This window comes from Manacus candei, unplaced genomic scaffold, assembly GCF_025592945.1.
Source record: "Manacus candei isolate 608988 ecotype Guabito, Panama unplaced genomic scaffold, ASM2559294v1 h1tg000007l, whole genome shotgun sequence".
Classification (NCBI taxonomy): domain Eukaryota; kingdom Metazoa; phylum Chordata; class Aves; order Passeriformes; family Pipridae; genus Manacus; species Manacus candei.
Window position 1 is genome coordinate 2,209,921 of NW_026138055.1, and position 144,179 is coordinate 2,354,099.

The 144,179-nt window shown below is 38.0% G+C and overlaps 1 long non-coding RNA gene across 1 annotated transcript; it reads right to left on the reverse strand.

Annotated features, from left to right (window-relative positions):
* Window positions 1-35,637: 35,637 nt before the first annotated feature.
* Window positions 35,638-81,996, reverse strand: LOC127481597 (uncharacterized). The gene is made up of 3 exons (XR_007908269.1): window positions 81,784-81,996; window positions 78,341-78,457; window positions 35,638-35,671 (listed from the first exon to the last, which is right to left on the reverse strand). It is a non-coding gene; the product is annotated as an uncharacterized LOC127481597 (long non-coding RNA).
* Window positions 81,997-144,179: the final 62,183 nt, after the last annotated feature.

Genomic DNA, 144,179 nt, shown 5'->3' on the forward strand with positions numbered 1-144,179 from the left:
GGCAAGTGGTTGAGTTGCCAGCCCTGGAGCTGTTTAACACACATCTAGATATGGCACTTAAGGTCATATTTTAGGAGTGGACTTAGTGTAAGGTTTAGAGTAGGACTCAATGATCTTAAAGCACTCAGTTACAAAGTCTTTCTTAAGGTAAAACTCATTTAAAGAATTGAAATCTGAAACTTGCATGCATGCTTATCAACACAATTTTGCATCTTTATAAATATAAGCCAGTAAAATATTTCCACTGGTATTAAAAATGTGCTCTATTTTTATGATGTTAACCTGCCAAAAGTATGATCATAAAGGCTAGAACAACAAATACAGCTAGGTAATGAACCTATCTGATGAAAAGAATCTGGAAAGGCAGGACCCTGTGTTTTGTTTATGTCCAGTCCTGCCCAGGTTGTTTCTAAGTTTGGGAGTAATGATGCAGGTGGCTCCCAGTGGATCAGTTGGAATATGCTCCACCCTGCATATTCCTGTTCCCACTTGCCTACCTGCACAGTTATTTCATGATGCTGGGTTATTTCTCTTCTATCTCCTAGCAGAACTTTCTCTACAGGCTTGCTCTTTTTTTTTTTTCCATCTGGTGTCTGGGCAAAAGGAGGAGTTTTGAAACTACTGAAGCCTGCAAAAGGCTCTGTCACATAGCATCCAACATTAAAAGTGTTTTCAAAGGACAAAATAAGATCTTGAAAATGGGATATATAATGATAAGTCTCAAAAGGTATTCTAAGAAAAAATATGTAGGAAAAGGTATCATTTACTAGGTACAGTTCTACTCATCTGAAGACAATGAGGCTGTATCAGCTATTTTTCTCTGAAGACCTTGACACCTGCAATTAATCTTCAGTTGTTCACTAGGTGAATCTGAGATACACTAAGCCACACTTAAACAAAGCCACTTACACATATGGGCACAACAGGACAAAAACTCTTCTAAGAGCCTTTTACTTTCAGCTAGTCACTCTCACCTCTCATTGATTGGTAACTGAGGGCTTTCAACAACCTAAACGAGTTCAAAAGCTTTAAAATGTTTCAGGCCTTTTCAAGGTAAAATGTCACATCTATTTATCATTAAAAGAAGAAAATTTTAGCTGTTGGTGAGATCAATCCCCTGACAACAGCTGGAACTCAGGAAGAAGAAAAAAAAGACCTTGGTAAACCAGAGAGCTAAACTATAAATACAAGGTACATTAATATGAACAAATAAATAAGGCCAAAATACATTTATCTCAAGAAAAGACAACTGAGTAACCTTAAGAAGCATATTTGGCTCATTTTGTCTTCTTGTAGTTCATTAAAATTTAAAATCTTTATAAAAATGTAAAATATGAATATAAAATATTACATCTTATAAAAAATGAAGCAAAAAGGAGTATATCCAGGTGGGTCAGTCTTGACACGGAATGTAACTTATTAAAACTCTCATAAACATTGCCTATCTTGTTAGAATCTTTGATTATTTTGTTCATTATAATACTGTATTAGTGATTAATCTTAGCAACTATTTAACAAATAGATACTGAAAATTGAGAAAACAGTGTATTCTGATTAAATTCAGTTCTGTTCCATATAAATTTGATTAAATTAATGAATAGATGTACACAGTGTACACATAACAAAGACATTTGTTATTTACAGAATGACTAAATACATTCATACTCAAAAATCTTTTTTTCAGGAATCAGAAGATTTTTTTCTCTAGCTGCCTGTGGTGGGTTGATCCTGGTTGTATGCCAGGTGCCCATCAAAGCTGTTCTGTCCCTGCCCTCCTCAGCTGGACAGGCCAGAGAAAATATAATGAAAGTGACTCGAGATAAGGACAGGGAGAGAAGATCCCTCACCAGTGCCCATCATGGGCAAAGTAGAATCTGTTTGGGTAAATTAGTTTAATTTACCACCAATCAAATCAGAGTAGGGCAATGAGAAATGAAACTATATCTTATCTTACCTGTATCTCTTCCTTCTTCCAAGACTCAGCTTCACTCCCAGTTTTCTCCACCTATTTCCCCTAGAGGTACAGGGGCATGGGAAACGGAGCTGTGGTCAGTTCATCACATGTTGTCTCTGCCACTCCTTCCTCCAGAGGGGGAGGACTTCTCACACTCTTCTTCTGCCCTGGTGTGGGTCCCTCCCACAGGAGACAGTCCTTCCAGAATAGACTGCTCCAGTGTGGGTCCTCCACAGGATCACAAGTTCTGCCAGCAAACCTGCTCCAGCGTGGACTCCTCTCTCCATGGGCCCACAGGTCCTGCCAGGAGCCTACTCCAGCACAGGCTTCCCACACAGTCACAGCCTCCTTCAGGCATCCCCCTGCATGGGCTTCTCCGTGGGCCGCAGGTGGATATTTGCTCCCCTGTGGACCTCCATGGGCATCTCATGGGAATCTCAGCTCCTGTGACTGGAGTACCTCCTTCTCTTCTTCGCTGTAGACCTAGGTGTCTACAGGGCTGTTTCTCCCACACATTCACACTCCTCTCTCTTCTGGCTGCAATTGCTGCTGTGCAATAACTTTTTTCTCTTCTTAAACCTGTTATTCCAAATGGTCTACTGCTGTCACTTATGGGCTCGGCCTTGGTCAATGACATCCCCCTTGGAACTGGCTGGCATTGGCTCTGTTGGACATGGGGGAAGCTTTCAGTAGCTTCTCACAGAAGCCACCTTATATCCTCTCCGCTATCAAAATCTTGCCCCCAAAACCAACACATTGCCAAATTAACACTCCTTTAACTTCATCAAAACAGAACAATCATGGACTAATTATGAATTAACATTAATATAAATTTCAATTTATGTATTTCAGAAATATGTTTCTTGAAGGAAGATGAAGGCAAGTGTCATTGTTATGTAGAGAACAGCAAAACCTGTGGGGCTGTGGACCCTCTCTATTAGCAACTGCATTTCTAAAAGTGCTGTAATATTCCCTTTTGTTTGATTGTCAGAAATATTCTTGCCAATAAACTTTTATGTTTGGTCAGATTGCATATTTTTAACCCTGAGAAAAACTAATTTGTGGAAATATTCAGCATATTTGTGTATATAATGGTAGCATACAGATCCGTAAGATGCTCTAAAGGAAGCTGGTAAATATGAGGAAGGTCCAGGTACATCTCAGACTGAGCCTGAAGAGATTAGACACTTGGCGTCCTAGCAATGTCACCACTTTTAAGCCAGGATCAAATATGCCTGAAAGGGAGAAAGTTCAGGGTATATTAGTCTGCAAAAATCGCTTATGCTTACCAAGAAAACCCAGATTTCCTCACTGTCAGGTCTGGAGGGTCTTAAATCACTGTAAAGTCATGTAAAGTCATTCAGGTTGTATCCATGACTTATTTTAACACATTTGCACTCCACCTATTTCACACAGTTACTATAAAGTTAACTTAAAAGTTCTAATTGAGATTCCTGGAAAATGTTGTGTGATATACAGTGTTTCCAAGCTCCTACACTGTATAAGCATAGTTATCAAGATGTTTTGTTGAGAATAATGTGAATAATTAGTACTTTACTTGAGGAAATAGAGAGTTTCCAAAAGTTTGTGTTTTTCCTTGTCAACCTTTTATTGAGAGAAAAGCAGAAGACAAAATAGTCGTGCTCAAAGCCACAGCAATTCAAACTCCATAGTAGCAAAGATAAGCAAATGAAATGCAATTGGACACAGTTTTTTCATTCTTTACTAAAGGAGGGGAAATTTTTTTTTAACACAATTATTCTATACCACTAAAAATTTTTTGTGCCAAAACAAAATCTCAGCCTTGCTCAGCAGTGTAGATCTGGTGGAGGACTTCCAGAAAGTTTTCAGGAGTCAGATATTGTAAACTCAACACATTTGAGCCAAGACTGTGGCAGTGAGAGTTCCTCAAAAACACTGCAGTGCGTCTCTGCCAAATGCCAGAAACTCAAGTCTAGGGAGGATAAAGGGGAGAGCAACAGTGGCAATTACTGTATGCCAGCTCTTAACTTGCTATTGTGCCCAGGATTGTGGAGGAAAACTTTGGAAGCCTGAGTTTTGGATCAAGAGGAAGGCTGGAAGGTAGACAGCAGAGTTAGTCCTGGCTTGGGCCCCCTCAGTTCATGAAGACTGTAAAAAACTAGAGAAAGTCTGTGCAGGGCTGACAAGTAGTTAGGACCTACCTACAGGAAGAAGTTGGTGACATGGGATTGTTAAGCCTTATGAGGAGGAGGGTAAGGCTTGTAAATGGTCTTGCCCTCTGAATCCATTTCTGATTCCTGCATAAGGTCTGAAGCAAGTTACAGAAGAAAGGAACACCTACAGAACATTAACAAAATATTACCCTGCGCTCACAGCCTGCCCAGGGTAATCAGCCTAAGCCAATTTTTGATCAAAATTTTCAAATCAGTATTTTTAAGAAGTAACATCCAAAGTCATATTTTCAGAAGAAAAAAGGGGGTCTTTTTGGGTGCCATTTGCCATCATCTTCCTTTGTTGATGAACTGTGTGCTTCTGATTACCAGGACACTACAGATTTGTGTACTTCAAACTTTGAGAAATATGTTTTACAAAGTTCCTAGAAGATACATGCAATCACTAAAAGAGCTGGGAGGGGTTTGCTCCCCCAATTAAGTACATTCTGTAAGCATATATGTATTCCGCCTCCCTTACCCTTTGCAGACTATCTATTTGCTCATCATTATCTTTTTATTAGGACATTTTGGTGTTTATCACAGAAAGGGCAGTGTGATAAGCACAGGACACACATTCTGCTCAAGCATTAGGTAGATTCAAGTAGCTTCAGCAATTCAGGATATGACAGTATTCCCATTATTCCAATTTATTACATAATGAAGAGTCAATATTTGAGAGTGACACTCAAAATTTGCAGATGTTACCTGTGGACAGCAGTGACAAAGCAAAGATACTGTCTGCAAGACAACCACAAAAATGTGCCGCTTTTTTAATCCAACTAGTTTAAGACTCAATTCTGCAGCTGACTCATCATCAGCATCTGTACATTTCTCTTGGGGCACATTATTGTAAAGAAATATCAGTGTGAATATGTGCTTCAGATTCACCAAAGAACTGTAGCATTCAAGTATCTTATTTAAAACCCGAGAGTCAGCCCGTGGTGAATTTGATTTTAGGAATCTTCACTAACTTTTATTACACATTTGAAGAAACATGTGGCTGGTGAGAAAAGAAGAAAACTGATGTAAGGTCAATTAATCATTTAGAGAACATACACGAGATTGCATCTTTTATTGTGGTGCACAAAGTTCAAAGCATCATTTTTTTTATAAGTCTTCTCTTCAGGTATATTTTGTTCTGACCGAATTGATAAAGTGAAGTAGTGACATTACTTTATTTGCATTGTTTTATTTACAGTTCCAGATACAAAGATTATTTCAAGGATATGACTTGTAAAACTATTCATCATCCTTTAAAGCCTAAAAATATTTCTTGTTGGGACTTGCAATGAAAGTGAAAAAAACCATCTTATACGCAAAGATGTGAAAATTTGGCCATCCAATTTTACAAAGTTCTACTGTCAATAACAGCCCAGAATATTGGCTTGCTGAGATTCACTTGCCCAAAGTGTGTATGTTTTTTATGAGAGTTTGCTCAGCCATTAAAAAAAAAAAAACCAAAAAAAACAAAACACATGCTCAGCCATTAAAAAAAAAAAAATCCCACTCCCCAGAACAAAGGGGAGTGATTTTTAATAAAATATCCATTAAGGCTCTTAAAGAGAAGACAGCCAGTGTAAAAGAAAAAAAAAAAAAAAAAAACAAACCAACAAACAAAGAAGCAGGTGCAATGCTGGTCCTCAGGAGAAGGAGCAGATAAACCCAGAGAAGTAGCTAATGTGTATTCGATGAAGATAAATGTCTGTCTGTGAAAGAAAAGCAAAGTGATTTATATCAGGGCATCATTGTGAGAACCTGAGCATTAGATGTTAAAGGGAGAAGAAACAGTCTTGCTTAGTCTTTTTCTCTTGTTTCTGGCAAGATAAAAATTAGACTGGTGAACCAAACTTTCCAGTCACCATAAACAGAAATCATTTCGCCTGAATTTATCTACCTGGAAGTTAAATGACCATTTTAAAGTAGCTCTTTGTTTCCTTTCCAGGTCAATAGGGCAAGATAGGCAGTACCATAGAATTACTCTTTTGTCCTTAACAAAGTGCTAAGCTAGAATAAATCTGGAGAATCATGTCTTCCCCTTTTAAGCAAACAATCCAGAAGAGTAGTGTAGACAACACCATTTTAGATAGTTCATATTAACTTGGAAAGACAAGCAAACGGTAGAGAAGCCACAAAACACATGCAATAACACCCACCCAAAATTCTCCTGATCTCCAGTGATTTGGAGCTCATAGAACTCATGAGACAGAGACAGTGCTTTTGTATTTAGTTGTTCCCAATGTATTACTTTTCCATGAAGGTGGGTGTGACAAACACTGCTGTGGGTTCACACAAGGGATAGCACCACTTCCTCCTAGGTATTACTAGGAAAGATACCCACCAGATATGTCTTCTTTACTTCTTTCCTTCTTGTGATATTAAAAACTTCGAAGCCCATGTTTAGCCTGACTGCAATCCACTCCTTTTCACTAAAGGCATGTCATTCAGTAGTGTAAAAGTACAGGTGCAAGTAATTTATTCTTATTTTTTTTCTGATAAGAAAAAACTGTTCTCCATCTCATTTTTCTCACTTAAAATATTCTTTCTTATCCTCCTGGACTGGATGCCTCAACCTCTGAATTACCACCTAATCTCTGTCATGGTTTGGTTTGGGTTTTTTTTCTACCTGTATCTCTCTTCATACCTTCCACTATCAAAATAATCTTAAATTGATTTTAAGCACATTAGTTATAGAGAACAGTTCTTGCTCACTTACTGTCAGAGATAACCTGGCTCTAGTGGTACTTAACCAGCTATATTAGATTATGTCTTCCACAAGACATCTAAACCTCAACCTCTTTCTCCAGTTTGAGCTGTAGTGGTGCCTGTATTGTAATGCAGCTTAAAGGCACTACCTAATCCTGCACAAATTATTCTTGATACATCAACAGAGCACTGAGTTCAACTCAAAATCAGCCAAGCAAAGACTCTTCCATGTAATTTTCTGATTATTAAAGCATTCAACAACATATAAGAGCTAAACTCTAGTCCTTTCTCAGCCTCTGGGGGCTCTTATCTCCCAAATGAATAACAATCTCAAACACAGGTTTGCCCTCTTGCTAAGAATGGGTCATGGGGAATAAATGAATGTAAGAAAAAGGAGCAGCAATGGTGGATCATTATTCTATAAAGCAGTGGAAAGGAGGCTTAGATCAAACAAAATTTCTGGTACAACACTTAAATTGGGCAGCTACAGAAGATATTTTGAATATGATTTATCAATCCCACCATGTTATCTAAATGAATATGATATTCATTCAAAGCACAGAGAAACTTCTCCACAATCTCCTAAAGTGTCTAAGATGTACCTTGTCTTCTTTGCCCTTTGATACACTCTACATGTGTGTTCAAGTATGTGCATGAGTAAAAGAAGACTGGACTAACAGTATGCCAAGGATACAAAGCCAAATATCCTAGCAATATGAAACTGTATTTCTAAAGTTGTTGGTACAACTTAATTCTGATTTTTGTCATTGATGTTGATTTATTTGTCACAGAATCACTTTCATTGTGCAAGGTGGATGGAAACAGATGAAAGAATGGAGAATGAAAGAAATTATTGGTTGAAGAACAACTCCAGTAGATGTAGTGGACGTGGCTTCTTCCAGAGAAGCCTCAAACACCTGATAAAATCATGATTCAAGATTATAATATACCATGATTTCTATTACATATCTAGTGTTCCAGGCATATCTTACATATCATAGAAACAGATATTACATATACCAGCTTCTCAGGGGGCAGACCTGGATTTCATGGATGGATAGTCTAAAAGTCAAACATACGTATTTTCTCCAAAACATCAGTTTTTCCCATCGGGAAGGAAATAATATTGTGTGGAAATAATTTTCAAATGTATTCTGAGTTATGAATATAGCTCCAAGACCATGACATAAGCAAAAATTCAAGGTATCCTATTGTGTAGCATCTTGAGTGAGAAACTTATGAACATTCTAGCTTTCAAAGTAAAGTAGTGTAAAAAGGGAAAGTTGGGGACATCTAAATATCAAATGATATAGATTACTACCAGCACCAGCCAACAGGGTTTGACTGCACACAGCATCCTGGGGTGTTCATTTATCTAGAGCTTTTTATTTGTCCATTTTCCATTGAGAAAGCTGTCTGTTTAAGTTGAAAATTCAGCCAATTGCCTATAGTAAGTAATTGATGAAGCACTTGAAGAGTCTGTCAGAACATGTTGTAAGAAACCACTTGAAATTTTTTCTATATTATTTGTATATTTAGATCAATGGTTCATTGATTTTAAAAGTATTTTGATGAATCCTTCTGAAGTTCATAGTGTTTTCTTGGTTGCCAAGACATTCTGTGAAGGAAATCTGTTGAATACGGTACATTCTCTCTCTAAGTAAGGCAAAGAAGGGTTATCTGCTGGTGACTGGGGAGATACAGGATTGTTTTTCTTTCCAGCCGGACACACTCTGAGTTTGCTTCCTTATTTCTTCCTTAATAAATAATTAAATAAATTCTGAATGTATTTAGTTGATAAATGTCTCTCTGTAGAGAGACAGATACAGACAGTTGGATGAATATAGATCCCTCCATGTAAAAGACACTACCAGCCGAACTCTCCTCTGGCAGACAATAACGTGTGTCAAAACTGATTTCCTCAAACCTTAGAGTCTTAGTTAGGCAGCTGATACATTCTGATCATTTCCTAGTCCATCTTCCACGGTTGTATGTAATATGATGGGTGTTCTCTTCTGTTAGAAGAACAGAATAAGGCTGTTAGAGGTTACTGCAATTCAGCAAAATACAGTTGTTCTTCTATTCCTTTGATTTGCATATAATTTTATGCCACTTTTCTCACTGGTATTCCTAACAATGCAGTAAGTAACATGAGTATGCATATTTTTTTCTGTCTTTTCATTATCTCCCAAAGGAGGAGTTTAGAAAATACTTAGGTTGCTTGGATACTTAGGATGACGGGTTTGTCATCCCTAGTTCTTAAGGAAGGAGTTTTTTCTATTTGTTACTTCCTTATTTATTTCCCTCCCCAGAATTTGACAGCAGAATTTACATATTACAAGGTGATCCATTGCACTAGAGGATCAAATCTCTTATAGAATGGTTCCCATTCACAACTTCAAAGTAGTCTTAAAATACACATAGAACCAACCAAAACTGAGAACTTAAACTTCCCTTTAACTTGAGCTGAAGGGAAGCCACAGATAGACTGCAGCACTGGTAACTGTGCAAAGTCTTTTAAATGTTGGAGGCTCTATGTCCAGTTATATTAGATTATTATGGTCAAGATGAAAAGTAAATAAAGATATGAACAGCCAATAACAGGTACCACAGATGAAGAGACACAGGAGTTACCTAGCAACTGGAGAGAAAGTTTTGCTTGTGCTAGGCTGGAACTTTGCTAGAGCACTCAGAGATTATGGGGCAAACTGACAAGCTGATGAATTGCTGATAAGTACCTGCAAACGAAAATCTGAAAAAGGCCAAGGAGTTGCAAAATTTCCTGAATATTTTCTTCTCTCTAGTAGCATCAGTGCCATCTTACTTGACGTTTTTAGTATTTATTACTTGCTGGTGGCTTTTAAGCAAGAGACTGTTTTGGAGGTTAGGAACATTGCTACAGTGAAGGACAAGTAGTTAGATGCATCAACTGCATATTATTCCATACCTTTGAACAGTCCATTCAACATCAGCATACTTTTCTAGGGGCTATGGAGGAGAATAGATAATTATAACACTCCTAGACTGGTCAAATTAGTATCCAGACTTGGCAAATTGAGGGGATAGGCTAGTTCACATGCACACCTGTAGCACATTGTAAGCCACTGCTTTTGATTTCCTTTTTTCTCCAGGAGAAATAGGCCTGGAAGGGATGTAGATAATTGCATCTTGCCAGTCTTATCTTGTAACCTCATCACATAATCCTGTTATCTAGTTCCCTCTGAAAATGGTTTCTCGCTTCAACTACTTTTATGAGATGGCTGCTCAGGCATTGCATTGGTGGTTGGGAACACTTTAATATGCAACTTAATTTGCTCATGGCAAGTTTATACAATTTTGTTGTTGCGACAATATCAATTTATACAGACATTTCACCTCTTTATATCTACTATAACCCTGTGTTTAACAATCAGTGCCTTTGTCTTCAATCTGAACACATACCTTCTTTTGAGAGGCCAACTGTTCACTGCTGTTGCTCAGTCATTGCTCAGTCATTTTTCCTCTCCTTCAAAAGCTCCTTGTATCTCAGCCCCTGAGACATTTCCTTGGCTCATTGGCACAGCCCTTCTCAATTTTTTCAGAGTACTTCTCACATCCTGTACCTCCATCCCTCAGAAAAGGAGTCACTGCCTTCTGGTGACTGCCATTGCCCTACCATTCTCCTCCAAGTCATGCAATAAGGCATAGGTTCAGAAGGAGCAGGAGTAAGTGAGTAGGATTAAGTAAGTGAGCAGGATTAGACCCTAATTGGTTTTGTTTAGTAGGACCCCACAGAAGACACATCCTTTTGGCAGTCTACCACATAACAAAATTCTGTAGGGAGTGAAATTTTGGTGAAATTTTATCATTCATGCTGTGAATTTAACATTTTGAATACAAATGCCCAGAGAAAACCATTCCATTTAAGTCTTAGTCAAGCACCATAGAACATACTGAGTTTTTCTAATACTGAAGTAAATCCGCTAATTTCCCAAAAGCCAGCAGACCTACATAGTTTCATTGCTGTTGCTAAAAAATGATGTAACTGCAGATAAACAAATCTTTGGATGTTAGAGCAGATTCAGGATTTCTATTACAATATTCTGTGATTTGTGACAACAATAGATGTAATATTCTAGATAAGCTTTCCCCTACTGATATGATGATATTGATATAAAGATACTGATGATAAACCTGGAACTAAAATTTGCTGTGCCCAAAGACTTCACACTGAGGCACCACAGGTTCAGAACCAGAATATGGGTCCACTGCAGACAACCAACACCCAGGACTCCTCCCCCGCCACAAATAGTAGAAGGAGACCTTTTCATCAATGGAATATTTGCAATTATCTAAACCTTGTCTTTTTTTACACCAGTAGGTGTCCCTGGCTCCAGTATTTTCTGGTGCCGTAGAAACTAATGCTCTGCACAGAAGAAGTGGGGCAATCTGCTAACCAGAGCAGCCCCTCAAGGCATCTGCCACCTGCTGCCTCCTCCAAGGAGCTCTTCTGATTAATTTACTAATGTATTCACCTCCTGCATATGTATAAAGACTGAAGCTAATGGCACTACTTTCCACAGGCATGAGAGGCAGAATTTGGCACAGAACTACCACATTAGTCTTATTGTGGGTGTCATATTAGCACATACTGACTGCCTTGTCTAAACTGATCAGCTGGATTTGCACTAGTCTGGAGTAAGTATTTTTTAACCTCACTGACCTAAAAGTCACTTATGCCATGGTAATAGGTCTGCTAGGCTTGCTGCTACTGCTGCGTGGCTTTCTCATAGTTCTTTCCTTGAAAACATAGATATTCCATATAATCAGGTCTGCATTGTGGATATAAAATTACCTGCTTACTATTCATACCTATTTATTAAGCAAATTAGTCCATCTCTGCATGCTTAACATGATAGAAAAAATATAAATTATAATAGCTAATGCATGTTGGACAACTATTAGTTACACTGTATTTTTTGAGAAACATGAAGGAAAAGTTTTACTCTTTGCAATTTTTTTCCAGACTATAATGGCCTATTTATAGGCCAGTGCTGTAAGCAAAGTATAAATGGGAAGATATGCTGTCAGAATATTTCTCTGTCTAAATAACATTATTGGGAACCAGAGGAGTAATAACGTAGGAAATCAATTGGGAAATTTTGTAAAAAGTGATTCTCATAAAAATTCTCCAGAAAATGTATGAGCCTACTGTATTCCTCTCTTTTACAAGCATTCAGCCTCAACAGTTATCACATTTTCAGCAGAGGGACTTTGGGCAATTCACTTGGAGAGAAAACAGTCATTTAAATAAATAAAGTAAAATAAATCTTTACCAACTCACTGTGCTCAGAGACAGAGGTAGCTCTTCCTCTCCCATGGTGCCAGACATTTCTTCCTCATGCCATTAATGAAGAAATTAAAAGTTAAAGTATAAAAAAGAAAGAAACTATAAACTAAAATGAGAACTACTGGAATCAAAGTCAAACCTGATGAAAACAAAATATTATTCTGTTGGATATGGCATAGCAACACACATTATTCACTTTGTTCTTTAAATAAGCAAAGGAAAATACAGAATTATAATTGGTAGTGTTCAACACTCTCTGTAGTCATGATCTTTTGGACATTCAGGAATACTCCTCTCCTTATCACTCTCACAGTTGACATTAACTGAAGAACAGTTTTTTTCTCTAACTTTATCACTTTGTTTGGCATAATAACAAATGCTATTAAACTAAAATTAAAGCTGTCCACCACCCAAGTGAAAAATAAAAAAAGAAAAGGGAAAAGGTTTTCCTAATGGGAATAGCAGCTAGGCATAGAAGAGTGAAAACAACAACAATAAATGTTGCCCAACTGCAAAGCAAGGTATGCTGACAGGAACGAAAGAGAGAAAAGGAAGAAGTGGAGAAAACAGATACATATGAAGAGGTAAAGTCAAGTCAGTTCACCCTGATAATAGCTGATACCAGATTACAGCAGCTTTGCCAGCATCCAGCCTGTATTGATTTTGTTCCAGATAGAATATGCTTTAGTATGGCACAACTTGTGTCAGATCTTCCTTTCACATGACAGAAAATGGCTTCTCAACAAAGCTATTGGCATAGAAATTAGATTTTTGAATAAACATTGAAGGTTTTTTCATGCAGCTGTTTTCTATATCGAAGGCCTAATTGTCAAAAAGAAATAAACCAAAACTTGGATTTTTTACTTGGACTTTTTTTTTTATTTTTAATTAAATCTTCCTTTTGCTCTGGGGATTAAAAAGGGGGGAGGGGCGATTTTGAAACTTACTTTTAATTCATAAGTGTAAGAGAATAAACAATTCAAACAAATATATGGACATGTTCCACCATACCCTGCAGTACACAAACATGTTGCCAACTCTTTCACAATATTTAATATTTTTATATTTTTCTTATGAAACTCAACATGAATATGAGGTAACCTATGAGAATCTCACCTTTCATTTTCATATATTGCCATGTGTTTTAAACCTTAATTCTGCCACAAAAAGATAAAAACATGCAAAGCAACACACATATGGGCTTCATACCTTTCACATTATTTTCTTTTTTTTTAATCTTACCGTTCTTTAAAACTCACCTCATAACTACAGGATCTAGGCTTCTGGTTTGATGTGTTTTGCTGGTGGACAATACCGAAATGATGATGTTTCAGATGGAAAATTTCTCAATCATTTTTTTCTACAGGTCACAATATAAGCCATTATAGGAACTGAAGAGTGGTAGATGTTGTATTTTTTTTCACACAGGGAAATTTTCATCAAAGATTACAGAAGTGATAATTTAGGCCATCTTGGTCATCTTTTTAACATGACCATGAGGAACATTAAAGAATGGGAACAGTGAAAACCACATAGGGATCTGAGGACAAAGCCGAGTGGTTCAACCAAAGTGAAAAATATGAAGGAGGAAAAGTCCCCTTTGTATTTTCCTCCTTCTCCTAATGACCATCCTGGGGTGCTACATGAGCCATGGCTCTCAGGTGGAGCAGCAGTGTTAGGATGCTGCAGCTGTGCACACCAAGGATGGCTGCTTTGGCTCATCTCCTCTCTGTTTCTTTGCTGTTCTACAGACACCAGATGTGTTTCTGTCTCCACGGGAGGAGGGTAATCACCGGCAGCTGTTTCAAGCACAAGGAGACAGAGATTTGTTTATTGGTGCTAGTCCACAGGCAATACGATAACTTGCTGGATGTATTATTCTTTTCTGCAGAAACAGAGTTGCCAGAGTAGAGAGTAAACTTAACATTTCCATAATGAGCAACAGAGTTTCTAAAGCAGAAGCCTACATGCTGGGTGTCACACACTCTCGAGGAGAAAATTCTTTCTTTCAGGCTGTGTCAAGAATAACGTGTCTCAGCTAATCGAGTCCCCTCTTGATATTCATATGAAACAAAAGGAAATAGATCTCAGAAGCAAAATTCAGTGAGTTTGAGCCCTGAAGTTCAGGCAAGAACACAGGTGAGAGGCTGCAGTTTAACTAAAATATTTTTACCAGTCTTCCTTTCCCTAATTCACCTTCATAATGGTTGGACTCAATGATCTTGGAGGTCTTTTCTGACCTTAATAATTCTATAATTCAGTACACTTCAGAGATGCTTTCACGTGGTTCTCTGACCTATTGGCATTCATGAGCTAAATTTTCAGATCTTAGCTAAGTGGAGAGGCTTGGTTTCTACAAATTTGTTTCAGGAACATACTGAGTCTTCCTAACATTTATTTTCAAGACTCCATGATATTTTCAGATATTCCTAGTCAAAAGAAACACAGAACACAGGGACTTATGTAGAAATACAACTGGCTCCATCAGAACCCCTCAGTTCAGTGAAGGAGCCGGTGAGGTTTTTCTTTTCTATCACTTAGACTCTTTTGAAGAACATATTCAAAATGTGAATTTTGAACCCTATTTCCAAATATCTCATTGAGAGAAAAAGACTTTTACTGGTGTGTGTCATGGTTTGAGAGCCACAAAAATCCAATTTCCTAGTCCAAACCCCCTCCCACATCTCAACCTGGTGTGATATGGGTTTTCCAGACACCACACGAGACTCAAAATGGGGGAAAGGGATATATATTACACTGACTGTACAAAATAAATACTACAATACATTATATACAATCTTAACTATTTCTACCATGACATAAAAGTATTTACAATGGATCAAATCTCTTCTCCCCTCCAAATAAAAGTCCAGGAGGGAAGAAGGAAAGATCCTTTCCACTTTCAGAGCAGCATTCTCTTCAGAATAGCAGTCTATCTCTCTCTCTTCCATGCAGCAGCTGTAGCTGGATCTCTGCCAGTACACACGAGGGGGTATCCAAGCCCCTCGGCCCATCATCTCCAAGCGCGGGTCTTCTCTTCCGTAGGCTGTGTTCACCAGGACAAGGGTCACTTCACTACGTCATATCACGAAGTACAGGGGTCTTCGTGACGGTCCCTATCTTCAAGTTCCCCTACAGAGCTTCTGTGCTCCTTCACAAGGCAGCGGGGGGGCCAAGGTCACCCCCTCCGCATTCCTTCTCGGAGCTTCTCATCTCCTTTCTGCAGTGCTGTAGCACTTCAAGACTCTTTCAAATCAGAGTTCATCATCCTCCTCCTTTCTAGGAGGGTTCAGAGGGGTTTGGGGGTTTTTGGTTTCAGTTCTTACCCAAACTTTGTCTCTGTAGAGTTTAGCTCTCTCTCTCTGCTGCTGGCTCTCATCTCTCGGACAGCTCTGTGTCTCTCTTGCTCGGCTGTATGCTTGTTGCTGCTTCTCTTATCTTCTGGCTCTTTGCCATCGTTTCTTTGGTTCGTGTTGTTTTCGCCGCCGCTTCTGCTGCTCACGGTGGAGGAAAAAAAAACTTCCAGCCTCTCAATCACAGACCTCAGTCCAGTTTAACACTGTTTCCGAGTTTCTATGACCCCAGTCAGGGCTGGGGGGCCAGAGCCCCCCTCCTCATGGCTCTACAACATGGCTACTTCTTCTACTACAGCTACAACTACCTTCTCCTCTGGTCTGCTTGTGATATGTTTATATTTTGCAAAAGCGCTCATTGGGTGAAACCTCAAGGGTCACCACCCCCTGGGGTTTTACCATTTTATAACTTCAGGGGGAAAACTGTTTCCCCCCACCACAGGGTGATGTTGGAAATATCTCTTAGAAATCAGCACCACCTCTTCCACCTGAATTAACAGTCCTAAACAGACAGAAGATAAAGTATAAGAACACATAATAATAATAATAATAACAATAATAAATTATTATTGTTGTTGTTGTTATTTTGGAGGAAACAACTGAAGAGTAAGATAGGAGAAACTTTGAAATAAGATGAGAAATAAGGTCCTCTTTTAGCGTTTGGCCAAAAGCAAGTCTTTAAAGTCAGTTCATAATTGCACTGGCAACCAGTGGAAAATCTTGCATATGTCAATACCAATGAGCGATTGTCAATATCTCTGATCAGCAACATTTTGCATCATTTGTAACTTGTATACTGAGTCTAAAGGGAGACTTCTAAATAAATCATTACAGCACATTGTAAATGCAGGAACCAGTTTCTCTTAAAATGCTTTAGTAACACTTCATTAATTGTATTGAACCTGTAGACTGAAATTCTTCTCGCCTATATTCATCACCTACCACGACCAGTAGTCTATATATTGTCTAAGACACTACTATATCAAGCCAAGCAGCCAAACTATGCCCCATAGATCTTAGTAGAGGGATAGAAACAGTTCTCGCTGGTGTCAGCAGCTCAGACACAGCTGGGTGTGGCATCTGACAGAAAGAGAAACTAAGCAAGGCATGTTAGCAAATACTTTGGCAGTTAAAGGCACCCACTTTGTCTTTGCAGGCATTTCCCACAGGCTGACTTCAAATCTCCTGTATTTGCTCTTCACAGTTATTCATCAAGCAGTTCACTGTCTGCACATAGTGTCACTAGACTTTTTGTGAGCTGAGTCCTTTGTTTGGATGGTGAGGGTAGATCACATGCTCCCTACCTTTGTTTTCTTTGAGGAGAATTAAGTTACATGTCTTCAGATATTCAGGGTTACAGTATCCTGTTTGCTTCTGCTGAAGATGCTTGGAAAGCACTTAAAAACACAAATGAGCAGATCAACAGATTTTACTGTGGAGGAAAAGAGCCTCCAAAGAATCATTGAAAGAAGCTCTTTGTTTATAGAGAATTATTTTGACAAACATTTGCGCAGAAGTTAGGCCTCCTGTATGGTTCCTGCATCCACTTCAGTTTCTTTTCTGCAGACAGCCAAGCAAAGTGGATCTGTTAGAGTAAAGGCATTGCAAAAGGAGGGCAGCAGGACGTTGTCGCGGTTTTCTACCAGAATCTGTCATGACTTTCAGCAGCAATTTTGTGCTGGCTATTAGAGATGATGTTTTCTAACTGGATCCAGTCTCATTTTCCTCTTCCTCTATGCTTGAGTATTCCTCCATGGTAAGCCATTTGGCTCCTTGCAGATCCCAGGCTTAACAAGAATGCTCCACACACTGACATGATGGGGAACCATCAGGGGACCTTACCTGGATTTTTTCTCTGTGTCCCATGACGACATTACATGTCTTCAGACCTGGACTCATTGCATCTCAAACTGGGCAGTAGGAAAAGATTCCAGACTGAAAACACAGGAAACCATAAAATCATAGAATCATTTAGGCTGGAAAGGACCTTTAAGATAATTGAGTTCAACTATTAACCCAGCACTGCCAAGGCTACCACTAAAACATAGAATCATAGAATGGCTTGGATTGGAAGGGACCTTAAAGATCATCTCATTCTACTCACCCCACCAAGGACATGGGCACCTTCCACTAGACCAGGTTGCTTAAAGCTTGATACAAACTGGCCTTGAACACTTCCAGGGATGGAGCAGTCACAGCTTCTCTGGGATACCTGTGGCAGATACCCTTACCACCCTCACAATAAAGAATTTCTTCCTAATATGTAGTCTAAGCCTGCTCTCTTTCCATTTGAAACCATTCCCTAAGGACTATATCTATACATCATTTAAATACCTCCAGGTATGGTAACTCCACTACTGTCCTGGACAGCCTGTTCCAATACTTGACAACCCTTTCCTAATATCCAATCTAAACATAAAATATAAATGCAGGGCTACTCTAACCAGATGCAGTGCTTCAGCCACAAGAAACAGCTTCGAGAATCACAGTCTAATTATCTGAAATAGAATGACAGAACATGTTGTCATTTTTATTACACCCACATTATATATTATTCTTCATACAGTAGTATGAGTAGAGCTTTCAAACCACTTTTCTTTTAATCTCCAGTCTTCTCTCTTCATCATCACATTGGCCTGTGTTTTCCTAATACCTGCACCAACATTAGTCACAACTGGCAGGAACCCATAGAGAGGTTTAGAGAACATTATTTTTTGCCCTCTGTGCATACATTAGTGTTGCCCTTTAAAAATACAGCCCTTTGTCCTTTTAATGAAGAGTAAAACTCATTTCCAAGCATCCAAATAAGATTATCTCAAATAATAGAAATCCAATTAGCTCAGGTAGTTTGAAGTCTCACTTAGGCTCCCGGGTGGTATCTCCCATCATTAAATATACTGCTTTAAAATACTTTCAAATACCTGTATAGCATTCAGAGTCAAAGATCTTTCTAAGAATGCAGGTAACATCCAGCCCCTAATATCAACATCATTTAAAGGAGGAAACAGGGATGAGGAATATCTACACTTCACACACTTTGCCTCTCAGCTGGGGAGCACCTCACTCTGGTCAGTTCACTCAGGTCCCCTCTGCCACCTTAACACAAGGTTTTGAGCCTGCCTGCACTAAGATATGAAAATTGAAGCAAAGAATGTTCAGTGTTTCAGTGAATTACAGAGCCTTTTCATCAGTCAGGTCTTGCTGTCCCCGTGTCACTGTCGGTGCCTTTTCTTCCTTTACTTCTTAATGTAGGGCTTCTATTGAGATGAGCTGTAATTACTTAGGCAGCTGCCCCTATCCTGTTATGGCCTTCAGGCATCTTTCCTGGCTACCTCAGCTATCTCTTTTAGTTCCCACTGCTAAATTCCCTTTAGAAACTGTTTTCTCTAGCTGTCTTAAAATATAACTAACTTCTTTCATGCTCTAAATGCTCAAAAAACTACTGTTCTTGCCTCCAGCTTCCAACTTTATTTTCCCTTATACTTTTGTAACCTCTTGGGGAATTTTACTGGTTCCAAAAATCATGAATTTCAATTTACCATATTTTTAAGCTTCCTTTCAAACCCACTCACCTCACTAAAAAAAAGCTTGAGTATTACACTATGTTATCACTCACTTGTAAGAGAGAATTGAGGCAAGAATTAGTTGAACTGGAAGTCAGGCTCTTAATACATGTCAAAAAAGCTCAAACTTTTCCTGTCTCTCAGCCTTAGACAAAAGGAGATTTAAAGAGGGCACAGAAAGCACCAACCTGTTTTGTCTTGCATCTCTCTTTTTCAGGTCAGCTGTGCAGTCTCTGAAAACGTGTTCAGACCCTGAGAGAACACTCGAAACATGAAGAAGCCTCTATAAAAGTATTATTTTCCAGTGTTGGTATTCCCATAATTTTCAAGTCAGTCAAATCTGAAGATATATGGAAAAATCCCAGCAGACCTCTAGTTTTCTACAGTTTAACCCCTGTTTAATTGAAAATATCTTCTGCAAAGGACAAATTAAAAAAAGTCTTAATAGAGTATATATGACATAATTTCTCCAAATTGACTGCTCTATTTTCACTCTAATTTGAAAAAGAAAATCTGATTAAATGTGGACTATTTCAGTCAAAACCATTAAAGAACACAAAAGTTACCAGCTAATTAAAAAAAAAGAATGTTAAGATCCTTTAATAAAAACCCAAAAAAACAATACTTTGTGACACAGTAAAAAGTGCACAAAAATACCAAGCCCTAGAACCTCATTTGCTCCCTTGGAGGTGTAGAAAAATAATGAAAAAAAAGTGTTCAGATTCAGCAAGATCTGGATGGTTTGGATGACTGGACCTGTAGGGGACAAAAGCACCATATAGGTATATGGAGAAATAATTATTCTTGAGCCAAAGAAAAAGTCTGTAGGATACTGAAAGAAATGGCTCACTTGTTCAGTGCAATGACAAAAATGGTATCTGGGGTGAATGGAGAAAAGACAGCCTCCAAAATCAGCAAAAGTTATATGTTACATTTGGTTTTACTACCAAAGAATAATAAAAAAAAACAGTGTGGGTAAAGTTAATGCTGATCAGCCCTAACCTGAAATACTGTTTTCAGTGCCCATTGAAGATTAAAATAGTTATACCACAGGAGGAGTGCAGGAAAGGTTGGTATTTGGTCTAAAATAGTTTGACTTATTTGCTTGGTTGGGAGGAAGAAATAGGGAAATGGAAAGTTTTGTGTAACATGGCAGATTAGAAAATTTGAAAGAGTGATATTTTATAGAAAACCATATTGTGCATGGTCATATGTATGCAGGAGAGAATGCAGCACTAAAATGCCAATAAAAGTTGTACATTTATATCAGAAAGAAAATAGTCCTTTTCTTCTTTTCTGTCTAGGTGGTTTTATTCTCAGACAATTTCAAAAAAATGAATTAGCTTTTAGGGCTTAAATAAATCATTTCCAAGCAGATATAGTTAAAAAAAAAAAAAGGAACACAAAACCATCATAACTTAACATCTTCTTGGGTCAGTTTAATTGGCTATATATCGGGAACAAATCAGAGCTTCTCTGTAGCTGGATTGCTGGAAATCATCCAATCTCTGCTGAAGTCAATGGGATGATGCCTTTTACCATTTCCACTGCAGAATTGTCTCCCCTTCTTTCTGTGCTATGGTTGCTTGTGATGCTGACATGCCACAGTACATGTGCCATAATCTTCTGAGATGTGGCCAAGGGCCACTGTTTCTTGTTCACAGGATATGTGACACAGTGGTGTCCACTGCCTTGCTCCAGCTGCTTACACTTCCTGCGATCCCACCGCATACACCCTCTGCCCCTGATGAAATTCTCTTTGATTCAACCATTTGTATTCGGACTCACAAACCAATCCAGTGCAGAACATAACTTTGTAAATTGATAAGGGGCTCTCAAAGAACTGTACCTCTTAATCATCTTCGTCAACAGGCCTTTAGATCTGTGGCTGCACTTTCTGAAGTGTGCTTGCTATTGCTTTGTCATTTATACTGAAATGCACAGGCTTACAGAAGCTGCTTTTTATTTATGAATCCTCATTCCTTGTGCTGGACACCTCAACATCATGCTGTGATTGCTTTCTTTTCATGGCAAATAAATCTAGACTCTGCCACTTGTTTACTCTTGTTCTCTCTTTTTATAACTTGGTATACAGTTTTTAATTAGATCATTGCTAGCTAGTACTATCATTTGGACAGCATAGCTTTGATATGACCTTGAGATAACCACTGCCAATTTATTGTGACCACCTTGTTTTGAACTATTTTTCCACAGTTTCACAAATCATTCACTCAGTCTTTAATTAGTTCATATATATAATCATTCAAATGCATTCAAGTTAACTATATTTTACAGGTGGGTGATGGGATGATGTGGTTTCACCAGCCAGCCTTTTTCTCGTTACACCAGGCTCAGTAAATGACTGTCTGTGCACACATAAATATGAGACCAAATGATGCCAGTAACTGACACTCAGAAATACGTAGGTTTTATAGGAGCAGTAAAACTTCATTATGTGCCAAATATTATTTCTAGTTTTAGTCAGAGAAATGCTACTTTGTGAGACAAGTGGCTGTATGAGAGGGATGGCTGTAGAGACATACAAAAGGTTCACTCATAGCAGACAAGTTTTTCAGGCATAAGACATAGGACATAGGGTGAGTTGACTTGGGAGTTTTTGCAGTGCAGCTGGTAGGAAATGTGCACCCCCTGGTTTGGACATCATGCCTCTATTTCTCCCTCAATCTCCAGCCCCATGCACTTCCACAGCAGAATCCCAGGCCGGAAAAAAGAGAGTAATGCTAACACATGAGGTTGTCTGGTAAGCCAGAAGTCTGAGCTTTCTCTTCACTTCCTGCAATTTCAAAAGGTCTGAGATTCCTCTATATAATAGAAGTTCGAGTGACCTTATTTCCACAGTTATTTAATTTACTTCTAATTGAATACAATTTAGCATGTGTGAGAATTTTGCAACTAATTATCTTCCTTGGATATGATTGACTTAATTTAGTTTCCCTGTCATGACAGAATTCTTTACTAGGAACACTGTACAACAACTACAGCTGTGGTTAAAGTTAATTTTTCATCTTGATGGCAAAGGAAAAGCTTCACAACCTTACGTTCTATCAAAATTAAACAAGAGTTTCTGTTGCCTTGCCAAATCAAAAAACCCTAAAGAAATATTTGAGGGGAAATTTTTATTTACGTCAGTAGCTATGAGTCACTCTCTTTTTTTAATTTTAATGTAACTTTGTGCCTCATTCATCACTCATGTGATAAAGGTATTAGTTTTCTATCAGGTTTTCATTCTGCTGGCATCAACTCAAATGTTCTGGGTATATCTACACCAGTGAAAAGAGCTCATGTCCATTTTCTGACCCTGGGTTTAAAAGGTGCAGAGTTCTCCTATCACACAGATGACCTTTTTTTACCTGACAAAATAAGGGTCCACAAAGTCTGTATTGAGGATGGTCTCTGGTATAACTCCTAAAGCATGTTTAGGCAGAGTACTGGCCAAAAATTATTCAGGTACCATGTCAACAGTTGAGTTCTCTGGTGATCATGAGACAGTCCCTTACCCTGGCCTTGTTTAATCTGCTCATATGTAGAGAGACTCTGTAAATACATCCTCTGAAGGTAACGTGTTATTCAGTTGTAAATAGACAGGCTGAAAAGATAAATGTTTCCCTGCTAAGCAAATATGAAGAAAGCAGATTTATTCAGAGAAAAGTCTGAGTATTTGGTTCATATATAACCTTCTCAAGCATTTAAGAAAAAGCTTTTCCTAAGTATTGTTGTCTGCCTTCAATCTTTTGTGCCGCTGCCAAGAAGTGGATCTATTCTAAAAAGCAACTCCAGATGCTTACTATATAGGTGGGGAAGGATCTTCAATCTTGTTCTTAATTACTGTGTCTCAGAATTGATTTGATCTGAACTCTCTCTGCCTTTCAAGTAGAGCAGGATCCACAGGCAAGCTCCCCAGCTTTTTGAACTAACATGCTGACTGACAAATAAGTAATTGTAAGGAGCTGATTTATTGCCCAGCCAGACACAGCTGGATGTAAAATATTAATTTTTAATGTAAAAAACAATTCCCATTTCTTTTACCCATAAAATCCAATAAATTAATCCAAGCACTTACAAATAATTGATATTTCACAATGGAGAGGGTTTTTTTACCACTTACAAATGCGCTCCTTTTAAACCCAAATGCTTTAAAGAGAGGATTATTTTGAGTTTCAAGGCTACATAAATATCTCAGGGCTCTGCTGACACCAAAATAAGCCATAAAAGCAAAAAGCAAGAGTATTTTATGATGGCACTAGGACCCCAAAATATATCCTTGTCCAAGTTTCATTTTTATCTTATATAATACATGGTTTCTACAACAAATTACAAGCTGCCATCCTTCCAATTCCTTCTTTTAGCTCTTTCTCACTTTCCAGTTACCTTATTCTTCTGAAATCTTGCCATAGTAAGAAGGAGCAATAATGAAGGGATCCTGGTTGCACACATGACTGGCAGTAGAGTCCTGACCTTTTTAACTCCAAGAACTTTCTTCTTCACATGAAGAATGAAAAAGATTATCAACTGCTAATTACAAGAAAAAATGTCCATCTCAAAGGTTAATTCAACTCTAGCATAGGTTACTCAGGAAGCCTGTGCTTTCTTCACCATTGAAGATATTTTAAAATATCTGGCAGCACCTAAGGAAACGTCTGTCTAGACAAGTTTCACTTTATTTGATTTTGATTAAGAAGTGGAACTATATCTCTTCCACAGCTATGGTTTATGATTCTATTACACAAATATTTAATCTGACTTCATTACCAGTTGACGGATTTTCAGATGACAAATCCCCCAACCGAAATCTCTCAGGAGCTTCTTCTCCTCAAACACCGGAGAACAACTTCTTGTTTCTGTACCAGTGAACAAAACAGACTAAGGACAATGCTGTAACACTGAGATATAGTGTGTCACAGCTCACCTTCAAACAGCTAGACTTTCCAATCCTGACCAAAAAGGAAGGGATTACCCCTAAAGTAGATACTTGGAACGATTCTTGGCTTGTCCTAAACCCTCACTGTACTCACGCAAACCCCTCACAGTTTGCTGTCGAGCTGCCAGACATCGTCTGAATCCATGTCTTGGAGTTTAGAATCACAGAATCACTAAGGTTAGAAAAGACCTCTAAGATCATGAGTCCATCCATTACCCTAGCAGTGCCATGTCCATAAGTGTCACATCTACACACTTTTTGAACACTTCCAGGGATGGTAATTCTACCACTTCCCTGAACAGCCTTTTCCAATGCCTGACCAGCATTTCAGTGCTTTCAGTTGGCTCAGAATTTAGCAGGGTGGCTGTTCATACACAAGCTCTCAAGTCTGTGACTTGTTCAGTTTAACTTGCCAGTAAAGATATAGTCCATGATTTATTTTCCCTGCCTAGAAATGGAGGCAGAGCTCTAGAAGAGAGATAGGGATAGGAAAACTGGAAACCTTACTCCATAGTAAATAGACACACAAGGCCAAACATAAGTAAAACAGGGAAGATTTTTCTGTGAAGGCTGTGGATCATACCTATATGACTAGATATTACCACAGTAGCAATCTGAAAAGATAAAATCTGATTTTCCTTGTATAAAAAGCTTTCAAAGTTCTAACACAGGCTTTCAAACCTGCACATTATTTCCCTTGCAATCATTAGCACTCAATAAAATCAGAAAACAAATAATTTCTTAGAAGCCCGAAAACATCAGCTCACCTTGTATTGTAAAAACCCTTTTACCTTTGGCCATGATTTCACTTCTACATTTAGAAAAGAAGTCCAGATACAGGAGCAAAACTCTCTGCTTTTGGACTGAATGGATATAACATAGGTAGTAGAAAAAAAAAATCCTTCATTGATATTCTATTATTCTATGATTTTAATTTTCAGATGATGATTTGTGTTACAGCAATCAGTGAAGATTGATGTTAAATGCATACCCCTTTCTGTTTGTGGCCCAAAGTGTTCATATTACCTAACCTGCAGGACAGGCAAAGGCTTATCATTAGCATTCCTATTTTCACATGAGCAAAACAGGTTATTTTCCAAGATCAAAGAGGAAGTCCATGATGAACTAGGAACGCAGTGCAAATCTTTTGAGCCTCAGCTCAGTGCCTTCACAAAAGACCTTTTCCCCACAGAGAGAAAACTGACAAAACCTTTAAGAATATTACTAGCACATCTGAAATCTCTTTAGCCCTGACTTCATTACTCCTCTGTAAGTCCCTGAAATCTATTGGACTGATAGTGGCTAGGGAGCCTGCGGAGCAAAGACTATATTAATGGTTATAGAAACATGCTCAATTTTTCATTTACTTGTCCGCACCTCACACCACTGCTTGGGGCTTGTTGTAAGTATAGAATCTTAATTGGTTTAAATTATCCCAGTTCCATTAATTTACATGGTACTGTACCCCACCAAGGATCTGTCTGCCACATCTTAGGTCAAAGCACTGATCCTTGATTAGTTTCCCTTAGCACCAATGACAATCAAATAAGTAATAGTAATAATAATAATGCACCCAAATCATCTGCTGATTCCAAAGGAATTTCCTCATTTTCTTTACTAAATCTTTACTGAACAGTGCTATATGAATATCAGCTGGGTAAGCAAGGAATCCTATCTAGAGGGATTCAAGAATAGAAAGGATGCACAGTGGTAGTCTTGCTGTTATTAGCAAAGTGATCAGGATTCAGAAGTGTTGTGAGAATTCTTTTGCCATGTCAACCATCAAAGAGAGACACCAGAGAGATAAAAGTTACAGAGTGTTAAACCCTGCCTGTCGTCTTTGGCATGTTTTTGTTTAGTTCAATTCATCTCAACATTTGATTTTTAATAGTTCATTTTTGTTGTTATGAGTGGAAAATAAAAAGGACTATTAAAGAACAAGTTGTGTGCAGGCAAAACCCAGTTGCTGGCACTTACCACCATCCAGAACACAATGCTATCTGCCAATTTGACTTTTTTTTATTTCATGTTCAATTACAAAAAAGGTACAGGAGAGAGAGAGGCACAACTTTCCCTTTTCTATTTATTTTTTTACTTACTGTGTTTAAAAAATACATCATGCCAAGCTAAAGCATAGGCAAAAGCAGCCACTGCAACCCTAAGGAGCAGAAAGCTATTTTTAACTTCCTCCAGGAAAATTGTATAAATACTATCCATTGCAACAAAATCTGAATTTAATAAACCCCAATATCATCACTGGAAACAAAGCTATTTAATTTGAAGTCTAGGCTATGGACTTGAATTTAACAGAGGCATGATATGGAGAAATAAATAGGAAAGGTAAATAAATATAGCAACCATGTCTTTTCACCTCTTTTCTTTCCCTGAGGTATTTTCCAGCCAGCAGCATTCCCCTCATCCCATCAGCCTTGATGGTGGCAGCAGCAGCAGCAAGTGAAGGTTAAACTTGTATATTCATTAGAGACTCTTCTCAAAGGATCTTTCTTACCCTGGAATGTATAGTTCTGTAACATTTTAAAGCATCTGCTATTCTCTGCATCTCCCATATTTGTAGGGCAGAAAGGTACTTTCTGTATCTGTCATTTAAATTTATTTGCGTGGTATTTTTTTCCCCTATAAAATTATTTCTTCAACTCTTATCTTAAAGTTGGTTGTTTCATCCCAGTATTCTATTCCGTATATGTCCCAGTCTCTTTATTTTATTTTTTTTTTTTTGTTTCCTGGATAACATTCATTCTGAATTGCTGAATCGATCACATTTCAAACCATGGATTATTGTTCTGTTTATCGATACTACAGTTCATTTATTATACTTAGGTTAATCTAATTCAGTTAAGTCTACATCCGTGTCCCATCTCATTTATCTGTGTAAGGACACTCCCTTGTAGCACATCCTTGTGACAATAAGCACTTACTCCATTCAGAGAGATACACAAGTTTTTCAGTTTTAAGATTTCTATAAAACAATGCAATGTTGTGCTAACCCTCACAGCATCTTTGTTCTCTTGAGAGCTCCACAGTTTATTTTCTGCTCCAGTAGCTTTCACCCTTCCAGTTCGCTCTTTATCACTTGTGCTAATTTGTTACATCTGAAAGCTCAGTGTTATCTTTCTGGTCTGTCCAGCCTAGAGAAGAGGAGACTGAGGGGAGACCTCATTGCAGGTACAACTTCCTCCTGAGGGGAAGAAGAGGGATAGGCACTGATCTCTTCTCTGTGGTGACCAATGACAGGACCTGTGGGAATGGCCTGAATTTGTGCCAGGGGAGGTTTAGGTTGGATATTAGAAAAAGGTTCTTCACCCAGAGGGTGATTGGGCACTGGAACAGACTCCCTGGGGCACTGGTCACAGCACCAAGCCCAACAGCGTTCAAGAAGCATTTGGACAATGCTCTTGGGCATATGGTGTGATTCTTGGGCATAGTTCTGTGCAGGGCTAAGGGTAGGATTCAATGACCCCTGTGGACCCCTTCAAACTCAGCATATTCTGTGATTCTGTGATTTCTGCAAGATAACAGGAGCAAACATGCTTACAGCAGACTGCTGTGTCAAGTGTTAGGCTTGATGACCCAGACATCTGGGCACAGGTAATGTGATACTTGCCCACATTTCTGCTGCCACTAGTCCTCAGGAATCACAAGGAATTATCAAATACCTTTGTCATGTTACATTATCCTAATCTCACCAAAATTTTCAAACATCTCAAAGTCAGTTTTTTAGTCTAGGCTAGTCAAGAGGTCTCTTACCTTAAATGTTTCCAGGAATGGGGCATCCACCATCTTTCTGGGCAACCTGTGCTAGTGTTTCACCACCATTATTTTAAAAAACTTCTTCCTTATATCTAGACTGAATCTATGTTCTTTTAGTTTAAAACCATCACCCCTTATCCTATCGCTACAGACCCTACTCAGAAGTATGTCCCTATCTTTCTTATAGGTCCCCTCTAAGTATAGAAAGGCCACAATAAGGTCTCCCTGACCAATTTAAATTAGATGTGTTAAATCACCTGCAATCCATTTTTCAACACTAACTTTGGGGAGCACCTAGGACTGTCTTCTTCCATTCCCAACCTCTGAACAACTAACCTTAGGTGAGATGGACATGATCTCTGATACTGTATGGATTCACCCTTATACAGAATGAAGGATGCACTTTGTGGCCCTCTCTGATCACAGAGAGCTGGGACACTCACATCTGGTAGCTAAGTGCCTATAGCTGGGACAGGTAAAGGGCAGAGATTTTTACTGACCTCTGAAAAACAGCATAACAAAAGTGCTGCTGATTTTATTTTTTTTCTGTAGCTTTTCTTGTTGTTGGAGTTATCTTGAAGATGTCTTATTTCTCCTCATCTGTCCACCCTTTAATATATATTTCAGATTTCTGAGGCTAGATCCCCAAAGCACAATCTAGTGCATGGATGGGAAGCAGTGCTGGATCATTCCAGGCCATTACAGCCTGTGTCTCAGCGGAGCTAATTAGTCCTTCTGTGACTGGAGCACCATGTCCCAGTGGTTTTGCTGCTGGTATCCTTACTAGACTAGTTTTAGTGTCCCTCCATGGAAATACATTGTGCCATGTGCACCTGGCTGTCAATGCCAGTGCCTAATAGGATTCAGCCAGTCCAGCAGGTCAACAGAAAGACTACAGCTGGTTCTAAAACATCAAAAATGTAATTGCCCAACCATAAAGTCAGCATTTCATTTTTTTAAGCTAACTTCATCTCTGTCCAGGGCCTCCCACCTCTAACAGCAGGATAAATCAGCAGAACAGAATTGCATTTTCATCTTATAGTGGCAACCTACTGTAGTGCATGAGCAACATAACATAGTTCCATGCAAAAATCTTAGTTCATGAGAATTCTCGCTGAGAACACACGAGGGGTCAAAAGCTTCAGCAGAGAAAAGTACTGTACCACACTCTGGAGCAGCAATACAGATTTCAAAGTAATATCATTTGGTGTGTATTCAGCCCTTTTTGTAAAACTTCTTTCTTTTGAAATCCCCTGAAGTGGCTTAATACAGTTTGATACATGTTCTTTTTGAATAGTCTGGTGCTTTTTCTGCTGCTGTAATAGATTATTTTTATCCTCATAATCAACCACAACAATTACAACAAAGGCAAAGTAAAAGGTATTTGTCTGGATTGCCTTTCAAATTTATGAACAAATAATTTCTCAACAAACTATTTCAGATATCCTCCACTTACAAGTTCAGACTTCCAATTAAGATCATACTAGGAATGCAATCAAGGATCTCAGCATTCAGAAGTTAATTATCTCCTCAGGCTAAGTCATAAACATACTCGTTTTGTTTTTGTCCACTTCATCTAATGATATAACGTATTTGGAAGATACAGATTTTGTCAGTTGTTACTGAGAGGGCCTATGGTGAGGCTGTGGGAGCTTTTGTCACTGCTGAAATACAGCAAAAGCTAAACCACTTCTGTGAAATAACAGCACTGGGTACTCTCTGTCCAAAATTACCCACAGTCTGCCACACCACATAAAGCCCTAAGATTGCTACAGATCTTCTCTGCATGCTCAGCCAATTTACTCATCCCCAAAATTGGCTGGATTTGAGCCATGCATATACGCTTGTCCTATATATGTGCTCTAAGAGAGATGATTTAGACCGACCTCATGGAAAGCTGAGCAGGGCTGAAGATAAATAAATGAATAATCCTTTCTGTCCCCGATAAAATGGTTGTCTTATTCACGAGGGCCAAAAACATCTCTGATTATCAAAAAGCATGACAGTGTTTGAAACTTCCAAGTTAATCCAGCTCAAAGTTGGATTGTCTGCCCCAGAGACTTCTAATTGCCAGATCATTCTGCTAATACCCACCTGGGAAATTGTGTGATTTGGGTGGCTCACACAGATAATCTGATCTGCTGCCAAAAGGCAGTGGCTGAAGGAAATGTATCCACTGTCAACATTTCTAGGTTTCAGATGTGTTTGTGGACTGATAACAGCCATTACCTTCCAACTCCACTGTAATTCTTGAAATTCATCAAAGAGAAACTATTACAAATGAGGTACATTTTCAGAAGGGATATTTAGCCTTGTTCAGCTTCCACTTTCCAAAAGTGTGCACAAGTTCTGCTTGGTCTTTTGATAGATAGATCTACATTTTCAGCTTAGTGTTGTTCAGAGCATGATCAGACCCACACACCATAGGTATCACAAAATTTCACATAAACTTTAAGCAGCATGAAGCGTGGAGCTTCATGGGAGAGGCATACTATCCAATCTACTTACACAGTCAAATCTAGGTCCACAGATCAGGTCAGAACTGCACTTGTCCTTCGTTCACAGTAAGAGTGGAATAGGTGCATCCTGGTAAGACGACACCCAACCAGCAGAAACTGAGCTCCATTCTTCCACAATATAGCATTAATTATTTGAGCTTTAGCTACAGCTGGTTTTGTAGACAGGTTATAAGCAGAAATATGGACCAATGATATGAGACAGCAAACTCATGATTGCTCTCTTAACGTTGTCTTGCAGACACATCAAAGAATCATAGAATCATACAAAGGTTTGGTTGAAAGCAGCCTTTTAAATATCATTTCATCCACTGCCCCTGCCATTGGCCAGGGCATCTTTCACTAGATCAGGTTATGCAAAAGCCCATTCAACCTGACCTTGTACACTTCCAGCTCTGGGGCATTCACAACTAATATGCTATTGGTCTTGAGGAGTAATGCCACAATAAATAATTAATTTCAACAGTGAGACAAAGAATAAACTCTGCTCAAGAGGAATATTACCAGCCAATAAAACATAGACTGTAATATTATCTGAAAAAAACTTTAGGTAAACAAAGCAGGCTCATGTCAAGCAGCTAGTGAATATTCTCCCAGTGACTGGTACCCATAAAGGAGAGAACTGATGACAAATAAGTAATCATTATTTCCTATTTTCTGCCAATGACTCTGAAAGCATTGCTTTGCCACACTGCTTGCTCACCAATGCAGCCTGTCAGTGCCACAGGTGATCATTGTTTTATTATGCACAGTGTAATGGGAATCTTACTTGTTATTCACTGTTTTGCATGGCAAGGTTTCTATGGGGAGAAAATCATCCCTTAAAAAGAAATAGTGAAAATTCAAATTTCACATTCACTATTTCATATGCTCTTTATGGTTTAGCACTTTACATCCTGAAAATCTGCCAGAAAAGATTCCACTTGTTTTTGTAACTTGAACTGACATAGACAACCATTCAGTATCAGTGAATAAAATACAATATACGGGAACATGACATAGCAATAGACTATACAGCAGCTCCAAAATCAACAGAGTCATCTGGGAAGAGCTGAAAAGGTCTTCACTCTATTCTAAATGCTAATCCCTGTTGTCCTATTCAGTGCACAGAGCAGGACAAATACACTTCTGGTATAAAAAAAGGCATGACCAAACTGAGAAGCTGCTCTCACAAATACCAGCACTGAATTTGAGACAATTTTCCTCTATGTCTTGTGTTCCTGCTTTCAGACTTACTTTTTGCAGCTGTCAATGAGATCCATGGAATCATCTTATTTTGCTACTGTTTGTTTTCTGGACACTTAAGAGGTATGGTCCAGATCATTAAACTTTCATGTCTTGTGGTGGAGCTGGCTGTGCTGAAGCAAATCTGTTTTCTGTGCATGGTGGAGGGCTTTGCTCCTACACCCAGAGCTACAACAAACAGCAGCTCAGAGCTGGCAACTCCAGTAAGTGTCAAAGCAAAAGGATGGCTGAAAATTTTTTTCTAAGTCAGGTGTGGAGGCTACCAAAAGGCACCTTGTGAAATATAGCTCAAGGCTACTGTTTTGTCAAAGGAAGATGGGACAAAATTCATAAGAAAACTCCTTTTGCTTGTTATGGGTAAGACACACCTGAGCAGGAAGGGGAAAACTGTATGTTGGAGACATTCTGAACCTACCATTTCCAAAGTCCAGGAGACTGTTATAATTGTGACAAATACTGAAGAAGAGTCACTCTGTCTGTCTAGTAGGAGAGGAGACACTTTGCAAGAAAGAAATTAAAATCAGAGTATTATAAAGCAGGCTGACAAAAAATCTTCTTTGATAGTCTCAAGGGTATTTACACACTCTGTCATTAAATGTTAGAAATAATCTAGAACTAAAAGTTTGAATCTTGAGATTCCCACTTCCCCGAAGACCTCTTGATCCATTAGTCTATTATAACAAGGCATATTGTAACATCACCTCCCCAATCTCAGTTGAATTCAGTGTAGTCCAACGAGCAGAGGGAAAATTAGCATAAAAAAGGATGCCTTTTTTTTCTGAATCCGAAAAATCTGATGAAGAAACTTCCAGCACCCCTGCTGCTGTGCAGGATCACTTGACTCACTTTCCTAAATGTCAGTGCCTATATGTTACTCAAAGGGCACTTTAGGCTCCTATTTTTTTGGCTTGATTTTTCTGATCCCCTATCAAATTATCTTAAACGAGTGAAGCTTTCTGGATATTAATAAGTACTTTTCTAACTGAGCATGGAAACATTTTTTTTCTTATTTTTTCCATGTGCTTACTGCCAGAACACAGTTTACAAACCACAGGCAGTGTTGCCCAACTCTTCCATGATAAACTACTTAAAATCTCTCATAATTCCTTTTAAATTTTTTTTTTTTTGAATAAATTTCTCATCCATACCTGTTGTTGTGCCCCACAGTATGTCCAAAGCAAGAGCAAAGAGGATCTGGATCTCAAAATATGTCACAACTCTCTCTATGCAAATGGCTAAACTCTTTCTGTCAGTAAAAATGTTGTCTATGAAGTCTCAATGAGAACAGAAAAAATAACTCCAATGTGTAATTGGGTTTTATTTTGGACTAAAATATATTTATACAATTAATTTGGCTGTCTCAGTAAAAATTTCTGAAGCACACAGGAACTCTGTAAAAATGCAAAAGTGGCTGTCATGTTTGCAGTTGCTGCCAACAAGCAGAAGAAATGTAAGCAATTACACTGCTTTCTGAAATCCTTTATTCCTTTTCTGTACTTTCAAGGGTGTCCCAAGTATACTTCAAAAGCCTTTCACTCACAGCATTGGACTATTTACCACCATCCAACTACTTGAATTAAAGGAGAGTATCTCTTAACTAGTAGCAAACCTGGCTGTACCATTGTCTTTTTTTCCACAAGACAACAAGCCCATTGCACATTGCACAGCACTTTAACAAAGCACTTGATTCTGCACATCTAAACTCAAACAGCAACAGCAAAATAATGTGTATTTTTAGAAAGTGCTCACAGGTACAGAAAAACACATCGATACCTGGCACACTAAGTCAGGTAGAACAATTATTTACAGCATTTATAACACATTGTTCACAGATAGTTTTTGTCAATGAACAGAAAGAAGATATAACTGCAAGAAGTTTTGTTGATAATATAAAGAGCTGAGTATTGACAAGTAGTAGTATTCAGCCATCAGTACTGAGTCAATGATGTTATAAGTCTACTGTGATCAAAGAACCTGTACTGTATTACAGCAAAGCATAATCCATCTGGGATTCAAAAGTGAGGACTGCACATGTGAACTGTGGGACCACACCTTAAAAGAGTGGTGATTTCCAAAAAAGTCATGACAGGTATATGGTGATAACAAACTGACAATAATATTGATCCAAAGAAGTACCAAGACCTACCAGCTGCTCTGATGTGTCCAAAATTCTCTCCTAGGACCTGAAAAAATAATCTTCTATTGAGAATCTGAAAAAAAATTCAGTCTATATTTACCTAGTTACAGATAGTGTAGAGGATCTTGATATAAGAATACTGACCTAAGAAGATACCAAGAACATGTATGTCTTTTTAATGCTGTATCATTAAAGACAGAAGAAAATTCCAAGTCTGAAGGCTGAAGCAAACAACAATCAATGAAAAGCAAGCTGTTCATTTTTAGTAATAGAAGAATTAAAAACTAGGGCAATTTTACCAATGAACTTTTTGTATTTAGGAGTCCTTTGAAGAAGACAAGTTATCTTTTTAGAAGTTATGAATTTGGTATAAAGTTATTGGTTCTAATAAAAAGTGAAGTATGTATGTCCACCTCCTGTGTAATGTCAGTGATCAGAAAGGTCTCTTTTCCCTCAAAATTGATTAATGCATCACTTGGAGGCTAGATCTTAACTAGCTTGGGTCTTTTAATGAAATTCTTCTGATCTCGGAACAGGATTCATGTGAAAGAAAACATATGGAGATTTGGAATTCCTTACATTAGCCCTAAGCAGTCACTGCTATCTGCATCTATTTTTCCAGACATTCAATGATTATCATTGGATTTTTCAAAACCGTGTCAATTTTAGGCACCCAGATTCTATTGCCTTTCAGTTTACAGTCTGTGTACTGACTACAGACCTCATCAACACAAAATGAACCTCTAGCTGGACCATGGCTGTTCTTTTGAAGTGTTAACTGCAGCAAATTGGTTACATAATTAGAGTTACAACTTGCCTCATTACAAACAAGCAATGAAAACTTTAATCCTCCTTCATCCAAAGAATCAAAGTGTGGAAGCTCTAAATCTTGTCTGAAATGGCAGATAAGAACAAACCTTGACAATGCTAAATGGAAACAGGGAAGTATTTTGGAAGACTTGTAAGACAAATTGATCATGCATGACTCTGTTTCTGCCTTAGAGGCAACGTTGATGAACATTGGAAATGCTGCTGTACAAAAAAAAAAATAAAAGAGAAAGACAAATGGATATTTCTCTGCTTTAATTTATTCTAGACTTCCTGTAATTAGAAGAAATTATTGTTGTATGATAATCGTTCATCTCATTAGGCAGTTTAGGAAGAAACAAATTCATCCTTTCTGAAGAGAATGATGCTCTTCTAGAGGTGGCAAGAAATTCTCAGCCTCCATTTTAAGAATTAAACCAAGAGTTTATAGTCTCTTTTTTCTTGAAGCTGCTAGTCAGTCTACTATAAAACCACACCTAAAGAATATATAAGATGCAATTGTGGGGCTTTTCGCTCTTTCAGTCCTCTTTCTACACAAAAGCTTACTTCTGTCTCAATGATGATTGCTTAGCAAAATACATGGGGTTTGCCCCTACGCAGCCTGCCTAGTAACTAGGAGGGAGAAAAATGAACCTTACTCCCTACTCACTCATGTTACTGAGAATGCCACTACCATTCCATGTCGCATATACTGCTAAAAGAAAAATATGAATGTTTAATTCAAAGATCTCAGTCTACAGAGAAAATTATTCTGTCTGAAAGAGAAGTTGCCCCTCAGATGTCAGTTCCTATGGTCTTAGATGTCCACCTATTGCAAAAGAGCGATGTCAGTCTGCAAATGAAGTCAAGCTAAGCCAGAATTGCAGACCGCTGTACACACTGTTGGGGTTTGCACTCACTGATTTGAGGAAGGGTGGGTGTCCTCTGGAGATGTGTATCCAAGGCAGTAAATAACCAATCATTCAAAGGAAGGTTCTATACTTCTTGAGGCTTGGGACAGCTCCAAGCAGGTGAGAAACAGAAGAGCTTCATCAGGTTAGATGACTGTATCCTTCAGTTGTTCCATGGGAGATATCTCTGTTTGGACAACTCATCTCCTCTGGAGGAGGTGTGTGGAGCAGTAGGATCCTTTCCATCCATCCTGCAAGAGAAAAGCCTGGAAATTTCTCTCTGTTCAGACTGGGCTCTGTTTCAGTCAGCTGGTTTGCAGTGCTTTACTATAGGATTCAACACCTTTCCAAGTCTCTAAATGCGTCATACAACCGGTGAAAACAGAGTGTTGTGTTTTGCTATGGTTTGGTTTGAGGCTTTTTCCTCTGAATAAACAGGAAAGCAAGGATTATGTTTCAGATGAGTTGTAAAGAACATTTTCATAATCCAGAAGCAGGGAAAACAAATAAACAAAAAAACACCTGCAGTACAGGCAGCATTTGACGGCTAAGGGGTACCCAAGCCATTCAAAACTCTGTGTGTGCGCATGTCTTACAATTAGAGTTGAAGCAGGCTGTTCTCCTAGGTGTGAATCCCTTATATGTTACTGTCCCCTGTTTGGCTGACTTCTCATCTCAAGCCAGAATTGAACTGCATGGCTTGGGATAAAGAGTGCTTAGATAGATGTGATGAAACAGTCTTTTTTGCAGAGAAAGAGCCAGAATAAAATCAGATTAGTGTACTGTTATGATCCCCTTGTCTTTTGTTCTCTTGCTCTGATGTAAACCTAAAGCCAGGCTGATGATTGTTTAAAAAGCATGGGCCTTCTGCCTTATAACAAGTATTTCGTTCATTTTCTGTGCATGCATGGCTCTGGGTGTGTGTCAGTGTCTGCTCAAATATCTATTTTTTTCCTTCTTGGCTGTTCCAATACTAAAAGTATGTGGCATACAAAACGTATTTCGAACTAGTTTTAAACCTCAATTCTATGCAAAATATCTGGCGGAAAGCAACAAAGATGCTTACATACACTTAAAGAATCACTTTTTGAACAGAGATTCAGCAATTTCATAGGCAAATTAGGGAAAGCCATCATACCCTGTAAATCTTTAACTGGTCCTGGGGCAGTGCTATGACCCCTATTCCTAGTTCTGATCTATGATGAAGCTTACATCTGAGGCAGTCCCTGCTATTCCCAGCAAAAACTTCTCTCTTTTTCAGTTCAACAACCTTATGATTAATACTTATCTACTCTGTTCCATCTTTCCTTTTCCCCTTTTTCCTTAATCCAAAGGTATTCCTACCTCATGATGAAACCTACTAAGCCTTCTTTTTTGCCTGGTTTTGAGAGTATTTCTTTCAGTAGATCTAGAAAACTTGAGAATTTCTGAAAAAGGAAGGTTAACAAAACAGGTGATGAAAAAGGAACCAAACAGGACAGTTCTAAATATCTTTGCTCACAACCTTGTATTACTGTTCTGTAATTGAGACATTTAACCGCTTTTGGTCAAAATCAAAGTAAGTCATTATAGGTCTCTTTTAGAGCCAACAGAAAGAAATATTTCCCATCCTAAAATTACTCTCTAAGAGAATTGAGATTAATCAGCTTCCAGTAATGCTGATTCCCCACCATTAGCTATAAAAAATATCTTGCCTAGACCCAAACAACCTATTTTTTGGCATCTGATATTAGGGAAGCCAAAATCTATCCTAACTATACTCCACTAATACCCTTTGATTGCAGATCAATATTGTCCATACCAACAGCCTCATACCTACTGCATCTGCATTTTAACATGGTTAAAGGCCCATGGACCACCTGTGCACAGCCAGGCTGCAGATGACACCTGGCCACATGCAGGTGCCTGCTCATTCCCTGCAACCAAATATCCTGGCAAATGGCCTGAGCAACAACCCCTGTTAAGATGAAAATGCAAAAGCAGACAGATAAAACACACAGCAGTCTCTGGAGTGTGTTTGCCAAAACCCATCACAGTAAATAAATAAGCATTGGCTGGACACTGAGTAGGGAATTTCAAAGTTACTTTTGAAATATAGCAGCCAACCTGAAAGAGCACATTGATGTAGCATAAAATATTTTAACAGTAGAGAGCAATATTGGAGCAAGAGAGGCAGCAGTTTGAGTCTAGTTTGGGGCTGCCAGAAGCTGCCTCATGGCATCACTACTCTGCCCAGTCTGGGCTGAGCATCCCCTGGAATGCTGCAGGGAAATGGCAGCCAGCCACCAAGGGACAGCCAGGGCAGCATGCAGGGACCCTGGAATGAGCATGGATGCATGTGTTTGAGGGTTTTTTCTTTTTTTTTTTAATATGGTTACAAGTTTCTTTCCAATTTCTTTTACTCTTGGCTAACTTTTTACCTTCACTTTTTCACTCTTTTTTTTTTTTTTAATTGTGTTATTGTCTTTAGCTGTAGATACTGTGAAAAATTGTCATCAAGACATCTGGTTTTGCCTTGAAGCTATATCATATTTCATCCATGTATATCAAAAAGGGGAGAATGTTTACAAGAGAAGATAACTTCCAAATCTAGCTGAGAGGTTTAATCTCACCAACAGGTATAATCAGAACCAGGGACTGGAAGACAGACAACAGGAATATCAAAGTTGAAAAAAAGGTACTCGTTTTTAATGATTCCAGCAAACAAATGCCAAATCATATGCTATAGACCTCCTGTCTCTGGAAATCTTAAAAAATCAATATTTTTCTGTGACATATAGTTTAGCTCATCTTCAAGTTATTTGGCTTGAGACAGCAATTAGGAAGCCAAATTAATGGTTCAGTGTTTTGAAGGCTGTTAGACTGAGTGGTCACAGTTGCTTTTTAAGACCTATGAAACATCAGAGCTTGTTTAAAAATAGTTAAAATCTGGTTATGACAAAAATATTTTGTTTTTCTTTTTCCTTTTTTTTTTACATTACTACATCTCAGTTTTTCATGAACTTCCTTTTTATTAATAATATTTTAAAAAGAAGCTGACACACTAAAATCAGGAGAGAGTGTTTAATTGTATTTTTATTTGAATTTTGAAAATTTCAATTGGATTTCCTCAGATTCTGCACTGTAATTTCTGTTTTTTCATTTTAAAAAACTGCACAAAATTTATTAATTTTAGCATGTATTTTATCCAAGTGTTCCTCTCCCATGACAGAAACAGAAGTGCTCTTTGTTCTGGAGGGAGTACAAACTAAAGGATGAAGAAGGAAGTTTGGGATTTTGCAAAGCAAATCCTGGGTTGGTTTCTATCTCGGTTTCATTTAATCTCAAAGCAGTAAATCCTTGTGCATTAGTCAGTGGGAAATACAAACTGTTGGACTCTACCGTGTGTCTGTGCTGATGCTGTTCATGAGTCCAATAAACTATAGCAAACAGTGGGTAAGACATAAAATAAGGACAGGATAAAGACACTAATGCAGAAATATGATGAGATACAGAAAACATTGCTACATCAGAATAAAATTCCAGAGCTAAAATAAATTGAAAAGATTAGTTATTTATTTTTAGAAGTGACTGATTTTCAGTCTATAGATAAACATGAATAATCAGACAGGTCAGCTGCCTGATGCTCTATTTATTTCAGAAACAATAGTCTAGAAGTTAGAGAAAGATAATTGGTAGTGAGTAGCCGTTTGCCAGAAATATTAGATGCATCTGTAAAGCACTATTAACCCAAGAGGAGATTTTTGAGTTGTGTGCATGTGTCTGCACACATGCAGGTTACCTATTTGTTTCCCCTGTTACTCTGTGGTTTTGTGAGATTTTTTAAATCTCCCTGACTTTTCCCTCTATAGGTTTGGTTTCATATTCTGGAGGTTTTTTGTCTCTGAATGTATATTTCCTTCTTTCTTTCATTGTGTTTAAAATGATGTGATCGCTACTATCAGACATAGCATTATAGGTGTTTAATTTGAAGTTTGCTTTATATCCCTAGAAAAAAACAACCTGTGATGAGTGAGAATGTGCATGTGAGACAGAATGCAGACTAGCTGGGGATGTGACAAGTTAGATAATTAATTAGTCCCTTTCATGTCAACAGGGGGGTGCGCGTATTTTGATTTTGTGCATATATTCTCATTCACACATCTCTTTTTTTGATGCCTAGAAAAGTGAAGCCTTTAGCTTCATCCTGGTTTCAATAATGTGTCTGGTCTGATTACATGGATCTGAATGACGCGTGTTAGCACCCTGCTTATTAACCACTCTTCATCTGCAGCAGGTCTGTGGTAGACACCTGTCTCAATTTCCTCATCACATGCCTTCTGTGCAGCACTGTCATAGGAACAGCAGACAGACATCAACCCATATTTTTCAGGGATCTTCATTAAAGGAGCTAAACATAGACAAAAGATGCTGTATTGGCTTTTATTCTTACCCACATCGTTCTTTCCCCTGTTAATGAAGGTTTATATGAATTTCCTAAAATCCAACTTTGACTTTTAGATCAGTTCTAAATATTTTGAGAATGCTTCTAAGGTGATCAGCCACTGATAATACTCTAGTGCCCATTCCTTGATTCTATGAAGCCTCAGCAGGCAAGGAAAGTGACTTGTTCACTACATTTCCATTGTGAAAATGCCTGTTGTGACCTCTGTTTAGAAAGTACTTCTTCTAAAGTTATACTATCAGATAGCATGTTTAGAAACATCATTTGAGGTCATGATGATAAAAGCAGGAGGAATTTATAAATATGTAAAAGGACATTATATTTTAATGGACAGATATAGATTTTGGGTTTAAGAGATTTGAGCACGGTACTTTGCTGTCTTGTCCCATAGGTAAGATTCAATTCACTGAATTTTGTTGTCTAAAAGTAGTTTTGGAAAAAAGGTAAGTATCTGCAGGGTACTATTTACCCTCTCTTAAAATAAGATTCTATCACCTTCAATGTTTCTGTCTTGTTCTTCCAACAGAGATTTGACTAAATCACATGACTAATTACTTTTTTATTTTTATCATTTCATTTCTCTGTTTTCCAATGATACATCTAAGATTTATAAAGTCATTGCCACACATGACTTGTCTCCAAAACCTTTATCGTGTCTGTTTTCAGTCTTTTCCAAAAAGCCTTGTAATTCTCATTGCTCTTGCTTGGGACAAAAACAGTAATGAACTCCACTGCAGTGTGGGCCACAAAAAAATTTTTACTTTGTTATTTTTTCCTGATGTTTTGCATTAAACCATATTCCTATTTATTCTTCTGTTGGACTTCAATTACTAGCCCTACTGGGGCACGGCTCTGTGTACAACAGCAGCAATGAAACCAAGCAGCAAGTCTGCTGGAGCCCATCTGCTCTTCACAGCACCAGAGACAGGAACATTTTTCAGATTTTTTTGCTACCTCCCTACCTTTGTATGGTTCTCACCCACATTATGTTTTCTGAGTTCTCATGAAATTATGTATTTATTTATATTTGTTTTAACCCTCTTTCTCTCAGGATGGTGCAGACAAAAGCTGACAGAAAAAAGACCAAGACTCAATCTCTCACAGAAAGTGTATTCACCTTCACTCACAGACTCTCCACAAGATTCCCACAATTACCCTGATTTTCCAGGCACTTTATAATGTGCTGAGCATGTAAAGGACAGAGACCAAGTTTGGGGGTCACATCTCCTTTCCCTCTATCTGGTAACCGACAGGATACCTGAGTGTAATGAACAGTGAGAAGTCCTCCTGTCTGTGCAAATCATTTGTAGCAGAGTTTAAAGATTTCTATTCCCAGAACTGTGTTGTAAAATACAGAAGGAGTACGTCCATTTCAGAAAGGATATATGGAGGAACAAATGAGACTTACCAACTTGTCTGGTATTATACAGTTTGTGGATGTGCCAGGAATTGAGTGTAGCTCCTCAGCTCTACCCCAGTTCTTCAGAGTATCACCAGGATTATTGGCTCAGCTCTCTGTCAGCTGAAGTACTGAATCAGTGAACAGGAGTTATCCCTTTGTTCAGCCCTCTTTTTCCACCGATTTATAATTGCAACAAGCTGAACTTGGATATTTTTTTTTTTCAGTGTTAAAAAACACTCTGTGGTAGGTTGATTTTAAATTCCATAGAGTCCACAAAACCTTCAGGCTACCACAGTTCTGAAGTATTTATAACATGGTATTGATGTTGTGAAGTACTTCACCTCCACCCTTGTCTGCCTTGAGACATCTTGTTTTCAGAGGGAAGTGAATACAAGTTCAAGGTTACAGGAGAACATTTCCCTGGCTTGTCAGCTCCCTCTCTTTCAGCTTGACTAGAGAGGTGCTTCATGCTCTCATACTTTATTCCTGTGATCAGGCTGCAGGAGGCAAATGAGAGCTATGGTTGTGGCATTTGTGGTTTATTTTAACAGTGGTTTATTCTTACGAAAAAAAAAAAAGCACTGTGAAAATCTCACGTGGAAAAATGGTCTGGGCTGTGTCATGCTGGGTAGCTTTAGAGGTGGGTTGTAGCTATTCCCCCTTTCCTCCTCTGACAGGTTTGTGCTTATGTTTGGCAACAAGCGACATTATTAGTGCTGATAGCCAGGCCTTGAACTCACTGTGTTGATTGCCTGAATGCTTCTGTTTCTCAGTGTAATGAAAGACCAATCAGTGCCTCTGTGATATCCTCATGCGGCACTAACTGCTATTAGAATTTATTATCATTTGTTTTTAAGTATATATTATATGTTCTGACAAGGGGCTCTACAGGCTCCAACTGAAGTGACATTATATAAGGCATTGTGTAGATTCATCGGAACATGTTAAGAACTTAGAACCCATATAAATGAGAAGGAATGGAGAAAGGGGACATGAAGTAGAAAATTGCTCTCCCTAGCAGTCATTTCAGCAGCTACCATGCAGCGCCTCAGTCCCTACGCATTCCATCATGCTTCCCATCTCATTAGAAGAGTCAAAAATTACTGTCCTTCATTCCAAGGCTTCAGCTAGGAGCATAATAACATGTAACTTTGGACAACAACGGCACTCTGAATACAAAAAAAATCACTAGAAAGTGCAAAGAGAAGGAAAGGAATGTATAATTAGTTTGCATGCTACGTCACTCCCCATCCCCCATATAAATAATGCCCCTAACAAGAATAAGAATATAAATTTTCCTATAACAAGAAATATTGAGATCAGGTTGCTGTTTCTTTTATTTTCTACAGAAGACTTTGCTCCCTGAAAACTATGCCAATGAGAGAACTAACAGGGGAGAATAAACATATGATACCAGGACAACACTTAGAGAAAGAAAATCAGTTATCTAAATGGGTACCTTTGGTTCTCTCTTGGTCTTGGGATAGGGCTGCACCAGGCTGGCTGACATGATATTGCACCATGGGGAGTTCTGTAACCTCCTGGCACAAGAGTCAGAATCCAGGTGGAATACATTATGGCCAAAAAAATGACACCTGAGCCCTGTGTTGGAAAGTCAGAATAAATAAACAAATAAAATTTTAAAAATAGTCAAGCAAAAAGCACTGGATGTGCCTCCACAGTGTCACACCTGGAGCTTCCCAGGATGAAAAAAAAGCATCACAAGTGGTAGCAGGGACCCAATCTCAGCATCCTGGGATGCTGACAGATATCACACCAGACATCACCATCCTTGGGCAGAGCAGCACTGAAATGCTCTTTCCTGCCTGGTGCAATTACTTCTGAGAATGGAGAAGCAGTTGCAGACAGGATCTGAGGTTGCTTCAAGCATTTATCCTAAAATATTTGCTTCATCTTTTACTCCTGTGTTTCAGCGGAGCAGCAGAAAGATAATCCCTCTGTAGAGGAATCTGGACATATTTTTCTAGCAGTAAAACAAGTGAGTTTTTTTTTTTTTTAAAAAAAAACCACAAAACACAGCAAAACAAAACAGGGACATGTTAATTCAAATGGAAAAAGTGATTCTTTTGCTATTCAGCCTAACAAATAGTAGAAATATTTCTGCCAAGCAATGCGGTCTACAACTCTAAGTTAATTAGCAGTAAATGCATATTTAGTTAGTGGGAGGGGTGGAAATAAAGAACCTTGTTATTTCTATTTCTCAGTTCCTGTGCATTTAAATTCACAATTACGCTTCTAGAGGAAGCTGCCTCTCCAGCAGAGAGGTCTGTGCTGATCAAGGGAGCTGCCTGTTTCAGATACACTTAAGAAGGTATCTGTTGCCAAGGGGCCTCAGAGTTGTAACTGTTCACTGTTCTCATTTTCTCTTCTGCCAATTATCCAAACACTTTTCCCATTCACTTCATAATAATGATAATAATACCTTCATTAGATAATCTCAAGGCAATTTCTTCTATAAAGCAAATTGAGGTTATTTCACCCTATCAACAAGAAGCAGAAGAGGTCACTTAGCCTTTGGCTGAAGCTAAATGCCCAAGCAAAATAGCCAGATTTCACCAGTTTCTTTACTGTGAAAAATACTGGAAAAAATCTGCTGTTACTACCACTGCAAGGAAGCCAGTTGCTTGAATATGTGGCCTTTTTTTGTGCCTAAAGAAATCAAAGATTATTCCAGACTGATGGACAACCTTGGCTAACTCCTCATTGTTTGTGCCTTTGGCTAAACCATGAGGATGAGGAACCTTAAATAGAGCAGTGTTGCAAGGGCACAATCTCACAAAGACAGTTTGATCCTTCTCTTTCATCACTTCTCAGCTGCAGAGCTACAGTTCATTTTTTGAGGAAGGCATCAACCTGTCCTTAATGCATCACTGAATTCATCAATGTCTTCTCTTGTGAGAACCCTTTAATATTCCCAAAGCTTGAGATTGGGATGCTGTGACTGGAAGTGGCTGAAGCAACAATGAACCTCTGCTGCCAGCAGGGAAGACTTTGCCAGTAGCTGTTGTATCAAATTCCAGGTAGATTGGTGAAATTGGTAGATTGCTAAAATAACCTGTGCTAAGCTAGCAATCATGCACAGCTTGTGGCTGTTCATGACAGTGCTGTAAGATATGCAAAACAGAATTCCACCTTGTTGTGTTTGTAGATGAGCTCAAGAAACAAAATTCTCTTCCAAACGTAGTCTTGCAAAAATGCACAAAGAAAACAGCCATTGGTCTAAGCTCGTCTCTAGTAATGACACTTGGTGTATTTTTATGTAAAACTAGATGTTTACAGCATTATGAAAATGACAATGTGACCTCAGTTCTTTTCACAAAGACCCTTATTACTGAAGCCATAATGATCTGAAGGTATAAGACTAGAAAATTTTGGAAAGGGAGGCCTTATTAAGGCAATTAATACAAGCAGGGGAAAAAATAGTCAAGTTTTGGCAGCAAAATCTGTGCTCCTGACAACTCCTCTACTTTCTCCAACAGTTGGTTTAATAAAAGCTGTTACCTATCCCTGCAAACCTTGGCTTGCTACAGGCTTCAGATCAGGAACCAGTCACAGTATCCAGAGACATCTACCTCCCAGTGTCAGAACATGGTCCATAGTAATAAGCCAATGAGTCCTTGAGATAAAAAGCCACATTTTAATTTGTGCCTCAAATTTGTGCTGCAGATTGCTAGACATATGGAGCTCATTAAAGGCTTTCAAAGATAACAGAACCATTGTCATTGGACTCTTGTTTCAAGTGCATATGGTTGCTTATGTACATAACAGTAGCAAAATACACAGCTTATCTCACAGTCTCTTCCAGTACCTGAACAACAAAAATTGTTATAAACAGAGGTACTGAAGGATTCTTCTACAGCTATGCCCTTCCATCACTGCCCTCAGGTCAGGGATCGAGAGAATCCACAAAGAGTTGGAGAAAAGATCTGGCAGAAGACCTGTGTTCCATAGGGTATATTGAGCCCTAGTTACACAAGGAAAGCACATCATGTTGCAAACCTATCATATAAGGGGGAAGCAGGGCAGTGAACATAACTTGGACAGCATAGGACAGTTGTTTAAACTTCATGAATTCTTCTTAATCTGCCCTGCATAAAGTCATGTTTTAAAAAGTAATCAGCTTTTAGGAAAAATTCAGAGGCTTTGAAAAATATTTATGAAGGCAAGGATATAATGAGCCAATCTCAAAAATCTCTACAGTTATTATCATTATATTTTTTATACTTTGACCTTACGAGTGCCTGGAAGCCAATCATCCTGACCTACCCTAAAATGGGCACTCTAAGGACTAGTGGCAGAAGTGACAGATGTGACAGACTCTTATGAGACTTTCTATGGCATGGTTAATTGTTGACTAATGACACTAACTCTAGTTTTGACTGCCCTGAATACTGTCATGGCAGTTCAATGAATTCTACATCAGGAAAACATAGAGAGAGTGCTCGCCTGCCTTCCTTTTCCTTCTCCTTCATTCGTTCCTTCTTTCCTTCCTTCCTTCCTTCTCTTTAACCATCCCTCTGATGACTGTTGTTAAATTTATTCTATTTTTAGAAGAACTTGGCCAATAAATCTGAAAGGAACAGGGTGTGGGAAGTAAAATTAAACCAATCTAGCAGAGAGTAATAACAGGAATCAGTGGATGGGAGTTAAACCCAGATGAATTCAAATGAGAAATAAAGCACAGAGAGTGTGATTAGCCATTGGAACAGACTATGAAGGGTACCAGATTTACGCCTCTTGTTTCCTTTGTGGAAAATATGCTTTCAAGGTGGTTTAAACTGGTAGCTCCTGGATTCAATTGTGAAATATTCGACTAAAATGCAACTGTAACACAGAAGTCAGACCAATGTCATTTACCCTTAAAATATACAAAGAAATGTTAATAGCTCTTCTGTTGATCTCCATTCTCTATTCATTCTCCTTTCTCTGGATTGCTGTAATTTTGCTTTGATTTCACTATCCAGTGGGCACCAGAAAGAGTGGTGCCAGCACACAAAGCCAGAGAGAATAAGCTCCCAGCTCCGTGTTTATAGCCAAGACCCAAATAATTCAAGTTTATTTTTCTGCCGGGCTCTCTCTTCCTCTGTGTGTCCAGAAACATAAGCCACCAAAGACAGACAGACACGTTTATCATGTGAGATTTTACTCTGTGCCATTCTGCAAGTCGTAAAATCATTATTAGATGAATGAAAACCCACTCTTATTCAAAAGCTGGAGGAGAAACTGGCTGCATTACAACAGTCTAATTAATGAACAGACATAAATAAATGTGTTCTGTTTGCATCATGCTTGGATAGTATTATGCTGCTTTCTTGTTCTGTTCTGCAAGGGGTAGTGGCAGAAATATTAAATCTCATTAAATCTAGTGAGCACAGATAGTCAGGGAGGAAGGAGGATAAAGGTTACTTTGCTGTATTTGGGGTACTTTTTCAAGAATGATTATGACAATTTCAGTGTGAAGGGGGTGGTTGGTGATTTTCCCTTTTACAAGCTGCAAAAGCAGCAAGAGGAGCAACTCAGCACAGACCACACAAGGAGTATAAGCCATCTCCCAGGCTGCGTGTGCAATACTGACTCAAAACCATGTTCCCATCTACAATGGGACATACAGTCTGTAGAAAGTGGGGGACAGCATTTCAAGACCTCAGAAGTGAAGACAGCAATAAACCGTAGTTACGCAAGATACAACTCACCTGAAATCCCAGACTCTGTAAAGAAACGATCTGTGCCAGTATCTACAGGGTCCAAGTACTGCCTTACCGACAGCATGCCATTGATGAGGCGTTCACCCCACCTTCTGCCTTCCCACATCAACTTTCCTAATCAGTTCTGTGACTCATTACTACAATTCACTTACCTTTTCTTTCCATTTAAACTACTGTGTGGTGTGATAACACACTGATGGTTATCAAATGACAACCATTAACAACCACTGAGGTACTACTCAAACTTGAAAAGCCTTGCAGAACACAGAAAGGCTCTAATGAAGAGGTAAAACAATAGTAAAGGCTGGTTTAGTGGTAAATGCAGATAAAAAGAGTGTAGGTTATTCTAGCTGTTAGTGTCTCATAGATGCTTGACTAATGCCAAGCACCAAGTTATCCAATTCCTGCTCAGCCACTGGATAGAGTGATTTCTTTTTTCTCTACTCTTGTAGGTCTGCCTCTTCTGCCATGCCCACTCCATTGCTGCTGCAGTGGCCCTGTTATTAATTGTCTTGGACCTGACTTTTGTCTCATCAGCAGGAGCTGTTGAAATATCACTGACAGGTGCCACGAATGGTGAGCATAATCCCAGCCATCACAAGAGTATTCTACTGAAGAAATCTTTGGCAATGACAATACACATAGTAGGAGCCCTGATTATGTCTTGTACATACATATATCACTACAGAGCAGTTTTATTAGGACCGCAGTGCAGCAGCTGCTGTGGTAGGAAAGGAACTTATGATTAAGTAACTCTCAGCAGTATTTCAAGGGCTAGTCATGACAAAGGGGTCACCCCCAATGCTCACAGACCAAGGTGGCACCAGGAGAAATTACCAAAAACAAAGACTGTAAATCACACCATGGCAGCAATTGCTTCCATTGCCAGTTAGTGCTTTAGCACCACACCAGCAAGGAATATCTTCCCTGCAGGTTCCATGCCTCTTGCCAAGAGCAATGGTGAAGCAACTAGTGGAAGCACGAGGATGAGAAAGGAGGATTTCATCTAGCTATGGGTGGAACCAAGAGCTGACTCCTACCAGCAAAGAGACAGATCCCTTTGAGTACATTTGAACCCGAGCCTCTGAAAAATGACTGCCAAAGGACCTGGCTGAAGAGCCCCCTAGTGACTGTATGGAGGAAGAGTGACCATCGGCAGATGCTGACCACACCTCTTGCCATTTTGAGGGCAGCAACAGTGAGAAGTCACGAAGTCACACATCTCTCATCTTCCACCTGAAAATGTCATTAGACAGTTCAGGTTTTAACAGGGAAGGAGTTCACATGCATACTAGAAAACAGGCTGGAAGTAATACTGATATGGCAAAACAGAGCTCAGAGGATGCACCTGAAATGCTGCAGAAACTTTTATGTTTTAGGCAAACAGACCAAAATTACCTTCTACCTTCCCTTTGGGAGGATGGCATCCTCCTCCACACAATGCACGTAATGGATTATACTTTACTATCTCATGTGCTCTCACTCCACGGAAAGGCACAGTGAATGAGGCCAAGAAACCTTCCTCTCCATTCTGTGCCTAAGGCTACCTGAAGCAGAGTACGTACAGAACAGCTCCTGTGCTATGCTGAGTTGTGACAGACCATGAGAGATAAGAGGTCTCTCTGATTTTCCCTGACCTATTGCTGCCTAGCATCCCCATCACCTCTGCTGTGGTCAGGTGAGTCTTCATAGACCAGTTCAGCATGAAGTCTTTTCCCACTCCTTTGCCATGGAACTTTCCTAGTATATCTGCTTTGCTTCTTGTTTTTTTTTATGAAAATAATTGTTTTTCCCTATACTCCAAAGAGCTACCTAAAAGGTGTATTGGTTTTCAGCTGTGGAAAAAAGTTATTTCCTCTCCCCCTTTTGCTTCTAAACTATAGTCTGAAAAATACATTTCTTCTCTGATATGTAGAAGTCAATTGTTCCCTTTGGGATCTTAAGCCATGCACAGCTGCCTATAAAACATTTTTTTTTCTCCTTTGCTTTGCAAAATGTATTTTCCCCATTGGAGCTCTTAAATACTGGTTCTAGGAATCAGGTAGATGTGTCTTTCAAAACTCTACTGTTTGTGGCCCAACCATAACCTCATTTTTACCCCGTCTCCCCCGGCACTGTGGGGCAGCAGGCAGTTGCACAGGAAAGTTCTTTCACTGGGCTGCAAATATGCCAAAGGAACTGTTTGCACAAGATTTCAGGCTATGAGGGAAGAAGTACCAGCTTTTTGTAATTTGGTAATGACAGAGTCTCCAGGAGTGGAGATGCTCAGCATCAGTGTGAGGAAAAGGATATTCTCTACTCCAGCAGCCGGACAGGCAGATCCTGCGGTTTTCTCTGTCTTCTAACTCCCACGCTAATTAACAGAAACTGGCACCCCACAGGATCTCCATAAATCCTGCCCTGAATGGATTATCCATGGCACAGACATTTTCAAATTAAGGCTTCAGACTCGGAGGGAAGAGAGTCACACAGCAAAGTATATATTAGCAGCACCTGCTTCCAGAGCAATGGGTGGATCTGACGTTATTCGCAGCATAGCACCACTTTCTAAAATTATGAATAATGAAATAAGCTGTCAAACAAAGTAGTGGATCCTACACTGTCTGATGTCTCACAATAAATTCAAGATGTACTTCTGGAAGCTTTACCTTAGTCCAGCACAGGTTACTGGTACCTTTAGATGGATAACACTGTGTCCTGAACTTTGCAGGAGGTCAAACTAGATGGTCAAAATCACCCCTCACAGGTTTGAAATCTCTTTTCTGAATCTGAAGAAAGAGGTTTCCCATTTTTTAACTCTTTTTAATATTTAATTACAGTTTGCTCCTATGAAAAGAAAAGGCACTCTGAGGAAAAATGAGGGGAAAGGGAAATTAAAGGCATTATCAAGGCATTCTTGTTTTTCTGCTGTGTGTGTGCTTCTAGCAGACATCACAGCAGTTATTCACAGAGACATATAGAACAGACTGTAAATTCTCTCTGATGCTTTCTATAAGCAATGTAATTTTAAAAGAGTAAAAAGAAAGGAATATTTTAGAAATGCATTCTCCCCCTATTATGTATTTCTGCCCTAAGCTTGCACTGACTTGCTGGGATTGCTGTTGAATGTCATGGGAGATCTGCATGAATTAGAGAGAGCTCTACTCACATCAGTAGCAGCCCTCCCACTGAGTTTAGTAGGATGGGAGCTTGCCTACCCATCCCTCTGCAGAGCTGGTTTTCACCTTCTGTCCTTGCCCCCGGCCCAATGAAGAAGAGAGAGAAAAGTAAATAAGGACTCGTGGCAAAAAAAATTTCTAACAACTAGTATTTCAAAAACATCAGTAGGTAAATTTAGGATGTAAGCTTTGTTCAGGGCTCAAAAATTGCTGCTACAGAGATTAAAGTGAAAAAGACCCAACTTCTTTAAAGGCACATACATGAAATTTCCATCTCTCTAAAGCACAGTGACACTATTACACCAATCATCAAATGCTTGGAAAACAACAATGCCAATAGTAATTATAAAATTTAATTTGAGGCGATCAAAAGTCTACATACACTTAATTCTACAGTTATGTCTCTAAGGCAATGGGCATGCCAAAAAAAAAATCTCAAAAGAGCTAAATCCTTAATGAATCAAACTGAATTACTCCGGGAATTAATTTGGCTGAAATAACACTATCCACACGCAGATTTTCAAAAAGATCTGTCAGAAATCACAATTCTGAGATCTTGCTTAAGCACCCTTAAAAAAAGCCTGAAAATTCAAAAACATGTGTTGATTCCTAGGCAGGATTTCAGCATTTAATTAAAAATAATAGTCATTTAAAGACAATGCCTACTGCAAGATAGATATTTGAAGTTATAAAACTTAAAGAACTAGAACTTTAAAGGAAGAAGCATCAACAGTAAAACTTTGCCTTAAAGACTGCCCAGGAAACATATGCATTTGGTAACATTTCTTTTTAGGTTTATATTCAGTTCATCTTTATATTCAGTTCATCTACAATAATTGCTTACAATTAAGGTTTCTGGCCATTAGGGACTGTTACGATGTCTATTGAAAAAGATGTAAGGAAGTTGTCCCTTTTTACTCCAAAGGAAGAAAGGAGGAGTAGATGGCAGTACCACCAAGCAGAAAAAGTGAAAGAGCTTAAAGGTGACAGAGACATTTTCCAGAAGTTTCTTCAACATTTAGCAGGTTCTCCACACTTGCCTGAAACTCCTTTCAGCAAGTTTTAAATCACTTCAGCCAGTAATCTTCTGTCCAGCTCATTCTCAGATATTTCTGAGACATTAACATTTATCTGCACCAGACGTTCTCATACCCTCTGTATATCCTTTTCTCTGCTCAGAACAGTCTCCATATTACTCACTGACCACCTTCTGTGCATTTCCATGGTTATTCCTTCCCTCCACTGGCTGCATTGGCCAGTGTTTCCAGCTTTCAGTATGCATGAGTGTGAATATGTGTGTTCATTTGGTAAACAGCATACTTCACCCCAGGCAAGACACAGAACTTGGCATGTCTGCTTCTAGCAGATCCAATGCTATGTTGTATTGACTATACAGTTAGGCATATGGCTGCTCCTGAGATTAAAAGAAGCAATCCTGCTCCTTGCAGGACTTCATTGCTGTGACTTAAATCTGGCAGCCTGCTACAGCTAATTCCTTGCTTGCTTACCTGGTTTTATCTTTGATTTTTGCTTTTAGTCATTGTTTCAAAAGTAGACTGCTGAACAGTTCTGCCTCAAACCATTCAAGAACAAATATTTATTTCCTTTAGATACATCAAAGCAGATGACCCAATAGTGAGTGGTACCTATCAAGATCTTCCTTCCTATCTGTCAGATCACTGAGGGTGCCAAAATGAGTTTCTGAATTTTGTAAGGAACTGTTTACCTAGGTGTCCTTGGCTTTTACCAAGGTTCTTTTCCCATAAAAATAGAGAACGAGCCTAAAACTTCTCAACATCTCTGAACAGGTGTATTCAGCATGATATCTCCAAGTCATCAGTGAAAGTCATGTGGTCTTTAATTAGCTTTCCTAACTTAGTTGCTTTGTCAAAAGTATAACTCATAGAAATTTAAGACCAGAACAGACAATACAGAACCATGCCACCAACAAACTTCTAATAGTAGAGATCTATTGATGGGCACCTAGCTTACACCAACTAAAAATATGTCCTGCAGCTTTAAATGAACAACTGAATAATCTCATTGAACAGCAACATATTATCAGCAACATCGCAGTTGGAAGCAGCAATGCCAATGTATTTTATGAGTAGCATAACAGTCTGGCCCATACTGGTGACATTGTGCCTTCTGTCTCCTAATCCTGGATAGCCAACAGTCATAGTCATATCTGTTGTGCTATATTCACATATCCCCTGGAAGTTCAGAGATTCTTGTGTGCATCCTTAATATCAGTCTTCCTGATGCAATAGTTGTAGTAGTGTTGCCAAAAGAGATTATCGCTGTTTCACTCTGCTAGTGACTATCATGCAAAATAAAAGAGATGATTTCACTGCAACTTGAGCTTCCATGCTTTACTATTCAACTGAGGATTTCTTGGGCAGGTAGTATTTAAGTCTGTCCCTCTGGAAACCAAAGACACTTTAGTAATTCAGTCATGGAGTACACAGGTTTGGTTTAACAGCCAACAGCAGAACAGAGATAGTCAAGCATCCTCAAGTGTGTACAGCAACAAGCCATATTCAGAATAAGTAATTTTGCAAGTTATTTTTTAGACAAATGTTATTTTTCTCAGTACATTTTAAGAGCACACACTTGCATATGCATTGTCTGCTGAACAAATGAACTGATTACACAATTGTTATATGACCAAATGGCTTCAAGAGAAGGATAAAGCTGTTCTGTGTGAGCATGTAAGCCTCTCCTACCAATAAGATACGATTTCTAAAGTTCCCTACATGAATTACATAGATTAGGGAACCTTTCTATTTTAAACTCCTATTAAAAACAAACAAACAAACAAACAAACAAACAACAACAAACAGTGAAAGGTTTCTGCGTGTGTTCATCACCTCCTTGCTAAAGTCACTAGGCTCTGGGCTCACTTACACCAAGAGCAGTTAAAAACTATCTTACCCTAAAGAGCCTGTGATCTGTAGCACATAAAAAGGAAATCAAGTCTTCTCATATGGGATTTGTTCTGCACAACTGTTGATTTTACTGAAAAATAATTTCCATCAAAAATGTGCTAAAAAGCAATCTGCAGATACATGTTAATGAGGGAATATTGAGACAATCAAAACAATGTTTTGTTTCATTGGCTTGGACCAGGAGTGAGCATCATGTGGCTCTTGAGCCATATGCACCTCTTGAGCTGCTGGAGTAAGGTTTCCATGCCAGGGCTAAAACACATCACAGGAAGAGAAGTAATGGGCCATGCTGGCACAGGGACCGTGGGTATAATCAGACTCTCCTGCTAACAGCAAGTACCAAGCCAGAAGGGGCTAATGAAGCTGATACCACTGGGTGACCTTGAAAGTCTATATGAATAGCCCCACCAATTCCCAAAATAGGATCCATGATGAGCCATTGTCATCTCCCGTCTGTGAATTCCTCTTCAATCATCTCTCCCATTGATTCACCATGTGTCCTATGGTTTACAGACATATGAAAGCACACAGGATTGGCCACCCCTCTGCTACCCTGAAACTAGTATTTGATATTTTAAGTCGAGAAGAGGTTTTAAAAATCCATCTGTAACAAAGATAGATAATTATGTAAAATGCAAAATCAAGGAAATCCTTCTTTTACTTTCCAGTGCCAGAGTTTTAGAGCATGATGTTTGATTATCTTACATAATTATTAACTGAAATTGAGTTATAATTGCTTGCTAAATGCTTTTAATTTTAATTTCAAAAGGAATTTAACTTTTTATGCCATTTGAAACTGTATTTTTAAATTATCATGGAGGTTCCTTAGATCAAATGATTCTTACAGTGAGATTGGAAGAGTGGTACACAGGGAATTAGGCAAATTATGACATTTATCATTACAAGCAATATTCCTGAAGAACTGTATTCACCCATGAGTCATTATCTCTTTTCCTTCATTAAAACAAACCTCATCAGAGACAGAGTGCAGTGTGTATATAGACCCAACTGATGGTGAATTCTCTGAAAACAAGTGAAAGGCAAGGAGTGTGCAAAAGTTTTCACAGCTCTCTTCCTTTTAAAACAGAAGACAGGCAAACTTCAGCTACTAAAAACAGATGACAAATACCCCAGTGCTGCACCTCTTCTCTTAGAAAATATCCATTCTTTGGAATCAAGCTTTTTTTTAATTTTTTGTTTTTAGTTTCAAAAAAATCTCAATTTCCAAACACAAGTATCAAAAAAAAAACCTGCACAACATCAGGGACATATTTTCCAGAAAGTGTGCCTGTAATTTGTCTTTCATGCAGCAGGGAGTTGCCGTTGTCATGCTGCGGTCTCAGGTGTTCATGTGGTTCTGTGCAGGCAGTTACTTTTTGTGCTGTTGATCAAAATGCTTCCATTGTGATGGCCCTCATCTTACCCACTCAGAGGAATTTATTACCTGTAGGATACAGTAAGGCCCTGATCCTACAATATAGTAGTGTACAAGCTGTTGAGGCCACCCAGACCCCCTACAAATTTCCTGCTCTTGCGTAAAGTTCTGTCACAGTCAGTGTACCCTTTCATGAGATTATACGTGCAGATCACACTCTGTCCAGTTGCTCTCAGCTACCAAATCAAAACTCTGTTATTGGTTCCTCCATACTTTAATTGGAGGAATGACTCTGAAAATATTATCTTGAAGTGCAAAAGGCACCAAGAATGTGGTATCAATATGTTTTTTCAAAAGAAAACTCACATATCGAAAAACATTGTTTGAAACCCTGCTGGACCCAACAAAGATAAAAATTTGCCAGAATTTCACCCAGGGAAAAATAATATGCATTTACCCTGAAAGAAGTACCAGAACTGTTGTTTGTGATGCCCTTCATCCAGCACTGTAATTTGTAAGTGAATCAGCCTAAAATTTGGGAGGTCATTGGAATTTTCTAGCTATATTATTACTCTAGAAATGTAATATACTGTATGATATGTTAGTATCACTAGATAGCGTAGGTAGACCAACCTGGCCCAGGTCTCATTGATTTTAATAACACTGTGCCATTTTACATTAGCTGAGCAACCAAGCCAGAGGCTGTGATTTTTCTTTCTTCTTAAAAACAACTGAAATGGTGTTATTCTAGTTCTTCACACAGAAGAGCTAAGCTGAGGGCTGTTAAGCATATTTGCTACAGAACCATGTGATAAAAGACCATGTGATAAAAACGGTGTCTGTTCCTGACACATTTAGTAATGACATATTTTATCATAACAGACATATTATCATTTAAACATTGAAAAGCTATGATAATATTTATACTATGCTCAAGGTGCAGCAAGGGACAATAAAACCATGATTAAAATGCAACAGAAAACATAATTATAAAGGACTCATGATAAAATTCATACAAATAAAATCAGTAACCAAAAGGGAAAGGAGAAAAAGAAAGATCAGCTGAGGTTGGAACAGGTGATAATTATGAAGTGTCTCAGAGACCAGTATATTCAAGGGAAAGAAAAAACAAAGCAACCTATCTTGACACTGAAGAGGAGGAAAGAAAATCTCTCCTTGTACTCTCCTGACTAAAGTGGGTAGAGGGAGAGCTTAATAGGATAATTAAAAGCAGTGATGCCAGGGGCACAGATGTGAAACCTTTAAAAGGCAAATGCAGCCAGACTGCCAGCGCCCTCAGCGAGCACCCACCATCCCCAGGGGTGGCTCTCACCTTTCTGCCTGTACAAACCCTGCTGTACTGTAAGGAGGGGCGAGAGCTAGTTTTCCTCAGCATCAGTGGACATGCTTAGGCTCGTACACAGCTATGTTTGCACTGCAGTGCAGGCATGAGACTAATGAAGCACCTCTCCAGGTCTTCAGGTGCTTTCTAGGTAACACAGCCAAGTCACAAATTTCCTCTTCAGCCTTTTAAGATACTCCCCTTCTAAAATACAGCTCCTGCAAAGTCCGTCTTTTCTCTCGCTGTAAACAGCTTTGTCCCATAGCAAACAGTTGTTAAGGCTGATGTAAACATCACTTTCACAGCCCCTGGGATTTATTCATGCCCCGTTCACTCTATTCTTTTTCATCCCACTTTTCTTTTTAACTCCTTCAATATTGCATCCAATAACACCTAATTGTTTCCATTTTCAAAGTACACTTGTCTCCTGGCCATCATCTTGAAGTGACAAAATGTTTATTTCGATCAATTCATCAAACCAACTTCCGTCATCTCCTGGAGCTGGATTTTAAGCATGATTTCTATTATTTTCATGTTTAAGAAGAATTCCCCATAAAAAGAGTTATTTTGTTACCTTCCTTTAAATCTATGCTTATAACTCTGCCTCTCTCTGATCTCTATGAAAACAGTTGCAATAATTAAGATTTTGATTTACCAAGATCCTATGATGTTAGCCAGAATTTTTTAATATATTTTTCTGCTCACTCGTCCTTTACAGTTCTCATCTGATATATGGCCTGTAAGCTTAGAGACAAAGACTTAATTTTGTTCTTTGTTTGTACAGCTCGTAGTACAATAACTGCTAGGTCTTTTTCTGGTCCATGTCTAGATCTTCTAGGTATTGCTGTAACTGAAATCGTAATAACAGCAGCAGTACAATATAAAGGAAATCTACCTGGAGGTCAAAATTCAGCCAAAATTTGTGCGACTGCATCTTCTGCCCTGTGTTCAAAGAACTGTTTGCAAAACACATAGTTTCTGGAAAGTAATTTCAAAACTACCTGGAAATTCACTATCAGAAAACTGTAGCCATTGGGGAAGTCTGTCCTGTAAACCTATGACTACAAAACACCCTCCGTGAAGTAGAAAAAAAACCCCAAACTAACTAGTGAGATCAATCAGAGAGAGAAAGAAGACTTCTTGCATCACTTTTATCTATAAGCCTCAAACAAGTCACCTGTGATTTGAAGTTTGGGGATGCTTCCCATATAACCAACCCAATCAAACACTCCATAAAATCCTGCAGTATCTGAATATCAAAAAGTAGTTGATCCTGCAACATGTTAAATCTCTGAACACAATCCCATGGCTACAAAACCATGCTAAAAAGTATTAACTGGCTTACTGAATTCAGTGTTAATGAAACATCCCAGTTTTCTCTGTCAGAAAAAAAATATCATCGTGAGTTTTGAAATTTACAGTGGGATATGTCCTAGGCTGCAGGTAGGCAGAGCTTTTCTATACGTTCTTGCTAAGATGTAGTTGGCCTTTGATTATATGTATATGTTTTGATTGCATATATATGTTTATATATATGGTAGTGGAGGCTTTAAACATGAGCGTTTAGGGTCAGGACATCAACATCTTATTATTTATTCTTCTAGACACTGTGAAGATCAGGTGATGCCTGTGACACAGCTCTAGTAGTTCCCTTTCTGTGGAGTCAGTAAAAAGACAAATCATTCTAGCTTTGATTTGTATTTGAACTATTTCATACAATTCTCTCACTCATAACATCCCTGTTTATCCTCAGTACACACTGCAGAGCATGAAGCTAGATCCATAGATTAAACATGCTATCCATCAGCTGCCTGTAGTTGTGGATAATTATTTCAACTGCCACTTAAAAAAAAAATCAGAATGGTGCCAAATTGAAAAATCTGTTCCTCACTTCTCCTGGTGCATGAGGTCCCTTGTTGGGTTATTGAAATTGCTAGGCTGTTCTCGTAGCCAAGGAAAAGAGAGAAGACAGATGGAGCCATGCATTTTTGTAAAAACTCTTAAGAACTGTCCTCGTGACAGCCCCTTCTCTGTCTCCAAGGCAGTGGGTAAATCTTGTTATGTGTCCTGCTCTGTACTAAAGATATTCCAAGCAATGCCTGACAATTCTGGCATGTTTTCTGTGGGGATTTACTTGCACTGCATTGTTAAGGAAAGCTATTTTTCATATAATCAGCTCAATACCCCCCGTCAAAACAAAAACAAAAATCCAAATATTTATATACATATATGTTATAGATATAAAAATGCTAATGTCCTGATAGAAGATTAAACTAAGCAGTTATTTGAGAAAGGATGCTTGCATTTTAATTGTTGTGGTAATATACTTAAATCGTGCATGGGCTAAAAATCCCAAGGCAAGGCATATCACTTTCTACTATGTCCCAGGTGTTAGAAATGCAATGCATTTAATTTCATACAGAACCAAATCCCATTCAGAAGTCCTATAAAAGAAGCAAGGTTGTTTCAACACTGCATTTTAAATCATCTAAGTATTCTCTCTTGCTTTACCTCTGCTCAAAAGAAAAAAGGTGCCCAGTGTAAATCCATTTCAACACTGTCCTTCCTATTTTCGAGTTCATTTATTTTACTTTACCTTTCTGACTTCTTATTAACCTATTCTCTGTCTTCTCCCCAGTGTCAAAATCTTTGTTTCCTCTGTATATGACATTGATACCTCTAAATATTTTGTGTGTACAGATAAGAGTACATGAAGAGGAGAAAGGAAAAGCAGCCTTTTTCACAGACACTGTCTCCATATCTAGAAAGATGTCTCTCCGTCTCTCCCCTTCTCTCCCCCAGTCTCTCTCTCACACACACACACACACATACACACACAGAGTGCTTTCAAATCAATGCAAATGATGTATTGCTATATTTTCAATTTCTACAACACCTCCCATCAAGAGCCTTACAAATATCAGTGAATTCATAACACCGATGAGAGGTAGGGAAATATAAATAACCTTACTGAAAGATGGTAAAGGTTGTTCAAGATGGCCTTATTTTTAGATGTATTGAACATGCACAGCTGTCTTTAACTTCAAGAAGAAAATGGAAGATGTTCATCACTTTGGCAAAGAGGATTCAAATCCTTGGCTCCTTCTGCCTGAGATTTAAGTGCCTAATTTTCTCCAGCTCAAGTACAATATAGGCTTGAAGTAGAAATCCCTGAAAAAATTATTTTCCTATGTTATATAGAAGATTGGATGAGATGATCATAAAAGTGATCCAAACTTAATGTCTACGAACTTTGAAGATAGTGGCTTAGGTAATATTCCTGCAGTAAATCTTCAGTAGAATCATAAATAGAGCCCAGGTCCTCTGACTGACATTATTTTTGATGTTTTATCACAAATTTTTGATTGTTCTTTTAAAGTATGCTAAAAAGTCTTGAATTAATAAAACAGGGAATTCATAGAACAAGCAGATGTGTTACATTGTCAACATTACCCCCTTAAGGTTTACAGAGTCTATATAGTAGCATATGACACATGGTTCAATAATATCCTGTCTTGAAAATAGACTATTTCTAGCAAAGTCCTTTATTTTTTACCAGTTTATTGTGCTATATCACAGCACAATGCCCTGCTTATGAGAGGGAGGCCAAAATTTATTATTAGGACTTGCATTAAGACACATTGTCCCTCGGAATCAAATTTGCTGAATAAGTAATAAATATGAATTTCTCTTCTTTTGCCTGCTGTTTGAAAGAGAACCAAAAGGAAGAAAAGAAAACAAGAAAAAATAGGACAAAAAAACCCCACAAACAAACAAAATAAAACTAAATAAAAAACCAAAAACAAATAAACAAAACCCAAACAAACAACAAAAAACAAACAAACAAACAAACAAAACCCTCCCAACTTTACTCAGGTTTTTGTCTCAGGGCATTTAAAAAAAAATCAAAACTTATTTTCCAGGCTTCTATTGGTTTTTTAGTGTATGATTTAGGTTTAAATATATACCACTACTTAATAAAATAAAATTTAAAAAGAACCAATGCTAAAACTATTAAACAAAGAACACATTAAAGTGAAATAATTTAGAGATGTTTGTTATCTATGCACAACAAAGCACAAAAAATTGAGTATCAGTCATGGGAAAAACAACTGTGCTCCTCCTTTCATCTCAAAATCTCTATGGTCACTTGGTTAGGAATGGTTTATGATTTCTCCTTTGCTTTGATTTATAAGCAAGTCATTGTTCAAACTAATTGTGTCCAATATATCACCAGAACACATTGCATTCTGGCATTTCACCATTTATAGCTTCATAGAAAAATTGATACTAAAAAAAAGCCTCTCTTTACCCCCCTCTCTTCCTCCCCACAAGGAAGTCTAAGAAATCACATCATTCTGTGTACATCAGTGAATCAATAAAGGCAATAGATCTATGTAGCTGATTAAAAGTTACAATATATTGGACTATGCATATGTTTAGCCAAGTGAGCTCTTCTCACCTTAGGTCTGCTTGTAAAAAGACACTTGGATTCCCTAAAAGCAGAAGTCCAATAACTAATTTTAAAGGGTATTAAAAATCTGAAGTTAGAAGGCTTCAGTACAATTTATGACCCAGTTGGTAAAAAGTATAATACTGGCATAATGTAGTCTAGACTATCCCCTGAGGACTACGTTGAGGCAAGAAACATCATGTAACACCATAGGAAGACAAAGAGGACAAAGGAAATTGGACTTTCTTGACCAGTGAGACAACATAAGTTTCAATTTTGTCTGTTGCTACTCTGATCCAAGTCTTATCAGTAGATGAAACCTTCTCCCAAGTAACAAGTGGCAGCACAAGAGGAAATGGCTTCAAGTTTCACCAGTGAAGGTTTAAATTGGTTGTTAGGAAAAATTTCTTCACTGAAAGAGTGTTGGAACAGGCTGCCCAGGGAAGTGGTGGAATCACTATCCCTGGAACTGTTGAAAAAATATCTAGATGTAGCACGTGGGGACGTGGTTTAGTGGTGAACGTGGCAGTGTTGGGTTAATGGTTGGTCTCAATGATCTTAAAGGTCTTTTCCAACCTTAATGATTCTATGATTCTATGAATTGCATAAATGTAAATTATTCTACTGATAGTGGTTTTGTGAACCTTCAGTTGTGAACCTTCTCTGAGAAGTAGGAAGTATTGACACTGTGGCACTATGGACTCGTGCATCCTCTCTCCTTTGTTGATGCAAGAGAGGTTTCCAGAGAAATATAATTTCCCCCTGCCCCTTCCCCCCTCCCCAAAAAAATGGAGATAGCAGAAAGGAGCAGGATGTGAGGTTGACATCACACCAAGGCTGTGGCAGTCCTCCTATTCCCTCATTTCCCATCCATTTGGACATCAGACCACACTGTGAGAAGCATCACCGCTCTCTTAGCTCACATGGTCAAGGCAGAGCCTGTTTTAGGGTACGCACTGACCAGGTGTTTGGCTTCCACTGTGTTTGCAGTGTAGTCCCAGAAAGTGTTGGCTCAACTGTAGAACATGTGGCTCAGGCAAGTGAGGATCTTCATGCTTTGCATTTCAGGGATTGTGGGGCAGTCACCCCATTCACTTGCTGAATCTGAGTTCAAATTGGGAGAACATCCATCTGTGCCTCTTTCCACTACTCATGGGAATTTTAATCTACTTCTGTGAATTCCCTAATATTTATAATCCATTCATTGAAGATTTACTGGGTGGGATTTGCCTGCTGTGGGAGGTGAAAGAAAGACCAAGGAAATGATTCAGTACCCTGTCAGCATCATAACCCTTCAGACTAGGACGTGGTTGAATTTCTGAACGACCTATTTATCAGTAAAGTGTCAGTAGGAATTGATGAAACCTTAAAAGCCACAGTTAAGCAGCATGCAGCATAAGGATGGAGAGAAGAAGAAGCTGTGTGCATTGTGCTATTAAGAAGAAAGCACACTACTAGCAGTAGTCATCCCTTTTAATTCAGATAACACCTGTGAGGAATATTTAAATCACATTTAGTCTGAGATTAAAAAAAGAAAAAAATTGACTTAATAAGAAGGCACCATGAGACACCATGGTGAGAACAGACCAAAATAGACTTGTGACACAAACCCCTTTTTGAAGCATCACTCTGTGCAGTGGTATATTATCAACAGAGCAGATGAATAACTAAAATCCAATCTTGCTGGGTTGATTTTGTTACATTAAGAACTATTATTATGGCAGCAAAGGTCTAATTTTTACTTGACTATTAAAATTCATTGTAATAATTACTATGGTCCCATCAATGATAAAGAATGTTGTCTGCGTGTGTGCACTCATGCACACCCAAAGTGATATGCAATTTTCAACACACACTGTGGAGTCCTACCCCTCGCCCCTGCCTGTACAGTGCTCTATAACTATTAGCTTTTTACTTCCCACACCTCCTTGTTTTGAGATTACTTGAATTTCCTCACTGTTTATTCTGAATACAGTAAAGTAAAAAATATAGTAAAGATGTATCTTATATAAACCTCACAACAAGCAGCTCAGTAAATCCACACAAAAAAAATTATTAAAAAAAAATAAAGAAAAAAACCAACATAAATGTACAGAGAATTGAGTCTTGTTATCTGGGTCTTATTTCATGTATCATCAGGTAATGAATGTGCAATCTGCTGTACTATGTAAGTACAGGGTGTTAAAAGAATTTACTGTATATGAAGTGAGGTTTAGATTTGTTATCAGAAAGTGCTCCATCTGAAACAACACTTTGTAACACTATCTACAGCAGTGGATATGTACGTAAGGCATACACAGACAAAAGTGCATACATATGTTATAAATCATAGAATCATAGAGTCATAGAATCGTTTGGGTTGGAAGAGACCTGAAAGCTCATCAAGTTCCAATGCCCCCTGCCATGGGCAGGGACACCTTCCACCAGACCATATTGCTTAAAGACCCACCCAACCTGTCCTTGAACACTTCCAGGGACAGGGCATTCACAACTTCTCTGGGCAGCCTGTTCTAGTGATGTCCACATACACACAGAGCTATACACAGAAATTTGCATCAATGACATTTAAATACCTCTCCCTTTTTCAGAGCTCCCTCTGTAAGAAGAGTGATTTTCCTATGTATATTATTAATGAGTTTAATCCTGTAATTACTTCAGTTGCATGCAGAGCTCTGAGAAATTGGGAAGACTTGCTTAGCAAGCAAGCTCCCAGAAAAAAAAAAAAAAAGAAATCAGCCCTCCAGACTGAATGAACTCCATGAGCCCGGGGTGGTGAGCATCACTGGAGAAATGCAGGGGGAAATTGTAGATAACAGGAAAGAGGAGAAACTGTTCACCAAGGAAAGGAAGATAAAAATCAGAGCAATGAGAACTAAAACAAACCATGTTGTGTCTTAATTCTGTTCCTGGCTTTCTCCCGGGTAGGCCCCTTTGCCCCTGTCCTTAGTCAAGCTAGCTGTGTGTGGCTGGAGCACTGCAGATGGAACAGTAATAGCATATATGCAACATTCTCAGCTTAAAATGAGAGAACAGCCAACGGGGCTGAACTGTTCTCACACGATGGAAAAAAACTTGTGAAATAGTTATTGAAATAAACACAATACTCCTGAGATCCTTGCAGGAACGATTCATTTTTCAGTGGGTGATGCAGCACAATGGCAGATGTTTCATATTGATGGTTTACCTCACAGAAGTTGGTGATGTAGCCATGCCAGGCTTTTAGCAGGTAGTGACAATCACTACGGATTTAAAACAAAAACTGCAACAAAAGACAAATGCACACAGGATAATAGAACAGGAGAATTAAGGCAAATTGCTGGTTTTGGAACGATTGCATGATTATGTATAGCTCAGTGTGTAACCTCTGAGTCAGGGAATGTAACTGACTGAAGATTTGCTTTTAGTAGCTATCTTTTAAGATGTCTCAGAAAAGCCACAGACACCTGAAGTCAGAGATCATTGTAGAAAATCATTCTTTTTTCTTGCATGAATCTACATGACATGGCTTACTATACTCAGTATGATCTAGATTAGTGCTTCCCCATTTTTTTTTAAACTAAAACATCATGTATTTTTAAAAAAAATACTCATACATCATCTTTTATGGTTTTCTATTAGTCAAATTTTTAGTTGACTAATTTCTGAATCCTTGTTTGTATTTTCCATTGTTTTTTTTCTTTTTTAATTATTATTTTGTTTGTGGTTTTGTTTGCTTGCTCACCCAGTTATGTAAGAGTACTTTTATATAGGGAAAAAATGTAAGATTCTAATGTCATTCTTTAGCCTCCATCTCAGCTATTACAAACTAGTGGCAGACTACAGAACGCACATTGAGAAACACTGATAAATGGCAGCTGCTTAAGAAGAGGATTCTCTTATTTTCATAAAGAAGTGGATCAATCCAAGCCAGAAAGGACTCCGGGAACAATTTGATGGAACACGGTGTGGAAAACTGTGATATCTTATAATAAAAAAAGTCTTAAGAGCTGGCAAGTGCCCAATAGCAAGCATGATCAGTTCATGACTTGGGTCACAGTGTCAGGTAAGACAGAATATTTCCATTCTGTCTTATCTGGCATTGTGGCCCGAGTCATGAAATGTTTTAGCACCAGAAATGTTTTATCAGAGTAGAAAAAGTCATCTTCTACCCAGAACACCACCTCAGCACGTGACAGGTCCATGCAGTGGCCCCAGAGGACATGCTTGAAGAACATAGTTCAAGAAATCTATCGGCTTACGGTGCTGTTCAAATACAAGGAGTAAAGAGGTGAGGTGGTTATAAGCAAAATAAAGAAGGAGGACAATCTTTGGTAAACAGAGAGATAGGAATTGCACTCTCTAGAAGTGGTTATGTTTTATTCTGAAAATATGGTTCATCCTTGACTCAGTATTCTATTTCTGTGGGAAAGAGAATATGGTCCACAAAAACCTTTTGAAGTTATCCCAAGCTTTCTTCCCAATAGGCTATTTTCTTCAAAAACTTTCTGCTTATCACTATCTAGTCTATTATAAAGTATATATTTCTTTCTCAGAGCAATTTTATGAGCTCCAGAAATAAGGGGATAAGACATTGCTCTGAATTTCTCCTTTTACAGTTTTCAGATGTTCAATACTCAAAAGAGCTGTTTTGTACCTCCACATCTTTAGCTCTTCTGGGACAACACAAAACATCATGACACTCATTCCTCTGCATTTTTCTGTGCTGAAAATGTGGAGAATTTAATCCTCACAACCAGAGCAATATCTGAAGGAGGGAGATTGTCTGTACTCCACCATAAATGTCTGTTCTTTCCCCATTCTAGAGGAATGCTTACAAGATCTTATGCTAATAGTGCAATTTCTTTGATACCCTCAGACATGGATGGCTTTGCCTAATTCTGTGTCAGTCATTGTATGAGACACATATCCATATTACACATTTAGGTCATGGCTTTCAACATTTGATTTCATTTGAAGACATACCCCTGAAGAGTGTCTTTACATGTAAGCTTGCTAAATCTTTCTCATGAATACTCACCAGAAATTTCCTGAGACTTTTGACACAAAAAAACACCTTACTCAGGACTATCCACTTCTCACAATAACTTTGAATCTTTGAACTCAATGACTTTAGAGGTCTTTCCCAACCTTAACAATTTTATGATTCAATTCTATTACAAAGATTTCATTGATGAAGGACAATCAATATAGTACCAATAACTCTTGAAACTTTAATTTCAGATGATGTTATTTTAATGGTAAAGTCTTAGATATTACGTAGGAGTGACATCTGAATTAGTGATGAATGATGTGTGATATCCCATTTTCATCCCTCAGCAACAAGCTGTGTTGGCATGCAACTGGATCACAACATGAGGACAGACAATATTCCAGTACCATCTAAGAGCCTTGGATTAGAAAGAAAATGTTAGTAGAAAATGTTTAATTTTAGTGGAAGCCACTATCAAAGCACATAGCATAGCTTGGAAATGTGGTCTTCTAAATACTGCTTTAATTTTTACTTTACTCTGTAGTCAAAAAATATCCCTCAGAGATGTTCCATTTCTTTTAGTGTGGTAACTTTAAAAAGCCCTCAAACTGAATCAGCATTTCAGTGTTGTACATGGACTGAAAACCAAGAAAGGAGTGTTTCCTCCAGAAGCAGCTGTCCTTTCTTTCACTTCTCTCTTTTTGGATTTGATATATCAGAAAAGTCCCTCCAATGTGTTTCTATCAATTTTCCCATGCATGCAACTACTTAGCTGAAGATCTGCTCTCTCATACACATATATATATATATTCATTTTCATTCATTCACTCATTCATGGTTAGGCTTCCCAAATGAAGATTTGGGAAGGACTCTCCCCACATTTGCTACAAGCGCGCTGGTGGCTAAAAAGGCCAATGCAAGACAGATAAGTCCAGTTACAAAAGGCACAGCAGAAAGATTCCTTAGGTGGTATCGGCAAGACACGATTCTTTCTGCATTGTCTTTTCTCCTCAAGAGTGATCCTGCGTGCTTTCTCAAAAGCATCAGCAGCATTATAGATGGTGTGTCTCCAGACATCCCGATTGGAGGCCAGAGTAGACCAGCTATGTTGATCAATATGGCCAAGGCTGAGATGTTGTTTCAGGGAGTCCTTGTATCTTCTCTTCAGTACTCCTCTCGCCAGTGGCAAGATCACCATAAAGCAAGATCTTAGGGAGGCAGTGGTCCTTCATCCTTGAGACATGTCCTGCCCAGCACAGGTGTGTTCTCAGTAGCATGGCCTCAATACTTGTGACTGCTGCTTGTTCTAGAACAGATGTATTGGTCACATAATCTGACCAGTGGATGTATATATATATATATATATATGCATAAATAAATTAATGCATTATGCATAAATAAAACTTTTTCTAGACATAATTATCCTTTAAGGTCTCCGTGAGACTTCACTGGGGCTTCATGACTCTATAATGAATCTAATGCTGAATTGTTCTGAAGACAGTTTTTCACTTAGTTATGGTCAGTAGAAACCCTCAGAGGTAAATGAACCTCTTTTACTACCTCATAGACAAGGGTTTACTGCATCATAAGTCTAGATAGTGCAAAAAATATGCTGTTGAACTTAGTTCCAGTGACCACTCTAGTGGAAGAAAAATATATTTGTTGGAGGCAAGATATTGAAAAGGACTGGCAGATGACAGCAAAACCACCAATCTCACAGCCCACCATGTATAATTACGGGACCTACAAAAGGAGATGGATCATCAGGTGCTATGGGACACCATCCTTTCCCTAACCTCAATAAAGCTGATCAGCAACAGTAGTGAATCTGACTCAAAATGACAAAATATGATTGATTGCATTTCAACTGATGAATTTTCAGGGAAAACAGGCCTAGGTACATGGATAGCTATTTTGACATCCAATGTGCTCTATATACTCCTTATTAAATGTGAGAGACAAATTTTGATCATTTTCTAATTCAGAAATTATCTCTAGTTACAGAAAGAGACTACAATCTTGATTATTCCCTTTTGGAAAAAGTCTCTTTTTAATTGTTTCCTTTAGCCTTGTTATGTGTGAGAGGGAACTTCATTTGCTAGAGTGCTTTGTATCATTACAGATTTTGCTTTCTTTACAAATATTAGATTCAAACATATATCTAGCATTTCAAGCCTACGTCTAGTTCATTATTCTGGTTCATATAGTGGTCTATGGCACATGCACTGGAGGAAGTATCAAAATTCAAAATTGGCAATTTTTTAAAACCATGGAAACCAGAAAGCTCCTCCTCTTCCAAGAAGTTACTTGTTATCCTTTTTCTTCTTTTCTTCAAAGCAAATGTGCAGATAATTCATAAGTTTTGTCATGGCTACTATTCTCATCAATAATATAGACTGCTTAATAAGAAAAATACATAATTAGTCTTTAATGCATCATAATTATTAGAATACAAACTGTCAGATTCATTCTTAATGAATGTCAGTGATTGGAAAAGTAGATTTACAGAGATCATGGGTATTGTTCGACTGTCACAGTTATAAACAGTGTAAAAGGACCTAAGCAGTTTGAGTGTAAAAGACCTTTATTATAACCAGAAAATTTTCACTCCGATCAGAGCTCATGGTATTGACTTCCACCATTTAATTTATCATACCTTGCTGAACGAGTGATATAATGGAAGTTCATTGGAACTCACATCCTCTCAGAGGCAGCTCTCAATATCTATTTATTATTATGTAAACACAAACTCAGCTCTCCTAATTAATGATAACAGTACCTGAAAAGGTTGAAGTTTGATTGCGATTAGGATCCAAAATCAAGTGTTAATCCGAACAGCTTGAAACTTCAAACTGGAAGGAAATGCAATGTGAAAGATTGCTGCTGGTATTTTTCACAATTCTTCTTCTGTCCATGGTCAAAATTAACAATAAAACAGCTTTTTTCATAGTATTTTAGCACTTTCAGCTCTGATCACAGGCAAAATACTGAAAGTAAAAAGCAATTTTTAAAACATTACAGAATCTTAAATAACATTTGGGTCTAACAACAGAATAGAAATGTAAGGTTTTCTCTCTCTTTTTCCTTTTTTTCTTTTTCCTTACTTATCTCCATCTTTCTCTTTCATGTTGTTTCTTGCTTTTTCCTCTTGCCCTCTGTCTTTCGCCACCCCAATTTTCTTTAACCCTTTTAATGGTTTTTTAAATGTTGCTATTATCATAAATCTCAGTTTAGTAAGGTGTGTAAGCAAGTATATGAGATTCAATATGTAAATGATCTCATTGACCTTAAAGAAATATTCATATCTCTAAAGAAAAAATATGTACGCTTCTGAATTGAGCCTTATTTTGTCTCTGGAATGAATTCTGTTTAGTAGCATTAATTCTTTTTTAAGTGCTAATGTCACTTGGCTAGTCTAGCACTTGCCTAAGTTTCTTTTTTTGCCCTAAAGATCTAATAAGGTTTCTTGTGCCTCCAGTATGGAAAAACTTTCTCTTTTGGTCACATCTTTATCAGAAGAGGAATTAAGGTTTCATCGTTACACACTACAAGAATTTGCTGAGCTCATGTAAACGCTGGTGAAAGCATATATGAAATTTCTCCAACTGCCTTCAGGCAAAATTTGCAAGGCTACTTTTAGTAGAATAATTGGGTGGTCTGAAAGAGTTAGTCTGATTTTCCCTGGAGCAACATGGGGGACATTCATATAACCTGCTCTTCCAGAGCAGCAGTGGAGTCAATAACTTCTCAGAGAAGGGCGACGGAGGACAGAGATTTCTACAAACCAGTGCATTTGGAATTGGAAGAAGATATCTGTCCACATCCCTTATTCCACTTTTCTAAAATGACAAGACTAGGTGTTCTAGCCTCAAAAGGATGCAGCAAGAATACATTAAGAAGATAAAATTCAGTGACACTGTAGAAGCCTCATGGGTACCTAAGATAGTGCATGATTTTAATTATGTTCCCCAAAATTATTAACAACATACAAGTGTACAATATAGGAAGTCCTAATACACTCTAAACACCTTTGTCGAAAGGCAGTATTTAAAAGTAAAACAAAATAAGCCCATTGCAACTTTCTGCAAAAAATTTTTGACAAAAATATTTTTTATTAGAGTATAGTAACTTGTGGAAAAATGTACCAGACTGACAGTTCTGGAAATGTCTCTGTCTGTCCACAAAAAAAGGTACTGCACAGGGAGCAGGAATAAAAGCTTCAACAGCAATGTTCCTAAGCTCTGATCAGAAGGGACTACCATCAGCCCATTAGAGTCCTTGGCTGGTGACAAGGGTGCCAATTAGTACTGCCAAGTGCAATGATGGCTCTTCTGATGTGGATGCCTCACTGCTGGAAACTGGAACCATGAAACTCATTTCCTATAGCCCACTGAAGAGCCATCAGATGGTAACAACTTTTAGTCACAGACATAGACTGGTATTGTACTGACAATGCAGAAATAAAAGACCCTACATCATATTACCAATCCCAGAGCAATCCAGCTACCCCTCCATTGTATTTCTAGGGAAGACAGACCTTGCAGAGATTCACTGAGAAATCTTAAAAAAGAATGTGAATGAAACTCTTTCTTTTTTCTCAGATCACTCAGTTCAATCCTCATTTTAATTAGCTTTAAATACTTATAAATACTGTGTAGAAGTGAGGAAGAGTAAAGAATGGTAGAGATGTGCTGAAATATGAAATCTTTCATTTCCATCTTAGTAATTATTTTCATGTGATTTAAAGGTATTATGCTAACAACTTTCTGAATGGGCAATAACAGGAAAAAAGCTGATGACTTTAATCCAATTTCTAAACAAATAATCACAGTCCCCAAACCACATAATCAACATGCAATTTCCTCATTGATAGGCTAGCCAGGGACACTAAGTCTTTAAGGAGGACAAACTATTCACCAGACGCAGGGATAATTGGAATGAAAAACTGCCAAGGGCCACTAACCATGCACTGTTGTATCATATCATTTATAACCATATTTTACCATATTTCTTAATAGAAAAAGTACTGAAAAAGTTTTCATGAAAGGTAAATTATCTTCTGTAGGAAGCCCCATATGCATATAGATCTAATCATATGCATTTGTGTGTGTTTTATAGGCACATGAGATAGAGAGATACTATATATCTTCTGTATCATTCATATACATACATACAGGTAAACCTTAGAGGTATCCAAATTGTGATTTTTTATGTGTTTTTCCCTTTAGTTCAGATGAAGGTGACCATTCATGTATTTCCACAGGAATATAACTTCAACACTAGGATGGTAGGCACAGTAACACTGAAAGCATCTTTAGTTTTGTTTGTTTTAAACATATCTCAGTCACATAAACTCACATAATGAGCAATAGTGAAAAATGTTGTATGTGTAATTGTTATTTTAATTCTTCCCTGATGACTTTTAGTCAGAGGAATTTATATTTTTTTTAGCAGATAAGCTGTATTACATGAAACCATTCAGCATTTACAAAGATTGCTTTTTCCCTGAAGTATGAAGAATATCTGTTTATCACTCTACCTCACTTTCAGAAGTCTCAAGTAAATAAATATTGAAAATATACTCACCTACAGTAACAAAAGGTTTCCAGGTGACTGAGATTTAGGGACATAGACCATAGAACTGTTTAGGTTAGGAGACCTTTAGGATCACTGAACTCAACAACTAATCCAAACTCCCAAGTCCACCACTAAATCTTGTCCCACATCAACACATCTTTTAAATACCTCCAGGGATGGTGACAACCACTTTCATGGGCAGATTGTTCCAATACCTGACAATTTTTTTTTCTAATGTCCAATCTAAACCTCCCTTGGTGCAACTCGAGGCTATTTCTCCTCAACCTATAGCTTGTTACTTGGGAAAAGAGACCATGTCCCACCTCACTACAATATCTTTTCAGATAGTTGTAAAGAGAGATAAGGTGTCCCTTGAGATACAGAGGACAATCACTGCCCTAGCTCTACTGGTCATGATACAGGCCAGAATGCCTTTGGCATTCTCAGCCACTTGGGCACACTCTGGCTCATGTTCAGCCACTGCTGACCAGCACCCCCGGGTCCTTTTCCACCAAGCTGCTTTCCAGTTGCTCCTCCCCAAGCCTGTAGGACTTCAGGGGGTTGTTGTGACCAAAGAGCAGGATCCAGTACTTTGCCTTGTTAAAACTCACACAATTGGCCTTGGCCCATCCATGCAGCCTATCCAGATCCCTCTGCAGAGCAGAGCATTATTGGTGACCAGCCACCAGCTGCATGGAACTCTATTCACCACCACTCTCTGGGCCCTACCATCTAGACAATTTTTACCCAGTGTACGGTGCATGAACAGCCAGTTTCTCAAGGAGACTGCTGTGGGAAGTGGTGTAAAAGGCTTCACTAAAGTTCAGGTAGACAACATGCACAGTCTGTCTCTCAGGCACCAAGAGGGTCACCTTGTAATAGAAGATCAGGCTGGTCAAGTAGGACTTGTCTTTCAGAAACCCATGCTGTCTGGGCCTGATCTCCTGATAGTCCTGTACATGTCACGTGATGACAGGATGATCTGCTCCATGACCTTTTCCAGCCCCAAGGTCAGGCTGACAGGCCTGTAGTCCCTTCTTGTAGATGGGCATCACATTGGCCAAACTCCAGTCAACTGGGAGCTCCCTGGTTAACCAGGACTGCTGGTAAATGATGCAGAGAGGATTGGCAAGCTCTTTCACCAGCTCCCTCAGTGCCCTTGGGTGAATCTCATCTGGGACCATACACTTCTTTGTGTCTAAGTGGTGGAGTAGGTCCTTGACCATTTCTGCTTGGATTATGAAGCTTCATACTGCTCCCTATCCCTCTCTTCCAGCTCAGAGGCTGGATACCTGAAGAACAACACTTTTAAACCAAAGCAAAGCAGACATTAAGTATCTTAGCCTTTCTTCAGCCTTTGTCAAACAAGCAGTTAAAAAGAAAAAAGGTATCTGTGAGCAGGAATTTGGAAATAAAAGAGGAAAGAGCACATTTTCAAGCAGCTCAGTCTGTGAGACAGTTTCTGGAAGTCAGACAATTACCATTTGGTTGTACAATAAAGCCCACAGCTGAATGAGTATATTTATTAGAACAATTTCACTGCTGCCCTGGCATGCAACCTGATCCTGAGATTCTCATAGCTGATAGGACAAATACTGTTAAATTACACTCTACTCAAAGACTCTAAGCCATCAAAGCCCTTTTTTTTTTCAACAAACAAGCACAAAAAAGATCAAAAAGTGTTTGTACTTGCTGAAAAATGCGCCATTCCCTTTTTTGACCAAATATGTCCTTTATCAAAGAATGAATCAACTCGGCATGCAGGTTTACAGTCACTGTCAAACACACTCTTTTCAGTATTAGCTCCTGCACAACAAACTCACACAATGAAGTTTTGAGCCTACGAAGATCTCTACTGAGAAATTTTGTTCATGTGGAGTTCAAATGCAAAACTAAAGTCCAAGTATAAGGTACCAGTGGAAAGTCAAACAGAGAAAGGTGGAAGAAAGGATGATCTGTGGGGACAAATCCACAGCTCTGCCTTAAGCAGAACAGCTGTCTGAATTCTAACACCATAGCAATTTAGGTTTTGGGCTGGCACCACTGGTGGGGCATGTTCTAATCTGTTCTGTTGTACTCTATTATTCTGAGTGATTTTCTTTGGTTTCGGAGAATGAATCATATTGGCCATCAGAATTCCACCCCCAATCAATCCAAGCTGTAAAGGAAATGGGATATTTAATATTTATACCTCTATTACTTTACAGGTGGTTTAAGAGAATCAAAATCAGAAGAATATCACAGCACTCATTCCAAAAAACATTTCTCGCACAGAATTGATCGTTAAAATAGGTTGACCTTTTAAAGAAGCAGACACATTAATAACAGTCTAGACTACAGGGCAACTTTTCCCATCTCCTTGAGTGTCTATATACTATAAAGCAGAGGTATATGCACCACTAATATTTCTCTAGTTGCCACAGAAAAATATGCAGTAAAAAGCAGCAGACCACCAACCTTTTCATAGCAGAAAAAGCAGATGCTGCTCAGAAAAATGCCTCCTTGTGCTCACAAAGACCTCTTGGCCCAGAACTAGAAGCCACAGCCAGCTTCAAAACTCAGCAGAGTTCTTTCTTTGATATCAGTTTTCAGCTACTTGAAAAATCTTGGGACTTGCTCTAATTTTTATAAAAACTTTGAAAAAAATATATAAAACTATGTGTAGTTTGTGTCCAGATAAAGAGAGGTCACTTACTGTGTTTTGGCCACTGGCATTACTACAGCAGAATATCACACCAGAGAGACCAAGGTTCCAATCTGATAATAAATATTCACATATGGATTTATACATCTATTTTAGAATCAACATTCATTATAGCATCAGGATTTTCAGACATTACAGTGATTTGTAAAAATGCATCAGATAAATAAAGAGATACCACTGGAATCGTCAGTTATTTAAAATACAAGTCACTACAGACAAGGCTTTTTAAGATTAAGCCACAACATTGTTCAAATTTGAAGATGTGACTTAAAAGGAGCTGATCCACTTCTTATACTCTCAGGTTTAGGGATTTTATATTTTTGGAAATGGCACTATTTTTATCTGGATAAGCAAATGCATGATTTTTTATTTTTCCCCTCAGCAAAAGTCACAGCCTGCAAAGAGTTGGTTTTGAAGCAGACTTTTTTTCTCTGTCTGATATTTTGTCACACTGGTTTCTTCCTGTAGAGAGGTGTGACTGTTGCTCACCTCTAGGCACATACTTTTAGAGTGCTGTGTGTCAGGGGAACAAATAATTAAGTCATTAAGGACAGACTTTGAAGTACACATGATTTGTGCAGACAAATTGAGGGTGGTGACTGCAGCTTTTCTCACCTTGCCTTGCTGCAAATGGACCAATATGCAAAGGAGCACAGTGTAATGTTTTGGGTGCAGGATAAACAATCTGAAATGTGTCCCCATATGTATTAAAAGTTCTTTGCAGATGTCTGTATCTTTTCTATTTACATCACAGATTGCAGAGACTCTGAAAAAGATGTTACTCTCATTTTCATGCAATCTTTGCAACTTTCCTCTTTTTTTTTTCTTTTCTATTTTATTATCTACTTTAAAATTCCTGCATTGACATTGTTGGTTCTTCTAAGTTGTATGTATATACTACTGTGAGAAGACCCCACACAGGGCTGAGGTTGTGGTTGAGGCCAGGTGGAGTTAAGAATTCTGAGTAGATTCTTTCAGTGGTGTCTCTAACTGCAATGCCTTATTTCTGCTGTTGGGTTTATCCTTTTCCAGCACCTCTCTGAGCAAGAGATGTATTATTCCCATTTTGTGGGAGGGGGATTGAATCATGGGATTGCTTCCTTGTAGTTAGTTGGAAAGTAGGTATCTAAAGAACTATATCACCTCAGGGTTCCTGAAACTCTTTCCCAGTGGACACCTCTGCCAATAAAACTATGAATCAGTTCATTGATTCCAACCTCTCTCCTTTAGCCTTCTACCCCAAAAAGCAGCACCTAAAAGAAAATGAGGAAAAAAAGCTATGAACTCCTGGAATGGGTCAGTACTTGTGCTAGGTCCACCTATTTAACTGTACAGTGCTCTCTCTGTCTTGTCTACTCAGGCAACCATTCTGTCTTTCCCTTTTTGTGTGTTCCCCCATTTTCTATTAAACAATATTGCTGTTAAGCTTGCTACCTCCGATACATGAACAGGCTCCTGCAACGAATAGATTTTTCAACTTGAAAGAAAAAGTTCATTCAATTTAAAGTTTCACTTCATTCCCAAGTATTTCTTGACTTTTTGGGAAAAAAAAAATAATAGGTGTGGGTTTTTTTTTTCATTCTCAAGCATTTGATACCAAAGCCAGGCTATTCACTTTGGAAAAAAAATCAAAATACTTTACAGGATGTGGTGTGTGTGTTGAGGAGGGGGAATTTGTTTTTTAAAATATATCAGTTGCATTTTATTTGAAGATAGTCAGCAAATTAAACCATAAGATGTTTCATTCAGTGAATGAACATCAGAGTAATGTTGCCCAGTTCTTTCATTTCTAGTTTCCCTACTCTTGCTTAGCTTTCAAATCCAAATTGCATTTTTCTCCCAGTAGCCATCCCTTAGGAGAACTCCCCTAATGCCTTCCTTTTAGAGATCCTTAATGTGTAATAAGAAGGCCCTGCTCTGCCTTCTCGTCACTTAGGCAATCATCAGTAATGCCCAAAATAAAAAGCAAAAAGAGAGCATAAGGTTAAACTGTAAATTAATAGATCAAAGGATAAGAACCCTAATTCTGAAATAAACTGACTATGGAAAAAGATTAAAACAGAGAGAGAGGATTATAGTACAATAATTGTGACAGAAGACTGAGTGAAGTGGATGGAAAACAGGGGGTAGGCTTTATTCTGTATTTCTGAGCAAGCAAAATGAAAAGCGGATCTGAAAGATAATTAAAAATCCAAGTGGACTTAAGGAGGAGAGGAGGTTGAAAACTCACAGGAAGATCCTCCAATGAATTCCCTGCTGTGCCTGCCCAAGACCCATATCGGCTTCCTTTAAGGTATATATCTACTCTTGCTTTGCATTCCAGGGAGGAAGATAATCATTGGAAGAGTGCAAGATTTCAGCTAATTTCAACTTTACCACCATCTGCCACTGAGTCTCTAGAGGAGACCAAGACTCTGAGCTATCAAGGAGGAGAGGACATGAAGAATTACTTCTATGAAGTTGCCTATTCAGCCACTATCAACTCTGCAACATAATAGCCCAGTGCTACATATTTTGAAAGTAACAGGTATTTCCCTAGACTCCTCTGGGAGGCAGAGAAAGACTTGGGATATAAACATGAACATGGCATAATAGAAGGAGTTTATAGGCAATCTATAAAGCCAAATTGAGTGGTGTGTTAATAATGAAAAAGTTGATAATGGATTCCAAAGGAGTGGAGATGTGGGGATAGTCTTGAAAGTGGACCAATATTAATTGCTGCAAAGCTTATTTATGTGTTTACACAACGTAAGAGGAGCTCCTGCCAGCAACATCCCTGGTGAAAAACAGAATGTGCAAATAAGACAGCTTTTAGGGAAAAACATGAGCTGAGTATCTCTTCTATCTGAATCTTCATTTGAGGAACTGAGAACTGAGCATGTGTCAGGGTACACAAGACTGAGTACCTGCTGAGCAGTGTCATGGGAAATAACTAATGAAATCTTGGCCAAACTGAAGCCAGAGGTGTTTAGAAAGACTCTAGTAGGGCCAGAAGCTCTATCTGTGCCTCATTGATTTAATATGCCATGTTGCACTACTGCAGCTTTATACAGTTTATATCTTTATAATCCTACAGGAAGTTCTGGTAAAGAGAGAAGGCTGCTTCCTTCTTTGTTTAGTTAGTAAGAGCTATAACTGAGATTTCCACAGGCCATCATCACACAAATGAAAAAGAAAAAAAAAAAAAAAAAACAAGCAAAGAAACAAAACCCCAAACACAACACATACCCTCCTCCCACCCCCAAACCCTTCACGACTTTCTTGCTGTTTATTCGTTACAAAAGCTATAATCCTCTGGTGTGTTTGTCTGTTTACTATGGGCATGATGGCGATGACCCTGGTAGGGAGTTATCACTTTAGATGATGCAGGCATTGATGAAAGAACTTATATAGTATTGTCCTTTGATGTAAACTTTGTTATTAGTAAAAAAAAAAAAAAAAACGGAAAAAATAACATTCCTAATATGTCTGTTAAATACAGGTAGACTTTCTAGCAACTTATGCGACTTTGAAAAGGGAAAACATTGTGTTATACTTTAATTTTCAAGTCTCATATTATTTAATCAGTAACTATAATTTTCATTCACATAATGTGTATATAAAAAACCATGATTTCCCATTTCTTATCATCTTTAATAAATGGAAAAACCGTTTGCTTGCCCCCAAAGAGTAATCAACACTGTGTTAATAAGCTCAGGCCCGGGAACACTTTTTCAATAAGAAAAACATTACACATTATAAAATCAATAATGCTGCCTGACAAATGAGGTTGTGCATAAATTTTTGACATGAAATCATAGACTGAAGTCTAAATTTAAATTTGGCAATGCTTTCAAAGTCTCACACTTTATGATAGCTATTCTGGAGAGTGAGCTGTACTGAAACTAATCACATAATTTAAAGGATACATTTGCTCTACTACAGCAATAAAAATACATTACATCATGATAAAAGCCATCCTGATTCAACCTGCAGTGGAAATTTGTGAACATGGTGATGGGCTGAACCCCATGTGGGACCAACAGGCTGATGTTTATAAACCATGTAAATAAAATATTTAGCACCATTCTAGCAGTCTTCATCTTCACAGTGCTCCATAAATATTAACTAATTAATCCTCAAGACAGCTGGGATATAGTTGAGAATTGGAGCTGAGTGAGAAATTGGTAGAAAATCACCAATTTGACAAATGTAGTCCTTCCCTCTGTTTATAACTTACCTTCTGACAAACTATGCTTATCGTGAATTTGTCTGAATTTGAAAATGGGCTGGGAAGTGCTTAAATGCAAAACCACCTTCACTCCATGGATGCCTCACTGAACTATTCACTGCCGCAAACTCAAGAGCTTGTTGGACCTTCTCAGGTAAGGCAGTAGTCACATTTACAACCCACCACAGGTACCTCCAGAAGCAGAGGCCACCCAGGTATGTGGGCTCAGAGCTGTGCCCAGGCTGAGAAGCAGGTCCACGTACCACAGTGCAGTGTTTCTGCTGCATCCAGAGCAAGACTCTCTCTGGCCCAGGCAGGTATACAGGCTGTACTTAGCACCTGGAGCTGTGTCCATGACAGTCAACCAGCATAGTCTGGGCACAGCCCGAGAATTACACAGTAGTTGATATTATTTCATTGCCAGCACAGTCCCTGGTGTGTTTTCCCTCCAGAAGGACAATATCTAGGCACTGTGCCTAGATATCGTGGAGCCCAGGGAACATCCCCAAAATGAAGTGTGGCCGCAGCCACCCTATCGAAGGGGTTCACAGAATTTATCTGTGCATGTGCAAACTGTCTGGTGGTTGGTGATCTTTAGCCTGTTTTACTTACAGTGTAGATGCACCCCATGTTGCCAGAGCAAGGCTGCATTCCGCTGGGCTGACATCATCTGCACCAAGAAGCAACATAAATGTTTGCCAGCTGAGGACTGGACCATTCAGGCTGTTCCTTAGCAAGAGTAAGAGAAACCATATCAATGTCACTTGATTTCTCATCCATCCTTCCACATCTGCCCAATGAAGGCCTCTTAGAACCCCATAGCAGATTATTTCTGCTGTCCTCCTCTGTTGGGTTTACATAGTAAAGTTTTTACATCTTGCATTTGTAATTGGGGTGGATTTTCTCGTACCCAATACCTTTTTTTTGATGGTACTCACTTGACAAATCACATTTTCCAACCCACAGATGAAATATTTTTCTACCAATATTCCTGCTCCAGCATAAGGACAAATATACTTCACAGTTTGCACCTTTAGTTCAAAGTTCTTGACCCCATAGAAACTTTGGCTGCCACCATAGGAGCATGTAAAAGAAAATCTTCATGAGACAGAATTTCTACATTACACCATTGGATTTTTAGTATTTTGTTTCTCTAGCAACCTGAAAGACCTAGATTGCTACACATCAGGGTATCAGTCATTTACAGAGTAGGATAAAAACAAAAATCCTAATCTAACAAATAAAATTTATATTAGCCTTTACTGAAAACTCAGAACACAGAGGACATCTTCAAAACTGCATCTCTTCCATTAATTCCTTACAGTAGAAAAGTAAGTGATTTCTAAAACAAGTCAAAATTGTAAGGATGAAGGAAAAAAGGATATGTGCTTCATTTTAAGAAATTATTATTAAAGAAAGGAACACAGTCAACCAACATGGTTCAGCATTGATTATTTGTTTTCTCATTTCTTTAAAGGCTGAATAATTTTATCATTATTAAAATAATTTGATGATGAGTTAGCTAGAATGGGAAAAATCAAATAGCATGTTTGAGGATTGCAACCTATTATTGTAGAAATAGAAGTACAATATTTTCTCCACTAAAATATTTCTTAAAGAATCTAAGTCCTTCACAGATTAATAACAAGGTACAGAAATAAATGGTCTGTGATTTATGATTTGCCAGAGGAGTTTTACAAGTATCACTGCAGAGATTTGATACCAGACCCCATGTGTATAACCTAACCCCGAAAGCAATGTCTGTACCCATTTCCCAGGGTCTTGATTAACCTCATTAGTGAAATATAGGCCTGTGACCTGCTCTATCAGGACAGGAATACGTGAAAGTAATTGCAACAGTGTCAGATAAGTGGTCCCCTAATTTTTGCTTTACATTAGCATAGCTCTGGTTTAACTTCTAGCAAACCTTGTTCTGGCCTGATCCAGTCATCATCATGGATGATGCCTCTTAGTACGGATCTTTTAGGATGTTTTCTCTCTAGACAAATAGTGCTTTGCAACACACACACACAAAAGAAAAGGCAAAGCTCTTTAAAACATTAGATGTTAGCTACTACAGAACAGTGAAAGTACAGCTTGTTGAGTAGAAGTTCTTATCATTATTATAACTCCTATACTATGGGATGGATACAGAAGAAATCATGTTACTAAAAACATTACTTTTAATTCAACACAAAATAGAAGTGTTAATTCAGTTCTAAAGAGTCCTTAAGCGCAGGAAAGGCAAAGATCACTTCTTTGCTTAAGTAGGCAAATCACCCATAGCTACTTTCACTCAATTGAACTTGGATAATCTCAAGCACATCTGCAGTACCTGCACAAGCTTCATCACCCTCATTGCTCTGTAGTAGGTAATAGATATTTGAATCTGATAGTCATTACCATTCCCAGTCAGGAGTATTCTTAATGTGCCCTAAAATGGCTGATTAAAGCAGTATTTCTATCTACTATTTCTCAGGTGGACTGAATAAGCAGACAGGAATATAGAATGGGAAGTGGGGTGGAGAAAACAGATCCCAGTCTGGGATTTTGATGTTAAAAGTGATAAATATTAATTATTTCCAATTAAGTTAAAAGACAAAAAAAATTTTGGATTGTAAGACCTCTGGGACACAAGCAATTATTATCTATTCATTTACACAACACCAATCTGGTTTTTATCACTTTGGCCTTTGGGCACAATTACAGTACTTAGACACAATTTATACAATATTACTCTTAGTTATGAAAGCTTGATATCTGACACACATGTACTTCATGATGAAAACTTGCTCCATGAGGCAATTTTAACAAGAAAAATTTTGAGTTCAAAACTAGTCCACGTGCAGCAAAAGAGAACTAACTCCAGTCCATAAACTTTAAAAGCAAATTAGCCCCAAGGAAGTGTAGAAGATGATGAGCACAAGAATAAACTGTCAGAGGAACTTCAGATACACAAATGAGAGGAGGTAAAATAGTATCCACTACTCTGTGGAAAGTTCCCCCAAAAGGAGTTCTTGAAGGACATTAAAACTCAGTGTAACAGTAAACTGGGAAATTCTCCTAGGGGATATATGTTTATAACAGGAAATGAATGCCTAGATGGTATAAAGCAGGAGCTCACGGGATGTCAATGGCAACAGCTTCTAAAGAAGCAAAAGGGACTTGTTAGAGCATAATTGAAAGGTATTTCTTGGAGCATTTGCTGTTTACTGTAGGACAAATGTACTTAAAAAAAAAACAGTGGCTGTGCAGCAACCTTCAGTAGGGACTGGTAGACAAGGTGGAAGTGAGGAGGAGTAGGCACAGAGTAGGTCCTGCTTAAGTTTGGACTTTGAAGAAGGAAAAGTGCTTTTTACTTATGAAATTATATAGAAATTATTTTATTGCTGTAAAACAACACAGGTGCTGAAATGCCTTCTCGATTTTTTTCAGATGCAAAAGAGGAAACTTTCTGGATGATTTTACTAAATAAGAGTAGATCACTGTTTTTCCAGCAGAACAGTATGTGAATTTACTCAGGAGTAGTTGTTTCATTTTAAATTCACAGCCCACCTTCGCTTGAATTAACTTGCAACTGCTGACAAGTCCTAAGAGAAACATTGATAAAATGCCAAAGTAATAGAAATATCCTGTAGTCAATTGATTCATTCAGGTCTTTAAATGGAAATTTTTTTTTTAAATGTTTCTTCAAAGTTTGTCACATTGGGACACACATGTGGTAGTGTCTATTACAATCAGACATTGCAATTTATTCTGATTACTTCATTGTCATGCTGCATAAACACCAGTTTGTGCTCCAAGAGTCATGTCACGTCAGGTTACGAGATGCCTGTGAAGGGTTTCAGGTGCTACAGGTAAAACCTTAGTGAAAGATGAAGGGACGTAGTGAGGGGGAGACAAAATACTATGACAGAGACTACCAAACAGCACGTACTTTTGAGGAGGAAAGGGGAGAATGTGCTACTCAGGGATGGTTTTGATGGAAATCACAGTACAAAGCTTTAGGAGAGTGGGTAAAAAAAAGAAGGAAGAAAACGTAATACCAGTATTACCTGTAACATTCCCTCCTGGGAAAGGATTGAAAACAGTTTGAGATATTGGGATTTCATGAAGGCTGAAAAGGGTTTGTAAGCAGGTGTGTGGTGAGAAAAGAAGTCCGTAACTGCCCTGAGTGAGTTTCTGCATTGTTTCTCAGGGATCTGTTTTAGAAAATCATCCAGTGTGGCTGAAAAACTGTCATCCTAGCCCCAGTTGCTCCTGCACCTTTTTTCTCCCTAAATTTCCAATATATTTTTAAAACCAATAAAAATTAACTGCTGGAATGGTATCACATGAGTCCCTTGCTTATATACTTGAGAATTAGATTAACTCACTTAACCAGACTGTGATAGATTAATTAACCACAGATTAACTACTGATTAACCTCCTGGCTTTTTCAAAGATAATGTGCTCCAAGATAATCTTCAACCTTGTATGGCCAGCATTCTTTTCAAGGAAAGGTTTAGAGTTAAAGTAAATTTCATTATTAAAATGGATGATATAGATGGAGAAATGAAGTCACACACATAGCCAGGAAGATAGTCCACATTTTTAACTGCAGTCTTCGACCTACTAAAGGATATTACTTCTACCTTTTTCTTTCTCTAAAGCCTTTGACCGTTAAACATACAAAAATAGTATTACTGTAAACTCTTTCTTCTTAGCTGTAGGACTTCGCAGTTGGTCTTAGATGGGATTTATGTTTAGCTCATCAAACATTCACAGACTCACTGGAAAAGTGAACTATGCCCCTCACCAGTAAATTCTGCTTTGATCACCTGTAAACTTCATCAGTGATAATCTTGTACTCCTTCCTAGATGCTGAAAAAGTGTTAAATTGCATGTGACTGAGGAATAAATATTCTGAAAAATTTTACCATAGGATGACAGTGCATTTACAATTAGATCGTATCATCCATCAGTAAGAAAAGGTTAGAATCCATTTAATGTGTGTCATGTGGATTTTATGTCTTTCTAGTTTCTTAATGAAACTGTTATGCACTATCAAGTCAAATAGCTTGCAGGGTAGGGTACATCAATACTATTACTTTAAAAAATAGCTTGCAATCTGAAAAAAAAAAGATATCAGGTTAGTTTGACAGGATCTATTTTCCATAAACTCATGTTGATTGGCATTAATTCCATCCTTCAGCTCTTTACTAACTGAGCCCTATATCAGATGTTCCCTTATTTCACCAAGGATCGATGTCAGCCTGACAAGACTATAATTACCTGGGTTGTCCCATTTACCATTTTTAAATATTACCACAATATTAGTTTTCCACTGGTCTCAATTAAATGCCTTTACTTCTGCATATGTGTATCTATCTCTCTCAATATATGGCTTCCATCACAATGATCTGACATTCTAGTAGATAATGCAAAATCAGAAACTCATACTGAAAGTGACAGCACTAGATCAAAAGAAAGAGATTTCTCAAATAAAAAATGCCATCTCTCATTCAAATAAAAAAGTCTCATCTCTCACAAACCAAATTCATCCTCTCTCCCAGTGCTCCCTCCTTCCTGCAACTGGAAAAGGCTGAGAAAAGCAGTACTCCTTGTAAGGTGTCCAGGCAGTAGCCTTTGAGGAGAAGCTGACTAAAACAACAAAAACGCCAGAGACAGCTCTGAGTCATATTGATTAATGTACTCCTGGAAGGCACCCAGTGAGGAGTAAGGCACACAAACCCAGCTAGAATAGAAAAATCTGGCTCTGGCTGATTTATGTGACAGGAGACAAAGTGCTTGGTATTTAGCAGGAAGGTGGAAAGTTGCAGCTGGGTATGACAGAGTCAAAAGTCTGGATTCGGGTGCCCTACATTTCAAACAAGGACCAGCCCCTGCTGTTTCCTATTGACAGTGTGCCTCTAAAGGTCTGCAGTCAGACAATAGCAAATACTGTGAATGGGGACAGAGATAGAATTTAGGCCAGGTTAATTTCCATCAAAGAGCTGATGTGTATATGAGAGAGTTAGACCAAAGAGTAAATATATTAAATTTTTATTTTTAAAATTCCAAAAAGGGAGTGGTCAGTCACTGGCTATGGGACCTTCATCCTTGCAAATGTTCAACCCTCAGCTGGATGCAGGCCTGAGAAACCAGATATAACATTGAAGCCATGTTTTGAGCAGGAGGTTGGGTTAAACAACTTCCTGAAGGCTTTTCAGGAAAGGCTAAGAAAATTGGCACTGTTCAGCCTGGCAAAGAGAAGGCTCCAGGGAGAACTTAGTGAAGTCTTTCAGCATCTGAAGGGAGCTACAAAAAGGCTGGAGAGGGACATTTTAGTGGGACATATAGTGACATTTTAGTGGGACATGTAGTGACAAGACATGGGTAATGGCTTTAAACTGGAAAAAAAGTAGGTTAAACTGGATATTAGGAAGAAAATCTTTACCGTGAGGGCAGTGAGGCACTGGAACAGGTAGCTTAGAGAAGCTGTGGATGCCCCATCCCTGGAAGTGTTCAAGGCCAGGTTGGATGGGGCTTTGAGCAACTTGGTCTAGTGGAAGGTGTCCCTGTCTGTTGTAGGGGGTTTGGAACTTGATGATCTTTAAGGGTCCTTTGCAATCCAAGCCATTCTATGATTCTGTGATTAAAAAACTAAATTACTCTTCTGTTCTAATTTTAGGAGCAGAGTGCAGAAGTGTGAGTAAAACTACAGTAAGATAGAACAAGCTTACTAATACTGAGACAAAATTATAAGGTTAGACATAAATTTTTTTACTCTCTGATTATTATTCTTTTCTGAAGAAATCTGGGGGAAGAGCTAATGACAACAGCATTGGTTTGAAGCAGCAAACCCATCAGATCTGTGTCAACTGTTTTGGATGCAAGTAAGCACAGGAAAAGTCCAGACAAGCAGAGCAAAAAGACCTTCGGTGGCACTTCAGAGAGCTTAGAAAGTGAAGCAGATGAAGGCAATTATAAGAATTCTTTATTCTTAAAATTTTCAGATTCTCAAAATCTTTATGATTTCGCTCAAAAGCTAAATTCTAACTGAGCGGGACAAATACAATAAAAATGCATAGAGAGAAAATTTCTATAATTTTGTAGAAGATTCCTTCTGTGCTTCTCTCAGGAAGATGATACAGTCCAGTATCAGAAACAGGACACAAGACTAAACCACTTTAATCTCATGTGCCAGTCTTTGTAATTCTAAATACCCAGTCTCAGAGAAAGGTTGGTTATTAGACAGAATTTGACTGAAAAAGAAAATGGCTACATAAGACATATTATAATGTCATTTTAGGGTCCTCATGATTTTCTTCCATTTACCGTCAGAAATTAGGAGTCCATCTTGCAATACAAATAATCCTCAGATGTAATCAACCTTCTTTTACATACATACATGTCTTAAAGGTTATATTGCAAGGTTCCAAAATTTGAAACTATTTTTGATGAAAAATACAATTTTATGAGCACAAGACACTACATTTTTACCATTTTTTTTTCATTAACTCTACCATTTTTCAGCTTTTGATTGAAAAGGTGTAACTTATCTTGCTTAAGAACTTGATCATAGAATCATTTAGGTTGGAAAAGGCCCTTAAAATCATCGTGTCCAAACATTAACCCAGCACAGCCAAGTCCACCACTAAATCATGTCCCTAAGCACTCATCTTCAAAACTCTGCTTCAGAAAATAATTACCAGGCTCTGGAAAGTTAAATTTTGAATTTTCTAAGACTTTTCAAGATTTATTTTCCTTGGTGCAAGATTCACAGTAAATAACTAAAGTTAAAAAAGGCTGAAATCAAGCAGAACGTATATAGGAAAGCTGGAACATTTGTTCTGGCATAACAGAATGGTCAAGGAAAGAAACTAAGGAGTTATTTCTTTTTCACTCAGTTGGAGCTTTGGATTCTAAAGTTGATTGCAATCAGAAGCTAAATCAGAAGTTATTGAATATTCCAAAGCATGCAATAATTTAAAAGAAACAACATGTCACCTTACAGGCACTACCAGGCATGAGAAGTCTTGACGCCACCCAAGGTGATGATGACACAGGTGCTGGAAAACTTTCCAGGTTCTGGATCCAGGTTTCATACCCTAGTAAACAGAGGGAGAAATTAAGAAATTAAATTCCACCCCTCCCTGTGCCGGTTGCTGGGAATGCCAATTAGAGGCCTCACCTCTCCGTTCAACTGAGTGTTGAACTCAAATGAGTATTACAATTTCCATTCCCACAACTGGAAATCTAAATTTGAGGCATCTCAGCATTTATGTCCCAGTGCCCAAGTCCGTTCCTGTATCCTGCCTTCACAGTATACTTCACAGTTACCTGGCTGTATTTTGAAAGCAATGATTGGTGGTAACAATCCAGCTCAACGCCTGAGACAGAAGCAAAGGGGTGGCTTCTTCAATTTGTCACAAAATCCAGTGGTAACCACCTGATCGACATTTCTAACTTGTTTTATTTGGTCTTGAAAATAACATCAAAATATATACTTTGATGTTGCACTGTTTATATTCCAAGTATTTTGATGTGAATCCAGTTATTCTAGGCCAATTCTGACAACTCATATTTGAGTCAGGCATGTTCAGCATAACATCAAAGTTGGTAGACTTAATGCATCATTGAAGTTCTTCAACTTTACTCTCAATAATTGGGACAAAACAACCCAGGTAATCTTCCTGTAACATCAAAGGTGCAGATATAATAACTTCCTAGATGAATGAAACAATAGAAGCTTCATTTTTTTCTCCCAGTTGTGAAGTTTCCTAGGTGTTTGTTGTTCTTCAGTTACTTCTGTTTTGTTCTAAAAAATTGAACTAAAAGTCGTCTATTAGTTCTAACTTTTGTTAGTAGATTGTTCTGCCTTATCTTCATCATGTCTTCCAGAGCAATGCTGTATAAAAAAATCATGCTGTGAACTGACTGGGAAAAAGATTTAGGGGCCTCGTAAGAAATCCTGAAAGTATAAGTTATCAGCAGACAGGCAGTTGGAAAGAGAGAAAGAGGGAAAGAAAAAAAAGATGTGTCAGTGTGAGTGAACTTGAGAATCCAAAAAGCATTAACGGCTTACTGCATGGGGATATCAGGATTTTGGAGTAGCAGTCAAAAGAAATGAAAATATTGTCAGACAAGAGATAGGCATCCATTCACTTAGTCACTTAGTGTTCTCATTTTCCATCTGGCATTACTTCCCCTTTTTTTTTCATGTCTTTTCTTTTTTTATTTTTCTGCCCTAGAGCAGCAAATCGTTCATACGTGAAACCAGGGTGAACCAAAGTCTCCAGAGGAAAGATTGAAGAGCTTCATCAGGTTTTGTGCTGCAGAGAGAACGTTCAGACTAACCTCATGGATAATATTCAGGACATGCTAAGCAGAGAAGGACAGGATGTGTTGTGTGTAGAAAGTGGAATTCACCTGTCCTAAACAAATTCAGAAAAATAAGTACTTAAAATCCATGCCAGTATTAAAAGTAAAATTGCCCAAAATTTCACATTAAAATTCTCTTTTCAAATCTATATAAATATCATCTGTCACGGTGTCATCATCTATGCTATTCTACATGCATATTAATTTTTATTCAAATTTAAATTAATAGTGAGAATGAGATTAGTGTAAGTACATATATCTTTTATCAACATATCAACACGCATGGCAACTCTTCTTTGAAACGCTCATCATCCTCTGGGGTGGAGGTAAATAATTTAAACAGGAAAAGGCTGTCTCTCATGTCTGACACGCTTCTTGACACTTCTGTGGAAAAGCTGCTGGAATTTGCTCAAAGTAGATGTCAAAATTATATTTAAAAAAATTAAAATAAATAACTTAGTTTTCATAACAATATAAAGGATTTCTGCAATTTTAACAGCAAAAGGCTCTATTCACTCTTTGGTGACTGCTTTTGCCTTTTTCCAGTTTTCCATATCATAGACACCTTGATGTCATGAAATGGCTCAATACTCTCAAGTTTCCAGGAAATCATAGTTTTCCCTCTGGAGACTGCATAAAGCTGAATAGGATTGAAAAGAACAGAAAACATGACTTCCTTAGTCTCCTTCCAACTGGAACCCAAGGAAGTGCTCTCTGAGCGCTCAGGGATCTGTTTTCAAATCAAGAAGGAAAGGATAGAGGGTAGAGGGAAAGAAAGAGAGGACTGGGATTTGGGGACAGGTCACTGGGATTTGGGGACAGGATGGACCAGCCATGCAAGGAAGTGGAAATAAAGAGGATAGAAGACAACTCCTGGCCAGGAGTGATTGTGCAAGGAGACAAGCATTGAACATCAGTGTAGAAAAGAGACAGGTCAGAATTGGATGAAGAAATAGCAGGCTTGGGATAGACTTCACTAGAGGGATCAGAGTCCTTTGGATTAAGAGCTGGTGCAAAAAGCAGAGAGATTGAAGACTAAGACTCCTAAGGAAAGAGTCCTTGCCTAGAAAATAATGTCAAAAGCTGCATAATTGGAACAAGAAAAAGAATAAATGGAAATCAGAAAAAGGAACAAGACTTTCTAAGAAAAGTTTAGGAGCAATCAGAGAGGTATGCAGGCTGGGGCATGTAGTTGCTGCTGTGCACCTGAAAGTCACAGTTCTGGTTGCCCACACCAGAAACCTGGCTTGAATATTGGCTCGAGTTGGTTCTCAGGGTAGCGCACTGCCCACTGCCAAATTCCACTGACAAAGTGGGAAAAATAGTTCCCTAATGCGGTTCAGAGGCCGCATGTGATTTAACAGATCAATACTGTACACAAGTGAGGGGCCGGGACAGCAGAGTTAAACAGGGAGGGATGGAGCTTGGGAGGACAAACAATGAAAAGCTGGTTTTGCTTTTGGTTCCACTTAGGAAACAGAGAAAGCCTGCAGGGTCCAGCCCTGCCATAAAGCAGGTGTGTAAGGCATGATGCCTGCTTGCCTCATTCCCTCCTGCTCTCAGGTACACTGTAACCTTTGCTTTGCTCAAGGAAGAGAATAGACAGTGCCCAGATCATGCCTGTTTGATCTCTGGTCATTGCCTATGGCAATCACTTCTGGGGTCTCAACTCCACAAACGAAGCAGTGATCTTTCAGAATAGTTCAGGATATTCTTCTGTAATATGAAATGAGATACCAAGATACACTATTAAAGCTTCCAATTTATCATTTTTATCCTTCCATGAAAAGATTGTCATAAAAATAAACAAATAGGGGCAGGAAAGATCCACTGCAAACTACATAAAATTGTCTCACTATAGATACAGTAAGGTCAGTCTAACAGGCATTAATCTGCCTTGAGGATCAGTATAATGTAAGCAGTAAGGTTCACTGACAGCATTTTGTGATTGAGATGAGTCAGGCCTTAAGGATTTTGCATCTTTACCTTCCCAAAAGATAAAACCTAAGCTTAAAGTAAGTACATATAAATATTTGCAGTATACAAATGTTATTATCATGGACAGAAATGACCATTATCTCTCTCTTATTCATGCATATTCTGCAGACTTCTCAGGAAAGATGTCATGGCTGGGCTTCGCGAACAAAGATTTGGGAAGGGCTCTACCCACGTTTGTTGCAAGAGCGTTGGTGGCTGAAAAGGCCAATACGAGATAGGCATGTGGGGTTGCAAAAGGCACAGCAGAAAGACTCTTTAGATGGTATATTCTGCAAGGAACAATTCTTTCTGCGTTGTCAGGAAAGATGTAGAAGTAAGTAAAACTACTTGAGATAGTCTTCTGTCCATACCATGCAAAAATATGAATTCTCTGATACTGAGAAGCATCTGATACAATCTGCAATGTCTAATATGCCCTCCCAATAATTTAGTAAGTAGAACAATAAAAAAAAGCAATTAAAAAACCAAAGCAGAATCCTTTTTTTAAATCATACCCTATTAAGGAAATACTATGAATTAAGTACTATCAAAAATTGTTAGAAACAAATGCACCATTTTCCCCTCTATCCCATAATTTCCCTTCCACAGTGTGTCAAATCAGGTAAACAAAAATTATGTCCAGGGCACTGCATATTTTTTTGTGTACACTTCCCAATATTTTTGAGAAATACTAGAATATTTTATGCTTTATTGTGTCTCAGTTTGCATTTCCTTAACTAATCCTAGCATTCACACATGTACTTATAATAAATCAGTTTATATATCCCTAGTTAATATTTGCTTAGGGCTTATGTTGATTTCACAATACATGCAATTTTCTGGCTCCATCTTTATCTTCAAGGATTAGATTGAATTGAGCAGCCATGTAGTAATTTAGTTTTATCTTGTGCCTTACAGTTTTATGTTCTTGTAATAGCACTTCTCTATTTTATTTAATTAAATATATCTTATTTCACAATGACAACATTTTTATTTTTGAGTTTATTTGCTAAACAGCTGCCATTGTGGTAAGAATTTGTGGTGAGAGAACACTTAGAGACATTTAGAACAGAAATTGTCAAATGTAGAGGAGAGAAAAGGATTTGAATTTGGCATAAGTGCACTCTCAGATTAAATTTGAATTGTTTTGCATTCAGTGGTTGGAAATTAGAGCTAAATAGCTATATTTGGATTACCTTTCCTCTGTCAGTTTTTCTGGGGAAGGTAGGGGTTTTTGTTTTGGTTTGAGGTTTTTTTTGTTTGATTTTGTTTGGTTTGTGGTGGGGTTTTTTTAATAGAGGAAGTACTTTCTGAAAACAAATCTAGCTAAACCTTTGCCAAGTTACACTGAAAGATTTGTGACGATGATTTTTTGTCTTTGGCTTGACTTATATGAAAATGGCAGGTAAGTGCCAATTATTTTTTCAACTCCATCATTTTAGCACTACCTGGTTAATTTTGATGCTGATGAGGGCAAGTCTAATTGACAGCGTATCCATAATAAAAAGCAATGAGTCTCAGAGTTTTTCCCACCTTCTTAGCTTAAATGGGCTAAATAGTTCTGATAAAACCAAATGTTGTGCAGGTGCATTGAGTCCCTGTTGCAGAGGATGTTAAATGGGTTTGATCCTAAATTGACTAGTATGTGCAAAGTGGATGTATTTTACTCACAGTGTTGGCAGCTTCTCCAGTAAATAGTCTGGCACAGCACAGAGTAAGCATGTCTAGCTTCAAGTCTTTTTTTGATCTGCAGCTGTGTGTGCTTATCTCCATTCTTAACAGAAACCACCAAGTAAAACGGATATTAAATTTCTAAAAGAGTAGCTTGGGTTTGCCTCATCGCTTTGTCATCATGAAGTGCCTTTCCTTCTTGGGCAGATTCTTCTGAAATCATGATAAATATGGGGCTTCTTTTAAACAAAAGGGTTCTTATAGCTGGGAACCCCTTTTGATAACTCCTCCTCTTGGCAAACCTCATTTTTTCTTTTCCTTTTGCTCTCTTCATACACCAGACACCCTCTCACTGCCTTCAAATCCCTGCCAATGGCTTTCAAGGATAATACCTTTTCTCAGCACCAAGCATCTGCACCTGTGTGTTCTTATCAATTCCCTCACATATCCCACCAGTGTAAATTAAGCTCACAGATTTTAGAAGGGAACTGACTTTTGCAGGTTTTGTGAGTTGTCTCTGATTCCAGTCAGAAGTAGGTTAACTCAGTTTCTCTGTGCTATTTGATTGGCACAAAGTAACTGTAATCCCTGATTTCACAGCATCATCTACACTCAGACAGCACTGCCCAGGTGGTGTAAAAGCCTATCCCAGTACAGCTCAGCCCAGCTGTCATGCAGGTAAGGAGTCTGACCATCCAGCACATCCCTTTGTTCCAACACAGTTCAGTTATACTTAAACCCATCCCTGACCGAAAGGTCTCTGATTTAATAAGAAATGCTTTTTACCCAGAAACATTAACATATGGTTATGGAGATACATTTCAGAGGTGTACAAATACATAAAAATTATGAAAAAGGTGAGCAAGAAACAGTATTTCACTATGTGTTCTTGACACAAGCCAGGGAATGCTAACTGACTCTCAGAGGTTTCAGGTTTAGTTATTTCTACATTAAGTACACAGTTAAGTTGTAAGCCACTTTGTTATAGCAAGACATTGCTTTCTCACAGTGTTTTCAGAAAAAAACCCCTATCATTTATACTAGAACTGACTACAGGAAATGTGCAAATAATTTTGGAAATTGCAAACATGTTTGCTGCTGGGTCATACCTTATCTAAATTTCTTTTCTACCACATAAAGAAGAAATAAAAATGAGAAATGTGTGATGCAGGTAACATTCTTTGTTCTCATGTAAGAGGCAATGCAAATACTATGAGGATGAATACCATGCATTTCCTCACATACAGTGCAGACTGGGACATGTCCTAAAGAGAATGATTAAAGTCCTGGGATGGGAATAGTGGAAAAGATACAAAATATAATGCAGAATATATGCTTTTCATAGTTTCCTACTTTAAAAGTATACTAGGTTGACCCTAGTGCTCTTAAAGATGTTTGTAATCCTGGCTACTTGCTTTTTAACAGTTCAGTATTTTTTCACTGATGCACCATTGTAAGCTTACTTGGCTCATGATTTGGCCTTGGTTTTAGGAATAAAATATTGTGAGAAGAATATGTTTTCTTTTGGGCTTCCATTCTTTCAAAGTAATGCCCAGCAGCAGTACAATCACAATAATATGTCTAACAATAATCTTAGGCAGTCATTTCCAATCACAGTGGCTACAAGTAGAAGCAGCTACAGACTGTTGGAAATGCGAGGAAATGTCAAACTGTATTAAGTTGTCTGGGAAGAAAAAGGAAGAGGTTCACAGCTTGATGAGGAAAATTAAAACCTTGCTGAACCATGCTGAACACCTGAAAATATCAAAGAACAGAAGATAAATGGGAAAAAGCATGAAAAAGTTATGAAATGTAAAAAGGAATAAGGTTCAGTAGAGTAATAAATTATATGTAATATCGAAGAAAGATAAACAATCTATAACTAGCAAAACCTCATGGCCTACAGAAAGCTGACAAAATGGTTCTAATAACCGGAATCTAGAATGTTGTGTTCACCTTTAAATAACTTGAGTCTGACCTAGACAAAGACAGGCCAAAGGCATTTAGGGATGTGGTCCCATCCCTACAATAAATTTCTATGCTGTGGTATTCAAATTCAAGCGGGAAGTTTAGACAGCACATTATTACATTTGTAGTGAAGAGCTGGTATGTAGGTAGCAAATTATGGCTGTTTGTGTCAGATATTACTCTTGGTGGTCTCTGTGTGAGAAGCCTGTTCCTGGCAGCCTCAGGTACTGGGAAATCTGAGCCAGTCACCCCATTCATAGAGAAGGTGCCATAACTCAGGCACAAGTTCTGTTGTGATTGTCTGGGATAGTTTGTGTTCATCCCTTTTGCAGAAAGAAAGCAATTTCCTTCTGGCTTACGGGTGAGCTCTTTATTGCTCTGCGTTGGATATCTGCCCATTGCTGGGCACCAGGAGCCATGATACTGGGACAGATAAATACAAAATCTATGCCAACTGATATCCACATAACCTTATAGTTCAGGGCTTTGGAAGAAGGATTGGAATGTGATGTAAAACACATTGTCTGGCTCAGGACTGACGTAGCAGACTGCGTTCAGTGAGGTTCATGCTGTCTGTAGGAAGCAGGGAACACCTACAGTGCAGGATATTCTAAATGCACTCATGGTGCCTTCACACAGGCTGGAAATGGCATACCACTCAAGAAACAGTTTCCACCTACTCTAGGACCTTTTAAATCATTGTCATCTTTATATCACTATAAATCTATGAGAAATTCAGGCTCCAGAGGGCTAGTATGAAGGTAAGGCTAAAATGTCTCTCCAAAAGAGGAGGGTCATCTGTATCTGTCTGAAATACTAAAAAACATGAAACAAAAAATAAACAAAAAAATGTAAGTGAAACAAGACCATTTAATTTAGACAAGATTCTTAACATTAAGGAAGAGAGAACAGCTAACCATCAGGAAAAACTTTCTGCTTGTGAGAGACATTAAAGTGACTCCAAAAGAAACATTTGGGATGTTAAAAAAATGATTGAACAAAAAAGTGAGAAATGTATTTCACGGAACAATCCTCCAGTGGCAGGGCAATGAACTAGATGACCTAATAGCTCTTTTCCATTCCTTACATCCATGATTCTGTGATTCTAAATACATATTCAGAATTCAACAAGAGGCCGTGAGACAGTAGAGACATTGGAGAACATAAGTGGTAAGTTAGTGACAGATGGGCTTGATTCTGCTGCAGGCCTAAATGAATTCTTAACTCATTATTCATTATGGGGAGGTGGGGAGAAAAATTTTAAAAAATAGGAAGGTAGCATCACCATGACTGAGAGACATTCTCCTGGAGGGGAAAGTAAAATGTTAAAAGGCTTTGCTATTGCACTGGAGAAGATAATAAGGCAATTAGGACTGTTACATTTGACAAAGCACCAGGCTCAGATGAATTGTGTCCCAGAATCCTGAAGGAAGTAACAAAGGAAATAAGAAAGCCTTCAGCAAAGGTTTTTGACAGGCCACTAAGGAGTTCAGTCATACCAAGGACTTAAAGGGTACTAAAGCTATTCCCAGATTCAAGAAAGAATCAAGGGAAGATTCAGGGGACAAGTCCTATAAGTCTCATTTCAGTTGAGAAAAAGATATTGAAAATATTGCTAAGGGACCATGTTGAAGTAATTTTAATGTAAAATTTAATACAGGTAATGGGAAAAATCATGGGAAATCTGCGCAACACTTTAGCATGTTGTGGGAGTTGTAGACTGCAGTGGATAGATTGATCTTGTTCATACAGTTGTCAAGGTGCTAAAAAAGGCAAGAGAATACCCTGTATAAACTATGGTATGAAGAGATGGGAGTAAATATTTTAAATTCAGCTGGACATTGCCTTAAAGGTTGCCAAAGTAGATCTATTTCAGAAGTGCAACATTACAGAAGAAACATATAAAGGCTAAAAGGGAAAGATGCAGCAATTTATCCCTGTGGTTAAAGACATTCGAAGAGCTTGGCTACTGTAGTTACATCTACATTACAATCTCATGTAAATAGATCAAACCATAATAGCTCTAAACTAGCTAAGCTATTTACGACTACCAGTGCAGTCAGGCACCACCGAGCTGGACTCAGGTTGACTGACATCCAGGTAAACAGTTCAGCCTGATCCTTTCTACAATCAACTGTTATCACAACTACATTACCCCAACCAGGATTAACTAATATAAAGCTAGCTGAGGTGAGCCTGTAAAAGCAGTGGTATCTGCAGACGTGTTCCTAGACTACGGGTCCCCAGTCTTTTCAATTTGGTGAATCCTTTGAAGCTTAAAGAGAAATCCAGCTGTAGTTAAATCCTCTTTTGTCTGTAAATGTAAACTTGTAAAACAGAAATCATGAGAACTGTATTCCCAAAACTGAAATAAGGCACCGAGACACGCTGAATCCTCAGTCTACCAGCTCTAGACTGTCATTATCTGCGGGTTGTGACTGTGTTCACACTTCTTCAGAAAACTCTCTCCTCTTTCTATTCAGCCTTTAAGGCCATTATTTGTCTCTCACCTCTTCCCTTTTTCTTTCCCACTTCTAGTTTTCCCTTCCGAAATCCCTTGGAAACCTGTAGCCATGGATAAGTTATAAAATCTCAGACATCTGGACATCCAAATCTGTTACTCTTTTGTTTCAGGGTGCTAAAACATTCCAAATATGGAACATAATATTATTTTTCTCTTGCTTGTATTCTGTGGTTTATGTCATCAAGTAGTATGTAGTCTTTTAACAATTAGCAAGAGGAATGGTCAAGAAAATAGTGTTTAAGTTAGTTTAAAGAGACCAGCTTAAAGAGCTTGATCCACTGAAGGCAATAGGAGCTTTCCAAAAATACAGGTGGTTAGGTCAGGCAAAACTGGAAAAAAATAATTTCTTCTGATCTAAGTCTTTATTCTAACCTCCTTTGCCCCCACAACAAATTTTTACCTGCCCAAAATAGGGATATCCCACTTCTGTGGCTTATATTCTGGGGGATAACTTCACATTCAGTTTAACAATTGTACTTACTGTCATGAGGTAAAAATTTGTGGGAAAGTTAGAAATAATAATGCTATTAACATAAATTTTCTAATAAGTCTGATGAGGATATTTTTCCCCCTTTGTATCTTTGAAGGTCTTTTTATTTCTTTTCTCAGTACTGCCTTCCTTCCCTCAATCTCTTCCTCCTCTCATTTTTCAGGTTGGTTGTCAGGTTGTTTCTTGCTGTTTGCTAGGTTTCAAGTAGGTGCCAGACATTTTAGTAGAGGGCTGACTGTGCATCTGCAAAGAAACCAATTTTATTTCATTTATATGACTGTAAACACCTGTTCCAGATGGACAATTTAGAGGATTGTCTGGGATTTAGCTTTTGTGGCACTTTGCCCTCAACAGAGCAGAATATTTCTAAGAACTTTCTGAGCTGTGTCTTTTCATCCAGCACACATGAAAGGCCACCACCTGAAGGTAAAACTGAAGTCAACAGGGTCCCACTGGTGTGACTAAAAGCTTCATTTGGCCCAGAGCCTCCTTCATATTCAGAGGGACAGGTTCTGCCTGTGGATGCATATTTGCCAATGTCAATGAAACCAGCTGAGGTTGTGCAGAAAAGAAGGAAAAGGGAAAATAAAACAAAAACAGAGAGACACATACCTTAGTGCTCTTATGAGTTTTCATCTTTGTAGCACAACCTGTGCCTTAGGATTAAAAAAATATAATATGTAGCATGCAGAGGAATGACTAGGGGGCATGAAACCGTCTGCAAACATTTGAAAGATTTTTGTGCTCCCCTTAGGCATGAAAGAAATTACTTCCTATGTTACCAGAGAAATTTACAAGAAATAGTGGGTCAAAGTTAAAAAAAAAGGAAACTTAAAATAAATATCAGGAAACTGTTTCTGACAGTGAGATTCTATATAATTTTTAAAGCAAGAGTAAAATCCCAGGCAGCAGGCAATGTGTTGCCTGTTTTGTTGCCTCAACAGTGTAACTCTGACTTCTTATTTATCTGGAAAGAGAATTGTGAACCTTAGAAGAAAGGGTTTGGGGTTCAGTCTTCCTGGGAGTGGTCTAATGCGAAATGAGCATCCTAGAAAACGGGAGCAAAGTTTCAAGTCTTTCTTTTAGCTGATGTCCTTCTAGCCTCACTACTCCTGCCTTCTCGACTGCTTAAGGACTAAGACAATCATCAAGAACAGGAAGGTTTGGGCACACTGGGAGTTCAATATTTGGGAGAGGTCAACTAAAGAAACTCTTTGAATGAAAGTACAATAAATTAATACACAGAAAGCAAAGGTGAGAGAAGTAAAACTAAATAGTGCCAAAAGCCACAAGACAGTGGTGGGTGCCCAAATGGTCACACTGAAGGTTTTTTGTATGGGTATCAGATAACCAGTGGGTTTTCTGTGTTGGTGGTAAAGGCAGCTCATGGCTTGCAGGACAGGAATGACAAATGTGCAGGTAGTGGAGGGGAGATGCTTACACCCAAAAAGTCAATATGCTAACAAGATCAGAAGTGAAATAAGGTAGTGAGATCAAACCACACCCCAGAAATCACAGGACAGAATTTCTCTGCTCAGATAAGGAGATTGCCAGACCTGTAGTATTGGCTGCATTAGTTTGATAGCAAAGACCAATAGATTCCACTGAGGAGACCAAAAAAAAAAAGAAACACAAACAAACAAACAAAACCCCAAAACAAACATAAACCAAAACAAAATAAAAATAAAACCAACCCTAAACAGATAAACAAACAAAATCCCATAGAAAAACAACCCAAAACTCCCATGTCACTGGAAGACTGCATTTGCAATAATCATAAACAACAGCTTTCTGGAGCCAGAAACCCAGATGACAGTAAGTATCCCCATGTGTTTTCAGGACCTGCTTCAAAATAACACTACAGAAAAAAAATCAGTCAGTAATAAAAATCAACGACAAAAAGTAATGGAAAAAAAAGAAGAGAAAAATCTACAACAGTCATATTTACTTTAAAAGGGAATTAAAAAACAAATAGTTGGAAAAACATTAGAAGTATGTAACAACATAATTTGTTTGCAAATGGCACTAAGGAGTATTTAAAAACAATATACTAGAAGTGCAAGATAAACAAACAAAAAATCCGACTCCAAAGGGATCAGAAAAAAACCTTTGTATGGATAAACAGTAAAGGAGTTTATTGGAAGTAAAAATCCCTCAGAAAAATTGGATTTGTATCTACTTAAGAAAAATAGAAAAGTATGTAAACCTTGGGAAGCTGAATACAGAATTGTAATAAGACAGGCAGAAAAGATTTTTGAAGAACAACTTGTTAAAGGCATAGAAGCTAATCATAAGACATTAGAAGTGGGAAGTTTACTAGTGATTGCCAGTGGGTGATCAATGTGCATCAAATACCATTCAGGAAGCACAGGGTCAGATGGCCTGTATGAGAAATCAGCTTAAAGAACTGTCTCCAAGTGGACAATGTCAGATATGTCAGAAAAACAAAAACAAAAACAAAAACAAACAAAAATAATAAATTGAAAATCAACAGTTTGCTAGGGTCCTCAATGTGGATTTACTGAACTAATAGCAGTTCTATCCTAACCATTAATTGTTTCCATAGCAGAGAAACAGGAGGTGGCTCAGCCTTTAACAGAGGTTTCAGAGTGATCAGGTGAAAAACCAACAAGTAACAAGTATCCTGGAGTTTTGGGAAAACTAAAAAGAAAAACAAAAATCATGGCAATGATAAATATGACATGCCTGGGAAATGTCAACATAATTTCTGTGTAGAGAAGCTGTGTTTCAGAAGGAGTTCTTTGTGGATGCCTAAAAGAACATGGAAAACAATGATCCAATATGTGCAGCACTCTTCGATTTCCAAAAGCTATTAGTGGGATCCTTCACAAAAGCCTCTTAGAGAAACTGAGCTGTCTGAGTTAGAGGGAAAGTCCTCTTACGAATTAATATCCAGCATAAGACAAGAAACAAAAGGTAGGAATAAATGGTTAGTCCTCACAATGGAGAAAGATTACTAGAGAACCTGTGCTGTTCAGCATATTAAAAAATTATCTGGAAAAGGAGGTAAACAAGGAGGAAAAAAAGGCTGGGGATGATACAAAATTATGTAGGATACTTAAATCTAAAGCTGACTGCAAGGACTTGAAGAACACACTGAGTGAATAAGCAATAAAATGGAAGATGAAATTCAATGTTGATAAGTGCCCATAGGAAAAAATAGTCCTAACTATACATACACAATGATGGGCTGTAAACAAGCCATTACCACTCAGGAAAGAGATCTTAGAGTTACTGTGGATAGTTCTCTGAGAACATCAACTCAGTGGTTAGCAGCAGTCAAAAATGCAATAGAATAGTTGGAGCTATTGGGAAAAGACAAAACAGAAATCATTTTTATATTTCTATGCAAATACTTGCCATGCTTATGTCTCAAATGCTGTGCACAGTTTCAGCCACCCAACTAAAAAAGATTACATCAGGGCTTGAAAAGATACAGAAAAAGGCAAAAAGAAAGTCAATTACAAGTATGGTCTGTCTTTTCCACGAGAACAGACTGAGATGACTTAGATGTGGATAAGAAATGAGACAGTTATCGAGTAGGTGAACAGGGTAACATACATATTACAGAGGCACCAGTGAAATGAATAAGTAACAAGTTTAAGCAAAAAGTTTCTTTTTTATATATGGCATGGAAATAAATATTGGCCTCTTTGTCACAAGATGAGGTTGAGAAGCAATTAATATAAATACATATTTTTTAAATAGATTTGAAACATTGACAAGTCCAGTGGTCTGAGAAAAAACTCCACTTCAGAAACCCCCTTACACATATTGCTGTACAGGCAGGTGATATATTAGGGAATGAACTGCTTCACAGATGCGTTGAGTTCCTACGGTCATCCCTGAGCAGTCACTACAGGGTAATGTTGCAAATAGGAAAAACAGCTTAATGGACCATTGATCTGAGTCTGAATCACTCTTACATAAGAGGAGACAGAAAATGCTTCCCCCAAGGCTTGGTCTGCAATGTGGTGGTTAAGACACTGTGCTGGAAATTAGAAATTGTGGGTTGAAAACCCACAAAGGAGAGAAAGGTCCAGACTGCAGGTTCCCAGGTACAGGACCAAACACATCCACCTTTGCCAGAAGGGACATCAAAAGAACTGAGCATTGTTTGTCCACCGTGGTGCAGAAATGGAAATTAATGATGCTCCTAAATCTGGGCTACAACTAAACACAGATAATAAAGTGCTGCCTTTTCTCCATAAAGGATGTTTACAAGGAACCCACTGAGTCTTAGAAGCGTAGAAATTGCTGAAGAAAAGGCAGCCCACATTGCTACCTGGGGTTTGGATACCATCTCTGCCAGCAGGCTATCTGCATTTTACCTTTCATTTTTGGAGACAGTGTTGCAATCCATAGATAAATGAAATACGCCAGAGCACAGACATCCTTCTTTTGATTTAATCCAGGCAGCAGAAGTGGGCTGCTGTCCTATATGTACCTCAGCTAATAGACAATATAACATCCATCTCCCTGTCCTGTTTTCTAACAGCAAAGCAGAGGAATGTCAGGAAGCAGAGCCCTCTGTTTTTTCTGGATAAAATTATGTTGTGCTCCCAGATCCCTCCTCACCTTTTCTCCCTGCCCTCCCTCTGCCCCATCTGACTCCCTGCCTTCAACTTAACCTTCCTCAATACATGGAAAATTGTCCCCTCCTGTACTAGCTCAGCCAACTCCAGATCTAAGAGGGGAAAAAAGCCAACTTGAACAAAAACAAACAAACAAAAGGAAACCTAAACAGGCTACACGTTTTTCACAATGTCAGAGCATAAGAAGAATCAGCATTGAGATCATAGGGGGCCACATTAACAAGAACAGTGTTTTACCATCATATCTCCCACTCGTCTTTACATTTAAAGAGATCAGAACTTTTCTTAGCACAAAATTCTGTCTCTAACCTCAGCAGCAGCATGATCAGAAAGATGTAGATGTGTATTGCCTGAACCTTCCCTTTTAAGATTTCATCTGTTCTCCTTAACCTGTTGAACCTCCTGCCAAAACTGCACATGAAGCTGCACCAGAGACAAAATCTGCATACAATTTCTCTGCAGAGCTGGTAGGGAAAGTCTCAGGATACAAATAAGCAGCATTAAAAAAACCCAACACAAACAGAGAGTGTGGATTTGCCTTTGCATGCTCCTGCAAGGCTGCATGCAGGCTCAGCTACTGTTTTGCAAGAATAGCTTTCATATATAATATAAGATCAGAGATCTCTGGGGATAAGTTACGCCTCATTACATTTCCAATACCATGATCTCTCTGAGACACTACCTTGTAGTGTCTTGAATAGCCTTAGTGTTTAAGTTCAACAGTGTTGCCTGGTAGGCCACTTCACACATTTATGTTCTTTTAAAAAAAAAAGGGTTGCCTTACATCTCCTCCAAATGTTGAGGTTTTTTTCCTTTTTAATTTCCATTTTTACTTCCTTAACTTTGTTATCTGTGCATGACTGAAAATATTAACTTGGCTTGATATAGTCTGTACCATTTAGAATGGTACAGACTCTCCCTAATTCTAGGCTACCATAGGTTTATGGGGGTTTTATCCTGCATTCATACAGTAGTTCATTTCTCAGTAGTAATAGAATTGGTTTCCTTATCCTTGTTTTGAAGTATACAAAATTCTTATACTATAGTGGCCAAAACCACAAAATAATAGGTCAGCAGCAAGCACACTAGAATCATAGTATTTCACTGAAATATTTTCTTTTTTCCTATACCATTCCTGTCCCTTCATGAAGCTGGAAACAAGCTTGTTTCCTATGGATGTAATTTAAAAACAAATAAAAATTTTATGTTGGGAAATATAGTTTTGCACTGTTATGCAAAAAAAAAAGAAAAAAAAGCCTAACATCTAGGAACATACATTTATTTTATGATTTTATAATCACATCCTATACCTACGTAGTGCTTTGGAGCTAATACAGACCATAAAAGGTTCATAATGGCTTATTTTCTACTCTGTCAAGGCCAATGATTGATGAGGTACTACACTTTTAATAGTGGTCTCAGAAACAGAGAGAAGCACATTGAGCTTCCTATTCCATCTTCTGCCTGTACTGGGGAGCCCCACACACTGTGGGGAGCCCCCAGTGCAGCCCCCAATCCTGATCCGCCGGCATGACCCACTGCCCTGTAAAGGGCCCTCTTCTCTGTCCATCCCTGCAGTTGGAGAGATGACAAATCTGGCTTAGTCATAGCCAGGGAATGTGGACATCAGAGTCACAGCCTTGTCTTTGAGCAGAGCTGTGGGACATCTACAGGGTAATTTTGCTGAGGCCTTTAAAAGTCACCTCTGCTGGGATATGTTCTGACATGTGGAAAAACCTCCTGTGCTTTAATCACTGCTTACTACACTAATGTTAATCACATTCTGTTGCCTTCTTATTCCTTATCTCTCTGTTGTATCTATCTTGTTCCTCAACTCACAGATAAAATCATAAGGTCCTTTGGGGAAGATGTCACCTTTCCCACGCATATTGGCTAGAATTACACATTCCTAATTCCTTGATTTGGATCATTGGTGAGTAAGTGCATTAATGACACAAGCAATCAACAGTGCTAGATTGAGTTAAGGAAAAATGTTTCTCCCTTACACTTGCAAAAATGTCTGGGCAGTAGTTTGGGTAGATTAGTCATAAAAAATTGCAGGTTTGGACTATGCTGAAACTAAAGATTAATTTAGCAAATGGTTCCAACTCAACTGAAAACAGGCACTGTTTTCTGAAAATGTCAATATGATTCATTTTAATGTTCTCTAAACATTTTGCTTTTTCAAGCCAGATTAGCCATAGGCTTTAGATGCCTTTCACAAGGCCAGTAAGGACTGGATAAGTCTTTAGTATGCTCTACTATACTATTAAGGCACCCATTTAAGCTGCCTCCCAACTCAAATCAATGAGCTTTCCCTTTTACCACCTTCATGATTAAATGCAAGTCAAAGTAGAGATTGGGATTTTCTCTATCTCTCCAATTCTATTTACTGTAAAGTATTTATTCAGTGAAGCAAGGAATGGAGCAATTCTCCCCTTTTCACTGTTCCTTTTCCCACGTAATCAGTTCAGATCAATGCAAACATTAAAATGTATTGTTTTCATTTGTTTTAAGCACTGAACTGAAATACAGCTCGTTTCATTGTAGAATACTACCTATGTTTTAAAGGAGTAATATATCCCCCTCAAAATTAGAGCCATATGCCAAAAAGTTATCAATCAACAGGTTTTATAAATTATATATGTATGTACATATATATATACATACACAGATTCAGAATGGATGTGAGATAGTGAATTTATAGCTAGTAGGTCAAATGGAATGGATGAGGTTTTAATCAACGTTTTGAAAGGAGAGAGAGAATTAATAATAACGGGACTGAGTCTCTGTTGAGATCATATAAAATTCAGTGTTTCTACAACTTGCTAAACTGCTTTGCTCTACTGACAATCACTTAGAAAGCAAAAGGCAAAAAAAAAGTTGTATTTGGACTTTAAAAAAATCTCAAAGCCTTGCCTGTAATATGTTTCATAATTCGTTTGCTGCATTACATGACAGTTGCATGTTCCAACGAAATTGCACTTACACAGTAGGTCTCATCTCTTCTCCAAAAGCCCTGTAAACACAATACATTTCAGAAATAGTTTGCCTCTAGAGGGTCAGAGTCAGAAAGATGATTCTGTCAATGAAGTAAGTGTGAAGCTGCTTTTGACCTTAATCTGAGAGCAGTAAAATGCATTTTTATTCTTTATAAAGTGGTATATGGGAACAGTTTAGGCAAAAAAAGGGAAAAAAGAAAAAAGAAAAAAAAAGAAAAAATTTAGGTATGGTTTGCAAGAAGAGGGTTTTTTTGTTGATGTGTTAAATTTATCAACTAACTGCAGTAGTTGGAAAAAACAAACATGTTTTAAGTACACTTTACCAGAGACACCAGCCTTCCAGCTAAATACAGGTAAAGAACAACTGTTTTGCATTTAATTTGATTTTATTAACCAGTTAAAACCATTGAGAGAAAAACAGTTGGTACCTGTGGAGCAGAAAAAGGAGGCATAATAGCTACTGAACACTACATATTCAGAAGAGTGGTTCCTGAACTTGCATTTAGCTTGAAAGTTTCTCCTAACAATGTTATCTTTCTTAATTGATTATAGCCTTAAATCATCATGCCTATGATGACACTGTTATTTTACCCAAGCGAATGAGTGAGGTCTATGTATCTGCACAGCAGGTTCAGCAGAAAATATTTCCCCAAGCATCCATATGTGCAGTGAAGGAGGCATTTCATAAGTGAGGTGATTTAACATTTCCAAACTCCAGACAAGCTCTTACAGAAAACTCAGAAATTTAAAAAATACCCTTTTCATTAGGTACATTTTAAAGCATGTATTACTGATTACATCCTTTCTACAGAATTCTAGACAGAAGTGTAATAATATCTTTTTTTCACTACCAACCCATAGAAGCTTAATTTTCTTACCTAAAGACATTAGATTTTGTCCTCTTAAGTAAGGTTGCACCTGGAATTAAAAGTGATTGTGATAGCGCTTGTGATTCTGGTTTTCAGGAGCTTCTGTAGTGATGTCATATACCATAATGGATATAGAATATTCTCTCAGCCCCATTTCTTGAAACTGTTTTACCTGGAATGGTAGAACTTGGGTTTCCCTGGAACAACACAAATGAAGGTGACTCTAAGACTCAATGTGGAAATCATTTTCTGGGAGAGATGTATATTTTCCTGCCTCTTCTTTATTAGCATATCAATATTTTTATACAAATGGAGCCAATTGTATAAAAATAAGGTCCTCCCTGCAGCTGGAATCAGAAAGCTGGAGTCTTGCAGTCCCTGATAATAGGTGGTCTTTCTGCACCGTGAATTGTTTTCACGGCACACTAAGCCTAAACCTCCAGTATTAGCATGTAGATGGAGATACCTGTGAACTGAATAGTTGGACTCATGCCACCATCTCATTTTACATAAGCCACTGAACTGTTTTCTTATTTTAATGTGTTCAGTCACAACTGATGGCCTCTAGGGAAAACTCTTCAATCGCATTAGCTATCCAAATCCCAGTGGAAGCCACTATCCTTGAAGAAATTACTTCATCTTACCTCAGCTGTGTAACTCCTGCAGCATCTTCAGATACCACTACCAGCTTGTGACCAAAATTCAGTGAGTACCAGTAAAGGGCTAATTTTGATATAATGACTGATATCTATGATTGTCCGAGCAAAATTGTTTATTCTCAGTCACCTGCTGTGGATAACTCGCTTGCTCTTCCTCTGCTTCCTTATTTTCCCCATCCCAATTAAATAACCAACAAGGTGCAGAAAGCAATTTTGATTTTTTTTTTCACTGACTAAATGAAAATGAGTTTAATTAGAGCATCCAGTACATGCCATAAACAGGGCAGGCACATCTGAGACAGCTGCAGCAATAACTCCATGTATTAATATTTCAGAATTCTCTAAGAGTGGGCAAATACACTGCCCTTCACTGCAACAATTATTTTTTAATAGCTTACTTCATCAAAAGAAATGTAAAGGGTAAATGGGAAAATATATATTGTAGCGTGAGGGATTAGTGTTTGTCAGTCACAAAAATTGACTTAAATCCCCTAGTTCAGCTGACAAAACAATTCACATGGCCCTGCTTCAGAGTTTGAAAGGAAGCCATTAAAGAAACTGCAGTATTCCCTCAAATTTACATCCCAGCACACATCTCAGCATGTTTTGCAAGTAACATTATCTCTACTTTAAATACAGGGAAACAGCGTCTATAACAAATTATAGAAAGCAGTGCAGAGCTTCTCAAACTGCTGTCAGCTCAAGCCAAGAAGGAATTCATGATCAGGTTGCCTTACTTGAGAAAAGCACCATGTACTGCAGGTTGCAGGTGGAAGCTCTGGGCAAAGATAGCTTGAATTTTTCTGCACCATTTTCCTTAGCATTAGGTGTCTCTCATTAGCTCATGCAGAACCAGCTCACACTGATGAGGCTTCATTTACCAGCTAACCACACCAGCCACACCAGAGGGCAACCACAACCTCATGGGAAATATCAGACCTGAACTCAAAACTTCTGAATCCCAATAAATCACTGAATACTTTTGAATCCTCAAGAAAAATCTGAGTTTCTTCTTGGTTCAGACTAAACCAAAGTCTGCAGGCTCTAAAACCTTGACATCTTCCCATGACATAGCTGTGAAAAGATGGTGCTGGTTGATTCTGATGCCTCCAGGGAAGTATGGGGGTGATGAACATGAGGGAGAGGGTATTCGTGAAACAGGCAACATCTGCAGAGAGAGAGAGAGACAGGAGCTCAGCATGGAGCAGGCGTGGGAGACGAAATGTATTTAAACTAAACTGCTGAATCTTCTGAGAGCTGTTTCTTCTTTTCCTGAAACTGCCACCACTGCTGAGCAAATTCATCAGCCGAGTGACTAATGGGAGACACCCTGAGAGGCAGAGGTACAACTGAGCCAAAACTGCTTCCCATAAAGCCCTATTCAGTGCCTGTTTGTCTCATTTATTACCGCATAAAATATCCTTCATGGGAAAGTGACTGACAATTATACTTTCTCCATATATCTTCGCACTCTACATTGTCTTGACAAAAATAGGTAGCCTCTGTCTCCAGCCCCCTTCCTTCAAAACTATCTCCTTTCTTTTTTCAATTACTTAGTGAAAGAAAACGTCATTTTTCTGAATTTTTCATATCAGTTTTTCTAAGGGAGTCACTTCTTATTTTTTCCCTGCAAATCCAAAACACCACCTCATATGAGCTACTTCGAAGAAAATTAACTCTGTCCCAGCCAATACCAGCACACATTGGAAGTGAAGTCAGCATCAACTGGAGCATAAAATCCCCAGCCAGAAGTTTCAGTTCCCAGAAAAAAACAGAAGAAGCAGGAGGAGCAGATGAGAGACTGAAGTGCCTTTTGTTGCCATAGAAATCAGGTAACGAGTGACCTCATCTCCTGATTTTGGTCCCAATTTCCAGGCCTGTAAAGGGAGGACTAGGCCAGCCCATCACGATACAGCCAGTGAAATTGGCTTAATGGTGCCTTCTGCTACTTGAGGTTTTAAACCTCTGAGAGGGCACAGTGAGCAAACAGGTATTTTGTTCTCAGGATAGGAAACCTGCACACTATTTTCTCTCTTACAGTATCTTTCCCTTTTCTTTCTGTTGCTGCTTGTGACCTTCTGTATTTCCACCGTGCTCCCTCTTTTGAACTTAAGTTTCCAATGGCTTTTGCCTCTCTCTGATCTCCTCGTTTTAGAGACTATCTTATCTACATTACTTGGTTTCGTACATTTTATTTTGCTTTTTGGTAAGAATAGGAGGCCAGGTGATGCACTAAACAAGTCACTGCATGGAGGTTTGGAAGACTGGAATTAACTCTAGCTCAGGACCTGAACAATGGCATGTTATTTCATCTCCCTGAGGTCTCTCTGTCTGTTCAATTGTTATCGTAAACTGCACCAAGCAGGGACACACATCCATTGCCTGTGTCTGTAGCATCACTAGAAAAAAGGTCTCAATTGCACTTACTGTCCACATGGAATCAAATCAGACATGCCATCAAAAGACACCCAAACAAGACAAGACTCTCCCTGTAGTAGCAAGGTTTCCTCAGAAAATGCATACTTTTTGAACTTCAAGGAATATTATACATTCTTTAAGGTTGCAACATGACCCCAAAAAGCTCTCTCCCCCATTTGCTTTTTTCCTCTAGTCATGTCTGCATCTCAACAGAAACCCAAGGTCGTGCCCATGGAGGAAGTATGATAGGCATCCAATTTAACAGACCATGACTGCAAGCTTCAAAATTAAAAGCTCAAAGATTCACAGAAACCTGTAGTAAACAAACTCCTTATTGCAGATGCCTACAAGCAGTGCTGGGTGCTTCTTTTTTTTTGGTGTGTTATTGAAGCCACACCCGTGATTAGCCAGGCAGGACATAGAGTGAGCAACACTTCATACACCCAGTGACTCAGCAAGGCTTATTAGCTACGACTTGACCCAATACTTTATTCATCTGGGTTTCAGTTGGTTTTGAATGCAAGGAGAGCTTGTTTGCTTCCTCCTGCAAAATACACTGTTAATAAATTTCTGGTACTACAGAGGGAGTTCCTGAGTTGGTCCCTGGTGAGTTAATATGAGAGTACATTAGTTTCAAGCAACAAAATGGTGGGCCACTTGAAATTTGGGAAAGAAAAAAAAAAGAGCTGAAAGAAAACTTCCAATTAAATTATGCAAATGTGAAAGGAAGTTAAATATTTAGATTTTTAAGGATATCTTCAAAATACTTCCCCTGAGGATATTAGAATCTCTACTAAGGGGCCTAGCAAATATATTAATTTAACAGAAGATTTCTTGGATTGTATGCAATACATATTTAAATGGGCTGTGACAAGTAATTCAGGAGTTTCAGTGTACCATATGACATATTTTATTTTTTTTTTATTACCACTGACATGTCAACAGATCTGAGGAAAACATTTTTTTAGTAAGCACAGCTGCTATCAATTTGGATAATGATAGTCCATCACCATTTTTTGTGTGTACAAACAAAGGGAGTGAATGCTCATGCAAAACGGGGAGTCTGTATAATTCCCATTCATAAACCATTTGCAGACTGCAGAGGGTCAAGGCAAAATTATTATTTCACTTGCTGGCCTCAGCAGTACAGATGCAGAAATAGAATATATTTTCTGGTCTTGGTAAATTTAATTTCTGTGAACTCTGTCCGCAAGATATCGTATACAAATAACAAATAGACACCCCTAGAGTTGCTATCACAGTAACAGCATATCCTGCTGGCGACGCCGTTTGCTGTATATTTCCACTGCTCTACTTTTTATATCACTCTATTTCTGACTTTCTTGGTCTGTCCACCCAAGATCAATGATGTTCCTGCACAATTGTTGCTACTGGCTGCTCACTAAAAATGTAGCTGGGTAAGCTAATTTTCTTTCTTTCCTTCTTCATTATTCTGCAGTGAAGGTTTAAGTGTGAGATTCTTCATCTATCTCCATACCTGTAGGTAGTAAATTATAAGGCTAATGGTAAGAAAATGTGAATATTTATGACACCTCCTCATTAGCACAAAACTTGGACTGGATTTCCCATGGCTCAATTGAATTACTTAAGCCTTATTTTAAAAGGCAATTGTTTATTTATGCAATTGCCTTGTGGAACTTCTGGCTAGTTGAAACTCTTATAGAGGAAAATACTTGCAAGAAATACTGTTTTCCTTCTTTTCCTTTTCACATGCAGAAAACCTGCAATACTTAAGTTACTGAGGATAAGGGCTTGGTCTCTTATGCTTGTTTACAAACAATAAATTTTTATCTGTATTTTAGATAAAATCTATCCAAGATTTCTATCAGAATAAATTCCCAACCTTCCAGCAGTTGGATTAAGTCCCCTTGACCTTCCCGCCACACTTTACAAGAGGAGACTGTAGGTGGAGGAAAATCTCTCACCTTTCAAACTCTGGGATTTTAAAATTTAGTTCAAAAGCCATCACACCTAGCATGCTAAAACACTAATACAATTGAGTAGAAAAGAAGAAAAAATCAACTTAAACCACTATGCAACTCACACCTCTGGGGTTTTTTTCCTAAACCAAAATATTTCTTCCCAATTACTTTTTTTCCTTGGAGTGCTTCTTTCCACAGAAGCCAGAAATGACCTATCTGACAAACACCTATTTTTAACCTTGCTGAGCTCAGTTTGCTTGTCAAACAGACCCAGGAGAGAAATCTCCAATGTATCCTTCCTACATGGGGAAAGAAGACTAGGACGTTTTAAATATTGCCACTTCTTCTAATGAAACATAACTTCACCTATGACAGGCATCTAGGGATATAAATATACAGAAGTGGAAGAGATCTCTTAAGTTTTGAAGCATCTTCCTGTTCAGGTGACCATGTCATAGAATCTCATTAAAAATCTAAAAAATTCCATTATGAAATTATTTAGCATTTTTCTTCTCATTGCTCCTGTGGGAAGGCTACTTCAGAACTACACATCTCTGGTGGTTAAAATCTATCTGTTAATATCCAGATTAAATTTATCTAGGCCCCATGAGAACTTATTTGTCTTTTAAGCAACTTTGGACTTCAGTTTTAGTTTCTTTTGAATGTAGTTGTAACCTTTATTTTGAACAGCTACAGAACTGAGTAAAATTCCAGATGGAGAGCCATTGTGGAAATTTCCAGTGTCAAAATACTTCTCTGCAATATTTGGAAATGTTTTTCCTGATTCATGCAATGAATACATTTAATGTTTTGATGGATTTCTCTCTCAGTCATCGTCAGTCAGTCATTCTAAAATAATCTTGTGCTCCTAGGATCTTCCATTGCTTTGCTGATTCCTGCTGGTGGCCCTCTAGTTTTCCCAAAAAAATTCTTTATACAAGTTCCAGTAGACTTATGTTGTACACTTATAATCAGATTGTTTGTAGTATACAAAATGTCCCAAGGTCAGCCAGTTCTTTCTGAGAGATTTTTGTCTTCCTATATATTACCACAGCTCTTCTTTGTCATCATCCCATTTTTAAACACCTCCACATTTTTCCACAGACATTATTTAAAATATTAAATAAAATTAATCCAAAAACCAGTCCAGGAGAAACATCAACAGCAGTTTCTCTTAACTCTACTCTGTTCTCCTTCAGCACAACCAAAAGCCGTTTTATTTGAATGCCTCAGAAATTACTCTGATATCTTTTATTCAGTTTAACTAATAATTTTCAAGCAGTGCTTTTATCCAAACAAATTTTAACTGCCTGTGGGTACCTTCTGCTTCCTCTTTGGTTACAATGGCAACAGAGAGAGGCCACACAATTACCTCTGAATAGACATCTAATTTCTGGATGGAAGAAGTTAAGTGAGATGAAGATAATCCTACTATGTGAAATTCTGTTATCCCATTCAGACAGAGCAGTTAGATTATATCCTTTTTGTCTATAAAAGTATATGTTCTTCTTATCTATACAATAGGACCTGTTTATGAAAGTGATTTTGCCACAGAATGAGAAATAGTAAACTAGCTTATCCAGTGCCATGTAAAATTCCAGCCATTGGTAGCTCAGTAAAGGAAGTATTCATAGTATTAAATTGAATAACAAAAATTGAGGGAACCATATTTTTTTATGAACATTATTTTAAATTTACTCATATTTTTTCATTAAATTGGTTAGAAAAATATAATTTTTTGCTTTTTTGAAAAATATTGAGGAATGCATGCTTTCCTTGAAACCATTACGAAAATTATTATTTTATGTACAAATTTCGTGTTTGGGGAGGGCGTCGTTACTATTATTATTTTTATTTGGGTAACAATCAGTTTGGGTCAAAAGTCAAATCAGTCTTTTATACTTGCTTCTGAGCCAAACAACTATCATATCTTACGAGATTTTTGTCATTAAATCCATATCTTTACAAACATTGCTATGATTTAACATAGAGAGAGGGACTTCATACCTTTCAAATTAGAACCTAGAGGAAAATATGCCATGTAGACACTAAAGTGACACGAGAATTTAGATATTTAGAGACACTGAAATTGCATCTAAGCAAAAATATTTGACATATTATGGCCATTTAAAAGTTTTGACAATCAATTTACTGTGAGAACCAAGCTATTATGCATTTTCTGTGCCACAAGATCTGTCTGTATACATGCACTTAGTCAGTAGTAAGGGACATTTTTTTCACTCAAAAATGCAGCCCAAAAAGTGCAAGGGAGCAGCAGGAAACCTTTTTCCTTCAAGAGACATCACATCATATCTATGCAACATACTTCATATCTAATGAACCCAGTCATATTATCTAACTTAGAAACACCAGCTGGGATCCCAGGATTTAATTTTTTTCATGTATTCTTATTTTTGAAGGAATGTTTTCTTTAATGTCACAAATAAATAATTGAAGAGCAGCTGTTGAATATGATTCAGGAAAAAAAGAATTTATCAGGACTTCTTAAATTCACTTTATTTCAATAAAGGAAACGTGATGTTTCTAAAGAAATTGAGTTCAATTAATTTACACTGACCTTAAGATTTGCCCAAACACAGAGGTACAGATACAAGCATATAAGCCTTGATTATGTAAGCAGATAAATGTGGATTAGTAATTTCCAGCTTGAAGTTTCAAAATGCTGGTCTAATTTCAAGGGCATTATTGTAAAAGGATCCCAAAGGTATTAATCCCCAAAGCTCAGAATAATTTCTACTACTATGACTAATATTAAAATAGATACTATTGCTGCTTTTACTACTACTATAAATAATTGAAGACAGAAGAACAGAGTCTAAGCTTCAGGACTAGTGTTTGATTGTCCAGAGCATTTAACTCTCATCACGTTTTTGTCAGGTAGCCTTCTTCCAAACAGCATGCAAGCATTGATCAGAGACAAACACACGAGAGAGAGAATTTATTTATAGGCAATAAGAACAAAACTGCACCAAGTTTGACTCCTTTTCCTTTCAGAATTTGCCACTTGTCCCCTGCATACCCTGCATCCACAGATATTTCCACATGACCTCATGCTACAAACTAGGGCATGCAATACTTATTTTTCTGTTATGAAAATATCACTCTGATGGTTTGCAACACTAGTCTTCTATAGTTTCAGACACTTTCAAGCAGCAGTGACTTTTATGTTTTCTACTTGTTTTGGTCTCAGTGGAAAATATTCTGGTGGACTTGGAGGTAGGGGAGGGCAGTGAAAAACACCAGGGAGGGTTAAGAGAAAGGTAGTATGCGAAAAAAAAAAGAACATTACATGTTATTTGTTATTTTTTTTCAAGGAAATAGTAACAAGAGAAGTTGTTACTGGAAAACAGAAAACTGTTCATTACCTTGCAAAGGACCTTGAAGTTTTCTCCTACATAGCACCTTTCACACTCAGCCTGAGTTGTCATGTACCTGTCTCTGCAAGTTTAGGGAGAATCAGCAAAATCTGCAAGAGTTACACAAATGCACAACAATTCTGTAGCACATTTACTGAACCCTTTTTTTAAAACTATAAATCTATTTCCACCAATGTTATCATAAAAAGTAGAGCTGAAGTACACACACAATGAGATCTCACCATTCACATCTGGAACATCTCAGAATACAGACTTTTGGGACCTTCTAACATGCTTTTAAACCTGTTTTTTACACTCACATCAAGTAGTCTCATGCCCATTTCTTCAAGCTTGAGGGTAGTCAGAGAAATGCCTTCTTAGAGCTGCTATGTAGGTATGTGTGGCATATACCTACCAAACTGGCTTGCTGTGCTCACCTTCCACACTTAGTAGAAGAGAAAAACAAGACTTGAAAAATCTTACCAAAACATATAAAATTCTGGTAGCAATGACCCCAGTGACTCACAAGAGATGTCTCTTCAGTATTCTATGACTCCATTAATTTGAATTTCACTGTATTCTTGTAAATAGCTGCCAAAATTTCTAGCGGAGCCTAAAGACTCCACAGTTTTAACAAAGCACGATGATTCCTAGGCTGTATCAAAAGCACTGAACAAAATAGGGCCAGGGACCTCTGCTTTGAGGTCCATTGGTAGATTGGCTGTACCTACACTGCTGAAGAATTGACCCTGGGTTGTCTCTGGTCCCTTTATGGTGCCCAAATGGCAGTAGGACATAAACAGAAAATTTAACTGAGGGGTAAAAGAAACACCCTCTTCTTGACTCCTAGTTCTCTGTGTGACACTAACATGCTTCTTCCTCCCTCTCTATTCTCTGTGGAACTGGAGTTATCCCTGATCTTAGCCTCCTTTCAGAAGATAAACATGCCATTTGCTACCTGGCCATGTTCAAATAAACTAGGAAAGGATTGGTTAAGCAGATGATGAAAAGATCACAAAAAAAGGCTAGAAGGGGATAGTAGGAGTTTTTACCTGTGTAGACACAGAGCAGAATAGAACCTATAAAGTGAAAGAAATAAAGCTATAGGTATAAGGAGTCTAATTTATAAAGACCCCATGGTAAATTTACATGCGTGTGACCCTTCGCACTGCTCCAGGCACACAACACCCACAGCTGTCTTAGCAGTGGATTGCAAGACCTTTATCTTCAATCCTTGGTTTACAAGACCAATGTTTGTTTTAAACAATTAGAGTATTTTTAGCAGTTAGCTATTTCGTTACCTGGGGCTCCAATATATAAGATGACTAGGCTGTATGACTCAAGATGATGCACAATTTTTGTCCATCGTCTTTTAGTGTTATAGAGAAGTTCAGCCAAACCCAGTTTTTATTGAAGATCTCCACAGCTTGAAGCTGTTTTTCATTAAACCCTGTTTTTTCTCTTTATAATTTTTTTGTATAGTGAAAATCCTATGCACAGACTCAAATTGTGTCTCTGTGGCTATCCTGGACACAGTGGCCGACCTCAGCATATCTTCTGTGATATTTACTCCTGTAGAGTTGCCAGAAGAAAGTAATATAATCTTTTGCAATCAGCAACAACAAGGTGTTACATTTCTGTGGTATGTTTTTAAACAAATATGGAAGAGGTGTTTGTAAAGCAGAGACCAGATAGCTTTCACTGGTTGAAAGTACAGCCACCTTCATCATCACAGTTCATCTGCACTAAAATATGAGATGTGTGTCCCTTTGAAACACTGCACAAACAGTTTCTGTAAAAAAAGTATTTTCTGTTTATTGGGAAAGGTCAGGATTGATATTTTCTTTTAAAATTATAATGAGAACAAAACATAAAAGAAAATCAGCAACCTAGCCCAGACTCCCTGCTTAGGTGTTATGATGTGCAACTGTTGAAATTATGACCACATGGTTTGAAGTTGTATCTTGTGTGCTGACTTTACCTAATAGAGATGTTCATTCTCCTGGAACATCTGTATTAGATGCTTTTTATTGATCATCACGTGTTTATATACATAAGTTCTTTTGGAGGCTATAGGTTACTTTTGCAAACATATATGTGTCTTTTAAAATGTCTTTTAAAAGGCCATCTAGTGTTAATATGACCATTAAATACAGGGAACAAAGGCTCAGTTCTTCAGACACTGACATGTACTAGAACAAACAAAAGGAACACAGAAAACAATAGAATCACTGATTACATACTTAGCCTTAGGAAGGTCAGCAACATAAAAACAAAACAACTTTCATTCCAGAAACTATTTCCAGCTTTATTGGCTTTGGATCATGTAGCTACAGGGGGTTTTTCCTATTGATTTTTGTCTCAGCTTGGGCTGTGGACTAGGAGTCAGATGGCTAACCTGCTAGGCAAACCTATAACTGCACTGTGCACAGTTCCATTCTACATCTTTTCCTAGATGTGAAGGTTAGTGACTATAGAATTTGTTTTCTACTCCTCTGTTCTATAGGACTACCACAGAGCTCTGGGCTGGTAGATTGTTGGCTATTTCTTGGGAAAAGTTCCAAATTTTATTTTTTTTTTATTAACCATTTCAATATTTCTTCCTTCCACCTGGCTTGAACATTTATACCCCAATGGGGTCTTTATGGGCTTTGCAGCACCTAGGGCAATACAGCTTTTTGGCAGCTATTAAGAGCTATGGACTCTCTGCCTGCCTTTCCTTCTGCATGTCATATTAGTATAAGCTAGTGTAATTGACTGTAGCTGGCATATGTTTCCAATGTTGTTTAGTTGGCACAGCGAAGGGACTTCCTGAAGAAAAGCGAATTTTTCCATAGTGTTTTCAAGTCTGCCCATGTAAACTTTTAATTGCCTGGAACCTGTATGTTGGAGCAAGGCTCTGACCAACAGGCAAGCAGATCTCACACTGTTCTAACAGATGTAGATGAGCAGAGACTGCCAAGTGAGTGTATTTGCATCTATTGAGTTAACTGAAAGCATAATTTTCAGCAGAAGAGGCTATTTACAGTTTACATAGCTGTAGGCTTAGGACTATTTTATTGCCTTTTAGATGATTTTTTTTTTTTAGTCAACATCTCTGTAAACTTTTAGTTAGGTGATATCTTAGAGTGGAACAGGGCATTATCATTGAAAACTGCTTTGTTCCTTTTAAATGTGCCTTCCCTCTTTTCTCCCTTTTAATTCAGCATCTGAAACTAACTAAGCCAATCTTCTGCATTCCTGCCGAGCTTCATCTGACGAGGTCAGCAGTCTTGTTCTCTGCATATTTTTTTGCACAACAGGGGTACTCACAATATAGTGCAACACCCCCAGTAAGGGTGATGCTACACGGATTCTTAAAAAGAAAAGCATGTGTGACAATTTGGCTTGAATTCTTTGAACACATTGCTGGATTGTTAATGCATGGGAAAAGGGTGGTCATTGAATCCGTCTGCATTTCACAACTGCTCCTGGTGCCACATTACACTACAGAGTGATTTCTTTAGTAAGTTAGAGAGCACATTACAAAGGGTAAATGCATTGAATTGGATTAAAAGCTGCCTTGTAAAGAGGAAATATTTTGTTCTGGAAAAGAGCGGACAATTCAGGAGGACAACCAGTAGTGTCAGGGTTGCCACAGCAAAGCTTAGTATTAATAACACTGATGATGATGCATATTAATAATAATACTTTGCACTTCTGTAGCACTTTGTTTTTTTCAGAGTGCTTTACAAACATCTAATTAATCATTATCTAATTAAGAATGACTTTGAAAGGGGCTGAGGGGTGTTTATGACAATATTTAAAATGTGCCTTTGTTTGATAATGGCACAAAATAGTAGGAGGGCAGCAACCACAAAGGCACAGAGCACAGGCATTCAAAATGTTTTGGATAGATGAGGTTTATGGTCTGATAATTGGCTTATGCAGTTCAGCATAGAGAAGTATAAAGTAATGAGAGAAGGGAGGATCAAAACTATCCACAGAGACTATAGCCTAAAATGAAGCACAATACAAACCAAGAATAGACTTGGACGTGATAATGGATAATGCAGTAAATCCCTTTCTACAGTGTTTGGCAGAAGCGGAAAAGGCCTTGGGATTTAAATTGTATATATAATCAGTGTCTTTTTCTGTTAAATAGGGCAGTAACGAGACTACATTAGGAATATTGTGCATTTTTGCTCTTCTCGAGCCAAATTCCCTATGAATTTACCTGCCACACAGCTCTCATCAGAATTACAGAGGCCATAATTTGACCTCATATTGTTAATGTTGATCTTACTGCTAAAGAAATTCAGGGCCAAATCTAGATGTCATTTAGCTATAGATCAACCTCATGGGCAGAGAAATAAGTCAGCATCCGCAGATGCTGATATCAGTACCCCATTCATTTCCTAACACAGTGAACTGGTGTCTGTTTGGAGGGACTAAAGGGGTTCCTTCACATCACTGTATCAAGCAAATGCAGAATTTTCTTCACTCTGTGAGATTATGCTGAGGGAAAAGTGCTAGAAAGGGACATGATCATACATGGAGCCAACACAGTATAAAACCAAGCGTGACAGCTGATTCACGACTATGTACATTGATATTCAAAGTCACTGCAAACCAAATGACACTTAAGTTTGGAAAAGTAGATGACTGCCTCCTTCACTTTCATCTCCCCACACCAAGTTCCCTGAAATCCCTCTGAATATTGCAGGAACATTTGGTATTTGTAGGAGACAGCATATCTAATGAGTATCGGCTGAATCAACTCTACTTATTATAGGAAGGACATTGCTGATAATAAAAAGGTGCAGCAAAGGCCATGCAAAATGATTATGGGTCTGAGTGCATAAGTTATGAAGGAAGACTGGCTTATAGTAGAGAAAAAGAGGCTATCTTGGAAGTATATGTGACTCTGAAAGGATCAGATAAATACCAGCAAACTGATTAGAATAGTAATTAATTTCTCTAAAATACCGAAGTTTTTGTTCAACATGTGCAGGGGAAGAAGCTTTCACGAGAAGAAATGCAGACAGAGATGTTGGTGCAAAAGAAACACATAGAAAAAACAGCAATTAAACACAACGCAAGCATACTCAGGAGAGCAGTCCCACGTGAAATGAGCATCGTGACTCAGTTTGATGAAGAAAAAGGATCCAGTTTCTGAGCAAAAAATGCGTGATGTGTGCAAGTTTTTCTGTTACACTCTCCAACTATCTCACACTTGTGTAGTTTAATTCCCACTTCTAGTCATGTATGCAATTAAAGAATTTATACCCTGGAGAAAGAGTGGTGTCAGGTGGCTCTATCCACAGCAGAAGTATTGTGTAGATGTAATTGCAGCTACCAAGGGACTCTCATATATCTCAAACTCAGTTTTCCCTCAGCAGGTTACAATTACTCTTATCCTATTTGTACTTCTGCAGGGCATTGGTGCAAGTGGAGTCTTAATGTATCAGGTTACCTGCAATAAATGGTTCTAAGCACTCCAGGTCATATTCAAAACCTTTAGAACAAAAGACCACGAGCCTGAAGAACTGCCAAACCCACGGGGAGAGAACAGGGGAGATGAAGAGCATTGTCCAAGTCCTCAAGATGAAGTGCTTCCAACAAGTTTGAGGAAATAGATCACAAACTATTAGAGAAGAATGCAAAAAAAAAAAAAATCTTGAAATTTTGTTTTCAGTCTTATGTGAGATAAAATTAATTCTTAAAGAAATCTAGTAATCAATTTGACTCTGAGAATGTGAACCTCCACCAAAAAGACAATGCAACTCAACTCGTGGGCTGAGAAAAATATTGTTTGATAGGAAAAGTAAAAGCAGCCTGTGCAAGCAAAGCAAAACAAGGAATGACTTCTCCCTTCCCATGGACAGACATGGTGTTCAGCCATCCCCAGAACAACAGGGCTCCATTACACATTATGGTGACTTGGGAGAACAAACACCACCATTCTGAATGTTCTTCCTTCTTCCTCCCCTCAGCTTTACATGCTGAGCATGACACTCTGTGGTCTGGGATATCCCTTGGGTCAGCTGGCATCAGCGGTCCTGGCTGCGTCCCCTCCCGGCTCCTTGTGCAACCACAGCTGCCCTTAGCAGGGCACCCTGAGAAGTAGAGAAGACTTTGATGTTGTGTAAGCACAATTCAGCAACAGATAAAACATTGGTGCGTTACTAACATGGTTTTAGTCACAGCACCATGAGCTACTATAAAAAAAGTTAATATCCCACCCAAAACCTGTTCATAGCCTCACTTTCTATGGCCCACAGTTCTTTTAGCTCGTCTTCCCCCTTTTCTTTACAAGGTTAGTCAATGTTATTTCCTCTGAATAAAACATAGTTATTTTTTTTTCTTAATGAAACTTTATTTAGAAAAAAAATAATTATAGAAAAATAAAAACAATTTTATAACTCAACATGGTTCTATAAATATATTTTAATTTGTATATTTGTATATTTAATCTTTAGGAGTATCCCAAAAAAAAAAAATCCTAGAATCAAATTGTTAATAAAGAGCTAAAACATCCTTTTTGCAAAATGTATAGCAAGAAGTGAGAGACAGAAAAAAATTAATGAAAAGTCAGCAAGTTCAAATTCTTTACATTCTTCACATTCTTCTTTCACAGCAAATGGGTAGATTAAAGGAAATTTTTATGCAAGCTTTTTAGAAAGAAAAAAACCTGCTAATGTCAAGTAAATGAATTTGGGGCTGTCAAAGAAAATTTGATAATATGGTTTCTAGATGATTCATTTGTTAATGTGCAAAGTATGAATAGAGTCTCTAACCCAAGTGTGTGTCCACAAATTTGACATGCACCTGGCATCAAAGGACATCCTGACAGAACAACTTAAAGTTCTCATCTCTAAGAATAAAATTAAATTAAATTAAAAAATACATAGCAATTACCACACTGAGAAATTCAGAGGAAGAAAAAAAATGCATTAACTTTTCCACTAGACAAGATCTTAGAAAAATATGACAACTCATACTGTCTACGATGCAGGCAATGTCATTTATCAAATCCAGGTAAAATGATAGTGAAGGCAAGAATTCAGACTTGCATTTAACTTTGTGTTATTTTATTAGACTTCATCCATTTTGCATTGTTATTGGACCATATCAAAAGCAAATTTAGCATTAAAATTGATTTTTTCTCAACATAAAAAAAAAAAAGGAGGGGTTTGTAATGAACTGTTCAGGTGTGGAGTCTAATATTACAAAATATGAACTTCCAAGGAAGAATATTTTAATGCAGTTAAAAGTAAAAGCGTCTTTCTCGTTATGGCAGACATACAGTGACATAGGTATTATATACTGTGCTAACATATTAAAATACAAACCAACTTTTCTGTGTCAGTGGAAAGGTATAGGTTTAATATCTTTGTCAGCTTAGATACATACACATATATGAAGTGTTTACACCTACCAAAAAAAACCTTTTTCCCCCTGTCGTTTTCCTCTTTTTTTCTTCCTAGTTTCAGTAAAATTAGTCAAGGTCCAGACAATAAACAGCTTAGTTAAAAAAATATGTAGGTCATTAATCTTAAGATTCAGCTAAACCTCTGTGGGCTTTCCTGAATTTCCCAGGAGAATTTTTAAAACCTCACATTTGTAAGACCTCAAATTTTAACCCTGTTAATTTAAGCCAGTCAGCGAAGAAAAGACATAAGTAGTTCGCTCCTCCATATCCCTTCTCATCTCTCACACTTAACTGGCCTAAAAAACTGGGGAAGAAAGGCACAGGTAGTGTTAGAGGGAAGAAACAGTGGTGTTTTAAAAACCATTACAGAACGAAAAACACAGTGGTGGAAAACACCTCATAGCCAGAAGACAAGACAAAGATATGGCCTTTCAGCAAGAGAGACTGAGGATAAGCCTGCAGACTAGGTAAAAACCTTTACCCTAAAACAATGAAGAAAATAACGTAAGGTGTAGAGAGACAGGAAATATACTGAATTTGTTGGTTGTGAGGTAGCTGTGGTCTGCTGGTGTCAGGAAAGACTTTGTGCCATGTCAACTCCAACAGAACTTTCCTGCATCATTACTGTAACAAAAGAGATGCATTCACAGAAACTGATATTCAGGTACCTGGCTTACTGGGTGATCAAGAACAAATAGTTAAACTGCAACCTTTTCTGAACAGTGAGGAAAAAAAAGGTTACGGTTTATGATCTATTAAGAGTGGCATGGTTCAAATATAGAGTAATAGGCTACTCCTAGTTCTAAACTGTGTTACATAAAACCATAAAAAAACAATTTTCTGTCTCTGTTCATTTATATACTAGCATGTGGTCTCTTTATTTGTCTTTCATCATTTTCTGTGTATCATTCTTCTTTTAAAGTGGAAATAAAATCACTGACTTAAGAACCTAACCTTTTACTGAAGACTTGTAGCCCAGAATTCAGCTCTTGAAAAAACTTTAGATTTATACATTTGAGTATGACATGTTCTAAGGGGATTTTAATTTGATTTCATCATGTGATCTTATTTCACTCTTCACACATATCCTGCATTCCTAGTAGCTGCATGGAGGCAAAGAATGAAATACTGACTTGAGGGAGGAAAAAAAGCATTTTCAGATTATATCTGAAATGAAAAGGAATCAAAGATATGGAGGTTGTCATGGAGGCCACAAGCTTCAGAGAAGAACATTTTCACATTAGCAGTGGCCAGAATATGAAAAAAACCTCCCAATTACCTTTTGCGCTTTTTATACTTTTTGTTTTCATGATGTTCACTGAAATAGACAATTGAGCTGAAATTAGGAAGCTCTTTCAGAAGTTTGACTCCTCTAACTGTTTTGCATGGCTGTGTTAGTGTCCCTCTGGCTTTCCACTGGATCCCAACAACTTAGTTCTTCTGTTTATAAAATGTTACATGTGCCAAAAGATGCGCTGTTTTGTTCTAAAGCGACAAGTAGCAAATGACAGTGCTCTGGGGAATTCCAAAGAAAAGGAAAACAAGCACAAAATGCTAATGTGCTTCTACATTGCTTTTCCGGATTAGAGGATCTGCCACAGATATTTTGATTACTATTGCACTGTAGATAATTTTGATAGAATTGATTTGAGAGGATGTCTGGGGATCTTTGGATCCAACCCCCACTATAAAACAGGGTAAAATTAGAGTACGTAGAAGAGCACTTCCACCAGCTGAGTATTGAGCATCTCTGAGGGCAGAGATTTCACAGCATCTTTGGGCATCCTGCTCCAATATTTGCCTATCCTTATGTAAATGTTATTCTTCATAAATCAAATTATCTGTAGTTGCATCTTCCGTCCTGTGCTACTTGTTCTTTTACCACACTCCTCTGAAAGGAGCCTGACTCCATCTTCTCTGTGGGTTGTGGAAGACAGCAATTAGATCCCCACCATCCCCTTTAGATTTCTATTCCCCAGGTTAAGTAAGCCAACTTAATCAGACTCATTTCCCCTGTCATATTCCACACCATCATATTCCTAACCATTTTAATGACCCTTCACTAAATAATTTACAGTTTGTTAATATCTCTTTGAGTGGGGGCCCAAAAAGATCATAATCTTTTTTCATGTAAAATGTTTCATGTGACAAGGTGACAGAGAAGTAAGAAACATCATCCAAATAGTGGTGCTGTACCAGTCATCTTGACTTCAGGAACAGATTCATAGAAATGTAGAGCTCCCGATTTAAGAAAAAGCTAAAGCTAAAATGGCATTAGAATGTGCTCTCATTATTGAGGCGAGAGGGAGCAGTCCTCCAACATTACAGTTTTAGCTGTTCAAAGACATGTACGCTGAAAACTTCTGTAATTTTTGATCCAGAAGAGTAGAACAGCAGAGTAACTTAAGTTTTAACAGCTAAATTGAGTAAAGGAATTAAATATTGCCTAAACTGGACCATTTATAAATCTGACCATAGGTGGCATCAACAGAATGAAAGTTAAAACAATCCAAATTCAGAGAGATGCAGTTTCACAGTTCAGCATGAGAGGTACAGAACTGCATTGTGTTGTGAAATGATGTACAAATGTCTCTTTTTTCTAATAGATGGTCCTACACACCAGGTTTTCTGCAGTAAACAGAGACATTAAATGGGTTAGAGACCAAACGATGCAAGCACTCTATCAAAAATCATCCGGCTGATGAAACTTCCCAGAAGATGGAGTTTCTGTTTCATTTGAGTGTCAGTAATTTGTTCTGTAATTTCTCATTACAAAAATGCATGAGGTCAGTGCCCAACCATTGTTTTAAGGGAAAATCTTAAAAAAAAACACCACTTGTTTTCAATTTGCATCAGTATCCAGATTCTGTGGTCTCTACACTGTGTTTATTTTAACCCTACTGACTACTCTGTAGCTTCCAACCACTTGCAGCTAAACACACGCCTGATTAGATGCTCCACACATTGGCTTCACCTCAGCAATGTATTCCTCTGGCTTGCCCTGGGTGTGCATGTGTGGGCAGAGGGGAGGACAGGCAGAGAAAATTGGACAGTTTTAACACACCATTAGAGCATCCAAGCCTGAAGTCATAGTGTTTAACGCTTGGAATGGGATGGTCAAGTAAAATACTATCATTTTTATCTGGAATCTGGGAATAAAGCCAACTCAGATAAAACAGAAAAAAAACCAAGCCCTAACTAATCCGACAGCTGTGGCAAAGCATATTGATAGCAAGTGCCAAGCAGGCCAAAAATTCAAATGCTGTACTGCAAATGGAATATGCTTATACTGTACATTGATGATGTATGCAGGCAGCTGAATAGGTGTGATGTGTAAATGAGTGGCAGGTAGACATTTCAGGGACCACACCTGTAATAACATTACGTTCTCTCAAGGATGCCTGCAGGTACATTACTACAGTTCCAGTTTGGATTTGTAAACTTTTTTTGGATATAAACATTTGAAAGGATTTCCTTGTCTCCTTTATGTGGATTACAAAACTCAAAGGACATGCTTGAAAACCTAGAGGGGGTGTTCCAGATTTCATGATCAACAATTGTCCTGCTGCTCTTCTACAAGACAGAGTTGCACTGTTCAGGCAATTTTGCAGAAAAGACATTTTATTTGGAATAAGTTCTCTGACATAGAGACTTCTGTATATACTGAAACAACTTCAGAGCTAATGCAAGATAAACAAAGGATATTGGTGTACTCTCTTGCAATATTATGAGGTCCTGACACTGCCAACAAGGCAGTCAACACCAGCCCCGGTGGAAGAGAGATCCTTGTGACACTAAGTGTGAGGCTGTAAAGAAAATCTTAGTTTATGATTTGTGGAAGAGAGCCTGGGATTAAGATGCTCTGGTCACACACGGAATGAATAAATTTGAAAGAATAAATGAAACAGGTAAGCCAACTTCAGAGTTCAGCCTATGATAACTAGTATTTTGACTAACACAGCAGTCTGAGGACTCATAATAAGATAATTTCTCTTCATCAGAAATAAACTCTGCATTTTATTTTCTAAGTGTGAAATCCCAAAAGGGACTCAGATAGGCTTTATATTACTACTTAGGTGAGGAACCTGATATGAGTGTCCTTGGTTTACCTGTAATAGGTTTTAGATATGCTTGTACTTCATCGCACTTAATATATCAGCTTATTCTTTCATTTATAATCTTGTTTTATACAGAGAGTATGCCAAAAACAGAAAACTAAAAGAGTGGGTTGAATTTTTGTTTGGAATTTCCCCAGATTTCTCTTTCATTGAGGGTTTCATAATGTTATTTCTTTTTAATTACAGTCCAGCAACCACCTCTTAGGACCTAAACCTGTAAACGTGGAGGTTCCTTCAGCTGAGAGGGGGTATGTAGGCTTGAATATGCCTATTGCAAAGAAATCAGTTCATCCAGCCTAGTCACCTACTGATTTCAGATTAATTACCAGTTTGTTCTACTGTCTTGCATGGGAGCTTCCATGTCTCCCTGTGGGGAACTACTCCATCTTTTCATAGTTGTCATTGTTACACAGACTTTCCTGCCTCCCATTCTAATTTCTTTTTCCTTGATTTTGTATTTTCCATTGCATTCCCCAAAAGGACTCACAGCTGTACCTCTGTTTGAATCTCCTTTTGTAGTTTCTTACCCCATGTCTGTTTTTTCAGTATTTCTATGAAGCTTGTTCTGTATCCTCTGTGACTTTGGCAGTATCACCTCTGCCTGATCTGTCATCCCGAAGCTCACAGCTCTAAAGCATCCCCATACCTTCCACCTTCCAACCAAATATATGATCCCATCTATAATTATCTCATTTAATGAGGTTTCTGCCAGTTTTCAGTTGATATGGCAATTTCCAAAGGAAAGAGGTTTCAATTAACTTTTTATAGTTTTGTACTTGCTGATCTTATTTATTTTGAAATGTAATTTTAACCAGAAAAATTGCATCTGATCCTACTTTGACATCACTGAAGTTTCACCTATTTCATGGATATATTGTGGGTATGAACAGAAATAGCAAAATACATGGTCATTTATTAGGAAGCTCTCTTTTGGCCTGCAGTGGGTCTATTCTGGAGCTGTCTGGAACTGTCTCTGTTCAACAAGGGGGAGCCCTTCTAGTCTCTTCCCACAAAGTCCAACCATGCAGTCTCCCCTCTACCAAAACCTTGCCACAGACAGCTACCACAAGGTCTCATTACAGTGTTGACAACATTTTGACTGTCAGTAAAACACATGGGGACCCAGAAGGATTCAGTAGGGTGATCCTAGTACTCTAGACCTTCAAGAGATAATATTTCTAGCTCAAGATGTAAGGAAAGTCAGAACCCATTTTTTTTCAAAGAATTATAAAAGATTATGTTTTGTTCTTTTTTGTGTACTCATATTTTCCCTGGAAAACCATAAAGAATGTGATGATGGCACTTGTTTTCCTTTATTTATTTGCAGCATGCGGTATTGTGCACCAATAAAAGTCTGTGCCTGGGCAGCAAAGAGAAGTCTGCCAAGTCCCTGGATGCAATGGCAAAGGATGAGGAACCCTTACAAGAGGAAAAAAGATGAAACTGGAAATGGCTGAAGGATAATAGAAAATTTGAGGGATGACAGGGACAACAAAAGCAACTGAGGCACACCAGGATCTCACCATGGGAGATATTATTGTGGACTTTCAGTACTTAAAGGGGGACTATAAGATAGATGAGGATAAACTTTTTAGCAGGACCCATTGCAAAAGGACAAGGGGTAATGAGGGTAGATTTAGATTAGATACAAGGAAAAAGTATTTTACAATAAGAGCAGTAGAAAATTGAAATAGGTTTCCCAGAGAAGTGGTAGATGCCCCATCCTTGGAAATGTTTAATGTCAGGTTGGGTGAGGCTCTGAGCAACCTGGTCTAGTTGATGTCCCTGCTCATTGCCAGGGGGTTGGACTAGATGATCTTTAAAGGTCCCTTCCAACCCAAACTGTTCTATGATTCTAAGATGAAAGACTTATTTCCTGTTCCGTTGTACTGGATTTATCTATCAAAACTATGAGGGGTGGCCTCTGTGACAACAGGCCAAGAGACTACCTTGTGCTGTACAGAGTTGTGCCCATCAGCTCTACTAAAGACCCTCTGCAGGACACAGATAAGTCTCTTGTGAAGTTTGTAGCATCTCTGTGCAAACATACTTAGGAAGGATAACCAAATGCCAGAGGAAGAGGAAACCTCTGCACTGTGTGAGCAGTGGAGATGGGGAGCAAGCAAGCAGCTGGGTAGGTGCTGGGCTGCAAGCCAAGTCCAGCCCAGGGGATCTGTAAAACTTTAGAGGACGTAGCACAGCTTAACATCTTCTTAGCCTTTTCTGGGTTCTTGTTGTTGGCAGATCCATCTTAATGCCTGAGGTTTTATCATCACCAAACAATGTGAACCACTCCTGGCTGCATTTGTACATCTTGATGAAGCCTACGTTTACTCATTGAAAAGAGAATCCCTGCTGTGGATAGTTTGAACAGATCTCATAAGGCAAATGGAAGGGCACAATTTTAAATTGCTATCTCTTTTTTAAATTTCAAATAATTGAAATTCACCTCTTTATTTTATGCCCCATTTGGTTTTAACCCTCAGAGGTAGTACCTACTGACACTCATGATCTGAGCCTGACTTTTCTCATTTGTTGATTCAAATTGCCCATACATGAAAATTTAAGATAATTTGAGGATTTTCTAGGGTATCCTGTCTGGTCTTCAGCTACCAGGCCAGTCTTGTTTCTCTAGGTCTTGTATATACTTGATGCTGTCCTCATTAGGTCTAGGACATTGAAAAATACACTAGGCACACATATTTGGGAACCAAGCTAAACTCTGAGTGTCCTTTTTAGGATGGTTCTTCAAATTATATAAATTCACAGTTGAAAGTAGAAGAAAACATTGGAAACAAAATAATTTCCAATGGTGAAAAAATACAGTTGTTCCCAAAGCACATTTTATGTCATGCTATGTATAATTGCATAATACTATGTAAGGTTTCAGTATTCACTTACAAGTTAAACAACTAGGCGCAATCCATGTGACCTCAGGTAGATAACTGCAATGCAGAGGGTTACATTTGGACCACTGCTGTCTGTATCATCAAAGAGGTGCAGATGAACATTATCCTAATATACTGTGTTTAGTCTTCCTAAATATACATTAAATGAGCCTGATGGTCACTACTGAAAGCAACTATTGCATAATCAACAGATTGACTACAGAGGGAGTAAAAGGGGACAACTGTCAGTATGTAAAGTTAAATGTGGTGAATGCCATATCTAAAGGCTCTGAAAAATGTAAGCTCACTGTCTTAAGAATTTATGCAGATCCAAGTTTCTACAACTGATTTATTTTAAGAAGGAGGGAAACGCTCACTGACTACGGTTTGTTGCTCTCGTTTGCTCTGTAATTTTCCAAAATGAGAAACAAAATGAGAAAAACAGAACTTGTCTAGCAGTATTTCATGATCTAATTGAAAGTGTTCAGGGAAGGAATATGATAAATATAGAGAAGCCAATGACAAAGGTGAGTTCCCAAGATAAGACTGAAATATAGAAATTTGAGTCCTTGATATTGAGCTCTGAAAGATGCCAAACATACTTCCAACAGAAAACACCAAGGGATAAGAAGTTACTCAAGATTTTATATTAAAGTTTCAAGAGGTGTCATTTCACTAACACTGGAACATTTTTCATTGACAAGTTGGTGAGAAAAAACATTGACTTCTTTTTCTTTTCTTTTCTTTGCTCTGTACTGTTTATGAACGTATTACATTGGCCTTTATGAAAAATAAAGCTATGCTTGGGACTTTTTGCTCACTATTTTATTCAGACTTACAGAGAAAAAAAAAAAAACAACAAAAATCTACCAAACCATTATATTAAAATAGTTTATAAAGACTTAGCACAAGGCATTTGAATATTATGAGAACAATGGATATTTTCTGTATACGTAAAATATTTTTTTTAAAAAATCTGAATATTTTGTCTTCAGGCTGATTAGACTTTAGGTTCATTAAAAAAGTAGACAAATGCCATATTCAAGATTATTAGTTCTGAATGCAGAAAGCATTTTCTTCTATGCCTATGAGGTACATTGTGGAAATCAGAGTTTGATTTGATGAGGAAACTTTCCATTGCTCATTCAACCCTTAGGACAATTTCAGCTTCTCTGCTGCAGTCATTGGCACCTTAAAGGTTTTATTAAATAATTTACTGTTTATACATGTTTTATCAGACTTGATCAAAACAAACCTAATTCTTGCTCACATTAGCTTTACTATGTGCCTACATTTGGGTGAAATGCCTTATGGTGAAATGCCTTATATCTGCTCCAGAATTTTCTACCTAACAGTATGTAAGCCTGGGAATAAGGAATGCACTGTTTGCAGCAATTTTATATTCAAGAACGTCACCCACCACACAAGTGACATGTGCCAATGAATTTAATTCTTTAGATTGCTTAATACAGAAATAATTACTAGTGTTTTACAGTATTTGGACTGTAACTGGTTATCTACCAGAGGATTGCTGACTTAAACTTAACAACCTGCTTTTTCCTACCATGTGATTCATTTAATCATAAACTTAGTATGATTTTTCTGACTCTAGGCACAATACAGCAAAATATGTAAGAACAGATTTAACTGTAAGTATGCAAATGTTTCCACAGACTCCAAGTTAAGCATATATTTAAGTGGTCTGCTGTCTCAGAGCCTAAGTAAATCTTGATTCTTGATCTAAAATTTGCTTTTCATACACATCTGTGAGCTTCAATTCATGCAATTCTTAAAGAATAAAAAGTTCAGCTACAAAAGTTACCAACAAAAGGTAATTCACTATTGTTTGAAATTCACAAATATGTTTGCTAATCATTTTTTCAGTATTTGCCCATGTCTGTTCAAATGTCTGGGTTTTGGCTTTTCATCTATTTCAGGAATATTTTAAGCAAGCTATGCAAAAATCTTTTTTTTTTGTGCTAGTCTGGCATAATGCAGGAAGGTTGAAGGTTCTTCTTTTCTTTTCCTTTTTTTTATTTTGTTATGCCTTCATGTAAGCTGTGGAAAGCTTAAATCACTTAAACTTCCTTCTAGGAGTATCCGTTTTTTATCTAGGACTCTCTGTTTTTCAAAGAGTTCATTCAGATGTAGCTTATATTTCAGGTGTGTTGTTAGCAAACATACCTTTGTTCATATAAATGTCACTGCTTTACTAGATCAGGTAAATCTCTAGCTGTTTATATTTCTTTTAACATGAGTAGCTAGAGGCTTTCCATCCCAACATTACCTAATGAGCTGCTCTGTTTCTTCCTTTTTACTGTGTCCTTACTGAAATACAAGCACCTTCAATATTAATTGGGGGAGAAATGGCATGTGTGTAGAAGCTTACATCGCAATTGCAAAGCTTAATTTTTTATGATTTTAAAATAGCCACTCATCCCTGACTTCAGATTAAAATACTAGCATTAAAGGATTTTAGCCTTCAAAGGCAGTATAATTTAATCTAAATATTCTACCAACATATAATGAAACCACTGTAAACACTCTCTGGTGATTGCCCTGTCTTTCCATTTCCAGTGCTGTGTCTGAGGATAGATAAAATGACCTCTTACCTGAGAGAGAAATGAAATGCAATGGAAAAACAAACTAACAAATATGAAGCATTTGTTAATGAACGGGAAAAATGTTCCCTTTAAAAATATACAAATTGGCATAAATCACCTATCTAATTATCTTCATTTTTGATTGGAGAACTAATAAACAGAAAAGATCAGCACAAAGTATTTCAAGTTGTTGTATGAACAGGTTAACACCAGTACTGCCTACTCTCAATAATTAACCTGCAATGGGGTAATTTAAGTTTGCTGCTTTTTCTCTTGATTTACAATGAAAAGTTTTACATTCCAAACATCATCATCATCATCATCATGGCTAGGTTTCACAAACTAAGATTTGGGAAGGCTCTATCCACATTTGCTACAGGCACGTTGGTGGCTTATGAGGCCAATACGTGACAGACATATCCGATTACATAAGGCACAGCAGAAAGACTCCTTAGATGGTAGCACAGCAGAAAGACTCCTTAGATGGTAACTTCAACAACATACCATTAATAAAATAAACAAATATTGGGTACTCCAGAAAGCTACCACAAGGGTTGTCAGCTACACAGAAACCTGTGAGCCTTTATAAATGTCCATCATATGAAATGTGATTGTTCTAGTTCTGTTATACAGAAAGGCCAAAAAAGAGGAACTTCTTTATTTTTCTTAAAACATTCATTAATTTATATACTTCTGTCATGGCTTTTATCAGTCCTGTTTTCTGACTGCTCTATTTTATTTTATTTTTCACTAATATGACCAGAAGACCACAGTATCCAGGGTGAGGGAAATTATAATTTATACAATGTTGTGAAATTATCATCAGGACTATTTTATATCCTAATCCTTACTATAGGACAACATGTGATATTTTGTTTTGGCTATGCCTCCTCTCAACAGAAGATCTCCCCACAGGGTCTGCAGGAGTTTGTTAACAGAGCCTTCCTCTTCTGTTCTCGTTTCAGCAGTTTCAGCCATTTGCTGCTCTCATGTCTCCTTTAGCTATTTGTCTTCAGTGAACAGTGAGAGAAGAACGAGGATGAAAAAAAAGTCCAGCAGCAGCTCCCAGATACAGCCGTTCCATCACCTCTATCCTCCTCTACACGGTGATTGGCCAAAGCACTCAACTCACCCTGGGTTTGTCCTACATCTCCCTGCAGTACCTCCGCTGCAGTGACAAGGGAAGGTGCAAAGCAACAACAATATGTTGAGCAGGGAGAGGAGAAAGAAAACATCTGGCTTTGAAATATGAGGTGAGAGAAGTGTAAGGAGAGAGCAATGGGGTTTTTGTGAGGTGACGGAAGTCTGACAAGCACATGGTGAAACCACGGTAACAAGATTGTTCCAGGACTTGATGTGAATCACGAAGCTACCGAAATGACAGAAGGTTTATTTGTTTGGGGAGTTAGAGTTTATTTTTAACTCATAATTACTTCAAATTATTCTCTTTTTTCAATTGGATTTGAAATTTAATTTACATTTGTAATACCTAAACAAACACTCCTGAACATTGAATTCTTCATTTCTTTCCAGTGAAATAATTGCATCACATTCAAGTGTTGTCATTTTACACAGTTCATCTCTTCACTAGCTCATTAATAACTGATATATCAAACTATGCAGAACATGGTGGTTTTCATCAGGAACCTCTATATTCAAGAGTAGGGACAAAGTTTAACTCATCAAATGTTTTGCCTGCCTAAAAGTGGAATACTTGGTCCAAACTAGTCACCCAGGCTCTCTTGAGAGGGTGGATCACCATGAAGCACTTCCACAAGGTGAGACATTTCATCCTGGATAAAATGATTTGTCCCTTGTTTTCTGTCACTTAAGCAGTTTCTGGCACGTAAGTGCAATTCACCTCTAATGTATTAGGGCTACTTCATTTCCTTGAAAGCCTCCTTCAAGGGGTTTCATAAAAGGCTTGTTGAAATTCCAAATTAGTTATAATAACCACCTTCGTGTGCATATGATTTAGTTCAAACACTTGGAAGCCAGAGATGTGTGATTTTCTTTTATGGCAGATGTATTTCTTCAGCTTTGCCATTTTATACCAACCAAGGTGTTCTGTAAACAAAATAAATCTTCATTTATAATTCGAATTTTCTTTTCATACTGAAGCAAATCTGAAACTTACAATTTCTAACACTTTTTTAAAAGGTGCTTATAATTTCTCCATCAAACTCCTCAGCTGGAGTTGATTAATTTAATGAGGGATTATGTCTATTTTGACAGCATTTTCTTTAAATTCCTTCAGCATGTCATCTAGTCTTGATACCTTGTCACCCTCCAGCACCTCTCCAGAACTTTAACCACTGCTGCCACTTCCTTTTATTGACTCCAAAAGTTATTTTAGGGTATGTATTTTTCCATCATGCTTAGTGAGGAAGACAGTCTGAAAGAAATGTAATTATTTCTTGACAACGCTACCATCTTTAAGCACATTAATTTATAATAGTGAGTATCAGAGTGGAGTGCAGGTTGAGGAGGAGGAAAGGAAGTGAGAATCCAGATCCATTCCTCTTGAGTATTTGAAGATATGCTGGAACTTCATTGCCAGCAGGTCGAGGAAGGTGATCCTGCACATCTCCTCAGCCCTGGTGAGGACACATGTGGAGTGCTGTGCCCAGTTCTGGGCTCAGAACAAGAAAGACAAGTAGCTACTGGAGAATGTTCAGTGGAGGACAGCAAAGATGATCAAGGGACTGAAGCATCTCCCAACCATTTTATCATTGGGTTGGAACCAACTCAAGCATGTGTGAGGGGGTAGGGCTCAAGTAGCCCACATGGCAGCCTCATGGGGCAGCCCCGTAGCCGCTGTCAGTCAAAAGGGCAGCCTGGGAGCCTGCTCACCCCATGCCCCCTGGTACCTCTAACCCAGCTTCTGAGTGGCTATACCACCCCTCTATCTAGCCTGGAGGCATAGGTTGGTCAGTCAGAAGTCCCATCTGGGAGGACTGGACATAGGAACCAAAGCTCATAAGTACAGGAGCACATGGTCTCCATCTCCCTCTCTCTCTCCTGGGACCTGCCTCCACCATGTGAAGTTGGACTTCCACAGGACTCTTCAGTGGTAGGTACTTTTTTTCTTCTCTTAATTTTTTCTTTCTCTTTCTTTACTTCTGTGTCTTCTCTTAATATTTTTCTTTCTTTAATCTTTTAATCTCTTTTCTTACTTAATATGTTGGGTAACTTAAAACCGGTGGGTTGGATTTTGCTAAGCTGTGTGGGTTAGCATGTGCTAAGTCGATGCTTTGTGGAATGCTTTGTTTTGACTGTATGTTACCCTTTTAAACTTTTACCAAGATCCTTATTTTCTCCCATATTTCATGAGTAAGAGTATCTCCTGAGAAAATGTGTGCAGGGCTCTCTCTTTACACGATCTCAAGATATTAAAGAACCAGAGGCTCTGCAAAAGTTCAGTGGGTGAATTTTTTGAGCCTTGTATATTTTTAAAAGTAAAAAGCCTGGGTGAGCTTGTGGCTCCAGGGTCTTACATGAGAGAAGGCTGAGAGACTTGGGCCTGTTCAGCCTCGAGGAGACAACCAAGAGAGGACCTCATCAGTGAGTACAAATATCTGAAGTGAAGGTGCCAAGAGAATGGAGGCAGGCTCTTCTTGGTGGTGCCAAGCAATACGTGGTTCAAATGTAGAAGAATTTCGGGGGGGGGGGGGGGGCAGTTTGAAGTACATGGAATAACATGCAGTCTCTGCAGCTGACCAGGACAGTGCCTGTGTGGCCTGTGATGCAGGCCTTGAACACTTCAAGGATGGGGCATCCAGAACTTCTCTGGGAAACCTGTTCCAGTGCCTCACCACCCTCACAATAAAGAATTTCTCCCCAATATCTAATCTAAGCCTACCATCTGCCAGTTTAAAGCCATTTCCCCCTTGTCCTATCACTACACGCCCTTATCAAAAGTCTCTCTTCAGTTTTCTTGTAGGACCCCCTTAGGCAGTGGAAGGCTACTATAAGGTTTCCAATTCAGAGTGTTTGCCTGTGCAAAGGCTGTAGGGACAGAGTTGAAAGGCTCTGTATGGTGCAAAGTGCCAAAACTGGATGCTCAAAACATTGCAAAAGGCTGTTATTTACGAAGAGGCACAATGTACCAGGATCTGACAAACAAGGACCGCTTAAGAGTACACTCAATGTGCTAATTTCTGGTTGAGATAAAGAAATATGAAGAACAAAAATCTATTTTTTTACAGATATTGAAGAGGAATATACGGTTTTTTCTTTATGTCATTGCCATACATCATGAAATTAATTCAAGACTATGTAATTAGAATCTCCCATGTTGTCATTTACTGTCATTTTCCCTACTGTATTCCTAATTCACACTTTCACTGTTTCTTTGTTATTCTTCATTGTATTTTTCTCTCTCATTTTATCAGTAGAACACTCTTGGATTTCAAAAGGGGGAGGAGATATACTGTAAAATAGAAATAAACAGTTCAATGGAATGTGTCTAATTCAGGATTTATAAATAACAAGACTATGTTTGCATTTGGTATTTTCATGGATAAAAGCAAAATACTGCAAAGGGATTTCTCTCACATTTTTCTAACATGTGCTCAATTAGCCTCATTGATTTAGAGATAAATGTCCAAGAGAAACATCTCTCGTTTTATTCAAGAGTTAAACTGTCAGTCTAAAATACAATCTCTCCACAGTCAGACTAAATTAAAAGATACTACAGCAATCCCAGAAACTTAAGTAGATTTGAAGATAAAAGAAAATACAGCATAAGTTAAGTTTCATAAAGCTTCATCAGCTCTCAGGGTTTTTTTCTTTCTCCTCCTTCTCCTTCTTTAATCCTTACAATAAAGGAGATCCTCTAACTATAGAAAGAGATTTATCACAGACGACAAAATTGTGAAAGACAATCATAATTTCTGACACTTCATTCCCATTCCTTCCTCTTAGACCTAGCATAAAATTTCCAGACAAGTTTTGTAATGACCTAGCAGGTGCTGGTTGTGCAGCTCCAGGTAGTGTCACAATTCAGACCCACAATGTACTGATAGCTTTCCACCAAGAGTTATAACATTACTTTGGTGACTTGCTGTGATTTGCAGTCTGCCATTGCTGTATGTATTTTTACAATAATGCTTCATAAATACGCTGCTGCCTCAGCATCTGATAACTGAACCATTCCCCATAGATGCATTATGGAAGATACTTCATGTTTAAATTATTGTGAGATATTGTCCCTTCTTATCTCCCAGACACATTATCCCCACAAATACTATAAATGCTGTAGCAAAAGTTTTATCTGTTCTAATTAGCGTGTATGGAGGAATGAAAACCTGCATAATTGCATTTTGTTCCTCTTGAGCATTTAATTCACTATATGTCCACTGGAAAGGAAAAAAAAATCTTTAGTCTGGAAATTATCAGAATGGTGATCAATTAACATTTTTAAAGATTAAAAGTAGGAGTGGAAAGAGCTGGTTAGCCAAGGCAACATTTAGGAGGATGCAGAACCTTGTATCTGCAGCTTGTGGATTCAAACGCAGTTTGTTAGTGGAATCTGAAATGTTTATCAGAACCACAGCTTGCAATACCAAAAAAATATCTTTTGATCAAATATCCAAACTTTACATAAAAATCACCTCTTTATCCCTGCAGTACAAACACTTTTGCTTGATCAAATTTGTGTGCCTGAAAAATGCATTCAATGGAGAGAGAATCCATCCTTGCCAAAAATATATATTTTTTTTTTTAAGAACCATTGGACCTGTAATATCAGGCATTCTCTTTGCATTGCTGGATTTGTGCAGTGTGGCCCACTTCATGAACTAGACCAGCTACTTTGCCATCTCAGTTTTCACAGTCTATTCTATGTTGTCTTAGTTTTTCAATATTCTTGTATAAACAGATACGCATCTGCTGCACATAATGTTCTTTCTAGTTCAAGTCTCCCTCACCAGTCCCAATCAGTGTTTCAGTATTTATGCTTAAAGGGTCATGCTACTTTTTTGACAACAGAATGCTGTTGACTACTTTGCTCCCTTGTTTTCTTTTCAGTATCCTTTTTTTCATGACACGAGTTAATTATGGTCAATGCTTTAAGAATGATCAAGAACATGACAGCTACCACGTGCAACTCATTTCATGAGCTTTCTAATCCATAGGCAATTAAAATCATCCGAGATTTCCCTAACTGGAAGGCCCCTGGGTAACGAGCTTTTTTCACCCACTCATGCTCAGAAATGCTTGTTCATTGGAGATGAACATGGCACCCACCTACCTGAGAGCTAATTTACGTAGCTGGTGAAAGTGTTACTTCAAGTTTAGAAGCAGATACAAGCATTTGTTTTTCCAATACAGCATTTTTCACGGCAATGTGTAATGATTTGCTAGTTTTTAATACATCATTTTGCCTAAACAGCTGTTCTTCATATCATAATTTTGCATTTGATTATCCTCCACTTTAAATACCAAATAAAAATAGAAGTTGGTAATAAGTCATACTTTTCCAGTATTGCTGAATGATATGGTATAGGCTTGTATTTATCACTTGTATTGCACTAATACAAAGCCACAAAGCCTGGAATCAGGGCACTTCTGTGCTGGATGCCTGCCATATATTTAATAAAAAAATGTAATTCCCTGCCCCAGGGAGACTACTTTCTAAACATAGAGTTGGATAGAACAGGTGGGAAAAACCAAAAGTAGACAAGACAATAGTGAAACAATCATTTTTCATATTGCAAAATTGGAACTGTTATACTACACAGCAATTTAAATCTGTTTTCTGGTGTGGCAAAGGTAATCTTTTTTCTAGTTTCAATAACTATCTTTTTTTCTGTTAGTTAAAAATATTTATATCAATCTCATTTTGTTTGATTTAATAATTTCTAAACCACTTTCACTGAAGTATAAAAGGGTGTTGAGCTTCTTTGTTTATATATGAAACATAGCAATAATCACTCTGGTATTATTCTAATTAGCTAGATTTTCTCATGGAGGATAATAAATGCATACTAACTCAGGACAATTAGAAAGATGCTAATAAATGCAGCATCATGGTTCCTTGCAGAATGCAAACCCGGCATCAATATGTAACCAAGTTGTTTGCAAAGAAAATTACCACATTTCAGGAGCTAGAACCTAAAGCTCTCATTGGGATGATTTCAGGAGACAGGGACTCATTATGCTTGTCACTCAGTATTCATACAGTTACAATTTTGTCCCTTCAGTTGATGCTAAACTGCAGAGAAAGTTATCAATATTAAAAAAAAAAAAAAAAGACAAAGCTGTTGAATCAGGAAATTTGAAAGTGCTAGGACTAATTCATAGCTGGCAAAACACAGCAAAAATCCTTGAACTGCCATGGAATTGCAATATCTTCTCTTTGAAATGTATCTGACACTGAGTGTAAAATAAACAACTAAAAACTCTGGAAATGAGACAGAAAAATGCACATCAGTTGATGAGACAGTAGACTGTTTAATTTTTTTCTTTTGCTTCTTCCTGAGATCACCTTTGCTTCCAACAAGCTGTAATGCTGAGGATAGCCCAAGGAGGAAGACAGCAGTGACATTCTGTCCCGTAGAAGCTCAGTGGTCCCTTCTGCACCTACTTCTTCATCCAGCTCAGCAGGGAGCTCCTGAAAGGTTTGCCCTATCCTCTACAAACATGTAAGGGTCCACTATACAGCCCACAGAATCCAGAAGAAATGTTCCTGCAGGGTTCAATACTCCCTGGATCAGACAATAAGAAATAATCTAAGTACAGATACCTTTTAAAATATAAGAGGTTAAATTATTCGATTTGTGTGTGATTCAAAAGAAGCCCTATCCCATGAAAAGATGCCTTCTAAATTCAGCATGAATCCTTTTTTCATTTGTCATATCCACAGAGCAAGGACAACAATTCTGCTGGATTTCAAAATTAAGCCTTTGGGACCAAACACTGCTGTCTTTCTCCATGAGAAGTCCCCATAGCTTTCAGTCCATCATCATGTCCAATACCCAAGACAAGCAATTAAGAGCACGAAACAGTTTAAAACTAAGACACAAGTTATAAAACTGCAGTATACCTTTGAGATCCAGGCAAAATATTTGTTATTGTAACTTTCCCATCTTGCCAAAATATTTGTTATCTCAGAGGCAGCATTTTTCAAATTCACACTCAATAGTATCCATAAGGTAGTCCCACTGGTGTCAAGCTGGCACCTCAATAACAAATGCAGTAATACTCTGGGAATTCAGAATAGGACTATAATAAACATGTAGTCCCGGAACACAATAAAACCAAGAAGAGCTCCAGGTGGTGCTAAGAAATATTTATTTATGTTACAAATATAAGGCCTGATCCCCTTGTCTTCTCTAAGCTTAAAAAAAAACCTCTCAGATTTTTCATTTAATACAGAACATTTCCTAATCACAGTGGTATTTTTTAATTGCAGAAATAATTTGATCCTTATTTTTCGTTATCATAACTCTGTTATAAATAACAGAGTTCTCAATTTAGCAATTCTTTCTTACACTAAGGAGTTGCCTACCAAAATAATTCCATTTTTTTTCTGTCAGAGTGCTTACAGATATATGAGTTTGTTAACTTACAGTTTCTGGAGCTGGGGCACATTTTAAATGAAATTGATAAAGGAGAAAATTCCAACTAACCTAATAATGTGAGAGAAACTCTGAATCATAGAGAGGGTAGCTTAGGAGGAGGTAGGAGGTGAGGCAGCCCTGATTTTGCGTGCAGCATATCATCTGAGGTGTCCAAAGGAATCACTGCTATTTTTTGTTTAAAAGCAGCAGTAAAACTCTGCTTTCAGAAATGGTCCATGCAAATTTAAGGAAGTGACTTACTTGTTTATTTGCATCACTGGCTAAAGAGCAGATTTCCCTGCAGGCTATAAACCCATACATTTGTGTCCTTCTTAAAATCTCATCGCTTTCAGATGGGATTGACAGATCAGCATGGATTAAGGTGTCCTTGACTGTCAGAACAACATGGTCTTCCTCCTCTTGTGTTTCATCTATGGGAAAGGGAAGAAATACATGCAGAAACTAAAGGCACTCTGGAAATTTCCAAAGAAAAAGAGTTCTGGAGTGGCCTCTGTTGTATGCCCTCTCCTTCATTTTGTACCAGCACCGATCAATGGTCTCATTGCCTGCTGTAATTCCCTGCAGTCATTACTTTACAGGTGAGTAATTTATGGCTTCGTAAAGGGCTCTGGGATGTTTGATTATGTCAAAGGTGTTATTGAAGTTCAGATTGTAGTTGTATCCTAAATAGGACAAGATTACCACTGGGATTTATGTCATTACTTTCACTAATTATTTACAACTTGGTGCCAATCACACTATAGATGCACTTGCAGCAAAAGAAAAGATGATTCTGTATAGGTAAGTACAAATCCTATGAGGTGGTAAACTGTCCAAAATAGTGCATGGCATTGACCTCCAGTGGCAGAAGCAATGATAGGCAGGACAGGGAAATCCAACATCAAAGACATTAAACTGAGATCTCAACTGAAAGGGTTAATTTTGTGCTAATTTTTCAGTTGTTGTCTGACCCAAGCTCCCTGTCTCATGGCAGTGTGGGGTAAGGAATGGGACAGACTACTCCAGAGCCACAGTACCAAAGGGTGACTGGAGAATAACTTAAGAACTGCTGTGTAAATTTTTGCCTATTGGCAAAGTATAGCAACTGTGGGTGGAAGTCTCCTGTTTGAGAAGGGCAGAAATTCCAGCTAAAGCCTCCCAGTTACAGTGGCAAATAAAAAGAGAATAAGACATGATTATTCCCTACAGAAGTCAAGTTTTTATCCCTGTAGAGTCTTCAGTCAGAGTAGGAAAGTTCATACCACATGGTAATAGTTTTCCAACGTGTCTGTAAGTGGACTGGGTCCCTGGGGATTACAAGTGCAACTACATCTTTCAATCCAGCCCCAATGACAGAGACAGGGGAAAGCAGTAAAATTTTCTTTTTAGTGGCAGATACTACAATGATGTAAGAACTTCTTTCCCTCAGAGGGCTCACATTAGCATTTTCTCTAAGTCCTGAGAGTAAATCATGCCATTTAGTCACAGTGTACAGCAAGACTCTAACATCCCCTTTCTGAGCTTGAGCTCTCACACCCTCACCTTCACCTTTCCTGTCTGATGAGAGAATCCCAACTTTGTTAAGTGAGCCACAAACTCCACTCCACTCTTTTCAATGGACCTTCCTGTCTTCTACTGGGCCTACACTACCCCACTTTTATGGAGCTTTTATTTCCCTATCCATAGGAGGAACATAGGACAAATAAGTATCCAGAGGGACTCTCAACAATAGCACCATCACTGGGGACAGATTCACAAAGTGACTTAAGCATCATGATACCAACACTGTGGTATTTAATAATCAACCACTGTCTTCCAAGACTCAACAGAGCTTAAGAAATATCTTAATCTTCCCTTTCATTATTTAGCTAATAGTCATTTGATATTTGGTAGCTCATGATTTGCTGGAAACAAATCCCTTCAGTGTGGAGGGGAGAGGAATTCTACTTTGTTTATTCTGCATATTGCCTAGCCCCTACTTTCAATTGTGAGAACATGTTTTGAGGGATTAGTTATTGGATTTGGAAGAATTATTAGTTTCCACTTTCTGACTGAAGAAAAGAAAAATCTTCTAGGCTACTAAAAATTAGAGGGTGATGTTGAATGCATAAGGCAGGTCTTCTGTGCCAAAATGTAACTATAGAGGGTACTGGATATTACATTAAAATCTCTGTGAAGAATCAGATGGGAAGAACTGGAAAGGAACCCATTGGACTTTTGTTAAAGTTCGTTAAATCTTACTTACTTTCTTAACAATTCATGTCCTCCTGCACACGGGGGACAGGATACCCTTATTTCTGTACAACAATTAGGGAACTATATTTGAGAAGACTGTGGAGTTCCAGGCTGCAATGTGCAATACCTAGACAATGTCCTTGGATGATCAAAGATCCAAAAGCAAAGAATGAAAAACGAAACCTGCCACGTGATGATGAATATGTTTCTAAGACGTGCTACAGGTCAGTGTCAATGAAATGCAGAGGCAGAGGAAAGCATTCTGTTGTTTTTCCATGAAAGACAACACATTGACCAGTTATGTTTGCCTTGGCCATCAGATCTCAGTACTGATTATTATCTAACTAATAAATATCAGCTTATTTGGGAAAGAGCATGTCCACTGCTAGAAATTATAATTGGATGCACTAATAAACCAGAGGACTGACACTCCTTCCAGAGCTTAGCCAACTGAAAATCATACACAAAATAAGACAAGAATAAGGGAGACAGAGCTTAAGGAGCCATCAGGACACAGAAAAATGCAATGGAGCAGAAACATCTTTTCTTGTGAAACAAATCCACACCTGTCAGACAGATTCTGAACAATGCCTGGGTCCACTTTCAAAAGAGTCCTATGATAAGAAAGGTTTCTATATCATAGAATCATAGATTATCCTAGAATAAATGACCTAGAAGGATCATCAAAGTTCAGTTCCCGGCCCTGCACAGCATTGAGCAAATTTAAAAAAAACTCCTTGTTAGAAAGATATGTTCTTCCTCCTCTACCATGTCATGACTATTGCTACATTTACTGCTTGTTTGTTTGAACAGCAAATTACCAGTATCTACAAGAGAATCAAATATCAAAGATTCATTGCCTCCTTCATTAGTCAGGCTTAGGCTGTGTCTACACAGTGTTTTCGTGGCAGAAGCCATGTCAGTGTACTCACTCCCTGAGCCAGCTGTGATTTGGGAGCCAGAAGGCATATTTATCACCCAGTCGAGCCTGAGAGAATGTACCCTGCCTCCTGCAGGCCTTATCAACTTGAGCACACCCCAATCTGAACAACTGCATCCAGCTACCACCAAGCACGACCAGAGGCCATCCATGACCTCCTGCAAAATACCCCCCGATGCACCTCCTGAGACCCCTGGGCCAAAAGGTAAGAAGTGGGAGGTAACTAAAAGCAATGCTGCTAGAGGAGAAATTTGGCCAGCTGGAATAGCACTAGGACCTATAAATGTTTTCTAGCTGACCACAGAGTGCTTGTATGGATTTGACAGGGAGATAGGGAGGAACGATGCAGGCGCCAAGAAGGCAAGACTGCTGTTTTGGTACCATTGCCTGTAGGGCAATACCCTAACTGGAAACATTGCACTCAAATGCTGAAAATAACAGGTTGAAAGGATCTGGAACTCCAGGGATTCTTCTCAGCATCATTTGCTGCCCTGATTAAACCAGATGGACAGCACAGGCAAGTTGCAACTGCAATCATGTTAAAAGCACTGACATATTCCAACCAGTCCCATAGAGCTGTGCTTATAAAGGAATAATGTTTCATAGTCAAAAAACTGTTTCTGTGCCAGTTTTGGAAGGCTCAGTAACAGCCAGGGAAGAGGTGGAGGTGGCTGTCATTCATTGTTATGATTCAGAGTCACAGAACCTTGAATGATTATAGATTAGCAGAGAAAAATTACTGATGGGCATGTATTTTTACCCAGCCTCCCTAAACTCCTCTCTTGAGGATGTAGAAAGAAAGCCTGATTTATGATGGGTGACTTTAACTTAAGGGGTGCTTTCTGGAAAACTAGTTCAGTTTGTTACTAAAAACAAAAGGTGGGAGTTATACACTGCAACACAGATATCTAAAACTCAGTGGCATTATGTCTAACCTAGGTACTTCAGGGGAGAAATAAACGGTTCTATTAGGCAGTTCAACCCATCCTAAAAGAGATGTAAAAGATAAATCAATTTAATCATCCCCTAGAAGTGCTTATTTCTCTCTGTAAAAAATTTCAGAGGGGTTAGCTGAAATTTAGATGTTTAAATCTTGTAAAGTTAAAAGGAGAGAGGAACCCCATTTCTGGTTCTTTAAAATTATTCCACCAGTATGTTTCTTACTGCAAGAATGCCACTGTTTTAAAATGAGATTTGAAATAACAATAAATTATATATAAGATGGGTAAATGGGAAATAATGAATGGTGAACAACTTTAAATATAGGTGATGCCTAAGAAAGTTGGTTGAATTAATGTTAGATATAGCTAGGGCTTCGGGAAATGATGATTAGTGTTCCTATGTATTAGAAAGAAGTGTGTTATTAGATCAGCTGTAAATTTTGTTTCGGGGGATGTAGGTGGAAGAATTCTCAACAGTGATATTAGAAAAGTGAAACATTTGTCATAAATACATCTTGATACCTAAAATTAAGAACTGTGATATACCCTTTTCATCTAAACTTCACCTCTATCAAAATAATAGCATAAGATAACATCTGATAAAAATAAAAATTTTAACACATATTTATAATTTAGATCCAAACTTTTTTTAAAAGGCGTGAAGAATGCTTTTAGTTTAATTTTTAACAGATCTTAGAAAACTGGGATACTGAAATGTCTTGGAAAACTGACAAAGTAATTCCAGTATTTAACAAGGATAAAAGAGATAACCTAGGAACCATTGAAAAAGTTCTCTGATGTGTATTCCAGAAAAAAATAATAGAACAGTTAAATGAGGATTCTATCAACAAATAGTGGCTAAACATACAATTTATGCCAGTCAACATGGTTTTGTAAAAATCTTGTCAAAACAAATGTATTGTTTTCATGCTAGGATCAAACGCCCTATTGATAAAGGCGAATGTGTTGGCACAGCATTCTTCATTTTTAACAAGGCATTTGACTTAGTGCCATGAAACACTTTGGTTTAAAAACAAACTTGAATTGTGCAGAACTAACAGATTGTACATTAGGTACAATTAAAATATCTCACAGTGTTCAGAAAGTAGTAATTAAGAAATCATTGAGAATAAGTACTTCTACAAGGCTCCCCCAAATAGCCATTGCTCTATATATATAAAGAGCAATGAACTAGAAAGAGCATATGAGCAAAGCATAGCAGGGTAATAAGCAACAAAGATGAAGCTTTGTTGCAGAACTACCTGAAATGTCTTCTAAAACAGTTAAATTCTAACAAAATTAATTTAAGAACACCCAAATGCAGGTCGATACATCTGCGGAGCAGAAATACAAATTATATGTACAGCGAGAATCTCTTTTGGAAAGCAGTAGTTCAGAAAAGGACTTGAGATTGACTGTAGTTAATCATCCCAAAATAAGCTCTTAAAGTAGTGTTTTGGCTAAATGGCTAATATGATCCTTGGCTATATAAAATGTGATAATCAAGTAAAAGTAGGGAAGTGTCACTGCTGTTCTAAAACTGCCACTACAATAAGACACCTAGGTCTGGACTTAGATCATTCAGAAGAACATGAAAAACACAGAGAAAGCTTAGAAGGAACCAAATAAAAAAACTCAGGCCAGAGACTTGAAAACAAATATAAAGACATGATACTTAAAGAGCTTAACTTAACTTACCGGAGAAGTTTGAAAGCTGACTCGCCCCATTTTTATAGATTCTTGCACACAAAAACCCCATCCAGTAGTATGGTTTTTCCAACCTGTGACAAAATCATAATTAGACATAATGACTAGAAGCTGGAGTTAGAAAATTTAACCTTGAAAAAAGAAAATGAAATTTTATGAGG